Source organism: Prunus mume, linkage group LG3 (genome assembly GCF_029339155.1).
Source record: "Prunus mume cultivar Tortuosa linkage group LG3, ASM2933915v1, whole genome shotgun sequence".
In the NCBI taxonomy this organism is placed as follows: Eukaryota; Viridiplantae; Streptophyta; class Magnoliopsida; order Rosales; family Rosaceae; genus Prunus; species Prunus mume.
Window position 1 is genome coordinate 25,625,499 of NC_142700.1, and position 144,179 is coordinate 25,769,677.

General features: G+C 38.5%; 8 protein-coding genes, 1 non-coding gene and 5 pseudogenes across 23 annotated transcripts in view; 6 read left to right on the forward strand and 8 right to left on the reverse strand.

The window, feature by feature from the left end:
- Positions 1-16,567: 16,567 nt before the first annotated feature.
- On the forward strand, positions 16,568-17,476 carry LOC103327217 (cation/H(+) antiporter 15 pseudogene; annotated as a pseudogene).
- A 22,082-nt stretch (positions 17,477-39,558) lies between these two features.
- On the forward strand, positions 39,559-40,360 carry LOC148919237 (uncharacterized; annotated as a pseudogene).
- A 981-nt stretch (positions 40,361-41,341) lies between these two features.
- On the forward strand, positions 41,342-42,478 carry LOC148919238 (uncharacterized; annotated as a pseudogene). Its single transcript, XR_016125439.1, has 2 exons — positions 41,342-42,072; positions 42,226-42,478. The product of XR_016125439.1 is annotated as an uncharacterized LOC148919238 (transcript).
- Positions 42,479-45,771: 3,293 nt separating this feature from the next.
- LOC148919239 (uncharacterized) lies at positions 45,772-46,538 on the reverse strand. Its single transcript, XM_089048817.1, has 2 exons — positions 46,124-46,538; positions 45,772-45,839 (listed from the first exon to the last, which is right to left on the reverse strand). Exons 1-2 carry the CDS (start codon positions 46,536-46,538, stop codon positions 45,772-45,774), a joined length of 483 nt encoding a protein of 160 aa, XP_088904943.1.
- Positions 46,539-52,268: 5,730 nt separating this feature from the next.
- On the reverse strand, positions 52,269-56,717 carry LOC103327184 (uncharacterized). 6 transcript variants are annotated; one of them, XM_016792947.2, is made up of 6 exons: positions 56,058-56,717; positions 55,831-55,893; positions 55,658-55,745; positions 54,614-54,687; positions 53,168-53,240; positions 52,269-52,861 (listed from the first exon to the last, which is right to left on the reverse strand). In XM_016792947.2, exons 1-6 carry the CDS (start codon positions 56,222-56,224, stop codon positions 52,847-52,849), a joined length of 480 nt encoding a protein of 159 aa, XP_016648433.1. In that variant the 5' UTR covers positions 56,225-56,717; the 3' UTR covers positions 52,269-52,846. The 6 variants fall into 6 exon arrangements, 4 of the variants coding, with proteins under 4 accessions (XP_016648433.1, XP_088905095.1, XP_088905094.1 ...); XM_089048969.1 differs by having other exon boundaries at positions 52,269-52,914; XM_089048968.1 differs by having other exon boundaries at positions 52,269-52,917.
- Positions 56,718-56,868: 151 nt separating this feature from the next.
- On the reverse strand, positions 56,869-57,974 carry LOC103327183 (mitochondrial import inner membrane translocase subunit TIM17-2 pseudogene; annotated as a pseudogene). Its single transcript, XR_016125440.1, has one exon. The product of XR_016125440.1 is annotated as a mitochondrial import inner membrane translocase subunit TIM17-2 pseudogene (transcript).
- A 13,198-nt stretch (positions 57,975-71,172) lies between these two features.
- On the reverse strand, positions 71,173-71,245 carry TRNAK-CUU (transfer RNA lysine (anticodon CUU)). The gene has a single exon. It is a non-coding gene; the product is annotated as a tRNA-Lys (tRNA).
- A 359-nt stretch (positions 71,246-71,604) lies between these two features.
- LOC107880744 (pentatricopeptide repeat-containing protein At1g09220, mitochondrial pseudogene) lies at positions 71,605-79,137 on the reverse strand (annotated as a pseudogene). Its single transcript, XR_016125345.1, has 3 exons — positions 79,029-79,137; positions 72,395-74,729; positions 71,605-72,286 (listed from the first exon to the last, which is right to left on the reverse strand). The product of XR_016125345.1 is annotated as a pentatricopeptide repeat-containing protein At1g09220, mitochondrial pseudogene (transcript).
- A 4,300-nt stretch (positions 79,138-83,437) lies between these two features.
- LOC107880735 (uncharacterized) lies at positions 83,438-84,292 on the forward strand. The gene has a single exon (XM_016792835.2). The coding sequence runs from the start codon at positions 83,438-83,440 to the stop codon at positions 84,290-84,292; it is 855 nt and encodes a 284-aa protein (XP_016648321.2).
- Positions 84,293-84,824: 532 nt separating this feature from the next.
- LOC148919240 (uncharacterized) lies at positions 84,825-85,385 on the forward strand. The gene has a single exon (XM_089048818.1). The coding sequence runs from the start codon at positions 84,825-84,827 to the stop codon at positions 85,383-85,385; it is 561 nt and encodes a 186-aa protein (XP_088904944.1).
- A 7,575-nt stretch (positions 85,386-92,960) lies between these two features.
- Positions 92,961-96,402, reverse strand: LOC103327181 (proteasome subunit beta type-4-like). Its single transcript, XM_008229476.3, has 7 exons — positions 96,262-96,402; positions 95,768-95,832; positions 95,533-95,609; positions 95,192-95,321; positions 94,897-95,056; positions 94,559-94,744; positions 92,961-93,318 (listed from the first exon to the last, which is right to left on the reverse strand). The coding sequence occupies exons 2-7, from the start codon at positions 95,827-95,829 to the stop codon at positions 93,205-93,207; spliced, it is 729 nt and encodes a 242-aa protein (XP_008227698.1). The 5' UTR covers positions 95,830-95,832; positions 96,262-96,402; the 3' UTR covers positions 92,961-93,204.
- A 2,452-nt stretch (positions 96,403-98,854) lies between these two features.
- Positions 98,855-100,088, reverse strand: LOC148919241 (pentatricopeptide repeat-containing protein At2g27800, mitochondrial-like). The gene is given in 4 exon segments (XM_089048819.1): positions 98,855-99,030; positions 99,033-99,435; positions 99,438-99,909; positions 100,033-100,088. Coding segments are annotated over 4 exon segments (1,107 nt in total).
- A 29,153-nt stretch (positions 100,089-129,241) lies between these two features.
- LOC103327179 (protein HESO1-like) lies at positions 129,242-139,750 on the forward strand. Of its 5 annotated transcripts, XM_008229472.2 has the most exons (10): positions 129,242-129,515; positions 129,655-129,729; positions 129,917-130,105; positions 131,404-131,580; positions 133,280-133,464; positions 135,432-135,527; positions 137,556-137,601; positions 138,221-138,327; positions 138,474-138,569; positions 138,666-139,750. In XM_008229472.2, the coding sequence occupies exons 2-10, from the start codon at positions 129,711-129,713 to the stop codon at positions 139,071-139,073; spliced, it is 1,323 nt and encodes a 440-aa protein (XP_008227694.2). In that variant the 5' UTR covers positions 129,242-129,515; positions 129,655-129,710; the 3' UTR covers positions 139,074-139,750. The 5 variants fall into 5 exon arrangements, with proteins under 5 accessions (XP_008227694.2, XP_008227695.2, XP_008227696.2 ...); XM_008229473.2 differs by lacking the exon at positions 131,404-131,580 and having other exon boundaries at positions 129,243-129,515; XM_008229474.2 differs by lacking the exon at positions 129,917-130,105 and having other exon boundaries at positions 129,244-129,515.
- A 4,136-nt stretch (positions 139,751-143,886) lies between these two features.
- Positions 143,887-144,179, reverse strand: part of LOC103327178 (putative magnesium transporter NIPA6) — an 8,421-nt gene continuing 8,128 nt past the window's right edge. For all 3 annotated transcript variants that reach the window (XM_008229471.2, XM_089048870.1, XM_016793228.2), the window contains one exon: positions 143,887-144,179. This exon is cut by the window's right edge and continues 197 nt beyond it. The gene's annotated coding sequence lies outside the window, so the exon portion shown is untranslated.

Sequence of the window (144,179 nt, forward strand, 5' to 3'; positions counted from 1 at the left end):
ATGAGTTTGCACCTCGATTGGACCCTTGGTTTTCATTCCTGGCAAGATTTCCTTGACCGCTTGAGGTGTAGGTTCCGTCCTTGAATCGGCAAGTTTCTTCTGTATGTTCGTTTCGATTACAAAAATTGTAATGGAATTTTAATTGCTGCAATATGCAATTACGCGACCATTGCGATCACAATGATCACAATGTTTATTTATGGAGCTGTTTGGACTGCTTTTGGATAGCTGTAGCAATAGAAAAGTTCTCGGTTGTTCCCTATGTCATCTGTCGTTGTTTTTTCTCTTCAATGACGAGTCAATAAGCTTGACGGACTTTGGGCAATGGTGTTATCATGAGGATGTTGCTATGAACGCCACTGAATGTGTCATTGAGGCATATGTTTAGGTAGGGGTGGTGGCGGTTCGGTAACCGCGAATTTTTACTCAAACCGCAAACCGACCGACTATTTGCGGTTTGGTGATTTTTGAAACCGCAAACCGACCGCGTTTTGCGGTTTACCGCATTGCGGTAAACCGCAAAATGCGGTCGGTTACCGCGAATTAGCGGTTTAAAACCGCGAGTTCTCAAGCATTCACAAAAATATAAATTCACAACCTAAATAAATAAATACACAACCTCAATTTCTCAAACATATATAAATTCACAATCTCATCAACTTCTCAAGCATTCACAACCTAAGAAAATTAAAGTTACAATTCCAAGCATTCCAATTAAAGTTAAACTTCTCAAGCATTCCAATTCCAAATCCTTTAAAGTTATAAACCAAAAGGAAAATACAAAGCAAAATGAATTAAAGTTACAACAAAAAAGAAAAATTCAATTCAAAGTTAATTAAAGTTACAAACTAAAAGGAAAATGCAATGCACCAATGTTACAAACTCAAGTGTTGGTGGTGAGTGGATTTGAAGAACCCCGTTGTGTTGTTTGAGTACCAATGTTATTTACAAATAAAACAACATAGTGTAGTACATTTTATTATAAGAAGAAGCATAAATAACATTAGTATAAATAAACTAATTACTTACAAGTTGTCATATGTTCCATTTCCTTGTAAAATTCAACTTCATCATCCGTGTGGCTATACTTTGCGGTTTGCGGTAACCGCAAGTTTTGAAAATCAAATACAAGAACCGCAACCGCAAATGCGGTTCGGTTCTTAATACCGCAAATGCGGTTCGGTTTACGCGATTGCGGTTTCATTGCGGTAAATTGTCGGTTGGTTTTTACGGTTTTTCGGTTTTTCGGTTTAAAATGCCACCCCTATGTTTAGGCATATGTTTAATGTTATTTATTATTTTATTATGGAGTTGTATTTTTGTTTTTGTTTTTGGTTATATATTATGGAGTTGTATTATTATTCACTATTGAGTTTTAATATTGTTCATTATATGTGATACTAAGTTTTAACGAATTCTTTCTATGTGGTACTAAGTTACTCATATATTTTTTTTTGTTTTTTTTTTCCAAGCTCATATATCTTATCATATGTTATTGTAGTAAATTATTATAACTAAAAAATTATGGTGTGTTTAATTTTCTTTCACTAATTACTACATGTTTTCTAAAGGCATAGTGTGAAATTGGTACTTAGGTGACGAATGAATTACAAGAAAACACACAGAGCATGCCACAAAGTACCTGCAACCCTAGAAGATTACTAGTGACAACCTAAGCACTCAGAAGGACCTGTCAATCTAGGCATCCCCTGTGCTAACAACAACTATGGTGAAAGTGTGTGAAATCATCATTATCAAGTAAACGCCAAACAGCAGATAAAGATGACTAGTCAACCACCAAGAACACAAACCCATAAAAATTACAGATATGCAAAACAAAATTTGTTCACTCAGAAACCCACCATTGAGAAAAACTGAGAGTTATCAACCGACCAGGCACTCCACTAAGTAGAAAAAAGATTCTTACAAAGGAAACACAACCAAGCTCAAGAAACACCTAGATGTATTTAGGAATATGAGCTATACCTCCTTCGTGCAATCTTCTTCTCCAACTTAGCAAAACTTGAAGCTCAGTTCTTCATGGCAATGACAGCTCCTTCTCCAGCTCGTTCATCTCATGGCACTAGCTTGCAAGCTCCAACACAGACTGAAACCAAAATTTGGATTCAAAGGAGAATGACCAATTTCTTCAAGAAACCATGCTCTTGAAGAAATCAGTCTTGAATCTGACCTAGATATAAATGAGAGAATGATTTAAGTAGCTAGATGCAGATTCGTGTTTCAAATGAAGTTTTTCAAATAAGAAATCAATTGGAAAAACTCATAGATGAAATATTTGGTTCTCTCTTGAGGAAGAAGAAGAGAAAGATAGCAAAACCAATCTTTCCAAAACTTCCACCCAAAAGAGACGACTGCCCAAAGAGGAATTTCGTAGCCTTTGCAAACAGAAATTCCCTTAGGTTAGAATCACACCTAGCAGCAGAGAGAGAAAGGAGAATGGGACAAAGAAGTTGGTTATCCAGCTGGAAATCCAATCAAAGCATACGAGAAACAGATGACTAGTCATCATTTTATAAAAACAGTTTAATGCAATGATATGCAATGCACACCTTACCTTTGTCAAATTGCTTGAACCTCCATAGGATATAAGTTAGATAAGAACACCAAGAGAAGCTTTTCTTAATCTAAACTTGAGCTTGATAAATAACAATACAAATTCTATTACAAAGTTGTCAAGGGAAGCCAAAAGAAAAACTCAAAATGCATACATTAACAATCTCCCCCTTTTTGGTTTTCCTTGACAACACACTCTCTAAAAACACTCAACCCAAAACCAAACCTAAGGAGACGATGAAGTAAAGGTACCTACAAGAACAACCAATCTCCCAGGCACAAAAACAAGAATATTATATCACAGAATTTTTAAAACAATATGCAATGTGGGGTTGAGAGTGTTCTCCCCCTTGTTGATAAGGAAAGTGCAAAAAGGGTAGAGAGAGAGAGACAACATACAAGGGGATTAACCACAAAGAAGATAAGCAAATTTGAACAAAGTTAATAGCACATAACATCGATTGAGGACAAGGCAAATAACACTTGTTCAAAACAGCACAAAACAACTCCCCCTATCAAAATGCACAGACTACCCACAATGTGAATACAAAGATCTACACACAACCTGTCCAGAAATACTTCTCCTATCTAGGACATTGCCTATAATAACACTGTAGCTAAAAAACTAAAGAACCACTAGATTCAACAGAATCAACAGAAGATCGGAGTCCTCAGTGGCAAGAGTCGACTAAGTATCTACGTCAGCAGTAGTAGTAGGAGCAAGAGCAGCAGGAGTCGAAGAGGACGGAATGAGGCTCAAAAGATGCTGAATATGCTTCTCCTTGGCAGCAAGTTGAGATCTGAGAGAGGCATTTTCAGAGGAAGACGACACAGAGGTGAGAAAGGTTCTTGAAATCTTCTGGCTAAGGGCTGCAGAGGCCTTCCCATATGGAGCAATGGAAGGATGCCACTGATCAGAGTCATGAAATACCACCTCGTTTCTCTCATAGAGACGCTGGATCAGACAGGGGAAAACAAGAGTCCCCTTGTGTTTAGAACCATGACCTATGGTCTTGCCAAGAATTGCATGATAAAGGATATCCCCAAAGGGAATTTTATCATGATTCACCATTGAAATCATGAGTTGACAGGTAGCCAGAGTGGGATTTGAATTGTTTTCAGTGGGGAGAACATAATGACGGATAAAGTCCCACAAAAACTTGTAAAAAGGTGATAGATAAAACTTGATAGGAAGACCTTTAGAAGTCAAGGGCATAGATTGATTAGTATAGGCCATGGATTTAAAAAGATCAACAGAGTAATCAAAAGAAGCAAGAGCAAATTTCGCAGAATCAAAACCAGGGCACGACCTAAAACCTAAGACCCGATTGATAACAGATGGTCTCAGAGTAATAGGGACTGACCTAACAATAATCTGATAATTCGACCCCTTAGGATCAGCAGGAAAATTCGAGTAAAACCCTTTAATGACAGAAGCATTAAACATACCAGAGAGAGAGTTTAGAGAATGAAGGTGGTAGTGCTCCACAATCCGAGTTGCAGAATCCTGGGCTACTAAGGGGAGAGCATCAAATTGGTAAGTTCTCTCAGGCACAAACTTTTTGAGACAACATCATCAAAGAATGAGGCAACCTCATAAGACACAAATGGAGAGGAGTCTCCAACAGGAACAAAGGGAGAGGAGCGAGTCCTAGGAGCCCTAGGAATGGAAGGTATGAAATCCACTCAGTCACTGGATTTTGATTTGGAGCGGTGCTGGTAAGTGAGGAAAGATTCGGAAGACGACATAGCATGCAGCAGGAAGAAATTGGGAAGAGAAAACAGATGGAAGAAGATGCGATCAGACAAGAACAGAGTGAGAAAGGGATAAAAAGTTTTCTGGTGTCATATCTGAAAGGGACAAACTGAAAGGAAAAGAAGGAGGATGACAAAATAGAGGGAAAACAAACCTAAAAGGAAAAAACGCAAAGGACACGACCCAAAATAAAAAGAGCCGCTCAAAACAAAAAAGGAAAAAAAAAATAATCGCCAAAACGAAATGAAAAAGACATATCGGTCAGGAGAAAAAGCTGATGACTAGTCAACCACAAAGATGATGACTAGTCAACTAAGGATATAATAGAACAGGCAAAACCGGATGACTAGTCAACCACAAAGATGATGACTAGTCAACTAAAGCAATCTCAAGACGCGCAACAAATATAACACAACCAGATGACTAGTCAACCATAAGCATAGATGGCTAGTCAACTAAGGCAATAACATGATAGGCATCAAATTTGGTATCGACCCTGTGAAAGACAAGGTTTTGGTTTTTAAAAACACAAGCATGAACTAGCACATATAACAAGTGATCAAACATACATTAGCACAATAGCCTAGACCAAGTCTTCAAGCACATGAAGGAAAATTAATTAAAAGGAAAAAAGACAAAAGTAAAGAATAAAACCATATGCAGTGTACATGGACAATCAACTCTGAGAGATAGAAAAGAAGATGCAATTCATGCTCAGAGACAAGGCATATTTAGGAAAGAAGGAGGTTTAGAGCCAATGGACACAAGAGATGATATCTTATCTCTCTTGGAGAGACACGTATACAATGCATTCTTAAGACATGATCATAGTATGGGCTCACAACAAAAATATCATCACTCTCTATTAAGAAAATATTTGATGATTTATTTTGTGTTACTTGCACATCCCAGACATAAGTGCTTTGAATGGCCCAATTTTACGGCTTTTTGCTCTAGATGCTTCAATCATATCACCTTATACTTTCGTAGAGCCATGACTACATTGGTCACACTTCCCTATTTTTTTTTGGATTTTAAATAGATTGGCTAAGAGAGTGAGATAAGCTAAGAGACATTAACAAAGACAGTCCAAAATGAAGCAGAGATACTTGGCTCACCAAGAGGACAAGATAGCACGATTTAAGTCTCATCTAATAGCTCTTAAACAAGAAAAGGGATTATGCACAAGTCAGACAAAGCACAAAAGCATTCAACCTTCACACCATCAGAGATGAGAGATATGAACAGTGACATATCAATTTCAAAACACATATATATTTGGACTTGACTAGTCAACTACAAGCAAGATGACTAGTCAACTGTTTTGGAATGTGTTGAAGACAAGGAACAGACAAGCTAATCAATCAATTGAGCAAAGGCCAATGGACTTCCTAAGTGTGACTTGTTTATGAAAATCCAAGGCCTTGGTGAGTATATCTGCTAGCTGTTTTTAAGAGGGGACAAATTCCAAAGATAAAATTTTGTCTTCCACAAGATCTCTAATAAAGTGGTGCCTAATGTCTATATGCTTAGTCCTAGAGTGTTGAATAGGATTTTTTGAAATATCTATGGCACTCATGTTGTCACAATAGATTAGAAAGCATGATTGAGCAAGACCATAGTCTTCCAACATTTGTCTCATCCAAAGGAGTTGAGTGCAGCAATTTCCAGCTGCAACATACTCTGCTTCAGCAGTGGATAAGGAGACAGAGTTCTGTTTTTTGCTATGCCAAGCAAGAAGGTTGTTGCCCACATAGAAGATCCCCCCGGAAGTGCTTTTCCTATCATCACTACAACCTGCCCAATCGGCATCACTATACCCAACAAGATTGACACAAGTGTCATAGGTATACCACAACCCAAACTCAACAGTCTCACTCACATATTTTATGATTCTCTTAACAGCAAACAAGTGAGACTCTTTTGGGTCACTTTGAAACCTAGCACACACACCAACAGTATAAGAAATGTCTGGTCTACTAGCAGTCAAGTATAGGAGACTTCCTATCATGCTTCTATAGAGAGTTTGATCCACACTTTTGCCATGCAAGTCTCTACAATTTTAGCACTAGTGCTCATTGAAGTTCTTGCAGATTTTGCGCCCTCCAAACCAAATTTTTTCACAAGATTTTTTGCATATTTGGATTGAGATACAAAGATCCCATCATGGCTTTGTTTGATTTGAAGACCTAAGAAATAGTTAAGCTCACCTACTAGACTCATTTCAAATTCACTAGTCATGACATGAATAAATTCTTGAACATGCACGTCAGAGGTAGAACCAACCACAATATCATCAACATACACTTGAGCAATCAGGACATCCTTTTTGAATGTTTTTACAAACAAAGTTTTGTCAATTGACCCTCTAACATACCCATTTCCTAGAAGATGAGAGGATAACCTCTCACACTATGCTCTAGGAGCTTGTTTCAAACCATAGAGTGCCTTTTTTAACGGAAACACATTATTTGGATTATGTGGATCTTCAAAACCCTTTGGTTGCTCAACATAGACTTCTTCATTTAGGATACCATTCAAGAAGGCAGTTTTGACATCCATTTGATAAAGTTTGAATTTCAAGTGACAAGCAATGGCAAGAAGTAATCTAACTGATTCTAATCTTGCAACAGGGGCAAAAGTTTCATCAAAGTCAATGCCTTCCATTTGAGTGTATCCTTGAGCAACCAATCTAGCCTTGTTTCTTACCACATTACCTTGCTCATCAGTTTTATTTTTGAAAATCCACTTAGTGCCTATGACATTTGTGTTGATTGGTCTAGGAACAAGGTACCAAACATCATTTCTCACAAATTGGTTTAATTCTTCCTGCATTGCAAGAAATCATTCACCATGGTGCAAGGCTTCTTTCACATTTTTAGGCTCTTCCTTTGGGACATAACATACATGGCAAATTTCTTGAGCTAGTTGTTTCCTAGTTCTCACTACCTGATTAAGAGGGCCAATAATGACACTCTCAGTTTGAGTGAGAGGACTATGATCAGCATGAGAGCTGGCAGCCTGGACAGATGAAATGGAACCAGAAGTTGAAGGGGTTGACAGTCAACCGGTACAGAATTTCCAAAAGTTGACAGGTCAACCACAAGATCCAGACCTCGAGATTCTTGCTCAAAATGAGAAGGAAAAAGATCATCCTCATCTAATGCCATCTCCGTAGAGGCAGCAAAATCATCAATAGTGACATTTATGGATTCTATGATGGTTCTGAACCTATAGTTGTACACTCTATAGGCTCGGCTTAAGGTGGAATACTCTAGAAATATTCCCTTATCACACTTAGAATCAAACTTAGCAAGATGCTCCCTATCTCTCAGAATATAGCATGTGCTACCAAAGCCTCTAAAATATGACACATTAGGCTTCTTTCCTTTCCAAATCTCATAGGGAGTTTGTTTGGTACCAGACCTCACAAATACCCTATTTGAGATGTAACAAGCAGTATTTACAGCTTCAGCCCAAAAATGTTTAGCAAGATTTTTGCTATTTAGCATCACCCTTGCCATCTCAACAAGAACTTAATTCTTTCTCTCCACAACACCATTTTGTTGAGGTGTAATAGGTGCAGAGAACTCATGTTTAATTCCCATCTCTTCACAAAATTTCAGAAACTGAGAATTCTCAAACTCAGAGCCATGATCTGTTCTAATTCTAACAAGAGGCAGATGATTAGTCATCTTCTCTTTTTGTAAAAGATGGCAAACAGACTTAAACCTTTGAAAAGTTTCAGATTTCTCACGTAAGAATGAGACCCAAGTGAACCTAGAGAAATCATCAATCATGATAAGAATATATTTCTTTCCACCAAGGGACACGGTTTGGATAGGACCAACAAGGTCCATGTGAACAAGTTCTAGACTTACATTTGTTTGAATGTGTTTGACCTTTTTGTGTGACACTCTAACTTGTTTGCCCAATTGACATCCTTCACAAACATGTTGATTAGATTTGTCAAGCTTTGGTAGACCACTTACTAACTCTCTCTTGGACAATTTATGCAAGTCTCTAAAGTTCACATGTCTAAGTCTTTGATGCCACAAAACTCTTGTTTCATTCACAACCTTGTTGCAAACTATTTCTGTTGCATCATTGACACCATCAATGCAATAGCAATTGTCCCTAGACCTTGCCACACTCATAATCTCATTGCCACCTTTTCCAATGATTTTGCAGCCATGCTTGGAGAATCTAACTTCTACTATTCCATCATCACACAGCTGACTCACACTAATGAGATTGGAAGTGAGACCCTCAACAAATCTAACATTCTTAAGCTCGGGTAAACCAGGGATACAAACAGTACATTTTTCAACAACTTGAGACTTATGACCTCTACCAAATGTCACAGTGCCTCCATCAAAGGGGTTGAGAGATGAGAAGACATTCTTATCCCTAGACATATGTTTGGAATAGCCACTATCAAAGTACCAAGAGTTGGTGTTTGAAGCAGCAAAAGCATTTAGCACAACAAGAGATTTGGTATGACCTCTTGCAATCCAAGTAGACTTAGGCACAATGGGCGAACTCATTTTGAGGGAGACAAGTTTGGCAATCTTGGTTACTTCATTTAGCAAATGATCAACTTGATCTTGCAAAGATTTGGGATTAATTTTAGATTTTGAAGACAATTTTCTGGTCTTATCTTTGCTATACGTATGACAAACTGGTCGAATATGACCAGTCAACCCACACCTGTGACAAGTTGGAACAAACTTAGGTTTCTTGACTACCTACTGAACATCAGGAGGTATAGTGACTGGAGTTTCTGACTTGACAAACTTAGTGGTAAAGCTAGATGAACTAGAACCAAAGTGATTAAATCCAAGACCACCTTTGTCCCCATGAAGTTTTCCCATATTCAACATTTTGTCAATTTTTGAGGCACCAATGGTCACAGATATAATCTTACTTTTTGCTACATTCAATTCACTTAGGAGCTGTTTGTTTGAGTTCTGGAAACCAATGTTGCTGTCCTTGAGCACATTAACTTGATTCTCAAGATTACTCTTAATTGACACGAGAGCAACAATTTCTTTTTCTAGAGACTCAAATTTGTCACTCAACTCCTTTTTGGTTTCTTTTAAGATGAGAATTTCATGTTGAAGATCTTGGTTATTCACCTCAAGTTTGAGGCTCTCTTCTTTCAAAGACAAAGTCTCTTTGAACAAGCAATCATATTTTCTTCCTAATGAATCGTATGACAGGTCATCTGACTCAGAATTAGATTCATCAGACATGGGCTGCACAGAGGCAACAAAGGCAACTTGTTGGTCATCATCATCAGAGGAAGATGAAACCTCTTAAGACACTTCACTTTCACTCTCACTCCAGCTCACTTTCATAGCCTTGTCCTTTTCTTTGGAGTATTTTTTCTGATTGTTTGCACAGTCGGCAGCATAGTGCCCAATGCCTCCACATGTGAAGCACTTGACAAATTTTCTAAAATCTTTAGTGAAAGGTTTGACATCCTTGTTCCTTTCATTAGACCGATCAGTTGATGGTCTAAATTGTTTTTCACTACCAGAGCTGCCCTCTCTAGCAAACTTTCCCTTATCCTTAAGAATTCTCTTAAATTTTTTGACAAACAAGGCATCTCATCCTCAAAACCTGAGGATTTTTCACCACCTTTCAGAGAGGAAACATGCACTCCTTGAAGTGCAACATTTTTTGATTTTTTAATGTCATTTTCTTCCATATTCAACTCCATCTCATAGGTTTTAAATTTTCCTACAACCTTGCCAAGCATAATTTCATTTAAGTTTTGGACCTCCATGATTGCGGTTTTCTTTGTTCTAAACCTAGATGGTAGAACACAAAGAATTTTCTGAACAACAAGAAGCTCTTCAATAGGTTGACCAAGACTCATGGCTTCATTTGTGATCATCTCAACTCTCCCATAGAACTCAGAAATAGACTCAGTTTCAGACATCCTAAGTTCTTCAAATTGTGCAAGCATCATATGAAGTTTTAGGGTTCTAACTTGGTCATCCCCTTCATGAACCACCCTTGGTTTATCCCAAGCCTGTTTAGCATTAGAAATGTGTTGTATATGTGCAAACTGTGTGCTAGACAAGGCTGTAACTAAGGCATTTCTAGCCTTCTTGTTTGAATATGCAGCAAACACCTTAGCTTCAATCCATTCTAACCTAGGCTTGGGCACAACTTCACCCTCAACAGCCTTGACCGGAGCAACCCATTCTTTTGTGAGATACCCACTTGCATACTCATCAAGAGCATCAAGGGATATCTCAAATTTTTCTATCCATGCAGCGTAGTTATTGCTGTCAAAATAAGGAGGGGAGTTGCAAGATCCAGCAACTCGATCCCTTTCCATAGTGAGCACACCTAAACACCAAAACAAATCCTAGGATCTCTCTATTTATGTTAAGAGCTGAAGCCCTGATACCAATTGAAATTGGTACTTAGGTGACGAGCGGTAAATTTAACAACACAAACAAGACACAACAACACAACAATCTTCACACAATTTAGAGCTTGACCAAATACACATATGACTAGTCAACTGCTAGTCATGAACAACCACAATCAAGAGAACACACAGAGCATGCCACAAAGTACCTGCAACCCTAGAAGATTACTAGTGACAACCTAAGCACTCAAAAGGACTCGTCAATCTAGGCATCCCCTGTGTTAGCAACAACTATGGTGAAAGTGTGTGAAATCATCATTATCAAGTAAATACCAAACAACAGATAAAGATGACTAGTCAACCACCAAGAACACAAACCCAGAAAAATTACAGATATGCAAAACAAAATTTGTTCACCCAGAAACCCACCATTGGTACTGGGAGTCATCAACCGACCAGGCACTCCACTAAGTAGAAAAAGATTCTTACAAAGGAAACACAACCAAGCTCAAGAAACACCTAGATGTATTTAGGAATATGAGTTATACCTCCTTCGTGCAATCTTCTTCTCCAACTTAGCAAAACTTGAAGCTCAGTTCTTCATGGCAATGGCAGCTCCTTCTCCAGCTCGTTCATCCCATAGCACTAGCTTGCAAGCTCCAACACAGACTGAAACCAAAATTTGGATTCAAAGGAGAATGACCAATTTCTTCAAGAAACCATGCTCTTGAAGAAATCAGTCTTGAATCTAACCTAGATATAAATGAGAGAATGATTTAAGTAGCTAGATGCAGATTCGTGTTTCAAATGCAGTTTTTCAAATAAGAAATCAATTGGAAAAACTCATAGATGAAATATTTGATTCTCTCTTGAGGAAGAAGAAGAGAAAGATAGCAAAACCCATGCCATGCATTTTATTCCAATTTTTTGTCATAAAATAATAGACAATTGACTAAATAAATGAAACGACCTGATCCAATTCCCACTTTGGAATCCGGGTCGAAACCTGTTTAAAACTGACACTTGGTGACTATGGGTCAAAAATGACCAAATGACCAAAACGCTAACACAAACTCGGGGCCCTAACTCGTGGCTGCGCTGTAATCGAGGCTGCCTACGCACTTTACCGAGGATCAAGCCACACGTAGTTCTCTCCTCTGTTCTCGACAGAATCGGTTTGTTTATTTTGTAATGGTTTACTTATCCGTGGAACATACTCTACGGCTGACATTTCTGGAGTATCCGGGACTCCGTTTTACGATCCGTCAAATACTACACGATCCTGGAAATACCTAGATTAACATACTTGGAATTAACTATGATCCAATGGTTCAAACGGGTTGAACCCGGAAATCGCATACTAGGCGAGATCCGTTCGGAGTTCAAACGATATCCGAAATAAGTTCCGCGAAATCCTACGCGCTCGTGAGGACTAGGAGATCATTCTAGGACTGACTATGGTCCCCACCTTGTTGCCCACGCGCCGCCACACGCGCTTGCAGCTCGTGGTGCCTAAAGCGATAACGCTTCGCCGGAAAAACTCAACATCTCGGCTCAAGACTCCTATCCTAGGTAAAACCCTATTTGGAACCACTTTTGTTTTTGGACATACCCCAAAAAGTGGCCGGAAGTGGCTGAAACCGTGATCTCAAAACCGGCCGAACCCTAGGTTCGAAATTAACCCTTTCACGCTAGAAATTCCTCAAATCCTACTCAACCATCAGCTAGAGCATGAAAAAATAGCTAGAAATCCATACCTTACTCGACTGGTTTGGTGGCCGGAGGAGGGAGAACGGAAGCTCGAAAATTCTGCTAAAAATCGGCTTTTCTGGGCTAATTCCGCGGTTCTGTCGGTTTCGATGGTGGGGTTTGACCGAAAGGGAAGGGGAAGTCGCCGTCCGCTTGGGTCCGGTCCCATGGCCCGCCGTGGCTCTTGGAAGCCACCGCTGGAGGGAAAATCGGGTGGGGCTCGACAGAGAGAGAGAAGATGAAGGTTTTTAAAAAAATGACCTTCCAAATTACTATTTTGCCCTCCAACTTATTTTGACTGTATCTCCTTCAATACAACTCGGATTTGGGCCCACTACGTGTCTACGAATTCATCTCGCTGCGCTCTACGCAACGGTATAACTGAAATTCTCAAATTCCTTCTTGGTCAAAAAGTCAACCTTTGACCTAATAAAAATTCTAAGGGCATTTTAGTCTTTTCCTCCAATAAATTAATAATTAAATATTAATTTTAGGTTTGGGTTGTTACAATAAACATCCTCTAAAGTTACAATAAAAATTTCCAAATTTTTATAACAATTTCCGTGATTTTTATTCAATTTTTATCGATATCGATATTTCCTCGATATTTTCATCGATATTTCCATGTTTTTGGACCATCGATATTTCCGAAACTCTCGATATTCTCTCTCAATCTCAGTGCTTCTGCTTGCAGCTTGCTTTAGTAACTTAAAGACAAGAACAAGTGATCAGAACCCATTTCACTTCAGCACCAACTCATCCAATTTCACATCCCAAAGAAACCCAAATCAAGAGCGATTATTTAGAAGCAACATTAGTGGCAGACATGCCCATATATCTCGGGCCAAACCCAATTCCTCTTACTTGACGCTCTCGGCCAAGTGCTTTGACAAGAGCATAATTCTTAATAGAGTATTTATCAACAAATGTTGCATTCTCGTTTTATTCTTCTATATTTTTTTGAAATAAAATAGCCAAATATTGATATGTGAAGAAAAAGAAAGTAAATGCATGCAGTCTTAAATAAGACACCTAGAGATGTTGAATTTATAGAAAATAAATTCTATAATGATTCAAGGTTTGTACAAGGAAATGATCAAGCACCTTTGTCTTCTATGGATACTAGTTCTTCTCAAAGAGAGAAAAGAAAACAGCCTCAAACTGTTACTGAACCTAGAAAAATTCAAAGAATAAGAAAAAAAAAGACTCCAGATCCAGATTTTATTTCATCTTAATCTATTGTATTTTTAGTAGGAGACATAAATCAAGTTCTAAATAAGATACCCATTGTATTGAATATAGAAGATGATCCTAAAAGTCTAAGCGAAGCAATGGCTTCAAGAGATGCTACCTTCCGGAAAGAGGCAATAGATGATGAGATAGATTCATTAATGTCAAACCATATGGGTTTTAGTGGACTTGCCACAAGGGTCTAAAGCAATTGGTTGTAAGTGGGTATTTGGAAGGAAATACAACAAAGATGGGTCAATTCAAACCTTTAAAGCCAGGTTGTTTGCTAAAGGTTTTAAACAGAAAAAGGGAATAGATTACTTCGATACTTATTATGCACCAATAGCTCACATCCATTAAAGTATATTGTTTGCCCTGGAAGATATCATTTGTATGTACATGTGAAGATGGCCTTTTTTTTAATTTCTTATCATGGCAGATCTGCCACCCATCTTGGCTTGATTGTAAAACCTCAATACCCACAATCCCGACCAATATGAAATAAGAAGGTATTTCCCATTACTTTTTTGTCAACACATGCGAATTCCTGAGAGTTCAAAAACTCGAATACTGATGGTTTTCCAACAGAGTTTATCTGAATAGATAGATAATCAAACCTATGTTGTAAATTACATTATATAATGGCTATCCATGGCCAAAGACCTTCTCAGCTGAAAGAAAAGGAGAAACACATTAAAAAAAAAAGCTGAAAGAAAAGAGGATGGTGTTAAGAATTTTTTTTATTTTATATTTTATATTTTATATATAAGCTTTATAGATGTTAGAGTTTTTTTTAATTATAATTTGGTTTCTTTTGTGCTGTAAACGTTGGCGTAAATCACAAAATTCTTTTTCATTAAATCATGAACCAACACGTGTAGAGTTCGTTTGCAGAGGTGTGTATGTGGTGTAGAGATTGGTTGCATTGATGGGCTTATTTCCACCTAAAGTGGTGGGCTAGTAGTTGACTTACCCTAGTTTGGCTTGTAAAGCTAAGCCTATATGCGGAAAAACAGCACTGAACTGGAGCTAGCTGAGCCTACACTTAGTTCCGCCCTTGGGAACAACCAGAAGGGTTTGTTCTCCTTATAAATGAAAAGGAAGTTTGTAAATTGATCAAATCATTGTATGAGGAGCAATTTCTTGGGCTTCAAAGAAACAAACATGTATAGCACATTCAACATTAGGGTGGAATCTGAATTTATAGCATTGGCAGCGGCAGGTAAAGAAGCGGATGGCTTAGAAATATGTTACTAGAAATAAAGTTGTGGCCACAACTGATGTCATCCATTACTTTATACTGTGATAGCGAGGCTACTTTCTCTAGAGCTTATAGTAAAGGTAGTGTCCTTTGAGAAAGTGGCGTTGCACACTTTCAGATTAATTGGATGGATTCCTTCTGTACTCTATATATACCTATTGTTAACAGAGAAACATATCATAAACCAATCCAAAATAGTTTCGCATTCTCTCTTCACTTCTACAATCATATAATTTCCTTATAGTAATTTCTAAGGGAATTCTTCGAGCTTTTGCTATTTGCAGATTTCAGACTTTGTTGTATCTTGGAAGTGGTTTGCCAAGAACCCATTAGCAAACTCAGTTGAGAGGGGGACAAATAACACTTTAAGAAAACAATTCAAATTGTACCTCAAAGTTTTTCCATATTTCAGTTTTTACTCAACATCTAATTTGGTAAGTTTCACATCAAAGATTAGTTATAAGACAGATCATCAAATCTTGGTTCAGGGCACTCTGTTGGGACAAAAGATTAGTTATCGATCGACAGCTGCATGGAAGCCGTGAAAGTGGACCAAATTACAGCTTAATTAAGAAGAGTCTAATGCATGCATATATGGATGCCACCAAAAAATTTATTAAAAAAAGTCTAATAATGCGTGGATGCCAACCAAACTGAACGAACCACCAACAAATTAAGAAGAGGTTACAGCTAGTTTAGGCGCAACTAATTAACTAATTAATCCCTCAGTATCGAAACTTTGATTTCTATTCATTCCTCTTTAATTTGTGTTGTGTGATAACAATCACTTTTCTGTTCTAGTTTCATTGTCATAGTCTTTGTCTTTGTCTTTGATGAGAGTGGTGTTTCTAGCGATTTGGACGTCATCCAAGGCAAAGGAAAGACGTCCTGAGGTAGCTAGGGAGGGCTGACAGAAACCCAGAATTCCTATTATCTTATTTGTAAGTATAGTTTGTAGCTCAAGCAGGTAAGAGCAGTTACTTTTGCACTTGAGGTCTTTTGTTCGAATCCCTCAATTCTTTAATATCACTTTTATAAAAAGGAATTGTAAATACAAGTATCGTACGTAATGGATGATGCACTATGGGACAATGACGTGGTAGTAGAAGCAGACGTTACGAGGGTATGTTATAATAAAACGATAACACACGTGACTGGGATGTGGAAGGCTGAGAATGCCTTGCTTTCAAATCTTCCTCTCTTCTTCACCCAACTGGGTCTCATTATGTTTATATGCCACTTTCTCAAGCTTCTCCTTGCACCTTTGCACCAACCTCGCATCGTTGCTTACACTATTGTAAGTAATCTGTAATTCTATTCTGTATCTCTATGCTCTATGCTTTATTATCAAAATTCTATTGTGATGGAACGATAATTGAGAATCAATTTAATCAATAATCCAACTATACAGTCCAACCAACGTCACGTAAATATCACATCTATAGGCATAATATTGATATTTTTATGACAAGGACAAATAGTAATACATTGGCATATGCATGCATGCACATTGCAGGGTGGCATAATTTTGGGTCCATCTTTTATCCTGAAAACCCAGTTCTCTCGCAAATACCTATTTCCAGTCAATAGCATGTTGACCATAGAGACAATGGCCAACTTGGGGTTGATTTACTACATGTTCCTCCAGGGCTTAGAGGTCGATTTCAAGCCAATTTTGCAGGCCAGAAAAAAAGTTTGGAGCATTGCCACTGCTGGAATTCTAGTTCCCTTCCCTCTTGGCTATCTCCTCTACAAAACCCTAACACCCAACTCCCACCCACTAAAGGCTACTACTTATGGTCCTTTCTTCTGGGGCACCACCCTTGCCACCACCAACTTCTCCGAACTTGCCCAAGTACTTGCCGATGCCAAGCTCCTCCACAGCGACGTTGGCAGGACCGCCCTCTCCGTAAGCGTCATCAACGACCTTGTCTCTTGGGTTCTTCTTGTCATCACAGTGGCCATAGTCAGCGATGGCAAACTTTACACAGTGTTGTCCACCTTCACATTGATCATATTCTGTGTATACGGGCTTCGTCCGGTGCTGTCATGGATGGTTTGCAACACGAGCTTTTTCAACGAAAAGTACGACATGGACAACCAAATATGCTTCATCATGGCCGGGGTTCTGCTGTTTGGGTTCATTAGTGATGCGTTCGGGTCACATTCCATTCTTGGGGCCTTCATGTTGGGAGCCATTTTGCCCAAGGGAGAGCTCAAAACTGTAATCACCGAAAAGGTTGAGGACTTTGTGTCAAAAGTCTTGCTGCCCCTCTTCTTTTTGATTCTTGGGATGAGAACGCATGTCGATGTTGTCTTTCGCAGTGCAAGCCTTCTAATTGTCATGTCAATTGTTGCCCTGGCTTTCCTTGCTAAATTTATTGTGACTTCCGTCGCTGCCATCATCAACAAAATGCCGGTGAGGGACAGTTTGGCTTTCGGACTAGTCATGAACGCCAAAGGCCTGTTGGCTACAATAATCCTCAATTCTGGGAGGGACTTACATGTATGTATGTAATCCACACACACACACACAAAATTCCATGATTCATTAATCAAGTCCTTAATAATTAATTAGTATATAACATATGGCCAAATGCATGCCTTCTAGGCTTAGTATTGGGTTTAAGTAATACTATATTCAAGTTATGTAAGTTTACTACTGTATTTAGGAAAATCAAAATTAAAGGTTAAGTTATTAGTTTAATTTACTGGTAGTAATTAATGGCACTAGTCATTTTCCCTTTTAGAAATTTTGTTTCCAATATTTTTTTAATTTTCCTTATGGTAATAGGTCTCTTTGTTTATTAAGGTTATGTTTAATGCTATTTGTACTACATTTATTGGCCATTTTGCTGACCACTTCAATATGTGGAACCTATATGTATTAGAGAGGTGTTCAGTAATATGGTCAGTGAATGTACGTAGTACAATGATCATAGTAACTGGTCAGTAAATGTGGTACAATGGTATTACCAAGCGTCCCCCTAAACAAAGTACAAATAAATTACATCTAAGAAATATATATCCTAAAACTATGTGTTAAATTCTTGATTTTATATCGTTTTAATTGGCAAATATATATAAATGCAGGTTTTGGACCACAATACTTTTTCAGTAATGATTCTTGCAATTGTGATAATGACGGCAGCGGTTGGACCCATTTTGGCTTTGATTTACAAGTCGAATGGGCCATCTAAGCAGCACACACACAGAAGCATAAGAAGCATACAACCCAACTCAGAGTTTCGAATCCTTATTTGCATCCATTCAACAAGCAATGTTTCAAGCATCATCAATCTGTTGGAGACTTCCAATCCCACCAAACAATCCCCGATGTTCGTCTTTGCGGTCCATCTGGTGGAGCTCGGTGGCCATGCTTCGGCCATGCTCATAGTCCACGACACATGCAGCAATATTCGTAACACAACTGAAATTACAGCCAAAAATCAAAAGCACTCTTCGCCTTCTAACCAAATTGTTGCTGCCTTTGAAAAACTTGAGACCGAAAGCGAAGAAGGCAGCTTGTCAGTGGAGGCACTTAACTGTTGTGTCCTCTTACACCTCCATGCACGAGGACATTTGCAACCTTGCTGACGACAAGAGTGCAGACCTTATAATCATTCCTTTCCACAAGCAATCCACCATTGATGGGGGAATGGACAACGGAAACTCCTCTTTTAGAGGCGTTAACAAGAACCTTCTAGAGAACGCTTCTTGTTCGGTGGCCATCTTCGTGGATCGTGGGCTCACTGATCCATCTAACATTAAAAATGACGATGGCCATGGCTGCTGCCGCTGCGCCATGCTCTTCATTGGTGGGCCAGACGACCGTGAGGCATTGGCATATGCATGGAGGATGGCTAGCAATCCTAGCCCTAATCCTAATATCAGCTTAACTGTGGTTCGTTTCATCATCGGCAAAGATGCGTCAGTTGATTCAGATCTCCGTCCCGACAATCCTAATAATGATCATGATCATCATGAGGACGAAGACAAGAATATTTTAGAGGTGACAGAGGAAAACGAAAAGGAGAAACAGCTAGACGACCAATATATAGAGAGCTTCGTGTTCAATACTAGGAACCAACCCTCCATAAGATTAATTAACGAGGTGGTGAACAATGTGGAGGAAACTCTCAAATTGATAAGCGCCATGGGAAATGACTATGATCTTTATATCGTGGGAACAGTTTCTTCACCACTCACGTTTGGGCTATCGGAGTGGGGTGACTGCCCGGAGCTCGGACCCTTGGGAGATACATTGGCATCATCCAACATTGTGGCCAGGGCGTCGATTCTCATAGTGCATCAAGGTGGTGCTTTAGTGGATGAATTAGTTGATCAACAACTTAGCGAGTAGTCCCTTACATCTGAAAAATACTGCTACTCTATCTTGAGCCCTTTGTGAACCCTAAAGGTACTGATGCAGGGCCAAGCAAAAGACAGGTAAATTAGGGTCCACTATCTCCAAGTGCACTACCCTGAAAATCAGTGAACTAGGAACAAAACCAACAATCTCTCGAGAGAAAGGCACTTAACACAAAGAGAGATGAAACTCCTTTGAAATGGTTCAATTCTATATTCAAAAGTCTGATTACATATTCAGATAACAAACCTGTATATTGCCCCCAGCAATAAAGCCACGAAAATGTAGCTGAAAATGGCATTGAACCCACAATTATTAGAAATGATAAGATAAACCCTCTTATTATGACACCATTACAGACGTGCTTATTTACTTATGTTTATCCCATTGATCCATGAATGCCATAGCCTGCATATCTACATCAGGTAGCAGAACTGGTGGTCGAGATGTAGAACATGGTGATCATCTTTAAGTTTAGGGTATATGTACCCAACTATGAAAATTTATACAATGCTTCCAATTCCTTGTATTACCATCTGCTTCTTATTTTCTCGCAACAACAAGTATATCATTATTATTGTTTTCTCAAACATTGTCAAACTATAAAAGCTTGGTAAAATACATGTATATATATAAGCTTGGACCAGATTTATCAATCCAAGTAGCTAGCTCATTTTTTTTGTTTGGAGTTTCACAGTGGTGGTGGTGGCACTACTGGTATTTGATTTAATTGATGTTTTGACATTGCCTACATATAAATGAAACAAAATGTTGAAAGTCTTTTAATTTTCGTTTATTGTTGTTGCCATGGTTCTTAGTTCTGTTTTTTTCCCTCTTGTTTGTTACTATATGATTAGCTTTTTTTTATAAAAAAATTCCAAGCATTTTTCTCTATTCTTCGTACTTGAAGAACTCTGGAGCTACTGGATTTTGTGTTGCAATTTGATGAAAATACGTGCATCAAATCACTCTTATAAATTAATATGCAAAGATAAGAGAGAGAATGGAAATTTGGGAACAAGAACTAAGGTCTATTAGTTTCAATTGATTTTTGTAAATTCAAGTGGCTGTATAGAAAACAATGAAGACGTTAGAGCTAACAGAAAACAATGGATGATGGCCTTGTTTTCAAAGAGAAGATAGGAACCTCTGTAAGTAGTGTAGGAGAAATAAAATAAAACAAATGGACACTAATTTCTTAGAAGAATAGGCTCTTCATTATAATTCAGCAGACACAAAAATAACAATGATAAAAGACCTATTTAAAGACTTTTGGCTCTAAGATCCCACTAGATGTTTCACATGCTAGAAGACCAAGTTGGCCCCCCAAAGTTCTATTCTTCTTGCTGAAACTTGTGTGCAAGTTGTTTGACAAATTATATATAAAGGACATGTAGGAACTACTAAATCATGCAAGAATATGTGAACTACTTGCACCCTCTTGCATTTGATTAATTGGATCCTTCATTAATTTGATTGTGTTTCATGTAAAACTTAACTGATGTGACTGTCATGTCACTAAGGAAAATTAAACTTGCAAGATATACAAATTAGATAATCATGAATGTCCAACATATCATCACTTTCGGATGACATTTGAAACTACTGTCATTAGGTGGCTGATTAAAATAATATAATTATACTTAGCACCTTTAATTATATGTTGATTTACTTGGGTTAAATTAATATGTTGTTGCATAACATAAACAAGTAATCTACCACTATTTTTCTTGTTGTGTGTCCATGTTGAAGGGGAAAAACTAATCATTCTTTGTTCATCCTTTAAAAGATCAATTTATTAACAACTAGTAAACTATCATTTGAGATGCACTATGACAATTGCCATTTGGTTCTTCAACACATAATTATTGATGATAATCGAGTGAAGAAGGATAGTCTTCTAAATTATGTTTTTGGTGGAGTTGACGCAGAAAGAATCTATAAGAGCCAATTTTGGGTTAGGTAATGATAATGGTAACAATAATGGTACAAGAGGGAAGTTGACGCAGAAAGAAAGATATTTATGGTTGCAAATATCCTCGGTAACGATAATGGTACAAGAGGGGATTGACGTGGAAAGAAGGATATTTATGGTTGTAAATATCCTTGGTAACGATAATGGTACAAAAGGGGAGTTGGCACACTTTTATGACATTACTAATATATGTATATTCTATATACAAACAAAATACAACTAAGGTCCAATTCTTTTATGTATACACATACGTAAGAATAAATTATCTTTTATGTATGGAATTATGCTAGGTGTTTTTCCAAACCATGGATTAGTGTTCTCGGCCCAAAATTTTGGGTTAGGATCAGGCCTATCATACGTTTTTTTATTTTTTATTTTCGATAGGGACGGGCCTAATACACACCTTCCATCGAGAAGTCATATGAGTACTCTTTAACACATCAACTAAGGTATAATGGGAGATCTATTTCCTCATTCATGCCTTCATGAGACTTCAAGGTTTGCAAAACTGGGATGACGACTATAGATCTTAAGCGAGAAGGAATACTAACATCAAAACAACCATTAAAAAATCTAAGTATGTCACAGCTTTTGAATCCGTTTATGACCAACCAAATACTAAGCACGAAGATGGTTATCAAAATGATGTCGTGGGAGTGGTTACTTACTCAGAAAACAGTGTACATCGTATTCGTAAAACCTTAATCAAGAACAATCAAAATCCTTTGACATCCACATCGCAGTAATTATTTTGTAAATTTCTTAATATAAATATATTAGATAGAAAATATATTTAACATCCTTGTTTTTTTAGAGAAATTATGATATACAAGAAGAGCTTACTTCATTGTTCCCTAAACAACTCATACATTTAATGACCTAAACTTTACGTGTACTTTCTTGTTAACTTTTTCAAACTTAATTTTATGGGTCATTCTTGTGGGGCAAATAGGATTTTGTTTCCTTTGGTAAATAGGATTTCTTTTCATATTCTTCTTGGGAAGGTCATGCATCTATATAAATAGTACTTTGAGGGTGTGAAACAAAACCCTAAGAGTGAAAACTTTGAAGGTATGAAACAAAACCCTAAGAGTGAAAACGAAGAGCATGTAGAAAGAAATAAAGAACTATTGGAGGCATACCACCATTAAATGACTAGTTCAATAGTGATAATGTTGTGTGGAAGGGCAATTGTGTTGTGGATGAGTACTGCATAATCAATCAGTTAGTATCTTAACAATTTTACCTTCTGTTTTTCTTTTTCTATATAGTTCAAATATAGATATATAAGCACAAATATCATTAACATGTATTGTTTTTATTAGGGATATTATTAAGTTTACCGAATTTGAGTTGTATTATGACAAGTATCATTTGGATCTTTATCACATAATTATTGTTGATATTCGATCTGTAAGAGCCAATTCATATTTACAGTTGCAAATATCCTTGGTAGCGATAATGATACAAGAGGGGAGTTGGCACACTTCTATCACATCGCTAATACATGTATATTCTATATACAAACAAAATACAACTAAGGTCCAATTCTTTTATGTATACACATACGTAAGAACAAATTATCTTTCATGAGTGGAATTATGCTGAGTATTTTTTTTAAACCAGTTGGGATTAGTGTTCTAGGCCCGAAATTTTGGGTTATGGTCGGGCCTATCATACTTTTTTTTTTATTTTGTGTTATAGTCGGGCCTAATACACACCTTCCATCGAGAAGTCACATGAGTACTCTTTAACACATCAACTAAGGTATGATTGGAGATATTATTTCTCCATTCATGCCTTCATCAAAACAACCATTTAAAAATCCAAGTATATCATAGCTTTTGAGTCCGTTTGTGACCAAACAAATAGTATGCATGAAGATGGTTATCAAAATCTTGTCGTGGGAGTGCTTACTTACTCAGAAAACATTGTACATCGTATCTTTACAACCTTGACCAAGAACAATCAAAATCCTTTGGTATGCACATCACACTAATTACTTTGTAAATTTCTTAATACAAATATCTTAGATAGAAAGTATATTTAACATATTTGTTTTTTAAGAAAAAATATGAAGAAGAAGAAGAGCTAACTTCATTGTTCCCTAAACAACTAATAGATTTATATGGTTTCTTTGTTCATAAGAATATTAGCGTCCGGTCCTTCCTTATGATTAGGTAAGGTATCCCACCTAATGTTTTCTTCTTTCTTCTCTCTTTTTCCCTTCTAATTCTAACACATGAAATGTTTTTTGGTTACTCTCGAAGCCGAATCTTGATGATCATCAATCATTATCTATTTATAAATTAGGTATATATATGAAATACAAAAGAAAAAGTTCAATTGTTCAGGGTGTAGTACATATACACAACACGCACTACTACAAAAAATGAAATAGACGACGGTGACCGTCGTTGTGATGCTTTGAAAACCATCGTTAAATCGACCGCCATCTTTTGGAGTATTAAACTATGACGGCTTTTCAACGTCGTTGTTTATCCGTAAATACGACAGTTTTTAGTTAAACTGTCGTCGTTTTGAGGTAAAGACGACAGTTTTTTTGTTAAAAACCGTCGTTGTTTATAGATAAAAGTCGACGGTTTATTAAAAACTGTCGTTGTCTATCTTGAGCCCTTTGTGAACCCTAAATGTATTAATGCAGGGCCAAGCAAAACACATGTAAATTAGGGTCCACTATCTCCAAGTGCAAGGAGAGACATGAAAACCCTAGATTGCTATGTTTCTAGTACAACCTTGAAAATAAGAGAACTAGGAACAAAAGCAACAATCTCTCAAGAGAGAAAGGCACTTAACACAAAGAGAGATTAAACTCCTTTGAAATGGTTCAATTCTATATTCAAAAGTCTGATTACATGTTCATATTACAAAGCTGTATATTGCCCCTTGCAATAAAGCCATGAAAATGTAACTGAAAATGGCATTGAACCCATAATTATTAGAAATGATAAGATAAACCCTCTTATTATGACACCATTACAGACGTGCTTATTTACTTATGTTTATCCCATTGATCCATGAATGCCAAAGCCTGCATATCTACATCAGGTAGCAGAACTGGTGGTCGAGATGTAGAACATGGTGATCATCTTTAAGTTAAGGGTGTATGTACCCAACTATGAAAATTTATACAATGCTTCCAATTCCTGTATACTATCCGCTTCTTATTTTCTCGCAACAACAAGTATATCATTATTATTGTTTTCTCAAACATTGTCAAACTAGAAAAGCTTGGTAAAATACATGTATATATATAAGCTTGGACCAGATTTGTCAATCCAAGTAGCTAGCTCATTTTTTTTGTTTGGAGTTTCACGGTGGTGGTGGTGGCACTACTGGTATTTGATTTAATTGATGTTTTGACATTGCCTACATATAAATGAAACGAAATGTTGAAAGTCTTTTAATTTTCCTTTATTGTGGTTGTCATGGTTCTTAGTTCTTTTTTCCCCTCTTATTTGTTACTATCTGATGAGCTCTTTTCCAAAAAAAAATTCCTGAGTATTTTTCTCTGTTCTTTGTACTCGAAGAACACTAGAGCTACTGGATTTTCTGTTGCAATTTGATGACAATACTAGCATCAAATCACTCGTATAAATTAATATGCAAAGATAAGAGAGAGAATTGAAATTTGGGAACAAGAACTAAGAGGTCTACTAGTTTCAATTGATTTTTGTAAATTCAAGTGGTTTTACAGAAAATAATGGAGACTTTAGAGCTAACAGAAAACAATGGATGATGACCTTGTTTTCAAAGAGAAGATAGGAACCTCTGTAAGTAGTGTAGGAGGAAGAGAATTAAAATAAAACAAATGGACACTAGTTTCTTAGAAAAATATGTTCTTTCATTATAATTCAGCATACACAAAAATAACAATGATAAAAGACCTATTTAAAGACTTCTCTTGTCATAACCGATTAACCCACTCTCATATCTTAGACTCTTCATCAACCCACTAATTCATGAAGCTGACAGTTTATTCAATTCATTAATACATGAACTTATTAAATTAGAGAATAAGAAAAGACTCAACATAATAGCATATTGAAACTTCTTGAATGCAACATATTTGGTTTAATTTCTCCAACAATGCCTCCCATAAACCAAACTTGCATCAAATTCCCAATCTTGAAACATCTCTTTTGTAAATCTGTCCACCAAGAGGTTTTGTAAACACATCAGCCATTTGTTCATCTGTAGTCATGCAATACTTCACATGAATAACACCTTCATTAACAAGCTCTCCCTCAGAAAATGACAACGAATAAGAATGTGTTTTGTTCGCCCATGTAAAACTGGATCTTTTGAAACTGAAATTGCTGAATTATTGTCACAAAACAAACTTGTGGGACTTTTTTACTCTTAAGACTTTCCAAAATTCCTCGTAACCACAGAATCTGACATCTTGCCTAAGAAGCAGCAATGTATTATGCTTCTATTGTAGAGAGAGCCACAATAGGTTGCTTCTTATAACTCCAAGAAAAAACACCACTTCTAAGATTAAAAACGTAACCGGAAGTGCTTTTGCAATCATCAACACTTCCTGCCAAGTCACTATCAGTATAACCAACAAGATTGATAGGAATATTTTCTTCATAAAAAATACCATAATCAACAGCCCCTTTGACATATCTCAAAATTCTCTTTGCAGCCTCCCAATGATTGGAATATGACTTTTCCATAAATCTGCTCACCAAACTTACTGAAAAAATGATGTCTGGCCTTGTGGCAGCCATATACATTAGACTTCCAACCAAACTTCGAAACATTGTAGAGTTCACAAGTTTTCCTTCACCATCTTTGCTCAATTTTAAGCCTGTAACACATGGAATTGAGACTGAATTTGCATTCTCCAGCCAAAACTTCTTCAAAACTTCCTTCGCATAACTCTCTTGCGAAATGAAAATTCTTTTTTCGGAGTAGTGAACTTCTATACCAAGAAAATGATGCATTTCTCCTAAATCTGTCATCTCATATTCTTTCATCATGGAGAGCTTGAACTCATTCAACATATTAAGATTATTTCAGGTAAAAATCAGATCATCAATGTAAAGACTTACAATCATGAAACTTGTTGTGAATTGTTTTTAATATAGAGAGTATGCTCATATAGAGAGGCCAAGTTGGTACTAGGCAAACCGTAAGGCCAAGGCTTTGCCTCTGTAATTGTATTATTATTATTATTATTATAGGGACCATAATTAAGTTTGCACTGATACTCAATCATTAGATCATTCTGCAAAGGGTTAATCGTTTTATTAGTCTCTTAATTTATATTTGATTTGCATTGAGTCCCTCAATTTCCAAAAGGGTTCCCGTAGTCCTTTAACTTTAGTTTCGTTAGGACAAATGGTCCTGTCGTCAAATTTGTTAACTCTTTTGTTAAATGCAGGGGCAAAATGGTATTTTTGTATCAAAATTGATTAAAATATGAATTAAAATTTTTAAAATTTTTAAAAATTAAAATTAAACTCTCTCTCTCCTCCTCTATCCTGATTTCTGCTCCCCCCCAAACTTTATTTTTTTTGTTTGTTGGTTTTTTATTTAATTTGATTTTATTGTTATTTTAAAGATATGATTTTTGTATTCTTTTTTTTTGTTTTAATATAAAAATACCATTTTGCCCCTACATTTCATAGAAGAAGTTAACAAAATTGACGGCATGACCATTTGTCCAAATGAAACTAAAGTCAAAGGTCCACGGGAATCATTTTGAAAACTGAGGTACTCAAATGCAAATCGGGTCAAAGTTCAGGGACTAATAAAATGATTAAACCTTCTGCAAACACAAGTAAATTCATTTTCACATGGACACACAGGAATTGGCAATTTTGTTTTGTTGCTGACACGTGAGCCCTAATCACATACTTCGTTTACCCTTGTTAAGCTTCCTAACATCAATCCTAAACCCTAGCTCCACCCACTGACATATCTTACTCAAAACCACCCAACTAGCTCTATGGTTACCTGCTTTGTCAATTTGTCCATGGTGAAGTGTATATCAAGCACTTTTGTCCAAACCTTTTGTCAAAGCAAACTGAGCCAATTTTTGGTCAAATAGTTTATTGTTCTCCACTATGAAAATCTCAGTCTCTATCAATAATATATTAAATTACTAACTGCAATAAAATATATAAGAAGTTGGGGTAGGGTGGTCAGGAACATGTAACAATGGTTGTGCAATCTGAAGTCTAAAGTTTGTTTTATATATATACATAGGAACTTCAGAGCATCCATAAAGAAAGATGCATGACTTTGCACACCCTTTAATAATTGACGGGTGTTTAATAGGTTATGTAAGTGAACAGTTGCTGTTATGCTTCTATGGGTAAATTGACAAAGCAACACCAATATCACACAAAAGAAGAAATGATCAATTAACCAGCCATAGTGATGTGTTTGCAAATGCTGTTAGGAGGGAATTATATGTGGTTCTGAATGCAGCTGGAATATAGATTAATATAGAATCATTTAAATCAACATGTGATTAACACTTAATCATTCAATCACTTTGGCATATTTGGCATCCAAGTAAAGTGTCCTAAAGAGTATCAAATGAAATGACTTAGACAAGAGAGAAAGGAGAAAGAAAAAAGAAAAAAGATGATATTTTGAAATCCAATCAATAACTTATGTTTTGGAAGTATTATTAACCTGGAGCCCTCAAAAGAGAAATTATAAAGGCTCCCACTATCTATTCTTGTCTCCATGAAGAGGCAATTGGGGGGACAGACACCTTTGTCTTGTCAAATATATATATATATATTTATATATATATATATATAAATTTAATCAATTTCCTGTGTTGGTTATTTGTTTTCAACTTCATTTTGATTTTGCTAAAACTTTTGGCTCGAAGATCCCACTAGATGTTTCATGTGCTAGAAGACCAAGCTAGCCCCCTAAAATATCTATTCTTCTTGCTGAAACTTGTGTGCAAGTTGTTTGACAAATTATATATAACGAACATATAGGAACTACTAAATCATGCAAGAATATGTGAACTACTTGCACCCTCTTGCATTTGATTAATTGGATCCTTAATTAATTTGATTGTGTTTCATGTAAAACTTAACTGATGTGACTGTTATGTCACTAAGAAAAATTACACTTGCAGGATATATAAATTAGATAACCATGAATGTCCAACATATCATCACTTTCGAATGACAATTGAAACTACTGTCATTAGGTGGTTGATTAAAATTATCTAATTATAATTAGCACCTTTAATTATATGTTGATTTACTTGATATGTTGTTACATAACAGAAACAAGTAATCTACCATTATTTTTCTTGTTGTGTGTCCATGTTGAAGGGGAAAAACTAATCATTCTTTGTTCATCCTTTAAAAGATCAATTTATTAACAACTAGTAAACTAATCATTTGAGATGCACTTTGACAAGTCCATTTGGTTCTTCAACACATAATTATTGTCGATAATCGAGTGAAGAAGGATAGTCTTCTAAATTATATTTTTGGTGGAGTTGACGCAGAAAAAAATTGTAATACCCAATTTTGAGTTAGGTAATGATAATGGTACAAGAGGGAAGTTGACACGGAAAGAAAGATATTTATGGTTGCAAATATCCTTGGTAATGATAATGGTACAAGAGGGGATTGACGTGGAAAGAATGATATTTATGGTTGTACATATCCTTGGTAACGATAATGGTACAAAATGGGAGTTGGCACACTTTTATAACATCACTAATATATGTATATTCTATATACAAACAAAATACAACTAAGATCCAATTCTTTTATATATACACATACGGAAGAATAAATTATCTTTTATGTATGGAATTATGCTAGGTGTTTTTCCAAATCATGGATTAGTGTTCTTGGCCCAAAATTTTGGGTTAGGATCGGGCGTATCGTACTTTTTTTTTTTTTTTTTGGGTAGGGACAGGCCTAATACACACCTTCCATTGAGAAGTCACATGAGTACTCTTTAACACATCAACTAAGGCATAATGGGAGATACTATTTCCTCATTCATGCCTTCATGAACTTCAAGATTTGCAAAACTAGGATGACGATTATAGATCTTAAGCGAGAAGGAATACTAACATCAAAACAACCATTCAAAAATCTAAGTATGTCATAGCTTTTGAGTCCTTTTATGACCAAACAAATACTAAGCATGAAGATGGTTATCAAAATGATGTCGTGGGAGTGGTTACTTACTCAGAAACCATTGTACATCGTATTCATAAAACATTAACCAAGAACAATCAAAATCCTTTGGTATCCACATCGCAGTAATTATTTTGTAAATTTCTTAATATAAATATATTAAATAGAAAGTATATTTAATATCCTTTTTTTTTATAGAAAAATTATGAAATACAAGAAGAGCTTACTTCATTGTTCCTTAAACAACTCATAGATTTAATGACCTAAACTTTACATGTACTTTGTTGTTAACTTTCTCAAACATAATTTTATGGGTCATTCTCATGAGGCAAATAGGATTTTGTTTCCTTTGGTAAATAGGATTTCCTTTCCTATTCTTCTTGGGAAGGTCATGCAGCTATATAAATAGTACTTTAAGGGTGTGAAACAATACCCTAAGAGTGAAAAAGAAGAGCCTATAGAAAGAAATAAAGAACTATTGGAGGGATGCCACCATTAAATGACTTGTTCAATAGTGATAATATTGTGTGGAAGGGCAATTGTGTTGTGGATGAGTACTGCATAATCATTCGGTTAGTATCTTAACAATTTTACCTTTTGCTTTTCTTTTTCTATATAGTTCAAATATAGATATATAAGCCTAAACATCATTAACATGTATTGTTTTTATTAGGGATATTATTAAGTTTACCGAATTTGAGATGTATTATTATGACAAACGCCATTTGGATCTTTAATACATAATTATCTTTGATAATCAATTGCATAAGGATAGTCTTCTAAATTATGTTTTTACTGGAGTTGACGCGGAAATAAGCTATAAGAGCCAATTCATATTTGCGGTTGCAAATATCCTTGGTGACGATAATGATACAAGAGGGGAGTCGGCACACTTTTATCACATCGCTAATACATGTATATTCTATATACAAAAAAAATACAATTAAGGTCCAATTCTTTTATGTATACACATATGTAAGAACAAATTATCTATCGTGAGTGGAATTATGCTAAGTATTTTTTTAAATCAGGGATTAGTGTTCTTGGCCCGAAATTTTGGGTTATGGTCGGGCCTATCGTACTTTTTTTAAATTTTGTATTAGAGTCGGGCCTAATACACACCTTCCATCGAGAAGTCACATGAGTACTCTTTAACACATCAACTAAGGTATGATTGGATATACTTTTTCTCCATTCATGCCTTCATAAGACTTCAAGGTTTGCAAAACTGGGATGACGACTATAGATCTTACACACTAACATCAAAACAACCATTTAAAAATCTAAGTACATCATAGCTTTTGAGTCCGTTAATGACCAAACAAATAGTATGCATGAAGATGGTTATCAAAATCATGTCGTGGGAGTGCTTACTTACTCAGAAAACATTCTACATCGTTTCTTTACAACCTTGACCAAGAACAATCAAATCCTTTGGTATGCACACACTAATTACTTTGTAAATTTCTTAATACAAATATATTAGATAGAAAGTATATTTAATTATATTTGTTTTTAAGAAAAAATATGAGGAAGAATAAGAGCTAACTTCATTGTTCCCTGAACAACGCATAGATTTATATGGTTTCTTTGTTCATAAAAAGATTAGTGTCCAATCCTTCCTTATGATTAGGTAAGGTATCCCACCTAATGTTTTCTTTTTTCTTCTCTCTTTTTCCCCTCTAATTCTAACACATCAAATGTTTTTTGGTTAGTCTCGAAGCAGAATCTTGATGATCATCAACCGTTATCTATCTATAAATTCGGTATATATATGAAATACAAAAAGAAAAAAGTTCAATTGTTAAGGGTGCAGTACGTATACACAACACGATCACACTTTTGGTCCGTCTAGTCCCATATTTGGCTTGACACGACTTGAAAAATAAAAAAAGCCCAATAGGCCCGGCCCTAACCCAAAATTTAGGGTATGTAACCTAATCTATGGTTTGGAAAAACACGTAGTATAATTCCACACATGAAAAATAATTTATTTTTGTGTATGTGCATATAGAACATAAAAGAATTGGACTTTAATTGTATTTTGTTTGTATATAGAATATAATGCCCTCAACTTTACATGTACTTTGTTGTTAACTTTTCCAAACTTAATTTTGTGGGCAATTCTTCTGAGGCAAATAGGATTGTGTATGCCACCATTAACTGACTTATTAAATAGTGATAATGTTATGCGAAAGGGAAATTGTGTTGTGGATAAGTACCGCATAATCATTCGATTAGTATCTTAAAAACTTTACCTTATGTTTTTCTTTTTCCTTATAGTTCAAAGATATATATATATATATATATTTTCTAAACATCATTTTACCTTATGTTAGGTCTAGTCTGAAGGGTGGACCCGAGTCGAGTCCTTTGAAACCTCAGTTTGGCCCCAAAATAAAAAAGCTAGTAAAGTTTGGCCCAAACCTAAAAATTTTGGTTAGGCACATACCACCCTTTTTTTTTCATTTAATATGCCTTTTTCTTTCACATTTTCATTTAACTATCATGGATAATTATCGAAGAATTATTCGGTAAGTATCTTAAAATCTTGCATATTTTTCCTTATAGTTCAAATATATATAGGGTTAGTAATAAGGGAAGTTGAAAATTCTCATCTATTGTCCTTAGGTGCATGTAGGATGATTAAAATAATCTAAGTATGCTTAGCACCTTTGGTTATATGTTGATTACTTGGGTTTTGTTTTCACTCTTAAGTTTTGTATCAAACCCTCGAAGTTTTTACTCTTAGGTTTTGTTTCACACACTAAAAGTTAGGCCTATCGGGCCTTTTAAAAAAAAATTGGGTTAGGGTCGGGCCTAATACACGATCACCCTTTAATCAATAAATTACATGAGTACTCAATCTTCCATCAATAAATCCCATCAGTATTCATTGTTCCATCGAGAAGTCAAAGGCACCGCCAGTAGTCCACTCCAAACCCTAAGACTAAGAGTTCAATATCCTAATAGTGAGAAAATAAAGAACGAAGGGATATGCAGCATCCAAATATAGAATGAATGGATATATGCAGCCATTAACTAAGTATTTACAAAGTCATCGCCAAGTGTGGAATGACAATTCTATCGTGGATAATTATCGAAGTATCATTCAGTAAGTATATCTTAAAATTTTGCCTTTTTTTCCCCTTCTAGTTCAAATATATATTAGGTTAATATAAGGGAAGTTGAAAATTCTCATCTACCGTCCTTAGTTGCATGTAGGTTGATTAAAATAATCTAAGTGTGCTTAGTACCTTTGGTTATATGTTCATCTACTTTGGTTTTGTATTCACTCTTAGGTTTTGTTTCAAACCCTCAAAGTTTTCACTCTTAGGTTTTGTTTCACACCCTTAAAGTTAGGGTCGGGCCTATCGGGCCTTTTAAAAAAAAAAAAAAAATTGGTTTGGGTCGGGCCTAATACACAATCATCCTTTCATCAACAAATCATATGAGTACTTGACCTTCCATCAACAAATACTATCATTATTCATTATTCCATCAAGAAGTCAAATTTGTATTCAACCTTTGATTGACAAATCCCATCAATGCACATCATTCCATCGAGAAGTCACATAAGTATTCTTTAACATATCCATTAAGGTATAATAGGAGATACTCTTTTCCCCTTCATGCCTTCATGTGACTTCAAGGATTGCAAAACTTGAATGACTACTATAAATATTTCGTGAGAAGGAATACTAACATCAAAACAACCATTAAAAAACCCAAGTATGCTATAGCTTTTGAGTCCGTTTATGACCAAACAGGTATTAAGCATGAAGATGGTTATCAAAATAATGTCATGGGAGTGCATACTTACTCAGAAAACATTGTACATCATATCCGTAAAATCTTGACCGAGAACAACCAAAATCCTTTGGTACGCACATCACACTAATTACTTTGTAAATTTCTTAATACAAATACATTAGATAGAAAGTATATGTAACATATTTAGTTTGTTAAGAAAAAACATGAAGTAGAAGAAGAGCTTACTTCATAGTTCCTGGAACAACTCATAGATTTATGTGGTTTCTTTGTTCACAAGAAGATTAGCTTTGGTCCTTCCTTATGATTAGTTAAGGTATCCCACATAATGCTTTCTTTTTTCATTTCTCTTTTTCCCTTCTAATTTTAACTCATCAAATTTTTTTTTAGTTAGTGTCGAAGCAGAATCTTGATGATCATCAATTGTTATCTATCTATAGAAGAAAAAAATATTCAATTGTTAAGTGTGCGGTACATATACACACCACGATCACCCTTTTGGCCAGGCTAGGTCCATATTTAGCTTGACCTAGCCTAAAAAAAAGACTCAATAGGCCCAGCTTAACCCAAAATTTCGAGCCAAGAACCCTAATCCCTGGTTTGAAAAAACATCTAGCATAATTCTAAGCATGAAAAATAGTTTGTTCTTACATATGTGGGTACATAAAAAATTGGACCTTAGTCGTATTTTGTTTGCATATAGAATAGAATGCCCTAAACTTTACATGTATTTTGTTGTTAACTTTCTCAAACTTATTTTTTTGGGCCTTTAGCCATTACTGCATTATTCTTCTTGGGAAAGTCATTTATCTATATAAATAGTACTTTGGGAGTTTGAAACTAAACTTAAGAGTGAAAACTTTGAGGGCGTGAGACAAAACCCTAAGAGTGAAAATTTTGAGGATATGAAACAAAACTCTAAGAGTATGCCTGATATAACATGCCTTCTACCTTGACTCAATATCTCAAAGACAATAATGATATTATTTCTTAACAAAGAACCATAATACAATTTCTCAACTAACTCCTCAATACAGACTCTCTCAATTAATTTAGAGTTAACCTAACCAACTCTCAACTAACCATAGCCTAACTGATGGTTAACAACTAACCATAGTGCCAACTCAGATAGAGATTCCTATCAATGTCTGTAAAATGGGGCGGGCCAGGGTAATCCTATCTAAAATAGACTAAGCCCAGGTCCTACCCAAGGGCCAAAAAGTACATGTCATATACCTTTAAATATATATATATATATTTATTTATTTATTTATTTTTGGGTTAATATGGAAGCATAATCTTAATGATGATCATCAACAACATATGGTTGTAGATTAACGCGGGCCAGCAACATAAAGAAGTATTTGATGCTTAGGTAGCTTGGAGACACAAATGTGAATGAATCCTTTTGAAACCTAAGGGGCACATGTTTCTCTTTATTCTTTTTTCATATTGATTTCTTGGAGTGGTGAGTGTTGTTATTTAGACCTCGTTTGGTTCATGGAAAATGAGACTTGGGGATGGGAAATCAATTCTTTTCCCATATTTGGTAAGTCAAGGCATAGGAAATCATTGCCTGGCCCATAGGAAAGTAGGAGGGAAAGTGAAGTCATCCTCCCAACTTGGGTTTTGTTTTCCCTTCTCATGGGAAAGTTTGGGAAAATGAGCCAATAATAAATAAACAATTTTCATGACCATTTTGTCCTCATTAACAATTTAGAATTACAATATATCATTAAATGCATTTTTTTATTTTATTTATTTAAATGTTTCTTCACATTTTAGTTATAGTTTTTATTAAATTCTATAATTAAGGTGTGAATCACGTCTTAACCCAAGGTTACGTAAATCTGTGGGTTGGGGCGTGACACGAGAGTCCCAAAACATGGAAATTTTAATAGAAATATCTATATGAGTAAAAATTGAATAAAAATAATGAAAATAGTTTAAAAATATGAACTTTTTGAATGAAACTTCGAGACATGTTTATTTAATCAATTATCTACTAGTTTAACAAAAAAAATTTATAAAACCACACAATGAGCTTGTCCGATTGAGATTACATATAATGTCCGCTGACAAACTTTGTTACTTGTAGAATTTGCTAACTAATTGTTGGTTTTTGATACAGACACCCAATTTCATTTATAATTAATTTTGGTTTAGTTTTTTTTTTTTTTTAATGGATGAACAAGAGAAACTTTGAAATTTTTGTGAGAAAATAATAAGACATTAAGTATTTAAATATAAACAAAATAAGGCTTTTTAGGACCAATGCTCCCTCAACTTAGATTTGCATTTTCATCCTTCAATTCACAAAATGATTGTGAAAATTATGAGAAAATATGGAATGAGATATATATATATATATATATGTATATAAGTGAAGGCCATTGAGTTGACCAAATCAACATGTGAAGGCCAAGTTGGCCTTCAGAAAACTTTAACTAAGCAAACCGTAAGGCCATCTTATATATATACATATATATATATATATGTATATATACAGTCATCTTCTATTGAGGGACACACTTTAGGGTACTCTACGAATTTATTTTCAACGATCCAAACTATCTATTTTTTAAGTCTATATTCATAGATCATCCTTGCAAAAAATTAGACAAATCGGAAACCGTTTCAACATCCAATTGTGTCCTACAAAATCAATGAACACGATGCTTCAAGAAAGTACTAAAATTTCAAGAACTCAATTGAGTGGTCAAATGATATCAGATTCAAGTGATTTTTTGTAGAGATAATACTTGAATGAGTATCTACAAAATAGACGGTTTGGATTAGTGAAATACAATTCGGAGTGGGCCCTACAAAGGGTGTCCCTCAAATAAGCTTATTTGAGGGATCCCTCAATTGAAACTCTCTGTGTATATATATATATATATATATGTGTGTGTGTGTGTGTATTAAAAGTTTGTTTTGTGCAAGTGTTTTAACACTTGATATATATAAGCTAAATAGTGAGCAAACTTCAGCCATAAAATCACGCCAGCACACCCAATATTCTTTTGCAACTTGAAGACCCAACCAGCCATCCTCACAACAGCAAACCTAGCCACACCTCCATCTCGAAAACTAGCAAAGTCTGCTTGCCTGACCAGCTCTCACACACCTTCAGCCAAAATCACATCCTAGCCACCTTGACCTTTGCAAAAAGGCATCCAGGTAGTGAGACCATTCTGGTTTTTTCTTGTCTTGGCCTTTTAGAATTGGGTTCCGCCTATACTTGGAGTTGGGTTCCACCTTGACCTCAGATTGGATTTTAGACCACACCCAAACACTACCCAATTGTTTTTTTGCTATGATTGTTTGATTTTCAAATTTGTTCGCTAACAATTAGATCGATGGAAGCCATGTTTTCCCCATATCTACCACATATTTTGCATTTGTTTCAAGGCTAGATGAGGTCAGTTTGACAGCGCTTCTTTAGGTAGTGGTAGTGTTCATTTAGACTTACGAGTTGTTTTAGGCCATCTACAACCCAAATGAGGCTAAACCTAAATTTCACCCTTTCAAAATACAATTCTTCATGTATTGCTCGGACTCAAACAGTTTTTTCCTCCAACTCTGAAGACGCAAAATGTGAGTCCAAAATTTTGTTAAATTGTTTAAGAATGATTAGCCTCTAATTTTATTTTTTTTGTCGTTAATTTTTCTTGACATTATTTTTTTTTTCCAACATTCGTGATTTAATTTTCTATATATTTTAACCTTAAAAAATCTAAATTCTAAAACGTAATATACTTCTTGTGTATTTAAATTAATAATAATATTTTTACCGTTGAATAATTGAAATTTGAACCGTTGGATCTAGTTAGATTAAATCCCAGCCATTAAATTAATATAGGCATTTGTAACAATTAAAAAAACAAAATAGCATGTCAAATTAATATAGGCGTTGGATCTAGTTATATTAAATCCCAGGCATTAGTTTAATATAAGCATTGAAAGGTGATATCACATGAACGTGGGTTCCACCATCACATCAGCTGGAATGATGTCTGTGCATGGGGCTTGTGAGCTCCACCAATTTTTGATCCAGGCAATAGACAAGGCGAAATAAGGCGTGGGTATTTGACCAGACTGCTTTTTTAGCCCGGTCGTGTACATGGTTGGAGAAGCTTTTCAGGCTAAAAACCCAAATTTTGGGTTTGGCCTTATAATTTTTGTTATTTTGGGTTGTGGGCCTGCTTGAAATAATGTTTAATTTTGATGATGTGGGCTATGTAGTTGTTTATTCGATTTTTGTTCAATTTAATTTTGTTAGTCTTTCGGAGTATGACGATTTAAATATGATGTTGATGTTTAAACTGTATTAGTGAAGTTTATCTAATGAAATTATGCTTTGATGAAAAGTAAAATAAATAAATAAAAGCTAATTATATTTTTTAATACAAGGGGTAATCTAAGGGAGAGAGTTTCTAGTATATGTGTTAGCGAGATCCTAGCTTAATTAGGATATTTATTTTCTAGTTTATTAGGATTATATTTCTTTCATTTTTGTTCAGATATTGTGTAATTAGGTTTTTATCTTGTTTTCTAGTTTGATCCTATTAGGGTTACATCCTTGTACTATAAATACATTCTTTTGGAGAATGAAATATAACCTAAAAAATATTGGGAGCTTTAGTTTTAAAGCATAATATAGTTTACTAATTTAGTAGAAAGAAATACAATTTAGTCTAATTAGCAAAAGGCAAAAAACCAAAATGTAACAAAAATACCATTACAAAATATGAAAATTACAACATATGCCATTTTCAGTATTCAGTTTTAAACCAAAACTGAAAAACGACATCAAACCAAAACTGAACCAAAACGACATCAACCGAAACCAAAATTGAATCACAACCCATTCGCTGACGTTTCAACTTCACCTCCAGAAACCTCTTCAACTTCACCTTCAGAAACCTCCAGACCACCAATGATCATCGAAGACCACCAACCCATTCGTATGCGACCATCATCGAAGACCACCAACGATCGGTTTATTCTTCATTCTCTCTTTCAAATAGCCCAACCTATTCCCCAAAATCAAACGGCGATTTAGCGACGAGCGACGAAGCGACGACCAACAACGACGACAATTGAAGGGTTTAGCACTCTCTTAGGGAAAAAATCGTAAGAAAATGACCCCTAACACAAATTTGCCTTCTATTTTAGGGTTCTGAAATTTTACTTACTGTTCATTCTTCATTCTTCATTCTGCAATGTAGTTTAGGTTTTGGGTTTAGTTTTGGTTTGAAAACCTCTAAAAACCGAAAAATCACAAAAGAAAGAAAAAGAGCATCAAAACTGTTTTCTGCAGATCGAAGAAAACAAAACTGCATTGTAGTTTCTGCTAAATTATTTATACTTCTTTCCATTTCATGTCATGTTGTTCTGTAGTTTCTGTTATGTTTTGTAGTTCTTGTTTTGGCTATGCTGATATTTCAATTTTATGTCAAGTTGATGCATATTTTCTGGTATATTCTGTTTTTTGCATTTTAGTGAAAGACAAATCAGACAGTGTTGAACTACAAACCGCATTGCGTTTCTGTGCTTCTTGAATGTTGCTCATTTCACGCCATGTTGTTATGTAGTTTCTGTTATGTTTTGTAGTTCTTGTTTTGGCTATGCTAATCTTTCAATTTCATGTCAAGTTGATGCATATTTTCTGGTATATTCTGTTTTTTGCATTTTAGTGAAAGACAAATCAGACAGTGAACTACAAACCGCATTGCGCTTTAGGCTTCTTGAATGTTGCTCATTTCACGCCATGTTGTTCTGTAGTTTCTGTTATGTTTTGTAGTTCTTGTTTTGGCTATGCTGATCTTTCAATTTCATGTCAAGTTGATGCATATTTTCTGGTATATTCTGTTTTTTGCATTTTAGTGAAAGACAGATCAGCATTGATGAACCACAAACTGCATTGCGTTTCTGTGCTTCTTGAATGTTGCTCATTTCACGCCATGTTGTTCTGTAGTTTCTGTTATGTTTTGTAGTTCTTGTTTTGACTATGCTGATCTTTCAATTTCATGTCAAGTTGATGCATATTTTCCGTAAATTCGCTTTTTGCATTGTATGAACTACAAACCGCATTGCGCTTCTGTGCTTCTTGAATGTTGCTCATTTCACGCCATGTTGTTCTGTAGTTTCTGTTATGTTTTGTAGTTCTTGTTTTGACTATGTTGATCTTTCAATTTCATGTCAAGTTGATGTATATTTTCTGTTATATTCTGTTTTTTGCATTGCAGTGAAAGACAAACTGCATTGCAGTGAACCACAAACTGCATTGCAGTTTCTGTTTGCTTGTAGTTTATCTCTACTTGTCCTAATAGTATTTTCATCCCTTCTTGTTGCAGATCACAAATGGCACAAGAAATGTCACCACAAAAGGAGGAAGCTCAAAACCAACCAAAGCGAAGATTCAAAATGATGGCTCAAAAGAGTAAACCAAAGCCAAAGCCAAAGCCAAACTATGATCGGAAAGCAAAGCACCCAGACTATGTCCAATTTCGGTGCAATGTCAACGCTTTCAACAGATCATTACGGACGTAAAAGATAAGCTCAACGAAAGGCAGAAGAAGCTTCTCAAAAAAACCCCATTCTGGAACTTGATTGAGCTGTTTTACAACCAGAGAATTGACATGAATAACATGAATAAGTCAGACCTTGACTTAGTACAGCTGCTCAAGAAATTTGATCCGGATACAAAGTCCTTCAAATTTGGCACCGAAGCATTCAAGATCACAGGCAATGCAGTGACTCAGATTCTAGGACTGCCAAATGAAGGAAAATCTGTCAAACTTGTCAATGATAGGTACACTTCTACCTTCAGAATAAGGCACTTTGGAGAAAAGGGAAAACCATCAAAAAATCAGGTAGAAGCAGAATTACTAAAGACAATTTCCTTGGCAAACCAACCGAAGAAAGAAAAGGCCAAGGCAGAGCAAAAGAAGAAAACGAACAAAGGAAAAGAAAAGAAAGAAGCTGAAGAAGAAGAAGAAGAAGTTGACTACGACAAGGAGGTGGTCAGCCTAGTATTGATTCACCTCTGCATGACATTCCTTTTTGCCAACGCTTCATCTACTTTGCATTGGAAAGTATTTGAGCACTGTGTGAATCTAGACACACTTTCAAGCTATTCTTGGGCAAGAGCTGTTTCAGCCTACATGAATGAATCCTTGGTCGCAAAAGCAAAAGCAAAAGCAAAGAAGGGAGGAGAAGGCTCTATAGGAGCTGTTTCGGGTTGCATTATCCTAATATTGGTAAGTAAACAGTGGCTTATGCAATGCATTTTGAGTTTTAGGCAATGCAGTTTCCCTTTAGTGCAATGCAGTTTCTGTTTTATCCTAAGCAGTTTCCAACCTAATTTATGATATATCTTGTTTTTGAACTGTGCAGTTTCTACTGTGTGAGAGGACAAACATAATACAACCAATCCTGGGCAAGGAGAAAGAAACTCCTGCCATTCTTAAATGGAGTCTTGTGGAACTCCACACAAGATTCAACCAAATAAAGGACTTGAATGACATCGAGGTATGCAATTTATCGCATGTTCTACTTCAATGTATCTTGAATGTGAATCCATGCTAAATCATTCTCATTGTACAGGGTATTTTCAAAACTCCTAAAAAGCGAAAAACTACTGTGGAAGAGGAAGACATCATGATGTGGTAATTAAAATCAGATACAAAGTGCATTGCAGTTTGTGTTTTCTACATTACAGTTTGTATTTTATCCAATGCAGTTTTTGAATCATTCAATCTCATTGTACAGGGTATTTTGAAAGCATATAAAAAGAGAAAAACTACTAGAGAAGAGGGAGACCCTCTTGACAAGGTATAAGAATCTCTAAACAGAGAATTATGCATTGTGGTTTCCATTTCCTCCAATGCAGTGCAGTTTCTAATTAGTTTCCGTTCAATATGCAGAAAAAAGAAAAAGAAGATGAAGGACAACAAAGAGAAGCATAGGAAGCAGAAGACCAAGGAAAACCTGATAATGCTGATCAAACTCCAGAATTAAAAGAGGATGGAAAGAAGAAAATGTTTGAGATTGAAGTGAAATGAACCTCTTGCAATTCAAGACCTCTTGGTGAAGTCCATGACAGACCAAATCAACTATCGCCAACGTCAAGATCCTAGCTTCAGCCCAGAAAGATTACAACTGTGGAAGGATGAAATAAATGAAGACAGTGAGAAGAAAATGAAGGAATTGTGGGATATATTTATCCAAGGAGAAAAGAGATCAAAGGAGCTGGAATCGAAGTTGGCAACATACGTAGAGAAATTAGATAATGAAGAATATGTGATCGCCACCATGACAAAGTGGAATCTATCGCTCAGCTTCAGGAAATTCAAAATCTAAAAAGGAGGATTGCAGAATTGGAAGGCAAGGAAACTCGTATTGACATGGAGAAGATTGCCAAGAAAAAGGAGATTGAAGAAAAGTACAAGGTAGAAATTCAAAGCTTGTTGTCAGACCCAACAGTCTTTGAAATGGAGATGGATCTGCCTACAACACAACCAACACAACCAGTTGAAGAGCAAGAAGAAGAAGAAGAAGAGAAAGAAGAAGACAAGAAAGAAGAAGAGAAGCAACAAGAAGAGAAAGAAGAAGAGAAGCAGCAAGATGCTCCAACACCTGATGTTCCTTCAAGAGTACTAAGGCTGAAGAATAGAGAAAGAAAGAGGCTTCAAGCATCTTGCTATGTGTACGAAAAAAATAAGAAACCAAAAAAGAAGGCAAAAAAGGATGATGAAGAACTACCACAATTCAAGCTTATCTCTTCCGAGGAGCAATCAACACAAGAGGATCCTCAAAATCAGAAGGTGGTATGCAATTACTGCAGTAAGCTGCTTTTTTCTGTCATTGCAGAAAATAGAAACTGCAATGCAGTGTGTTATCTGCTTTACAGAAACGGAAACTGCATTGCAGTTTATGTTTTATCAAATGGAGTTTCTAATTAGTTTCCTTTCAATCTGCAGTTAACACAAGAGGCATCTCAGCCCGATGCCACAAATCCAATTCCTGATCCCCCAAAAGGAACGAGCCTTCATGATTCAATACTTGTAGGTATGCAAGAATCAAATGATGAAGATGAAGGACAAAAAAAGCCAACAAAGAAAAAACTAGGATGGGGTCAAAAGAGGGTTTGGCAGAAAATTCCAAAGGAGGACAGGGACAGAATTCAAGAATACTACTTAAGTACTTAACCTAGGTAATATCTCTATTCCAAAAGAACAACTCTTTCATCTTTTAATTATAATAAACTAAAACTAATCTTGTGAATTTCATGTATTCGAATCCGCAGTGATAACTTTTGGGCAGGACTCGATAATGAGAAAGTGACAAACCATGATATCAAAGATATTGTATGGGACCTGGAACTGTCACAAAACGTAAGTATAAAATACTAATTATATAACACACACTGCATCGCATTTTTTATTTGTGCTACCTATATTACCCGTTAATAATTCCATTTTTCTCCAATCAATGTGAAACAGGTTATTGAGGCCTATATCCAAATTGAGGAGGAGAAAATATGGCCCATGCAGACAGATAGTCCACAGTACATGGCTACATGGACTTGGGTAAGAATTATTTTGAAAATTCAAAGTTGTTTAAACAGACACGGCACTGCAGTTTTAAAAATATATACTAACAAATTGCCATTCAATGATAGCAGGCTTACATGCAAACCTTTCTAGAACCAAATTGGCATAGGGCCCTGTATGAACACTTACTTGAAAAACTCGGGAAATGCAATGTTCTCTTCTTCTCGATCATTTCAAGTTCTGAGTTCCACTTTACACTTCTCACATTTCACAAAATTGAACGAAAGTGTAGACGCTATAATCCACTTAGATCGTTGGGATCTAGAAAAGAAGAAAAGTGTATTGACATTGCTCAAAAATTTGTAAGTGGAATGAAACTGTCTTAATTTCTCAAAGACAAACACAAACAGAAACGCAATGCACTTCAGATTATAATGCATCGCTTAATTTCGCATCAAAACTATAATATGCAATGCACTCGATTACCATTTCTTTTTCTCTTTTTTTCTTCTTCTTTAAACAGGTTAATATTGTGGAAGGGTGGCTAGAATATATCAGACCACAAGCACAAGAGTTCTTAGAAACTAAAAAATACCAAAACTTGTGAAGCAAAAAGAAGGGCCCCCTACACCTGCACAGGTTGATTTGTCCCCAAATGAAGAACTCACTCTAAATTGGATTCTGCAAAATCCATATCAGTTTCCATTTGAGGATGACACAGAATGTGCTCAACAAAATTCATCTTCGTAAGAATTGTGTCTACTCAACCATTCATTACAATTTGAAATCATTCAAAACCAAAAGCTAATCTCGTATTCATTTGCAGGTTGGATTATGCATGTTCGTCATGTTCTACATGGATAAAATAGCACAAGGACAGCCCATTCCAAAAAGTGTGGACAAGAATTTCATGAATGAATATCGAGCACAATATGTCACAAAACTCCTACACCACAAACACTGTGTAATTAATCGTCTCTAGTGATTTGCCTTTCGTTAACTCAAGACAATATGTATCTTAATTCTTGTGGATGTTTGTAAATATTTCTAGTTATGGTATATGAGAACATATTTCCTATACATATAAACTGTAATATAATCTTGGAACAGGATGCAACAAAACGAAAGGGAAACAACAAACTGCACTGAATTTTCTGGTCAAATATCGCAACAAATTAAAACTGCAGTGCAGTTTATATAAATAAATAAATAATCTGCTCAAAAAATGTGAAAAGAACCCAAGAGCCAAAGCCATAATCAAAGTACTTTGTTCAAAACACATTTAAGTAGGTCAGCAGTTGTAACATTCCAATATACTTGCAAAAATTATTCTGAAATTGAATTATTGAACAAGAAATCTGCAGCTTTAGTCTCGAACAAGAAACTGCTACTGCAGTTTCTGGTCAAAATCTGCACTGCTGCTCAAAAGGTAAAGGCATAATCAAAGTACTAAAACTAATATCAAATCACACTTAAGTAGGTCAGCAATTGTAACATTCCAATATACTTGCAAAAATTATTCTGAAATTGAATTATCGAACAAGAAACTGCTACATAGCTGTCAAAATCTGCACTGCTGCTCAAAAGGTAAAGGCATAATCAAAGTACTAAAACTAATATCAAAACACATTTAACTCCATGAGTAGTTATAACATTCCCATAGACTAGCAAAAAGTATTCTGAAATTGAATTATGGGACAAGTTCTGTTCAAAATCTGCAACAAATAAACAGAAGCAGCAGTTTCTGCAACAAAATCTGCTCAAATCTGAAAACAAGCATTCAATGGCAGTCAAAAACGAATATCCACTCATGAAACAATTGTATAATTTTCATTAACTTCAAAAAAGAATCATAATATCCAATTAGAAGCTGTGTAGCCAATTAAAAGCAACTAAAACTGCAATGCAGGTTTTGCAAAAAGTGCAATGCAGAAACTGACTATACATTCACTAAACCATATCTAACGTAAGCAATCGTCAACTGAGAAGGAATGTTCATATCACAGCCTTGCAAGTCTTCCTATTATGCCCAGTAACACTACACCGACTGCATTTCAATGGCCTTTTAAATTCACCAAAAGCTTTGATCCTCTTTGTTGGTGGTCTTCCGGCTGGCCTCTTTGTAATTGGCGGAAGCACAACTCCAGCTGCAAAACTGTTGCTGCCCAAGCCTTTCCCAATATCCGAATAGGAAAAATAGGACTCTCATAGGCTTTTCGAAAGAAGTCAGTCCTATAGTAACACTCCACGTAATCATAAATTGAATCTTTCTTTGCTAGAATTGCAGCTACCGCATGCATGCAAGGAAACCGTCAATTTGCCAAAGACGGCAAGAACAAGTCCTTTGCTCAAGATCAACCATCACAGAATAATCAGCAAATACTTCAAAAACAGTGAAACTAGAACGACGAACTACCCAAGTCCTACCGGCCTCCGCATTTTCCCACAGTCTAGTTTCCATCTCCGGACACAAAATTGTTGTCCACTTCTCCGCTTCAATTCGTCGCTTGAGAATTCAATACCATCAATTTCGTCCAATCCCTTCTATCAAAGGTAGCACCGGCAAATCTCAAACACACCAACCCAATTATTAAATGACTCCGCTAAACTATTTGCCATCTCCCCACCGCATTCCTTTGAAATATGCGTTCACATAGTGATCTCTAGACAAATCAGATATAAATGTCTTTACTTTCGAACTCCCAACAATCACCAACTCCTCCATTGCTACCGTAAACTCTTCCTCTGTAACAGCATATGCGCACCTACTAAATAAATTGATAACACGGTCTTGGAGCAATTTCCCATAACCTGACTTCGGGTACTTCGATATCAAATTCTGTTTGAGGTGATAGTAACAGTAAGAATGAGGCCATCCAGGAAACACAAACCCCATTGCATTTAACAAACCTTGATTGCAATCCGAGAAAAGGTCACCACTCTCCCCATCGGTAGCAAAATAGAAGCCAAATGTTAAAGAAACCAAGTCCAATTCTCCTCCGTCTCAGAATCAACAACTCCAAAAGCTAGAGGATAAAACCCTGCAAAACAAAACCAAAAGCACAAGTATAAGCAAAAAAGGGAAATTGCAGTGCAGTTTTTGAAAACAAATCTGCTCAAATTTGAAAGGAAACCAAAAGGCAAATCCATGATCCAAGTACTAAAACTAAGTTTAAAACACATTTAAGTTCATGAGCAGTTGCAACATTCCCACAGACATACAAAAATTACTAAGAAAATCGAATTATGAAACAAGAAACTGCAATGCAGTTTCTGCTAAAAAATTGCAACAAATGGAATCTGCAATACATTACAGTAACCATACCTTGATTTCCATTCTTTCCGGAAGCACAGAGAAGCTGCCCCTTGTACTTGCTCTTCAAAAACGTAGCATCAACGAACAACAAGGGTATGCAATATTGAAATTCAGCAATGCAACCGCCAAACGACACAAAAAACCGTCTAAAGCGATTAATTCCAGCTTCACATTCAAGAGTGCAGAGAGAACCAGGGTTAGTTTCCTTTACGGCGTCCGCATACCACACTAACTCGTTGAAGGACTTCGACTCATCACCGTGAACGTTCAATTTAGCTAACTCTTTGCCAAACCATGCATGGTAGTATGAAATGTCTATACCATAATAATCTTTGAACTCGTGTATAATCTCAACTAGCTTCAGCTCTGGTTTTGCACGAATTCTGTCCACAATGAGGGAGGACACCACACGAGACTTCATCATCTTACTCTTTGATTCCCGTATCCAACCCACACATGTATGCACATTATTTAATGTCCGAATTACAAAACAGCCAGTAGCTTCACAACGAGAAGCATAAACACGCCAGCTACAACCCTCCAATTTCTTATTCGAACAAATAGCAACCACCCGCTTCTTGTCATTGCCGGCATATAAAAAATTAAATCCTACTTCAAGAGCGTACTTGCACAATTTCAAACGGAACTCCTCTGCACCACCGTCAAACTTCTGCCCTACATGATGTATGTACGTCTCCCACTCATTCGACAACAAAGGCTTAGCACTTGCTCTCTTCGACCTGCCCAAAAATTCATTTCTGTCTTCGATAGTACTAGAACACGACGACTCGCCCTTTTCACATGCTATCAACTCCTTATTTACACAAAAATCACCACTATATTCACTGCTCCCGCATAAATCCTTCACTAAAATATCAACACTCTTCTCATTTGATAAAAACAAAAATGTCCTCATCATGTCCAAATCGCTATCCGTTTCTAGAAAACAACTCGGATAACTGGGCAGCGAATACCGTAACGTAAAACAACCCAACTGCAAACCCTTAAACCTTAGACACAAAGTCTTCAAAATATCAACCATGGATGACTCTGATGAAACTGAAAACATAATGGTTTCCGACTTATATGTGCACTTGGCAATGACACACACCTCCATTAGCCTTGAAAATGCAAACAAAACAACAAACAAAAACAGAAAACAATTTAAATCAGTAAATAATGTACATAGCAGTTGTAAAATTCCAATAGACTTCCAAATATTAGTCTGAAATCGAATTATGAAACAAGAAACTGCAATGCAGTTTCTACCAAAACTACAACAAACAGATGTAGTTTATGACAGAAAATCAAAACAATTCGAATAGAAACCAAAAGGAAACCACGATAAAAGTACTAAAACTAAATTCCATAAACATACAAGTCGATATAAACGAAAACAGGTTCTAAAGTACTCATACCTCAAAACTTAGGACTGCCAAAAATCTCCACAACCAAACAGCAGCTTAAAATCAAATCTGATCACGAAACGAAGAATATAGGGTTTAGCATTGAACGCCACAAGATCGCGCCGCAAAATCGAGCCACAAAACTGAGCTCGAAATACCCGAACTAAGGAGAACATAAATCACCTAAAATCGATAATATTCAAGATGCAAATCGAACGAAAACGTAGCAGGTAAAAAGAAGACAGAAAAACGAAGAAAATAAAAGCAAAACCTACAGAAAATTGAGCTCCAATGGGAGAACCCAACTCTGAAACGAAGAAGAAAAAGAACGAAAAGAAAAGAAACTCAAGCGCGCGTTAAACGCTGAGAGGCAAAAGCGTCATTTAATTTGTAGGTTTACAGATGGGCCAGCTTTTAAGATAAAAGGGTAGAATTGTCTTTTCATTTGTTATTTTTAAGCTGGCCCAACGAATCTGGGCCAGCCTTTGGCCTAATCTAAAATAGCTATTTTTTATTAAGTATTAAAACCCAAACTAAAATACCTAATATCTCACTTACTAATTAGTAAACTTAATTATGTCTAATACCTAATTTCTACCCATATTGTTTGACTTGGCATCAGAGCCAACTTTTCTGGTGACCTGTGTGTTGTGCCCACCCGTGTTCTATCCCTATATTTTTTTTTTCTCTACCTGTGACGTGTGTGCCCTCTTGGATTTGTGTGTCGTGCCGTGTGTTCGTGCATCTACTATGTTCGTGCCATTCCTATCTTCGCATCCGCTGATTTGTGCCTTTGTTGTGTTCCGCTGTACTCTTCGTGTGTTCGTGCTCTGCGTCGCGCATCCGCCGATTTGTGCCTCTCGCTGTGTTCCGCTGTGATACTCTACCTTGATCTGTTGAATTTCTGCTGCAATTATGGGTGATAACTCCATTGTTGCTGCTGCCTCTACAAATTTGTGTGTTTCTGATTATATTCCAGGTACTGGTTCCAATACTTGGATAATTGACACTGGTGCTAAATTTTTTGATGAGTTGTCTAGTAACACCCGTGAGTCGTGACCCATACATAACTAGTGTTAATGGCTTACCCTCTCCAATTACTGATGAGGGCACAATCTCTCTCACTCCTACTTTGTTCTTGTCTCATGCATTACTAGTTCCCAATATCCATTGTAACTTGTTATCTGTTGGTCGATTACTTGATACACTTAATACTTCCACTACTTTCTATCCTACGCATTGCTCTTTTCAGGATCTCAAGACTCACAAGACGGGCATGGTAAACGGATAAGGGGGTTATATTATTTGACATTGCCTTCTGCACTAGTTCGTGATCGTGTCGTTAATACTGTTCAAAGTTGCAGTGTCAAAGACGAACAACAAATTTGGTTATGGCATCGTCTCTTGGGACACCCTTCATTTGGCTACCTTAAGCATCTGTTTCCATCTTTATTCTGCTCTTGTGATGAGTTCAGTTTTAAGTGTGAGACATGTATTTTGGCCAAGAGTCATCGCACTGTGTTTCCTTTGAGTGATAAAGCTGCAAAGCCTTTTGATTTAGTGCATTCTGATGTGTGGGGTCCAGCTCGCGTTACTTCGAACGAACGGATTTCATTAGTTCGTCACATTTATTGATGATTGTACCAGACTCACTTGGGTTTTCTTGCTAAAAATAAACATGATGTTGCTTCCATCCTTCCAAAGTTCTGTACTATGGTGTCTACTCAGTTTCATGCTCGGGTCAAAGTATTCCGAACTGATAACGGAGGCGAATATGTGAATAACACTTCGGCATTTTTCTTTCATGCTCAAGGTATTATTCACCAAACGACAACCTCATTTACTTCTCAGCAGAATGGTGTGTTTGAACGTAAGAATTGTCAGTTACTTGAAGTTACCCGCTCCCTTATATTAGATATGTCTGTTCCTCATCATCTTTGGGGGCATACTGTTTTATCTACTGCATATTTGATTAATCGTACTCCTAGTCGAGCTCTTGATTTCAAGACTCCACATGATGTGTTTAGTGACCATGTTTCCCCTGTCTCAATCTCCAAGTTGCCTCTCATCAACGGAGTAAACTTGATCATTGTGCTCTGCGATGTGTCTTTATTGGTTACTCGTCTACTCAGAAAGGTTATAAGTGCTATCATCCACTCACCCAGAAGGTGCATGTTACTTTGGACGTGACTTTTCATGAAGAAGTGTCCTATGGTGTCTCTCCCTCCTCTCCAATTCAGAGGGAGAAGGGGAGTGAATTGGAGAGTCTTGGATTGAAAAATGATGTATTTGAAGATATTGCTCTCGGGAAGGAAAATACATGTTGCACTGAAACAAGTGACCTGTCACCCATATCTGAAGATGAAACTTGTGGTCCTGTGAAGTAACGACTGATCACCTTTGGAACTCGATTAGTCGCCCATATTTGGAGATGATGCAGTGCCTCTGGTGTCAAAACAATTGGTCACATCAAGCAGGAGACCAATCGCTCAGATCTGAAAATAATGATGTGATTCTTGTGTGGATGAGTTCGATGCACACCTCCTCGCCGCCAAAGGTTCCCCAATCTACTCGTGATAGTGAATCAAGTAAGGTAATTTCTAATGATATATCTGTGTCAACTTATCAGTTACCCCCACGAACCACTCGTGGGAAACCTAAAATACAATATTTTCCTGATATACATGCCAAGCCTAAATATCTCATTAGCCATTTTGTGTCAACTCATTGTTTGTCTAAGTCATATGCATCATATTTGTGTCAATTATCTACTATATGTGTGCCAACTAAGCTGCAAGATGTTTTATTTAACCCAAAATAGATGGATGCCATAAATGTTGAAATGGATGTCTTGAACAAAAATAAAACTTGGGATTTAGTTCCTTTGCCACGAGGGAAGAAAGCTATTGGATACAGATGAGTGTTTACTTTGAAGCATAAAGCTGATTGTTCCATTGACCGTTACAAGTCTAGATTGGTAGCAAAGAGTTATACTCAAACCTATGGAGTGGATTATTTGGAAACCTTTGCTCCAGTGGCAAAGCTTAATACAGTGTGTGTACTATTGTCCCTGGCTCTAACCGTGACTGGCCCTTATTACAATTCGATGTCAAAAATGCATTTCTACATGGTGACCTCAAGAAGGAGATTTACATGGATCTCCCTCCTGGTATTCCTGTAACTCTAAGGAGGGTGTTGTGTGTAAGTTGCGGAAGTCTTTATATGGATTGAAGCAGTCTCCAAGAGCATGATTTGGGAGATTTGCAGCATCTATGAAGAAATTTGGGTATGTGCAGAGTAACTCAGACCATACTTTGTTTCTAAAGCGTCATAAAGGCAAATTGACAGCTTTAATTATTTATGTTGATGATATGATTGTGACTGGAGATGATCAGGCAGAAATGCAAAATCTTCAGAAGTATCTAGCTTCCGAGTTTGAGATGAAGTCATTGGGTGATTTGAAGTACTTTCTTGGGATTGAAGTTACTAGATCTAAACATGGTATCTTCCTTTCTTAAAGAAAATACATTCTGGATTTACTTGCAAAGACTGGAATGTTAGATTGTAAACCAATTGATACCCCTAGTGAATAGAATCATAAGTTGGGGTTGTATCCTGATTAAGTCCCTACAGATAAAGAGCGTTATCAACGACTTGTTGGGAAATTGATTTATTTATCTCATACACGTCCTGATATTGCATATGCAGTGAGTGTAGTGAGTCAGTTTATGCATTCTCCGAGTGAAGATCATATGGGTGTTGTGATGCGCATCTTGAAGTATCTGGAAGTAACTCCTAGAAAGGGGTTAATGTTTTGCAAGTATAGTCATACAGATGTGGAAGGGTATACGGATACTGATTGGGCTGGTTCAATTACTTATAGACATTTTACGTCTGGGTATTTTACATTTGTTGGTGAAAATCTTGTTACTTGGAGGAGTAAAAAGCAAAAAGTGGTGTCTAGGTCTAGTGCCGAGGCCGAGTACCATGGCATGGCTCAAGGTGTGTGCGAGTTACGATGGTTGAGAAGATTGTTGAGCGATCTTGGGTTTGGACTCCAGAAACCCATGGATTTGTATTGTGATAATAAAGCTACAATTGCAATTGCACATAACCCTGTGCAACATAATCGTATAAAGCACGTGGAGGTTGATCGACATTTTGTTAAAGAGAAGTTAGATGCTGAAATTATTTCTTTTCCGTTTATATCATCCGAGTATCAACTGACAGATGTTCTTACGAAAAGCTCGTGTCTATTACGATCTTTCTAAACTCGCTTGACAAGTTGGGCATGCGTAACATCTTTGCTCCAACTTGAGGGGGGGTGCTAGCGAGATCCTAACTTAATTAGGATATTTATTTTCTAGTTTATTAGGATTATATTTCTTTCCTTTTTGTACAGATATTGTGTAATTGAGTTTTTATCTTGTTTTCTAGTTTGACCCTACTAGGGTTACATCCTTGTACTATAAATACCTTCTTTTGAAGAATGAAATATAACCTGAAAAATATTCTACTCATATTGTTTGACTATATGAACCCGCAAGCCTAACCTCCTTTTTCACAAGGCCATTACTCTCGCAATCTCAAGCATATATAGCATTTTGAATGGCTTAGATTCCGAGGCTTTTCCTATAGCAATGGCCTCACCACACTCTTTTTCCATTTTTTTTTCCCTCTTTTGGGGTATTAATGGGTTGCCTATGTGGGAGTTGAACAAGAGTGAAAAAGGAAAAAAGACAATAATGTTGGGGGAAGCAAAGGGGACAAAAACAATTATTTGAAGTTGTTTAAAATGTCCACTACCGTGTACCTTTACACCTAGTACATGTGATAAAGAAACAACTCCTCACCGCCTCTCTTTCTCGAATACAAGATTGTGTCTTTTTGGTTTTAACAACGATATGCATCATTCTTATTGGAGCTGTATTTAGCAAACTCACAAATTCATGACTACTTTAAAATACATGCCAATTCAAGCATTTTGCAGGACAAAGACTATCAGACATACAACCTCAGTGTGCTTAAACAGCCTGCATCATCTTTTGTGGTATTCAAGAAAACACTTGTTAGTAACTGGCGAGCAGATGACATGAGCACGCTTAAGTTATCTACTGTAACCTAAGTCTCTGTCTGGCACTATGTACTTCACTATCAGACAGATCATTCACTTCTTCCACAATTTTCTTATTTTGTTGTACAAGACTCTGCAAGCTCAAGCATACACCATTCCACGAAACTCAGGTTCATCTTCAAGGGCACTGCACAAGGCTTGCTCTAGATCGTTGAAACTTTCAGCAGTATCGGAAGCGTAGTTGCAAAATGATTAGACCAGATATCCCTAATCAAAGCAATGCAACAGAAACAGGGCTCCCCTCATCAAAATTATTCTCGCTGCTGCAAGTTATACAGTATGAGGAATTTATAGCTTTTCTTTTCTTTTCTTATTTTAGCATTGGATGGCCAGAAAACCCAAAAAATAATAAATTACTGAAATCCAGAATGTAAAAGATGGTCACAGTCAACAAACCAGTACACAGTCACAATTGTCAAACAACGATAGCCTTGGTGCAAATATAGAGATCCATAAGATAACGACAAGTAACACTACTCTTCATATCTTAAAACTGAATGATATGAAAAAGACCTGTTTCCTCAAAGAGAAATCTTCACTGCCAAGCTCCTGAGCGCACCCCTCATGAAACAAGAAGCATATACCCCTGCATGTGATAACAGGTATTACATCTCTTAAATGAAATGGAGAGTGCATGGCAAGGGAAAAACAATTTGGTTAAAAATGACATGAAAACGGTCAAATACAGCAAAAGCAATACATAAACCTAAACCGTCCATAAATTCAGTTAAAACTACTTAAAGTGATTCTTCATACAAGTGATTATTGGCCTATCCATAATCACTCCAAACGAGCCTTTATTAAAGTATCGTCAAATCTTATATTGCCTAGTAGCTCACTTTGCCCCTTGATCAAGGTTTAGCATTACAGAATGGTATGTTTCAACCCAGATATTACCACACGTCTTTTAAAAAGAAATCTCTCTCTCTCTCTCTCTCTCTCTCTCTCTCTCTCCCCCCAAAGGGAGACTGCAAACCGGGTGCATCACTTTCACCATGCACCCAGCAGTATATATTGGATGGTATTTATGCTCGGCCTGTCCAATCGAGTCAACTTCAAAATCATGAAAATTCCAAAGGCACAATTCCACCATGTTAACATCATTCACCCATTTTGAAAATGAGTTTTTATTTAGTTTTTGCGTAACAGTAATACCAAAGGAATCAAAAGTTTATATGAATAAATCAATGATTATAGTCTGTGCAAACGGCCAATTAATGAAGGCAGTATGTTCACTTCCTTGAACCTGGCCAGGTTCAATTCCCCTTCCCTTGTCAAATTAAATATGATTGGCATATGTGCACACTATTTACACAATAAGGGAAGGGATATAATAAAAACTTTACAACTGGAGGTCTGAAATTCTAGAGACAAGATCAAGTGGCAAAAAGTTCAATTATCACAAACCCTAAGTTCCACAGATTTCTTTAGCTTCATAATGCGGCTGTTTTTCTTTGACTCTGCAACGGTGACACTTATCATGGCAACAAAGAGGAACCTCTGGATGGGGGTAAACAGCTCCCAAGCCACGGCTTGCTCGGGGTTCAAGCCACCTTTCATGGCTCGAGCCGAGCTGGCCTCGTCGGCATTGACGAGCTGACCATCGAGGGAGACCTGTGCTGGCTCGTCGGAATACAATGTCCTTGGATATTTTTTTGAACTTATTTGTAGTTAGATTATGGATCACTTAGAATTCATTCTGCATACACTCCATTTGTTCACTGGGTACAACACACATTGACTTGCACCACACTTCCCCGCTTCCCTCTTTCCCAAATCATATGGTTATTAAGGTATATAATGCATTTGAGAAAGTGCGAACCAAGATGGAAAAGAGATGCATTACAAGAACTCATGCTTAAGTGTCAAACTTAATATAGCCTCCATTTACTCTCCTCCAGACCAAACCGGTTATGAAGTTAGTTAAAAAACAACTCAATCAGCTGGAAAAACACTTACATCATCCTCAAAGTTCTAGTAATAGCTTTCAAAGCCTGCAAGTAGTTCCCAGGACATTTCTTCAGACCTTGCACCTATACGAGAACAAGGAACAAAAAATTCATGATTGGTTACAAACCACAAGAAGAAGTAATCCAAAACGGGAAATATCATAATTCATAAAAGTTCCCAGATGCATGAGAAAATGACAGAAAAGACTGCATCAATTCAGCAAAGACAGGGAAAGGATTACTCACAATAACAAATAAAGGATTTAAATATATAGAACTTAATCTTTCAAGATAGTTTAGAGAAGCATTAGCAAGACCCTACAAAGAAGAAGTTATCCAAGAGTAATCATAGTTGCAGACTTACTATAACTCTTTCAGCAACCAAATGTCGGGGTAACTGCCTCAGGGTCCCTTCAATATCATTAGTTTATTCTTTTGCCACAGTAATCGGATTTTTTTGGTAATAAAAGAGTAAGTTCCACAAAATAAATACTAATGCTGCACTACATCAGCATGCAATAAACTACTTTATTTAGAAGTAATCAAGTACATAAAGAAAAGAAAAAGTATCCTCACAAGTCACAACACATGAAAACATTAAAAGTATATCCTCTTCTCTTGGATCAAGAATCACGCTCAGAGTAGATTTCCACTCTTCTCTGAGTACTACAGCTCCAAGGAGGTAAGTTGGCAGAGAACCAGTTGCCAACCGCTGAAATCAGAATGCAGTTCGATAAACCATCAAGCAAACTTTAATCCATCGCATATTCGAAAAACTTTAATCCATCGCATATTCAAAAAACCATCTTTTTTTTCAAAAGAAATCTTCTGGGTAAAAAAAGACCAGCTAGTCTTTTGCAACAGAACTGTCGTCTTTTAATAGCTTTGTAGTATCATTGCAATTGTAAGAACAAGAAACCTCTTATTGCAAAAAAAAGGAACAAGATAAACAATGTCAATAACATCTAGCCTTTTAAGTACACGATTATGCAAATAAATAGTATAAGAAACAACACAAATAATCAGGGGGGGTGTGGGGAGAGAGAGAGAGTACTTGTAAACCAAAGTAGTTAATAAATCCTTGCTTTCCGAAGGCAATTGCAGATGTTTTAATCGTATCTTCAGAATCTGCAACAACTCCTCTGAGAAGATATGTGGATGCATAAAATGAGCCAAATGAGATGTATTTTGCAAGAACATACAAATGGATAGAGGGAACATGCTTACCTCAATGTTACAGTAAATTGATTTCCCAGGAGTTGGCCAAGGACAAGTCCTTCCCTCACATAGCTGGAGAAAGGCAACTATTACATGAACATGCATTACAAACCAAATGGATGGGAATATAGGTAACCCAAAATTCTTGAGCCTTATCAGACATCACCTACTTTGATACCAATCAACCTATCATTAAGAGCAGTTAATTTTCTTGCAAACTGCTTAAAAACAGTTACCTGTGAACACAACAAGAACCAATGGAGCACCACCCTGCAACAGAAGTACTAGTTTTAACAAATTCATTAAATATTTTAGCAACCATTTTGCTGGAGCTAGAATAACTGATATTCAGAGGATTGGTACTAGAAATCTGTATTTCAACAAAATTCGACCTACGGAACATGGGTCAAACCCCTGCTCCACACACTGATTTGAAAACAATTAAAATATGAGCTTCTATACCTTGGTTCAAAGATATGTAGTGTTAAACAGCTTTATCAGAAGTCTAGCATATGAATGCCAACAAAAATAAACTCAAGCAAATGTTTCTTCTAGATAAGCAAATACAATGTTTAGAGGCATAAGCAGCAAAGTTAGTGAGTATCAGTTTCCCATTGAGGTGAGGGGCATAAAAGGCAGAATCAATATGGCACACACATCATGTACCAGGCATCAGGCATCATGTATGGATTATGATACTTGGAAATTAAGTGGACCAAGGAAAAGTAAATATTATCTGGTTAGTTCATTAAAGGAAGGGGCTTTCTGTGACGATAAGCTAGACAAGGTTTTCTTCTCTGCCTAGACGATCACTCGAATCTCCATGAGCATAACACAAACACAACTATGCTATTCACAATATGTACTCTACTTAAATTTGGATGCTATTCACATATCTACTCCATGTAAAGTTTACAGCCTCAACATTGGCAACTTCTCAAAATCCTTACACCTGGTTCCAAAAATCAAGATAAACATGATAAAAGGGTTCAATGGCCATATAACAAGGATCAAGCACAGAACTTAATGGAAGATTGAACTAAACCCTAAACCCAAAACTTAATCCGCAATTCATAAAACAATTCCCAAAATAACATACAATCAATTTCAAAAGCATTATAATACAGCTACAACTTCTTGGTTATTTAAGAAAAGCATATATTGAAAGAGCACAACATTAATATATAGGTGCAATGCAAATTTTAGCAGTAAAAACCTAAACTTTCCGAAATCCCTCAGTTCAATACCAACCCCCTTCCTAAATACAATCTAATTAGCCTCTTCTAATCAAAATCCTTCCTTGATCCTCACCAAATCTATCAATCAATCACTTGTACTCGAAGCTGGGCATGGGCGGGGCATCGAAGCTCTCCAAAATCTTTGTCTCGCTTCCGCTACTCTTAGCCTCAGGCTCCTTACTCTTCCCGAACCACCCTCCAAGCCACCCTCCTGAACTAGCCTCAGCCCCGCTGCTGCTAACCGACGTTGCCGGCTCCGAGCCCGGCTGACCCGGAGCACGGCCCACAGGAGGAAGCCCAGGCAAACCGCCCACGCTCGCCGGCTCTTCAATCACAATAGGCATCTGCTGCTGCTGGCTCATGAACTTATTAAGCATGATCCCAGCTCCTTCGATCAGAGCCAGGAGGACCCCACCGAAGGCAGCCGATCGAGCCGAGGCGCCGAGGCCCTGTCGCATCTGGAGGAAGCCACCGGTGGCGGCCCCGGCGATGATAGAGTTCCAGGGGTCCTCCTTCTGGCGGACATAGACCATCGTGCAGTCGAAGGCGGAGAAGAGGCCACCCCAGACGGCGAAGCTACCGCCGACTCGCGGCGCGTTCATGCGCACGGCTTGCGAGCCGCCGATGAGCCGAGTGCCGGAGGGGGAGTTGTAGACGCCCTTGAGGAAGTGGAAGGCGGAGCCGCCGACAGCCCCCATGCCGAAGGCGCCGCCGATGTCGTCGAGAATGCGGTCGGGGCACGGTTCTCGAGAGGTTTCTGGAGTTCCCATGGTTTGTGTGATGGGCGAGAGGGTTTTTCGCTTCTTTGAGGTTTGCTTGAAGAGTCGAGAGAGAGATCGAATTAAGAGGAGGACTTTCTTTGTGTTTGCTTCTTCTGGTTCTTCTGGGTTTTAGTTTGTGTGGTGTTTTAGTTCGGGTCGGGTTTTTTTGTTGCGGGTGCATTAATATTGAAGAAAAAAAAGTCCTAGTATGGCAATTGTCGATTTTGGCTTGCAAATCACGTAGTCAGTTGACTCATGAAAGTGCAATTAGGAATTTAGGCTTGGAAATGCTTGTGGCAATTAGGGATTCAATGGTTATCAATTCAACATAATTATATTATTATTTTTTCACTTTTATTCTCCCTGAATATTATCCCCAAAGTAGTAAAATAAATTATCGTAACTATTCAAAAGTATATTTATGTTTGGTATCATATCATGTTATATACAAATTGAGTAATAAAAAAGTGAAAGATCAATTATAGAGAAACAAGTGGCGCAAGTGTTACATTTGTATTTTTTGGGTTTCATTCTTTTGTTGTACTAATGCCTCATTGCCCTTTTTTTTTTCCTCCTATGATGTGTCTCTGGGAACCAGCTAGACTTGCTCCACTTGAAGTAGTACTATTTTATGTTGAAAGAACTCTATGTGATCCAGATCCCATTCATTTCAATGCCTTCTGCAAAATGCTTCCATAGGTAAAGCGATTGTTTTGTTTCCTACTATTCTATCATGAGGAAAATATGCAGGATTTATCTGGTCATAATTTGACCTTTTTCTTGGGTTTAATGATGGACTACAATGTGTTCAATTAGAAATCATGAGTTCATTTGGTGTTTTTAGCTGAGATTGTGGTGATTTTCATTTATTTTCTTCCTGTGGATTTTCAGTTATTACAAGATGTTAACAATGTACAAGAGAGTTAAGAAGAGGCTGTGAGTATACAGAGATTCTTTGCAGGCTAGACAAGATTGAAAATAGTTTTTTTTCTTTTTCCTGTTTTCTTTCGAAACTTTTTGTTCACTTATTCTCCCTGAATATTATGTTCAAAGTATTTAAATTTTCGTCCGAAATGTTTTATTTGTGTTTCTTGATTTGAATGAAAGTTTGGTATTTCATCCTTTTTTTGGGTTTCTTTCATTTCATACTGTCTTCGCATTTTCCTTTTCATAGTGAACTCTTTTATCACGATTCATGCATATATCAAAACCAACAAAGCTGTGGTGATTGAATTATAATTTCCATGTATGACACATTTTGAATACCAATTCATGTCCTAAAGACCAAAAAAAAAAAAAAAAATTCTATTCAATGGAATATTTGTTCTAAAATTTGTTTTACCCTGTACTTTTTGCTCTTCCAATTACTGTTTTTTTTTAACTTAATGATCTATTTATCACTGGCATGTAAGTAACGTAGTAGCATATTTAAATTCTTCTTAAGAAGTGTTTTGAATCAAGCGCTTGGTTCTATTTTTCAAGAAGACGTCTATCTTGGTAAACTAAATTGAGTTTGAGTTTATGGGGTTAAATATGTTGCCATATTTTTTGTTGCACTGTTTGTTTTCTTATTCTTATATGCAAGGATGATTTCTTTTCTTTTCTTTTCAGTTTCAAAAAGAGTTACAGTACTTTTCTCTTGCTTAAATTTTGTGAACCCATATTAAGAAATGTGGTTACGCATTATGTAGCCTTTTTCTTGGGTTTAACGGAGTACAATGTGTTCATTTGGTGTTTTTAGCTGTGATTGTGATGATTTTCATTTTGTGGATATTCAGTTTTCGCAAGATGTTAATAGTGTACGAGAGGGTCAAGAGGAGGGTGTGAGATCTTCAGTGACTTCCTTAGGGATATATTTCTATTAGATTGTATCAAACTTGATACATCACTTTCGATCAAAAATTTTCTACTATTAGAAAAATTAAAGCAAAAGCACAACGAAAGGGATTCTGGTAAAATATAAATGCTTTTGTTTTACAACTCTTTTTTTTTTTTTTCCTTCTTTTGTTTGATAATTCCAATGAAATGCGACTGAGAAGCTTTATTACACAAAAGTTCTTTGAAGACCTCTTGCTTCTGCTTCCCTGCTTACTTTTGCTATCACCCCATTGTGTATGAAGCATGAGATGGCATTGAATTTGTAGCATGCTCAACAAACGGCTATTTGTCTAATTAGTTTCTGATCTTCCCAAATATTCTGAATCCACTTTTACTAATATGGTTATATAGTTTAGCATATGCATGGAGGAAGATTAGGCTTTCAACACGCATTAGGTATTAAGCTTTTTTTTTATCTCTAGAATAAACCCATTCACCCATACTGAAGCTTTGGGGTTTTATTTTTGTTTTTCTCATTTTTAAGCAAAGGAAGTTTTTAGTTCAACATGCTTTCGTTATGCACTTCAGGAATACCAGTTGCATCAAAATTTGAGATATTATTCTTCATATTGGTATGGTATTTGTTTAGTACAATTTGCCATTGGGACTTGATTATGCACTTCCTCATCACAAACATGAATTGCTATATCCAACTTTTTTGTTATGTTGCTTATTATAGTTTGAGTCTTTTGGTTTGATTTTGCAATGAATATTTAGTAATTGGTCAAGCTTCTTCCAAATTTGTTATCAATTTATTGCATACACTGAGGTTATAGTTTTGTGCATTAGATATGGGACATTTGGTAACGTTTTTAAGGCCTCATTTTCATTTTATGTTTTTTATTTTCTACTAAAACCGAGTTCTGTATGTCGTTTTCATTTTCACTAAAATTCATTTTCTGAAAACAAATTCAAACTCATGTATAAAAACTGAAAACATCAAACTTTCATTTTCATTTTCTACCCAGTGTATAAGGACCCGACCCAAATTTCACTTTGGAATCTAAGTCGAACCCTGTACGTATTCGACACCTGGCAGATGCCTATCACACTTGACCAAATTGCCCTTCTAACTAAAATTTTAAAAAATTCCTTAGGGTTTGACTTCTGCCAAAAATTCGGCAGAGCCTCCCCTGTAAATTGCCCGTTCCCAAACTTTTTCACCTGTACAACAAGCAATTTAAATATCAAGAACCATTCAGCATGCACAATAACAGATTTCATGCAACCAAACCTCAAATCTTTATGGCCTCAGGCCTCTTTAAATCAAATAAATCGTTCTGCCAACTGAAATTGATCCCAACTTTTGGAACAACATGAATATGTTAACATATTTCAAAATAACTTAACTGAATAGCTTTTCAATTACTTGGTCTCGCGGCTGCACCTAGTAACTCTAGGTTGCCTACGTATCCTTAATAAGGGATCAAGCCACATGTTGTTCTTTCCCTTTGTTTTATTGACAAGTTATGTATTCAACTTTTATATTTACCACATGTTTTGCAAAATCAAATAGGAAAATAAATTAAAAAGGAAAAGAAAATAATGAGAGGAGAATAACTTTTAAATTGGAAAAGAAAACACAAGGAGAACAAAAACGGGTATATAAAATCAAGTAATGACATGGTAAAATTAAACTTCACTTGAGAAAATAATCGTGAATTATACAAAATCCTTAAAACTTAGAAAACCCTCAATCCTTGTCTCTTAAGTAGGAAAACATATATTAAAACCTTCACTCATAAATACCAAGATAAAATCCTCAATTTTTAGTTTAAAACATCTCAAAACTTAAATACTCTCCACCTAGGCGTACCCCCATTCGTGATCTGTCAATTCCACCAAATTTTCGTCAATTCCAGTAATGTACCGTCAATTCCATGAATTTCTATTTATTTTCCACATTATACCATCAATTCCTTGTGTCTCATAATGTGACACTTCGAGCCACTTTTTGGGGTTTTCGGCTCTCCATTCATTGTTCTGATCATGTAGGTACAGGTCTTGACCGACGGTTTAGAGATTTTCTAATCGCCGGAATCGCTTTAGACACCCACGCGCTGCTGGCGAGTGTGGCGGTGCTTAGGCACTATTCGGGTGTCCCTTTTGGTTCTAAAATAATCTTATGTCATCCCGAGCACGACGGTATGCTTGGATTTCAATTTGGTTACCGTTTGACTGTCGATCGGATATCGCATATTAGGTGTTATCTTGGTTCGATATATTCGGACCGTTGGATCGACTTCATTTTCTGATATGTTGATCTAGGCACCTCTAGGATCGTGCAGGAATTTGCGGATCGAGAATCGGAGTCCCGAATACTCCGATTCAATACTGTGATAGCGAGCAATCCTACCGTTTGATTCGGACTAAACTTGCAGGGCATGTTTAGTAAATTGTGTCGAACCTATAGGAACTCTCGGATTATTAATCGGAGGTCATGGATCCCACGGGGAATCGGAATGACCAATATGAGAATTTAATCGCTTATTTAACCACGAGTCTTTTCAAACCATTCCACTTGTCAGAAATGTTGAAAATGGGCCTAGGAACCTTCTTAAGTTACGTACACACACTTTTGAGGCGGGGGTTAAGGTTTTGATTTAATATTTGTGGTTGAGATATTTTGTTAATTAAATATTTTAATTACTTAAATAGATGCTCGGGCTTCTTTGAACCTGCAGGAAGGACCCTTGAAGGGTCAGGCTAGCTCAGACGCTCCGTGAGTAGACATTTGTTTTCTAAATAGTTTTAAGAAATTCTTGAACTATGGTTATTAATTGTTTTTCTTATGGAATTAATAACTCATGATTTCCAGTTTTCTAAATAATATTTTATGCATATTCAAATTTAGTTTGAGAATGATTCTGAAGGATTTTTCATGATTGAGTTGAGTTAAGGAATTATGTATGGCTTTTGCTTTCCAAGTATAAAGTTTGAGTTCAAATACTTTTATAAAATTTTGTTTATGTTTAAATGTGAATGGCTTGGAAAGTAGAAAAGAAAATGGCAATAGGATTTAAGGATTGAATGAGAAATAGTTTTATAATTTTTCCAGAAAGGCTTATGTTTTAAACCACCATAGGTATCCAAAATGTTACCTTCGGATATAATGATGTCTACATACATCCTAGTTGCCTTCGGTTGAGTCAGCGTGCGTTTCACAGTTGCCCCACGAGTCTTAGGGATATCCGGACCGTGAAGAGTGAGGAATGCGGCTCAGGTTGATCAAGTGTCCCCTGAGTCTTGCGAGGAATGCGGCTCGGGTTGACTTTGTGTTACCGGAGCCTGTGAGGATGTGTTGCATTATGTGACACAAGGAATTGACGGTATAATGTGGGAATTAAATAGAAAATCATGGAATTAACAGATTTATTATGGGTGCACCTAGGTGGAAAAGAATTATCACTTTTCAATGCTTTCAACTGATTTTGATGATTTGATTGAATGCATGACTGGTTGTATGAATATAGATATGCATACTTGATTTTTGTATGAATATAGAACATGGATATAATTGAATTTCTAAATGTTTTAACAGTGGGGTTAGTATGCTAATATGATATTTTTCAAAAAATTCTTTTGTCCACTAACATTTCAATGTTTTGCGCCCCCAGGCAGTAGTCGTGTACCAAAGCACCACCACAGGGCAATCAGCACCCACCACTCATCCTTATTCCACTATGTAGCATATTCTCATGTATCCGTACTACCTTTGTAAATTAAATTAATTAGCATGCTTTGAAATTGCCCTAGGATTTTATGTAAGGTCTGAGGCCACAAAATTGGATGTTGGATTGCATGAATTCTAATATTGTGCATGCTAAATGGTTGTTGATATTTGAATTGCATGTTGTACGGGTGAAAAAGTTTGGGAAACGAGCAATTTATAGGGGGGACTTAGGTGGGCAATTTGGTCAAGTGTCCCGGCACTGCTAGGTATTGGACACGCATAAGGTTCGAGTAGATTCTGAAGTGGAATTTGGGTCAATCCTGTCAAAAAGAGCATGAGGAATTTAAATATGTTAATTTAGGATGGCCTCAAAAATGTAATCAATGTAAGAAAATAGTGGTAGAAAAATATTACACTAAGACAATAGTTTATTGTAAACCTTGTTACAATAGTAATAGACCAATGGAAATAAATACAGTTGAAATAATAGATAACAATAATCAAAAGAATAATCGCCCTAGCATAGAGAAACAAAAGACTTGTTTATTAATAACAAGTAATTATGAGTTAGAATTGTCAAAATAAAATAAAATTCAAACAACAACTATGATAGATACAGGTAGCACAAAAAATGTAGTTCTATAACAATTTAGGCAAAAATTAGCTAGACCAATATGAATAATACAGTTTGATACAAGACCTGTATATTTAACACATTGTATTAATAATATGCCAATTAGGATAGAAAGACAACAGTTTAATTTACCCTTAACCTTTATATCATCACTAGGATCATATCCTTTATCTTAGGATTAAATTTCTTAAAAAGTTTACAAAGAGGATTTTTATATACACCTCTAGATATTACATTTTTTAAGAAAGGAATAACCACAACTAATCAAAGTAATATATTAGAGTCTTACAACAGTATTAACATAGAAGAACAAAATTTTAAATACTATAATATGGAAGAATTAGAATAAATAAATGAACAAAAGATAGATGAACAAAATAAATTAGAATATGATGATATAATATTTGACCATGAGCATCCAATTGTAGGAGAAATAGAGTCTTTGAAGATTATGCAAATAGATAGACCAAAGACCTTAGAAGAATTGTTACAATTAGCTGAACAAACTAGAATTATAGGAGAAGATTCTCAATTACATTGGAATAAGAATAAGATATTAGCAAAATTAGACATTATTAATCTAGACTTAACAATTAAAACAGTAGATATGCCCTGTAACTTGTTAGACAAGCAAGAATTTGAACAATAAATAAAAGAATTTTTAAACTTAAAAGTAATTAGACATTTAAAAAACTAGGCATAGATCAGTAGCCTTTGTATTTAGAAAACACTCAGAACTTAAAAGAGGTAAAGCTAGAATAGTGTATAATTATAGGAGATTAAATGATAATACTGATGAAGATAGTTATAAATTACCAAATAAAAATAAACTTATGAATAAAATTCAAGAAAGTAAATATTTTAGTAAATTTTATTGTAAATCAGGATTTTGGAAAATTAGATTAGCAGAAGAATCAATTCAATGGACAATATTCACCTGTTCAGACGGACATTTTAAACGGCTTGTGATGCCATTTGAATTAAAGAATGCACCATTGATCTTTCAAAGAAAGATGGATCAAATTTTTAAGAAGTATGATAATTTTTGTAGTGTATATGTAGATGATATAATTTTTCATAGTAAAAATAAAAATGAACATAGAAAACACTTAGAAATTATTTTGAAAGAATTTATTGATAATGGTATAGTCATAAGTAGGAAAAAAGTAGAGCTTGAAAAACAAGGCATAGAATTTTTAGGTATGTATATTAAGTCGGGAACTATACAATTACAAGAACACATAGCTAAAAAAAAAAGTGTTAAAATTTCTAGATAAATTAGAAGAAAAAAAAAACAATTACAAGCATTTTTAGGATTATTAATTTATGCTAGAAGTTTTATTCTTGATTTAGGAAGAAAAATTGCAGCATTGCATAGTAAAACAAGTCAAAAATATTTTAATAGTGAAGATATTAAATTAGTTCAAAATATCAAAGAAGATATACCTCAACTTAAACCTTTAGCATTACCATTAGATAATAATTACAAAATAGTTGAGACAGACGCATCATCAATAGGATGGGTAGGAATTTTATATTAGAAGAAACATAAAGAATAACCAAAATCTAAAGAAATTTGTTGTAGATATGCATCAGGTAAATTTAGTGATATACAGGCTAACTTCCAACCACTGACTTAGATATTTCAGGAGTCATTAACTCCCTTAAAGCATTTTCACTGTTTTTACATAATGATATATTTTCTATTAGAACATATTGTCAGAATAATAAAATTACTACTAATAAACAAGTAGCCCGAAGATGGGTATTCTATCTGTCTTGTGAATTTCCTGCTAAAGATGGAAGATCCTCTGGTAGAAAGAAACAAGGGTAGGAGCCTTAATCTAATGGAATTCCAATACAAGTATTCTATCTGTCTTGTGAATTTTGGAATATTAGAACCTTGAGAAGATGGTCCTTTGCAGTGACAAAACAACAACTCTTGTAGGAAAAACATTGACCTGTTCAAGAAAAAAAAGGCTAATAGCCAACTTACTTGATGTGATGCAAAAAACTAGAGAGAAAGGTTTTTAACAGAAGATAAGGCAAATATAAGGATATATGGTAAATTTCTGGGGTGTATATATAGTGTACTGCCTTTTTACCCAAGGAAAAGATAAAAACCTTTTCCTAAGGTACATCCCCCTCAAGTTGGTGCTTCCTATTTTCAGCACCCAGCTAAAGCCTTTTGAAGTTTCGTCAAGCTGCTGGAAGTGGCTTTTGTTTAGGTGCTAAAGAAGAAAAAGGGAAAGATGGTAGAGGCTTTTCCTAAGTGTTGCAGATCTTTATATTTTTTTTCTAAGGAATTGGACCACCTTCTTTCTCTCCATGGCTTGCCCATGTGCTCGGGCCCAAGAGATGGGCTTGAGTTTTGGATGCTCCTAAGTAGCCAAAAACTTCCATCCCTTGAATTCTCAATAGGCTTTGTGAAGACTCGTGTCCATCCATACCACAACCTTCTCAGCAAGCTCCAGGTTTCTTGTTTTTACGTGGCTTGGGCCCACGTAAACTCGTAGCATGGCTTGGAGTTAGGATGGCGGTTTTTGGCTTGGCGTTGTGTGTTTATTTGACATATTCATGCTTGAATTCTTATTGTGCTATAATTGGCTATGACCGAACTAAATTGCACCTAACAAGTTGATGCGCATGGGCTTATAGGGTTAGCACAATTTACGAGTTTGCTTTGACACTTATGCATGGCGGGTTTGCCTGTTTGCTTGGCATGGCATGTGGCCCGCAACTCGTATGGGTGCATCCGACAACCTTTCACATACCCCAGTCAGGCTTTTCTCTTGGCAAAACATCATGTTGGGCTAGGATTAAGCTTGGGCCTAGCCTTGGATTTTTTGGGCCTCAACACCTTACATGGAGTCGAGACACTAGGACCTACATTTTAAAATCCAATTCACGTTAAATAAAAATAATACAAAAATTAAAAATAAAAACATGAAGGCTTTGAATTTCATTTTGGGTCGGGTTTTACCGTTGTTCGGGTTTCGAAATTATGGGCTTTGGGCTTCAAGTTTTTTTGGTTTCACGTAAACCTGTGTGATTGGGGCTTACTGTTTCTTTTTTTTTTCTTTTTTTTTTGGTTTTGTAATTTTATTTTATTTTTGTATTTTGTGATTTTTATTTGCTTTAATACCTTCATTTGTTATTATGACATTGCTTGTGTCTAAATTTTAAACATTGAGGACAATGTTCATTTCTAAGTTTGGGGGTATTGGAATTTAGCAAGTAACACATATTTGATGAGATTGTGATAAATGTTTGCATGACTTAAATGAAAATTGGATTTTCTTAAAAAAAAATTAATAAATTAAAAAAATTCTGCATTGTTCTAGCATGATATGTTTGAAACCTTCTGTACACTTGCCATTTGTTTCATATTTTCCCAATTAAAGGATTTGCATGATCCAAAGAACTGTATCAATCATAATTAGACTTATATTACCATATAAAGTAAGCTTTTAAGCCTTGTACTTCAATTCATGAGTGTTATACACGTACTCTTATTTTCTTGTCATTTAAGTTGTTGTTTGATCTCATTATTCATTGATTTGGTTGAACACTTAAAAGTCATTCATTCTTTTGCAATTTGATTTCATGACATTTAAGAAATGATATTAAGGCCCTTTTTGGATCGTTTGTGCCTTTCAAGCTAATCTTATGCATGCTTAAGCATGATTTTCCATTGTTAACCATTTTGAGCCTACATGTAAACCTTTTCTTTCATTTAACCAATTATATTTTCTCACCTTAGCCTGAAAAACAAGTATTTACCTTTCTAAGGAACTCTTGAGCTTTAATTGGGATGTGTTTTTCATACTAAGTTTGGGAAGGGGTGTTTCATTTTAGGGAAAAAAAAAAATTATACAATTGGTGAAAGGAAAGAGAAAAGTTGTGATAAAGTGGTGGTTGAATGAAATTTAGTTTTTGGGTTTCTTTATTGGCCTCAAAATAAATTGATGTTTGTTCAATTAAAAGAATGGAGGTATAAGGAGTTTTGATCATGTAAAATATATATATATATTTCTCATTGTGATGATTCGAAGTCTTTAGAAACAATTGTTTTATGCTTTTATATTTTGAGTTCCTTGGACTTTGTATTATCCATACCTTTCATTTCTTACTCACCTTACACCCTTGGCCCCATTACAACCTATACATGTTAAAGATGCGATTTGGAATAAAAATGAAGGCTTAATAAGTCAATATATACTCCATATAAAAATCTCATAAAATCAGGTTTTCTTATTTGATATGTAAGGAATAAAAGCCGCAAAAAATTATCTTTAGAAAACGATTATTTTGAAAAAGCATTTTCATACTTAGCCAAAATTTTGATAAAACAGTTTTGCATGTATGATATGAATGCATGAAGGAATCTAAGGTCAATATAAGTAAAGAGCCTTAAATGTTCAATTCTCAAAGAGTTTTACAAGAATAACCTAATTGTTCCGTATTGAAGAAATATCTGCTTGAGTATCGACTTCTTGCTTCAATGTTCCCAAAGTCTTCCGGTGTGTACAGTATTTTTTGATCCATTTGAGAAGACCTGCTCCTTACAACTTATCACACTTGAAATACATTAGATAAAAGCCAAACATCCAGCACCTGCTCTATTTCAAATATCCTTCCAGTACATGCCAATGCCAAACATCCAAGCATACAAGCCAAAATCAAGTGTACACGCCAATGCCAAGCATCCAAGCATACAAGCCAAAATCAAGCATACACGCCAATGCCAAGCATCAAGCCAAAATCAAGCATACATGTCAATGCTAAGCATCAAGCCAAATACCAATAATACATGCCAATACCAAACATACACGTCAAAACCAAGCGTGCAAGTCAATACAACTCTTGCAAATCACAACAATGCAAAATCAATCCTCTCTAGTCACTCAAGCAAATAAGTCATGCAAGCTAAGTTATTTTGAGCTAATCCACCAAGCATTTTCTTCTCTGTCATGCCACAAAATAGGCCAACTCTTGGTAACTCTAGTAAGTGACCTCCAAAATTATAGTGTCTAGGAAAGTTCTTCAAGGCAACACCCTCGGTGTTTAAGAAGGATTGAGTTTTAAGTGGGACCATTGCAACCCCTCCAACTTTCCCGCAAAAGACCTGGCTGTAATTTTAGAGACTCTTAATTGGTCATCCTTGAGTTTCTCCTAAACCTATGCCATGCCACTGCAATTTATTTCGGGCTGGAAATTTATTATTCGGACAATTTCAATAAACATTCATGGCCCCAATAATCAAGGGGGCTAATGTTGAGGCCCAAAAAATCCACGGTTGGGCCCGAATAAATTTCAGGCCCAGTACGACACATAACTTGGGAAGAAACCCAATTTGGGTACCCAAGAGTTCATCATATACGCTTGCACACGTGCCACGCCAAACAAATAAGCAACACGCCACGCCACAAGCTTAAGTGGGCCCAAGCCACGTGAATGCCCGGGGCTTGCTTGAGTTGGTTGTGGTATGAATGGTAATGAATTGTCATGAGGCCCATTGATGGGCCGAGAAATGGAAGTCTCGGGTTCCTTGGGAACCCCGGAACTCAAGACCATTTCTTAGTCCCAAATATGTGGGTGAGCATAAAGAGAGAAATAAACTCATTACTTCAACCAAAATAGCCCATTAACTCAACCAAAATAGCCCAACTCTTGATAAGGTTAGCCCATTTACTTGGTAAATCAACTTGTTGTCTTAGAAGGCCCGTACAATTACAATAAGAACCCGCAAAGCCCCAGCACTTGGCTGAAGAACAAAAGCCATGAAGGGAAGTCTGGAGGTCCACTACGCAGAGCTGTTGGGAGGTTCCAGCACATGGGGGAGGGGGAATAAGTTTCAAGCAAAAAAATCCAAAGGACCAAGGGATATTGGCGCGCAAACTGCTATGAGGGGAATCACCCTTTGAACCAGCATGCAAACCCATTTCTTTCCCTCATCAGACTTGGCCATGGAAGAAAGAAGGAAAGAAAGGAAGGAGATGGTTGGGAATAAAAGTTCTCCACTGAGTCAGTTGCGGGAAGAGCATTGAACTCCCAAAAATCTCTGATTTTGTGAGATTGGGCAGAGAAGATCTTGCCAGAATAAGATAAGTCAAAAGAATGGAGGAGAAAGGAAGGAAAAAGCTTGGCCAAATTGGATAGAAACCATTAGGGTTTCTTGGAAAATGATAGCTTCCAGCGGCTATAAAAGAGGCATATTCTACCCAACCAGGAAAAAACCTACATCTAGAGAGCAAGCTTCATCTCTCATCTCTGAAACTCTGCAATTTTGTGTCATATTCCTCCATCTTCTCCCATTTTCTCTTATGGCAAGCCATTCCAGAGTCTAACATAGCTTTTGTCAGGTTACTGGAAAATTACCCAAAACACCCAATACTTCACCACTAGCCACAACTACAACCAGAGAGCAAGCTTCCTCTCTTACTTCCAAAACCCAGCAATTTCGTGCTCCATTCATCTTCCTCCTCCTTAATTTCCCCTCTTGGCAGGTTGTTCTAACACTTGACAGAGCCTCTGTCAAGCTAAAAAACACCTATTGCCCTCATCTCTCTCCCCCTCTCTCTCCTCAACGAATCCTCTTAGAATCCCTCCCCCCATGCATTAAAAACTCTGTTTCTCATAGGAATCTCAATCATTTCTCTCTCTCATGCTAAACTCATGAAAACTCAGCCCTCATGTCACAAGCTTCTCATGCCAAGCCAAGAATTTATTTGTAAGCTGTTGTTATTTTTGTTGGTGAAGGTAACTAAGGTGCTTCCTAAGGCTTCACTATCCTTTCGAAGTATTCTTGGGGCTTGATCTTTGAACTTAGACACATGGGATAATTTCCTCCATATGCTCTTTACGACAACCTAGCCCATTTACAGCTACCGGAAGAAAAAGCCCCTACAAGGGGGATTATGTTGAATTGTTTGGATTCGTATGAGGGGTGAGATTGACATTGGAAAAATGTGATGAATTGCAACACTTTATAAAGTTTAGTTTAGGTGGTTAAAAATAAAAATTAAAAGTTTATATGGTAATAGCTCACATGCCTTTATGTAAATTTCTCTTTTTTTAAAAAAAAAAATTTAGTGCTGTGAAAAGCTTTTGAAGATTGAAGATGAAGTTTGAATACCAAAAGATTAATTAAAGGGGAAACACTAGCGCCCACCGTGGGGCTCGAACCCACGACCACAAGGTTAAGAGCCTTGCGCTCTACCAACTGAGCTAGACGGGCAACTTGTTAGATTGTGGACACTTATGGTTATTAGAAGGCTATTGGCATATGGCAGAAGGAAAATATTTTATAATATGAAAAAAAAGAAGAAAAATGGCTAAATGATTCAGTCGTTAGCCTGAAATTTGAAATGGAAGAAATAATAGGATAGTGCAGCAATTTGATCTTGTTTCTGAGAACAGACATTGGAATTATCCTGGAAAAGGAGCTAATAGATTTTATGCCTGTCCTATGATAATGGTTTCACAGTGAAATGCGAACATTTGACGTCTTCTTCTTACATATGTGGATTCTAGCTAATGTCATATAGTTTAATTGCTCGCGTGGATTATTAACAACTCAGTTTTATGAGAAGAAAATGAAGAAATGGAACTGTTAATGACTGGTTGGATCAAATTATTCCAAAACGTTTCTCCCAAATTATCCCATCCAAGTCAATCTGAAGGAGGCAGAATAATCCAACATCCTCATATCTGGAAGAAAATATCCTAACCCAAGGATAGAGGGATTTTTGCTCGAAGGAGCTCCAGCGGAGGATCAGGATCCACCACCTGCAGCATCCACTTTGAATGCTCCAGGAAATCACAGAACAAATACAAGAGCAAGTGAGAATCAGTTGGCAGCTCAACAGTCCACTTGCGCTTTTTATCATATACTTCTCCACTTCCAAGATATTCATAATTCTTCAAACAGGGTCCTTCAGCAAGCTCTGTGAAACTCCACTGGAAGAAACCGAGTTTAGATCAGTTACCATAACCTAAGTGATCTCATTAATAGACTGGTAGTTAATTCAGGTTATTCAATCTTTCTTAAATAGTCAAATCCTAATTTCACAAAATCCCATTATTCATAACCCTAAGACTACATCAGATGCCCGCATAAGGTGATATACATAGTGAAAAATCACGAAACCAACTCTCCCTTCATCAATGAATGAAGCCTCTGGAGTTCAGTGATGGCATCCACACACTCCTGCATAAGAGGGACAAATGGATTCTGCTGTTACAGGGGTTTGTTGCAGATTTGCTTGAGGCAGCTTGGCTGCATATGATGAGAAGCATCACATTAAAACATCAGCAAATGCTTTTTGCTAAAACAATTCAAGAAGAGTTTTAAATGAAATATGTTCATAAGTGAAGAGCAACTTACAGGCTGAAGCATCAATAGCCTGGATGAGAGTAGCTCGTAATTGATGCATAAGTCCATCTTCATCAAGTGTTGATGTTGGCTGCCATTCCTTTGTCCTATAATTGAAGACACTGTAGCAGTTCTTGTAGTTGGTAAATCACTTCCAATTGTTATTTTCATCCCAAGCTTGGCAGGTGCTTGGATTACCAATAAATTTAAGATTTCTATACTGATTTAGTATTGATGGAATGCACTATATACAGAAACATGCCCCACTACTATTCATCATCGGATTTTTTGTTCTGCAGTTGAAACATAACACTCTTTTACCAACCGTAGCTCCTGTTAAACATAAGAAGACAAAGAAGATGACTTAGGAGGTGGAAGTGGTGAAGACAAACCTGAATATGACTGTGATGTAGAACAGCCCATAGGTTTAGAGTAAACACTGGAGCAATAGAGCAGGGAAGAAATAAGGGATCGAAGAGACGAAAAGGGAAGGAATCAGAGAGTTTAAAGTAAGGAAATTTATCATTAATCAAGTCTGCCTTAAAAGATTACAAACAACTCTATTTATAAAGGCAAAACCCTTTTTAGTCCAGCAAAAAGAAAAGTAAACTTTAAGAAATAGGAAAGCAAATTAACTAATAAGAGATCCTTTAACAAGAAGGAATCTTTAAGAATTAGGAAAACAAATTAACTAATAAGAGATCCTTTACCAAGAAGGAATCTTTAAGAATTAGGAAAACTAAAAATAGGAAAACTAATCCAAGTAGTATTAGGAAAACTAATAATATGCATTCTGCATCAGACTGGTTTCAATCTTGTTAAGTAGGGGAATAAACAAAACCGAAGAAAACGATTGTCTGAGGCTGTCACAGCACTTCTCATCTTGATGATAAATTCCCAAACGCTCAAATGCATTAGTAACTTGTTTTTTCAGATATTGGCCTTGTTTTCTCATACTTGAGATTATCTAGCAATCACCAGCAACATTCATAATCTCTCTCAACCATAGTTGCCCATCTTCAGCACCAGTTAGACCAAACTATGCCCTGGAAGTTTGAAGGCATTCCTCTCATCCAGCAAGCTTCTCATTCTCTCGACATCACTGCACCTTCCACCCCAGCAAAGATGTTGGACATAAGCACGTAGTCCCCTCCATATCCTCTCTCCATCTCCAGTATCTTCTTTGTCACCCTCTCACCCATTTCCACATTACCTTGAAAGCTACAAGCACCCAACAGGGTCCTCCAGATCACAACATTAACGATATTGGAAGGAATCTCCAAAGCCATATTTTCTGCTTCTTCTAATCTCCCTGCCCTCCCTAGCATATCTATTAAGCACCCATAGTGCTTGATATCTAGTGCAATTTCATACTCGTCGACCATCTTCCCAAAGAAGTTCAGCCCCTCATCAATTAATCCTCTCCATGACTACAAGCATCGAAAATACCCAAGAGCGTCACTCGATTTGGTCTGAGACCAACTTGCTCCATACTACTAAAATACTCGACAGCTTCTTTCCCCATCCCACGCTTTTCAAACCCAGAGATTATAGATGTCCATGACACCAAATTCTTCCTCTCAACAGATATCTCCTCATATAATCTCAATGCACTCTCTATGCAGCCACATTTTGCATAAGAATCCAAAAGGGAATTGGTGACACATATGTCAGATGCATTAAATCCTCTCTTCTCACCGTAAGCATGAAGTGATTGGCAAATCTTAAGAGCCCTAAGAACCGAAACAGCTGGAAATACGGCCAGAAGTGTAACCTCAGTAGACTCAATAATAACAGTAGAGAGAGCGAGCCAATTTAAGCTCACCCCATTTGGCCAAACCAGTTATCACGACATTCCAAGTGACAGAATTCCAATCGGGCATTTCGTAGAACACGTGGAGTGCAAGGAGCAAAGAGCCACAAGCAACGTACATATTAAGCAAGGCAGTTTGAACATAGACATGGAAATGGAAACCGAGTTTGTGAGCGAAGGCATGGATTTGGTTACCTGGGTTGTTGGATTTTAAGGTAATGGAGGCGTGGAGAAGAAAGGAGTAGTTGGAGGAGTGGTAGGAAAGGGAAAAATGTTGGAGGTGTTTGTAGAAAGTGAAAGCTTCACGAGGGAAGGGGCCAAAGGAATAGCAACGAAGCAAAGTGTTGAAGAGGAGAAGATGGGCAGTTGAAATGGAGTGATGGAGGAGAAAGTCAGAGGTGAGAATGTGAGAGTGGATTTGTTGGATGGCTGAGCGACTAGTTGGGTTTTTTAGCAAGATAGAGGCCAAGTGCCCTGGTTGCTTGATCTGGGTTGGTGTTGAAGACAATGAAGAAGGTGAAGAAAAACAAAGGACTTGAGCTCAAATTCAGCCTCACCATCAGGCACAACCCATGATTCAGAAGGATGGGTTCTGTTCAGATAGAATGCGAACTAGGCAGGAAAGCCCATAGGTTTTGGTGATGTCAACTAATTTCTATTGGCGGAAATAAAATTAAAAATAAAAAAAACTAATTTCTGACCCACGAGTTTAGCTTGCAACCTCCTCTTAGGTCCGTTTAGGTCATTGGAAAGTACGAGGGAAAGTGAAGCCCTTCTCCTCCTTTGAATTTTGTTTTCTTTCTCGTAAGAAAGTTTGGAAAAATGAAACATCGATACACATTTTTCATGACCCCATTAACAATTTATAATTACAATATAGCATTAAATGCATTTGTGTTTTATTTGATTTTATATGTGTATAATTGAAAAATTAAACAAACTTTTTTTATATTTCTATACAAACCGAACATGTTAAAGGAAATAAAGTGATATTTCTTGATTACTTTCCCAGGATTACCAAATATAGGAAATGAATCTTTATTTCTCATCTCTTAGAAAATGACATAGGAAGTGATTTTTCCTCAAATCCGTTCCATGAACCAAAACGGAGTCTTAAGGGCCTCACTTCATTTGCGGAATGAATCTTGGTCCCTGGTGGATGAGAATGAAAGACTCCTATTTTGGAAATGCTAAAATGATTTTTTTGTGTGTGTGTGTGGAAAATTAGCGATATATTACATTTATAGATCAGGCACAGAGGCCTTTAGCCAAAAAGGCCAGTACATAAATTAAAATTTCTTCTCCTTTGATTATCTCTTATATTCAAAATTTCTTCCTTTTTCGACTAGTACTCTTATTAGCTTTGTCAGCTTCTTTCTCAAAAACTTCCAAAGCGGATGTATACAAATTTGTGAATCAAATTGAAGCCTAGCTGGTTGTATTGGTTTAAACTGGAATTAGATTCAAAGGGGTTTCAGTTTGTACTAATTTCTTGATTTCCAAACATAAATACGAGGGATACGAGTACAAAGAAATAGCAACGATCTCATTTCTCGTATGAAAGTTTATAATAATTCTATTTCATAATTTCATTATTCTTAATTTAGTGATATTTTTCTTATCAACGTTGAAAGGATTTTCAGATTTAAAATCTGTCTCATTGATAAAGAATTATACATATTAGGAGTAGCAGCATGATCATGATAGATACAGCCAGGTGTAGTGTAGATATACATTGATAACTATGTATATGTTTTGTGTGTACAAATTATAGTAGTGGAGTAGCTGACCCAGACTTTTTTCTATATGGGGGCATAAAAAACAATTTCATAGCTGACTCCTACAAAGTCTAGGTTTTCAGAGTAATACGATATATACATATATATATAGGGGGCGGATCCATGACACCATATTTTTTACACAAGTTTTGACACAATTTTTGGGTCATTAGATTACTCCACTTTTAATGGTTGAGATTAAACATGACATGGAAAAATAATATTTTTCTCGTTAATTAATATTTATACATTGGGATTAAAATTCTAATATCTTATTAATTAAGAATTCATTCTCTCTCTTCTCATTAATTATCTTTAATTAATTAATTCTCTCTCTTTCTTCTACAGAGAATTGACACCTCTCTCTCTCTCTCTCTCTCTCTCTCTCTCCAAACCAGCTTCCTCCCAAATTTCTTCCTTTCACTTTTTTTTATAATGTCTAAGAGGTGGAAGAACTGACTGTCATTTTCCTCCCAAATTTCTTCCATTCATCTCTCTCTTTCTTCACTTTAGTCACTCCATCATCATCATCCACACACTCCTGCATTCCTATTTTTCTCTTCAATCAGTAATCCTTCATAACCCACTCTTGGTATTGATCTCTCAGTTTTAATTTTAGTGAGGTATAATTATTGGAGAAATCTGGAAAATTTGTAAATGGTGGAGTTGAGAAATATTGGGTTGGCTTCGGTTTTGTGGGGGAACAATATACTTTTGGGGAATCTCTTCCTCTTTTTTTCTTCAAATTTTATTATCTCTTGGGCAGTTTTGGAAAATTTGGAAAGGTGAAGCTGAGAGAGAGCTTGGGTCCTGTCAGAGAACAGTGAAGGTGCGGTTTTGGGGAGAAAAATCGCACCATGTATTGATTTCTTCTCCAGATCTAAGGAATCTCTCATGTCATTCCATTATCATAAAGTATTATCATTTTTCACCTTTTCAGTTAAATATATTAAGCAAAAGAAAAAAAAGAAATCAATATATGATATGTGGGTGTTAAAGAAGTGACTGAAGAGGAAGTGATGAAACACCATAAATAAAAGAAGAACAAACTGTTTTTTTTTTTCGGGGCTGCAAGAGGAATGGGGGAGAGAGAGAGAGGAGGAAGAACATGGGTGAAAATACTTTGTAAAATTTTAAATTGAAAAGCAAATTGATTGTGTGGGCTGGTTGATTAAAGAGAAAAAGAGGAGTAAATGCAGGGCGTGTGGGTGATGACGATGGTGGAGGAGTCATTGAAGATAGAGAGGGATGCGAAAGATTGGAGAAAATGGGTTCAGAACATTTTTTTAATATTTAAAATTGGAAGTAAAATTAGTTTCCAATAAAAAAGGGAGGAGAGAGAATTTTATTTTATGAGAGAGAATAAAATTAATGATTGTTTATTTAAAACATTAAAACTATTTGCCATGTTAGATTTAATCTCAACCATTAAAAGTAGAGTAATCTAATGAAAAATTAGTCAAAACCAAAAATAATCCGCCCCCATATATATATATATATATATTATAACACATAATCTATTTCAATAAAATTTTAATATATGATTTTGGGCCAAAATCTAAGACTTTATATATTGGACCATATGTTTATTAAGTCTTGGGCCTTGATATTTTCAATATAGAAGAGGTTTTAGGCTAAAACCTTGAAGGCTTTACTTATTTAGGGTGCTGAGTGGGGATTTTGCATGCAAAATATTAGCCAAGTATCTAATTTTTATTGGCAAAGTGTTTGGCTAGATGGGTGAAGAAACACCTAAGTGTGGATAGTTGCCCATAGTAGGCATGTATTGGGTCCGCCAGTTCTGCCGTACATATTTTTGTGGCCAACCAGTAAGGGAGGCTAGCACCAGAAGAATGGCCAAAGAGTGGTCACGGATGCTGTATTATTTATTGCATGTATAACGAGATATTTAAACCTGAGAGGTCCAAAGCTTCTCATGGGTCTGCATCATCATAAATGAAACAAGTTGATGAGTGATCTGCAATGAAAAGTCAGAAACAACAAAAAAGGCCAATAGCAGCTACAACATTCTACAAGTTCACAAAGTAAAATGACTTGTTGTAGTACAAGAGATTTTTTAAGCTCGACCAACATTGTTGGTTAACTCCATAACAAAGTAAGTTTTTTGGGTCTAATGATTGCCTAATTCGATTCCGAACTTTGATTATTAAAATTTAAGATCTTCAAGCTCGTTCGTTCTGGCTTCGTTATTGATTTGCAAAATGAGGTGTAGTTGGGTTTACCTCTTCGCATGAAGCTTCATGAGGAAAGGTGTTATATTTACCTTTAATTTCAATAATTGAGTTCGAATGTTTAGAAAAGTCCTCAAAAAACTGTACTCCTCTTTTTTGGGTCAAACCCTTAACATTATCCCTAGCCCTTCTCTCTCTATTTTGGGTGTGGTGGGGCTTGTTGGCGTGAGTCAACGTTCCTATTAGGAATAGAATTTATATTTTATTGTAATTATATAATTTGAGTAGAATTAAGAGATTTTGTACATATTTCCTATTTGTAACCACTCTGTATGTAGTATATATATTCCTCCTTAAGAGAAGAATGAACATATCAGTTTAAACCCTAATTATTTTGAGTTGGTATTAGAGCGGGTTCCGATCAGTCTCTACAACATCAAAACCCTAATCCTAAAAATACATATTTCCGCTGCACCTATCCTATACACCTAAGCATGTGCCGTCTTATATCTCTTACTGTCGTCATCGCCACCTAATATTTTGCTGCCGTCGCCATCTATCACCATGTCAAATGTCACTAAATCTTCTTCTTCTACTCCTATTGTGACGGTTCATACCGAATCATCTACCAACCTACTTATGTGATTCAAATTGAATGGATCCAACTATGAGATATGGACTTTGATGATCGAACTCCAAGCTACTACACAAGGCAAATTGGGTTACCTAACTAGCGACACTGATGCCCCTGATTCCAAAGACCCGAAATTTGGGAAGTGGAAAATTGTTGATGTTGTTGTGAAAAGATGGATGTTGCGAACTATGAAACCCAATTTGTTGAATATGTTTCATACTCTACCTACTGCTAAGGAAATTTGGAATGTTGTTAATCAGATGTTTTATGATGGCTCTGACATATCCTAGCTCTATGAACTGTGGTGCCAGGCTACCCGTCTCAAGCAAGAGGGTCATCCTGGCTCTACCTATGTTGCCAAACTTAAGCAATCTGGCTTGAATTGGACAAGAGACGTCATTTTTAGATGAAATGTACTGATGATATGAAGACTTTTTAGGATGATGTTATGGCAGATCGTGTGTATGATTTTTTGGCTGGCCTTGACGATACTTATGACAAGGTCCACAGTGATATTCTACGGAGTGATAAAGTTCCAAGTATCGAAAATGTGTTTTTTATGGTTCGTCGAGAGGCTCAACGCCAGATTACTATGTTTGGAGCCGACACCAAGATTGGGGAACTTATTGTTATGTTTGCTTCCAAAAACACTGATTTGGTTTCTCGGCATACAGTGGTCCGCTTTTCACGCTTCATTCTTGTCGCTGACTTCTCTGAGAAAAGACAAACTGAAGTGTGATCACTATGGTGAAAAGAGACATACTATCAACACCTGCTAGGTATTGCATTGGGTACTAGATTGGGAGAAGAAGATGAGGCGTTTAAAAAAGGAACAATTGGACAGCAAAGCTCATGTGGCTGTTGCCTCCACTTCTGTGGTGACATCACCACTGGGCACATCCACCTTAATGCTACTCCTCCTCCGACTTTGACTGCAGTCTCAAGCACTCCAACACCTCCACCTCGAGGTAACTTTGGCAAGGCTTTCCATGCCCATGATACCCGAGATACAGGTTGGATTATTGATTCAGGATCTACTGACCATATGACGTATAATTTTGCTTTATTCTCTAATACTCTTCCGCCTCATCGTGATCATGTTTTGATTGCTAATAATGCTGCTGCTCCTGTCACGGGGGGCTGGTTCTATACTCTTGACACCTGCTTTACCATTGGACAAAGTGTTACTGGTTCCATCTTTGTCTAGTAATTTATTATCTGTACCGCAAGTTACTGAGCAATTGATGTATCCGTCTTTTGTCTTACTACAGGATATCCAAACTCGGGAGATCTCAGCATCGCCTAATTTGGTTGGTACATTGCCAATTTGGTCATGCCTCCTTTGGATATTTACGACATTTGTTCCCTGCATTATTTAGTGGTGTCAACGAGTTTGCTTTCCAATGTTAGACTTGTATTTTAGCTAAAAGTCATCGGGTATCCTAGCCTTCAAGTTGTAATAAACAGATTATGCCATTTGATTTAGTTCATTCTGATGTCTAGGGACTTTCCCCGGTTTCTACAGCCTTGGGAGTTCCTTGGTTTGTGTTATTTGTGGATGATTGCACTCTTATGATGTGGTTATATGGGATGAAAAATAAGTTGTCGAAAATTTTCAACGTTTCTATCAGATGATTCAGACTCAATTTATGCTCCCTATTAAGGTTTTTCGATATGATAATGGTGGAGAATTTGTTAATTTGGCGTTATCCCATTTTTTTTTTCATACTAAGGGTGTACTTCATGAGACTACTTGCCCTCAAACATCACAACAGAATGGGGTTGCTGAACGTAAAAATGGGTATATCCTTGCTGTGCCCGTGCTCTGCTTGTGCGTTAGTTCCAAAGCGATTCTCGGATGGATGCTTTACCTATGCGCTTTATCTTTTGAATCGTCCTACCTTCACGAGTTTTGGATTTCCACACTCCTATGCAGTGCATCTGACCCGTCATATCTCTGCCTCCTCTATGTTGACTCTGTCTCCAAAGGTGTTTGGTTGTGTTGTCTATGTTCACCTCCATCAGAATCAGAGGAGTAAGTTAGACCTATGTGCTCTCCACTGTGTCTTTCTGGGTTTCTCTCCTCATCAGGAAGGTTATCGATGCTATCATCCTGCCACCCGAGGTCTATATGTCTCTATGGATGTTACCTTTATTGAGGATGAAATGTTCTTCTCTAATACACCCGCGCATGTCCTTCAAGGGGAGACTAGTAGTGAAGGACATAACTTGCTAGATTTACAGTGGGAGTAGTATTGGATAGTTTGATACAAAAGGAAGAGCCGACCGAACCTGCTGAACCTACTACGCCGGTCGAACTTGCTACACAAGGTGAACCAGCTACACTAGCTGAACCTGCTATTTTAACTAATGTCACTACATCACTCGAACCGATTGCCCCCTACGAAGTTTCTCTAATAGTACCCAATTAAGCTCCCCTGGATATTCCTGAGGTAAGTGCTTCTATTCATACTTATGATAATTCTTATGTTTTACTACCTAGACAGAACCGTGGGGTTCCACCTAATCGCTACTCACGACAAGGCAAAGCGAGATATGCTATTGCCCATTATGTGTCTGATCACAGATTATCTCCTAAGTGCAAAGCGTTTATGACCAGAATGGATAGTATTAAAATTCCAACTCGTGTTGAGGAGGCATTTAATGATCCAAAGTTGGCTAAAACCATGAATATTGAAATGGAGGCGTTGCAGAAAAATAATACATGAGACATTGTTGATCTACCTGATAAGTCCATATTTTGCATATATTTTATGCCTCATTCGCTTATTTATTTATTGATTTTCTTGGATTAAATTGTTGGGTTTAATGTATTTTGTGAGAATTGTGTAGTTGGTCCCTAATTAGAAGAATTGGACGAAAAGTTGTCAAATTGGACTCAAAAACCATTAAGATGTACGACAAGGATTAATTGGAGACAAAGAACATGTTTCTTAGAAGGCAATCAACCGGCCAAAGCTTAAAGGAGGAAGTTTGGTCAAATCCTTGTGGAATTTGGAGAAGCAATCAAATAGATTTTGGGAAAGATTTTGGGAAACCTATTTTTGGTAGTATTTGATTGTAACTAGGTTAAGGATTTGTGTATTATAAATAGCATAGGGCTGGCCTCATAGAGGGGATCCATACTTTTCACTACCCGAAAATACCCAATTCTTGCAAAGAGAAGTCCTGCTGCCGCCGGCCAACTTGGAGCTTTTTGGGAGTTTTCGAGTTCATCTTCATGTCTACCATCAACCACTCTGTGATTCTCAATAAGTTTATCATGTTCTAATTTCCTTTTTGCTAGGGCTATGATGTAGCCTAGCCATGAATACCTTATTTATGTGTTTATGTTAATTTGATATTATTTTCCATGTTAAGTATCTTTTACCATTCTTAATGCTTTGAGTGCTTGATCACCACTTAATTGATTTGATGCTTTAGTTGACGATAGGAATATCCAACTTAGGAATTTGATTCTGGTAATTGGTACCACAGGTTACTTGAGTGAACTGGAAGGTTAATCAAGGCTTGTGTGGTTTCCATAAATTTCCATAGAACTTAATAGGTTTCTACTTCTTAGTTTTTCATCTAGGCATCGAGTATAGACAGGCATGTAGGAATACTTTTGGTATAGACAGGCATGTCATATTGAATAATTAAGGAAAATTTACCATTAATATGGATAATAATTAGGATTAACTAGTTACATGAATAGGGTAGAATTGACTATGGTGAAATCGGAACTCTAGTGCTCATACCATCAGTGTTTGCCGAATTTTCTTATTGTTTATGTTAGTTCATTCTGATTAATCAAAACCTCACCATTCGAACATCCAGATAAAGTTTAGGATTAATCATAATCAGTACTCAGTTAATTAGTCTTAGTCTCTGCGGAACGATACTCACTTACCACTACACTATTTTGCTACGATTTTGTGTCCTGCAATTTCGTTATCAATTTTGGCACCGTCGACGGGGGCTAAACTGATTTTAATTGATATTGATATATTTTGGTCCGAATTTTACTTTGGAAAATTTTTATTATTTTTATTTTTTTAATTGTATTTTTTATTTTTTTTTCCTACAGGTACTTGCTTAGTTAGTGCATGAGTTTTGGAAGACGTTCGCAGACATCTAAACTTATACCTTTAGACCCTGAAATCGAGTGGACGTTTCACAAGCGCAATCGAGTTCACCAAGCAAGACCCCAGCAAAATCCAATAGAACCAACCACCATGGCTGAAGCGGAAAGGCAAGTTAGAGAGTTTGGCACTCCCACCGTCGGATCAACGAGCATTCGCCACCCCACAATCGATGCCAACAATTTTGAAATTAAGCCAGCGATCCTAAGCATGATCCAACGCAATTCCATCTTTTGTGGCCTTTCTCACGAGGACCCCAACACCCATATTTCAAATTTTTTGGAGATATGCGATACATTCAAGATTAATGGAGCTTCTAGCGATGCCATTCGCCTTAGACTTTTTCCATTCTCACTGAATTAGAAAGCAAAATTGTGGTTGACTTCTCAACCACCCAATTTGATCACTACATGGGATGATTTAGCTAAATTTTTTTTGATTTTTGGCTAAATTCTTTCCTCCAGCTAAGACAGCAGGGCTCCGCAACGAAATCATGACATTCACACAATTCGACAAGGAACAGATGTATGAAGCTTGGGAGAGATACATGGAGTTGCTTCGTAAATGCCCATACCATGAGTTACCAAAGTGGATGCAAGTCCAAACATTCTACAATGGGCTGAACACTACAAGCAAAACTCTCATTAATGCCGCAGCTGGAGGAGCCTTGATGGCCAAAACGCAGGATGAAGCATACGAATTGCTTGAGACCATGGCATCCAACAGCTATCAATGGCCTAGTGAACGTGCAATGCCTAAGAAAGCCGGAGTTCATGACATCGATGCAATAACTGCATTAACTGCACAAATTTCTACTCTCTCTAAACAACTTGGTTCATTAAATGTCAATGCGATTCAAACCCCTAATGTTATTTGTGAATTTTGTGCAGGAAATCACTCTAGTGCTGATTGCAACAATGGGAATCCATTCTCTGCACTCAAACAAGTAAATCAAGTTGGAGATTTCAATCGTCAAAGGAATAATCCATATTCCAACACCTACAACCCGGGATGGAAAAATGACCCGAATTTCTCTTGGAGTAATAACCAAAATGCACAAAAACCACCTCTTGGATTTCCACCTCAAGAGAAAAAGGTTGGGTTAGAGGACGTACTAACTCAACTTGCTGGAAATACGAGTACTCTCTCAAATGACACCAATCAATTTATGAGCAAGACCGAGACCACGTTACAAAATCAAGCAGCCTCTATAAGAAATTTGGAAGTTCAAATGGGACAGTTAGCTCAAGTTTTGATGGGGAGAGAGTCGGGTACATTGCCCAGCCAAACGGAAATAAACCCAAAGAATTTGGAGCAAGCTAAGGCCATTACATTGCGGAATGGATGACCAATCAAGACAGTCGTTGATTTGGAACAAGAGCACGCTAGAGAGCTTCCTTCCATAAGCAAGGAATAGTTGAAGAAAGTTCCAGCAGCTGCCAAACAAGATGGTTCAACTGGACAACTGAGAGCCAATTCCTATGTCCATGAAATTCCATTCCCTCAACGTTTAAAGAGCAAGAAAGTTGAAGAACAATTTGAGAAATTTCTGCAAATTCTTAAGAAATTGGAGATCAATATTCCTTTCATTGATGCGCTAGAACATATGCCCACATATGCAAAGTTCATGAAAGATATCATAACTTCAATGAAGAAATTGGGGAACAACCTCACAGTAAAGCTGTCCAAGAGATGTAGCGCCATCTTGCAAGGCCAAAAACTGCCAGAGAAAAAGAAAGATCCAGGGAGTTTCGATATACCTTGCACAATTGGTTCTATTTATTTTGATAAAGCGTTGTGTGATTTAGGTTCTAGCATTAATTTAATGCCCTTATCTATGGTTGGGGGAGGAAATTAAATCTACTTTTGTTTCTTTGCAGATGGCGGATAGATCAATTACACTACCCAAAGCCATGATTGAAGATGTGATTGTTAAGGTTGATACCCTTGTCTTTCCTGCAAATTTTCTTGTCATAGATATGGAAACCAATGGCGATACACCAATCATCTTGGGCCGGCCATTCTTACTCACTGGGAGGACCTTAATTGACGTTGAACAAGGTCTTGTGGTTTTAAGGGTAGCAGACAAGAGTGTAGCGATCAATGTGTATAAAGCGTTGCTGTATCCAGAAAGTGAAGAAACATGCATACTGATGGACACATTGGAAAGAGAAATATCCTCACACTTTGAAATAGAAAATCCATGTGATCCATTAAAGGCTTGTTTAGTCCACCACAATAACAAGGAGACGGAAAATCAGGAAATTATTGAGATGGCACAATACTTGGATGCATCAAAGCCAAAAATTAAAGATAAGTGGCCAGAATTCGAACCACTTGGTGACTCACCCCCTAAGCTACAACCAAGCACCATTGCCGCCCCCTCCTTGGTCTTAAAGCCTCTTGCATCACATCTAAGGTATGCTTTCTTGGGTGAATAGTACTCTTCTTGTAATTATTGCTGCTAATTTGAACACTGCAGAGGAAGAGAAGTTGTTAAAAATTTGCAATAGCACAAAGCTGCCATAGGATGGACAATTGCAGATATCAAGGGAATTAGCCCTTCCAAGTGCATGCACCGCATTTTATTGGAGGACAATTTCAGACCTTCCATAGAGCATCAACGCCGACTCAATCCAAACATGACGGACGTTGTCCAAGCTGAGGTACTTAAATTACTAGATGCATGTATTATTTATCCTATATCTGATAGTAGTTGGGTGAGCCCTGTGCAGGTTGTGCCAAAAAAAGAAGGGATAATTGTTGTCAAAAATGAAAACAATGAGATGGTGCTGACCCGCACTACAACTAGATGGAGAGTTTGCTTTGACTACAGAAAATTAAATTTAGCAACCCGTAAAGATCACTTCTCGCTTCCATTCATAGATCAAATGTTGGAGAGATTAGCTGGGCATTCGCACTATTGCTTTTTGGACGGGTATTCTGGGTATAATCAAATACCAATTGCTCTTGAAGATCAAGAGAAGACCACATTCACATGCCCATTTGGCACCTTTTCGTACCGACGTATGCCTTTTGGCCTATGCAATGCACCAACCACTTTCCAACGATGTATAATGAGCATTTTTTCCGACATGGTGGAACGTTTCATTGATGTATTCATGGACGACTTCTCTGTCTTTGGCTCTTCCTTTGATTCATGTCTACATAACTTGGCCTTAGTTTTGCAAAGATGTGAAGAAACCAATTTAGTTTTAAATTGGGAAAAATGCCATTTTATGGTACAAGAGGGAATTGTTTTGGGACATCAAATTTCAGCAAGAGGTATAGAAGTTGACAAAGCGAAAATTGACACCATTGCTAAGTTGCCGCCGCCCACCATGGTCAAGGGCATTCGAAGTTTCTTGGGTCATGCCGGATTTTACCGTCGATTTATTCAAGATTTTTCCAAAATTACAAAGCCCCTTTGTAATTTATTACTCAAGGATGCCGAATTTATTTTCACTTCGAAGTGTTTGGAGGCTTTTAGTACTTTGAGGAGAAGCTTACCTCAGCACCCATCATAGTTGCACCAGATTGGGAATTGCCATTTGAAATTATGTGTGATGCTAGTGACTATGTGGTTGGAGCAGTTTTGGGTCAAAGAAAAAATAAACTACTCCACGTAATTTCTTATGCCAGTCGAACATTGAATGATACCCAGTTAAACTACTCCACCACAGAAAAAGAATTGCTTGTCGTAGTGTTTGCATTGGATAAATTCCGCTCTTATTTGATTGGGTCTAAAGTGATTGTTTATTCCGATCATGCTGCTCTGAAATATTTGCTCTATAAGAAAGAGGCCAAACCTAGATTGATCCATTGGATACTCTTATTACAAGAATTTGATCTTGAAATTCGTGACAAGAAAGGAACAGAAAACGTCCGAGAGGAAGAAGGAACTATTGCCGCTATCCCCATTCTAGAAACATTCCCCGATGAACAACTTCTCACCATCCAAACCGTTGATGCTCCATGGTATGCTGATTTTGTGAATTATTTGGCCAGCAACATTGTTCCTTATGATTCTTCCCCTCCTCAGAAAAAGAAATTTCTTTCCATGGTGAAACATTATTATTGGGATGACCCCTACTTGTGGAAACATTGTTCGGATCAAGTCATTCGAAGATGTGTACCTGAGACCGAGATGGACATTATTTTGCGGCATTGTCACACACTTGCATGTGGAGAGCACTTCGGAGGCACCAAAACTGAAGTAAAAGTTCTCCAATCGGGTTTCTTTTGGCCTACTTTATTCAAGGATGCCCATACCTTCGTATCCTCATGCTATCGTTGCCAACGTACAGGTAATATTTCTAGTCGAAATCAAATGCCATTACATAATATTCTTGAAGTCGAATTATTTGATGTTTGGGGCATAGATTTTATGGGACCTTTTCCAGCATCTATGACGAATAAATATATCTTGGTTGCGGTAGATTATGTGTCCAAATGGGTGGTGGTACACACTTTGCAACAGACAATTCAATGCCCTTTTGGCCAAATATGGTATTACAGATAAGGTCTCTACACCTTATCATCCGCAAACAAGTGGGTAAGTCCAAATTTCCAATAGAGAGTTAAAAAAGATCTTGGAGAAGACCGTTGGAACTTCACAAAAAGATTGGTCCTTAAAGTTAGATGATGCACTTTGGGTGTATTGTACAACATTTAAAACTCCTATTGGAATGTCACCATATCGTCTAGTTTTTGGAAAAGCATGTCACTTACCAGTGGAGTTAGAGCATAAAGCCTATTGGGCAATCAAGACCTTGAATTTTGACATGGATGCTAGTGCGCAAGGAGTTTCACGCTGGTTAAAAAGTCCTCCTCTTCAATTCTTGTCTCAAGCTCTATCCCGACAAGCTTTGCTCCCGATGGTCCAGTCCATTTACAGTTGTTCAAGTTTTTCCTTATGGTGCCGTTGAGATTCATAATGAGGCCACAACTACTATGTTCAAAGTCAATGGTCAACGCTTGAAGCCGTACTTGGAAGCCGACCCCATTCCACCCGCACTTCAAATCCCTTTCCGAGACACCGAGTAATCGCCATCAATTAGTCGGGCCGATGACTATAAACCAAGCGCTTGTTGGGAAGCAACCCAAGTAGGTACCTTCGTTCCTTTTTTATATATTTAATTTGTTTTTTTTCTCTTTATTTTCCATCCTTCTATGCCTTCACTAATTGTTACACGCATTCACTTTAAACATTGAGGACAATGCTTAGTTTCGGTTTGGGGGTGTGGAGTTTTGTTGTTTTTGTTTGAGTTTTGAGTCATAAAGAAAAAAAAAGATTTTGTGTAGAAAGGATTTTGTGTTTCAAAGAACATTTCTCGATTTTTTTTAGCCCCATAATGATTGCAAACATGTTGCAGATGTGTTACAGATGTTGTTTTGGTCATTAGATGACTTTAAAACCCATAAAATAGCAAAGGAAACGAAGCCTGTAGGATGCAGATGGGTGTTTACAGTTAAATATAATGCAGATGGTACTGTGGAGAGGTACAAGGCAAGATTAGTAGCTAAAGGGTTCACTCAGACATATGGAGTTGATTATCATGATACTTTTGCATCTATGGCTAAGATGAATATTGTCAGAGTTTTGTTGTCCTTAGCAGTGAAATTGGATTAGACCCTAAGACAATTTGATGTAAAAATGCATTCTTACATTGTGAACTAGAAGAAGAAGTGTACATGAGTCTTCCACCAGGGTATAGGGTTACCGGTGAAACGGGGAACGTGTGCAAATTCAAAAGGCGTTGTATGGGTTAAAGTAGTCTCCTTGGCATGGTTTGACAGATTTACTACAGCTATGAAGAAGTTTGGTTACCAACAAGCCAATACTGATCATACTCTATTCATTAAGCATAGGGCTGGTAAGGTGACTTTGTTGATTATTTATGTTGATAATATGATTGTGACTGGTAATGATAATGTAGAAATTAAGGAACTACAGAAGCTTTTAGCATCTGAATTTGAGATGAAAGATTTGGGCAATCTGAAATATTTTCTAGGAGTGGAAGTCACTCGATCTAAACATGGCTTATTTCTTTCACAAAGGAAGTATGTCATGGACCTACTAGTAGATACTGGAATGCTTGACTGTAAACCAGCTCATACACCTATTGTTGAGAATCATAAACTTGGGGTGTTTGTGGATCATGTCCCAGCTAACAAAGAAAGATACCAAAGGTTGGTTGGGAGATTGATTTATTTATTGTTGACATGCCCTGATATTGTCTATGTTGTAAGCGTTGCTAGCCAATTTATGCATTCACCTAGTGAGGATCATATGGCTTTTGTGATGTATATTTTGAGTTACTTAAAATCTGCTCCTGGGAGAGGTTTATTATTTAAGAAAAAGGGTCACTTGGATTTAGAAGGTTACACTAACGCATATTATGTAGGGAATATTACAGATAGACGTTCTACATCAGGTTACTTCACCTTTGTTGGGGGTAACCTAGTTACGTGGCATAGCAAGAAGCAAAACGTTGTGTCTCGGTTCTCTGTAGAGTCTGAGTACAGAGGGATTGCCCAAGGGGTTTATGAAATACTGTGGTTGAGGTGGTTACTTGCTGAAATTGGTTTTAGACCGAATGCTGCTACAAAGCTCCATTGTGGTAACAATCCGGTGCAACATGATCGAACTAAGCATGTAGAAGTTGATCGGCATTTCATTAAGGAGAAGTTGGAGCATAAGTCAATTTCTATACCTTTTGTGCCTTCTTCAGAGCAGCTTGCAGATATGTTGACTCATGCCGTGTCAAAGCGCCGATTTGAAGACTCACTTGACAAGTTGGGCATTACCGATATCTATGCACCAACTTGAGGGGGAGTGTTGGCGTGAGTCAACGTTCCTATTAGGAATAGAATTTATATTTTATTGTAATTATCTAATTTGAGTAGAATTAGGAGATTTTGTACATATTTCCTATTTGTAACTACTCCGTATGTAGTATATATATTCTTCCTTGAGAGAATAATGAACATATCAGTTTAAACCCTAATTATTTTGAGTTGGTATTAGAGCGGATTCCGATCCGTCTCTACAACATCAAAACCCTAATCCTAAAAATACCTATTTCCGCTGCCCTTCCTGTTAGTGGAGGGAACCATACACAATCGGTAGCAAAGTCACCCTTTTACCTAAAATGAAGTGCCAATGGGTTCCACCACAGTGGTGGTGGGTTATCTTTCCTCTCCAATATAACCCAAAAAAAGTATATAACAATATGGATGGATCCTGAGTAGGATTCAATGAACGAATGAGACCTGCATATGCCATTCACTGAATAAAGGGCACCCTTGAAGAGTGAGTACATGAGAGGCTGATACATGATTGTGCCCTCTTCCTTAAACCATTGAACTGGATTCTACATAATGTGACCACTCAATAGTGCAACTCAATGCTCGTAGCCGCCTATTTTTAAGGTGGCTTCTTAAGGTTTTTCTTGTGAAACATTAGCCAAATCGATAATACAACATGTATTAAAAGGAAACCATTTTATTGGTAATCAACTGACTAAACAAGTGACACTACTTAAATGAATAGGAATTTGGTGAGCCTGATGCTTCCAACTACATAACTGTTGATGCCTTGTAAATTTTTATCAGTCCACTTGATGTCCAGCTTCGTGAAGTGATTGAGAGAGAATTTTTAACTCCATGCATCAATTGCTGCTTTAGCTGCTTTTTGTGTTTGTGGTTCAAGTTGCTCTGTCTTTAAGCTGTATGATTTGACTATAAATTGGGGGGGCCAGCATTTGCTGCCTCGGATAATGATGCATTTTAGAGTTTTGCCGAGCTCACAAGATACCCAGACAATAGCTAGCATAGGTCTCCCATTAGCTCCTGTCTTATATGGTACGGCTGACGTTCCACAAATGACCTCATAATTAAATGGAATTTTATTTTCTTATAATTATTAGTACCATGAAAATATATGTAACATGTAAATTTTGTCTACTGGTTTATTGGGGCTGATATATGCTTGTGGCTGTATATGGCTGGAGACAGTCTGGATAAGTACACAGAGAATATTCAAAGCCATGATGGGTTACTACAAAATACCTCTTTCGTAGAGCAATTCTTTCGTAGAGCAAAACCAATCATAAATGGAAGGAGAGTAAAGCATTGAGAGGTTCGCTACGCAGGAGAGATGGCACCGTCGTTGGTCATGACCCTGTTGGGGGGGCTGGGATGCCGGTGTCATCTCTTCTGCATAGGAAACCTTGCATATGCACGAAAACCACTACTGTGGCAAGCAATGGCAACCAGAAGTTTTAGTTTTGATGAAAATGGGGTTCAACTTTGTTTGTCTTAGACAAATACTAGGAGCACCAGCAAACTTTGTACACTTCATAAGAGTATTTATTTTCATTTTGTTCTCATCCTTACAGTTCGCTGTTTACTCTCTGTTTTGCAGGTGCAAAATGCCTGCATTTTCAGCTCATGTATGTTTCTGGTGCAAGTTCTCTCGGTTTCTGCTGTGCCAAGCTTAAACTTTCATGGCATGATATTTTCCCCCAAGAAAAGTATAAGAACACTTCCAAGCTTACGGCATCTAAACAACTAGCTGCATAAAACTTGGTTACCAATGTTTCTTTTTTATTTATTTGTTTTTTTTTTTTTTTTTTTTATGACATGGGGAAAAAAACCCCAAACAGAACCTACACAACAGGAACTAAACAGAGTCTAGAGACCCCAATCCTATCATTAACCAAAGCAGCTTCAGCCCAAAGAGGCACCGAGTCAAACCAACACACGCCTAAGTCCAAATTATAGCTACCATTAGCAAGACAATCAGCCAAGCAGTTCTGCTCCCGATGGACATGCTGAAGATCACAATCACTGAGCAAATTCATAAAATCCCAGCAACTAGCTAACAGACCAGCAAGGGGATGACCTCCAATGGTATCAGGATTCTTCATGAGATGCACAACAAGAGCTGAATCCATTTCAATCACAAGATTAGAGATACCTCGACCTCCAATGGTAAGCATTGTTTTGAAGAAAAATTTATTTGTTTGTTTTTGGTTTCCATAACAATAAAGAATGTGTGCCATATCATATAAAATATTCCTTGATAGTTGATAATTCATCTAAATTATTGTAAACATTACATGTACTCTCTTGGAAATGAAGTGTTTCTACCTGAAATTCATTTTGGTTGTTAATTTGTTGGTCTAAGATTCAACTGAGTCTGGAATACCAGAAAGCTAGATCCAGGTAATGTTTTGTTTTTGCTTCTATGTATGCTTAGCCAAGATTCATCCATATTTAACACGTAAATCGGTTATAATACCCTAAAGTAAAACTTCTGTCGCCCACTTCATTATAGCACATAGATTGGTCATATCACGTGGCAGTGTTCCATTACACTATAAACTTTCAATGTATGTTCAATCGACACACTGTTCTATCAGTAAACATTATCCATCAAAATGATACTGTTTGCGTTGAGATGTTGAAGCAATAATCTATTCTTGTCAAACGCTAATTTTCTTCGACAATAACCGAGGACGTGAACAATTTTGGTCAAGTGTTTCAAGCTTACGACAGTTTGCCTTCCATCTGGAGAGCATAAACATAATCGTCTCATCACAAGAATTTAGATCATACATTTCACATCTGACGGCTCCAAAAATATTTTATAATCTAAAGAAACTTTCCAATCGTCAAACTTAGACTGATTAAAACCATCCCCTCCTAAACTTAAAAACACACTCCTACCACAAGAAGCACTGTGGAGCTTCAATAACCGTGTAGAACAAACAATAAATCATTTCTCCTTGCTTAACAACAATCCATGATATCCTCCTATTGCCCCCAGTATCCCAAAAATTCTAGAAAAAGACCACTATTTTTTATGAAAACAAAGAAAATCAGATGCCAGATAGAATTCCTATTCCTGTTATTGCTAATCAAACAATTTATTGATATATAAATATATATGTATGTACGTATGTATCCTGCAACCGATTATATGAAATTCAGACCACATACTGGCCAAATGATTCAAAGGAAAATAGAAATTGCTTTAAGTGTCACTACAATAAGTTCATACTTGTTGGATGCTGCAACACCAAATTTAAGAAAACGATGGGTAATATAGCTAAAATGTTTCTCAAAGCCAACCAGCTATATTCGAGTCAACACTGTTACAAATTCATGGTTCCAATAACTGTAGAAACACATTAAAGTTCAACTTAGCTCCTAGTTGGCTGTTTCATGTTCAGAACCCATGCCTGTATTCAACTACCATGATCCTTCAGCACCCAATGTTGGATTTTCAAAAGCAGAGAAACCCCAGAAAGTCTTCAAAGAGTAGGGCTGAGAGATGGTTACACCTTCTTCAGTGATTTTGGAAATCTGCAATTTCAAAGTTTAAAGTGTGTCATCTGACAAAGAAGTGCCAATCCACGTTCAAGCAAAACAATACACTCCACCCTTACAATGCACAAAATTATCAAGATCCTTAAACACTGATTGTTGGATTTTCCTTTTTGGCCTTGCAACTACTATGCCAATTCCAAACTATTAGTTTCACTTTAAAAATAAAAATAAAATAAAATATATATATATATATATATATATATATCTCATTGCAGTTATCTGATGTGTGCAAATATGCAATATCACTTTACTAACAGAACTTTCTAGAAATAAGTGTTTTCACTTTACTAGCAAAGGAGGCAAAACAGAGGAAATTGTTTCACACCAAACTAAATCCACAAACATATGCCACAAACCTTCAGCACCTCTTCAGAGACGAAGGTGGTGTTTAAAATCATGTGATGTTCAAAACCACACAATATCTAGCATTAAGCACATCCAAAGATCAATAACAACTTCCCTCTTAAATGACCCATCATCACCTAAACCCTAAATCCTTCCTTTTATAAGTATGACAAATAGAAACAATAAGTAAATTCTACCAAGCAACTCATTCTACAATGTGATTTCTGATTTGCATAAAATATATACAGAACAGATGTTAGAAAACTTGTTGGGTAGAAATAGGAAAATATTCCGACAGAAAATTGAAATCAAAACCATGTAACCACGTTCATCAGCATAATACTTTTCCTTTCCTTTCCTCTGTCTCCACTTTAAACACTTTCCGGAGCTAAAGCCCAATTAATAGTCCAGTAAATAACTAGCACTTCACCAGTGAAAGGGGATTACAACACTTATTAGGCACATGAGAGTTTCTTAAATGACAAACTAGTAAGATCAAGAGTGACAAAAGTTTAGTGAAAACCTATTTGAGAGAGAGAGAGAGAGAGAGAGAGAGAGAGAGAGAGAATTTACAAAAATAGAAAAACAAAACACTTCAAATATATTAAAAAAGGTTTACCAGGTTTCATATTTAAAAAGGTTTATAAATGTTGAAGCCAATTAAAGATAACAGATAGGTGAATTATATGGCAGGTCAAAAAAAAAGAAAAAGAAAAAAAAGATAGATAGATAGATGAGAAGGCCCTCAATGATTGCTAGTCATATCATCGTTTCTTAAAAGCCTTAATATTAAGGAATTGATAGCTTATAGCACTGTTATTATTATAGGACGACAAAAGATAGAGTAAATAACATTAATTAATTACTATACCTGAAGCTTGTTGACAGCAGACCGATCACGATAGAGGAGGACACGCATGCATTTCTCCAGTAGCTTTACACCCTCTTCAAAAGTCAAGTTCTCATGCCATTCATCACGAAGAATAGGCCGTGCAAGGTGATTTCCAAATCCTGTAGCTACATGATTATCCTCAAAATTTACACCTATCATGCTAACCTGGATAGGGATAAAAGAAAATGACAAGTAACTAAGTCAGCACATTCAGAAACTTTATTCTTGAATAAATAAATAAATAAATAAATAATCAGCTTTCCTAATTGCACACAGCATGCTACAACGCATTAAGGGAAGGATTATATGAGGCCTACCATACCAAGGTACTTCTGTCCTTTTTTCACTCCACCAAGGACAAGAGAGTTCCACAGTGGATTGAACTTGTTACGCCTATTGTACATCACCCGGGTCAAATAGTTGTGGACCTCTTTAGGTCCCAAAGAGTTGCCATCATCCCACATGTTGTCATATAGGCTACAACCATAAAACAAAAAATGAATAGTCTTTTGAGCTCAAGTTGCAAATAATACCAAGAAGCATAGCAAAAATCACAACGAAAGCATTAGGGAAGGTATCTTCAACATAAATTTTCTTCAAAACAATGCTTACATGAGCTCATCAAGATAACGTAATAGCTCTTGAAAGTCACTTATTTCTCCACTTGCACCAAGAAGAGAATGCTTTCCAATAGGCTTCATTCGTTCCACACTCTTGTATCGCAGGGTAGACCCATAAGAACCTATTAGTAAATGTATCATTTCATATTGTTACAAAACTAAACAGAAACATGAAAAGGAACATACATGGGTGTCTAAATTTTGCAACATATACAGTACTGAAACTCCAAAAGAAGAGATTATGAGCATTGTTCATAAAACGATGGACTTTAACCTTTCTGTCAAAAAATAATTAAAAATTGAAACACAATCTAAATTGGATTGGCAGCTAACCTCCCATATCAGCAGCCATCAAAATTCCATCTTTGTATTTCAGAGCCACCACAGATGTACCAGTTACATATGGGTACCTTCAAAAAATATTTTTTTTTATTTAAAAAAATTAAAGGATTGGAATGTCATATACAAAGCAAAATCCCCAAAACCATAAGGTCTACCCATACCAAAAATACGCATCATACATTTAACATTAAAAATGAGAAAAACAAGAAGTGTGAGAATAGAATACAGGGTTCTCTGAGAGGCTTCAGGGTTGCACAGTAGGCCGGGTTTGGCTTGGTTCGACTCCATTAACTGCTCAAAAAATCACAAATTCAAAATCAAAGTAACAATTATGGAAAGCAACACCTATTAATTTTGCTTCAAGGGATCGAGTCAGATAGAACTGATAAAATCCACAAACTAGATAATGAAGCCTAACAATACACAAACATTTGAAAAGAAACACCATAAACAAAATGTCAAGAAGCACCAATCAGATCAGATCTTCCTGTAGCACATACAAGATTGTATTCGACCAGCAAACAATAATACTCATCAACAGAACAACTAAAACCCACATGCAATTTCTACAAGAAAACCAGATCTAAAACCCATCTTTGAACAAAACCCAGTTCATCAATTAACTTAAATCAAACAAATAACAAAAGCAAACTTTAAAGCCACAAACATTCAAACGGGGACAAAGGCTTAAAGCAATGACAGGAGGATAGAGATACGAACCTAAAGAAATTCAAAGTGAAGAAAATATGGGGGGGTCTCTCGCCGACGACCTGAGTCTGAAGAGTGAGATGGAGGGGAGGATAACGAGAAAGAGAGGCTTGGGGGAGTAATCGCCGGTCCTTAGACATAGTGTCGCCTTGCACAAGCATTCTTTTTCCGTTGAATGACCATCCTATCCTTTCATTAATTTTATTAATTTATTAATTAATTTATTTTTGTTTTTAATTGTGAGGGTAAAGAAGATCATGAAGAAGAGAATACTGCTGATGAATTGTTAAATAAAATATTTAATAGCCATTCAATTTTCAAATTTTATGTTGGGATTACTTGTGCCACATTCAATTAAGATTTTAAAAGAGTTTAAAAGTTTGGATGTATTCAATTCAAATTTTTAAAAAGTCTGTAAAAATTTGGGGTATTCAATTCAAATTTCAATTGACATTAAAAAAATATATCGAAATCTAGGTGTTTTCAATTATGACTTTTTAAAAGTCAAATAAAATTTAGGTGTATTCAAAAAGCAATTTATTTTGAAGGAATTAATGAGGTGCCCGATTTCGTTAGAAATTAAAATGGTAAGTATAAATACAAAAGGCCGCGACAAATCTTATGTCAACTCTGTATACTTTTAGCGTGCTCTACGCTTTCCAACTTGAACGTGTGTGCTTGTGAAGTGCTAATAAAAAATCTCTCCTCTTTTTCTACGCTTTCACATATGTATGATCTTTCTTCGTGTGTTTGTATAGTTGTTGTTGTTGTTGTCCCGCAAGCCTAGATTGTGGACGCTAGAGTCCGCGAAGTTTAATGATATGCTTTGATCAATTTTCTTTCTTTCTCTTTTCGGGATTATATGGAGTGACTTGTTTAAGAAGAATATTTCTCAAGGACCCAAGATGGAAATGCCAAGGAGATGGCTTTACTTTCCATTTGACTTTGTGCTATTTTTATTTGGCTATCCGAAAATCTAACTTGGCAAGATAAATTTTTTACAAGATCAAACCACATCAATTCCTAGTTGATTTTTCGATACGGTATTCCAAGTAACTTGTTCATGAGATAAAGCATGAGAAGGATTTTTCGCCATGTAGTTTTAACTGCTTTATCTCTTCTTCTTTTTTTCTTTTTTCTTTTTCAAAAAAATCCTTCTCATGTTTGTAGGGAAAGTCACTCAAAACAATAGGTAAACATGTGGAGACTCCACAAGACAATGTCCAACAAATTAGTATAAAAACTCGAAAACAAGTAGTGCCTCCCTCATTACTAAACCCTCCCTTTCCTTTTCCATTGGTTGTAGAGCTCTTGGTGAAGGCAAAGTGCAGAGTGTCCGTAAAACAAATTTGGACATTAATAGGGGCAGGGGAGAAGAAAGCCTATGCAGTGCAGTACTAAGTTACTCCATGATTAAGGTACTTCACAGAGAAATGAAAAATAGAACGGTGTCTGGTGAAACAACTTGCTGTGACCTATGAGATCATGCTTGGTGAATATTGTGGATAGCTGCATTGATGTTTTTAGAATAAAATTCCATTATCTTCATCCAGGTCTCAAAGTCTCCGATTTCCTACGACACAACAAAAGAGTCAAACTACAACCACATCCCACTCTTGTAAACATCAGAATCAAAACAACACATACAAGCATATTTTAGAAAGTTATGTACAAGCTGGATTCTGTTGGGACTCTAGTCCACATTTCTCAAAAGCTAATTATTCTTTTTAATTTTTTAAAGTTAAACAAACCTTAATGCCAGTGTTCATAGAACGAGTGAGTGAGAGTCACCGATCAGTCTGTTTGATGAAGGAGGAAATGGTGGCAGTCAATGCCCGTATTTCAAGCTCAATTCGTTTCTCGTTTATAAACAGCTCTTTCACCCCACCGTTGACTGCTTCCCACCAGAAGCTCTGCCACACACACTGCCTTTTTAGTGGCTTCATTCTGTGCCTTCTCTGCCACAATCACTTGCATTACTCTTAATTAATTAGTAACTAATTCATTACAAAAGTTAAGAATTTTTTCAACATAAAGAAAAAAAACCCAAGATCAAATGTTGGGGGGACTAACCAGTGAGTTTGTGGATTCTGAGGGAGGCATGGTGGTGCTCTTGGACCAATTGAAGTAAAGAATCTTCCAGATCACTTGGATTTATCCTGGACGAGGAGGAGGATGCCACGAGAGGACGTGCCAAGAAGAGATGCCGGTGATACATACTTGGCAGCAAGCTCTCGTAGAGTGGTGTGCTGATTTCTTAACAGCACTGTTTGAGGTGAGCTAAAATGTTATTATTGCCTAAACTGATTTTCAACCAAATGGCAACATTTTTCGTGATCGTCAAACTTTATGTAGTGATGCAATGGCTTGACTTCAACAGTAAAAGAAGAGCAACTTATAGCCAAATAGGCTACAAGTGACTGATATGACAAGTATATAAAAGAATTCAAATGTATACTATTGCCTCTTCATATCCAATTTACCATATCCACTTATCAACAACCTATTCAGAAAATTTTGCATACACCAGCTGCCAACCACATATAGGCTCTAATTTAGGCACTATCCCACACTAACAATACCGGCAGATTTATGGAAGATAACATCAAAGTAATTGGAAGATGTGCTCACAGACGATCAATGACACTACCTGAATTGAGAGTAGGCACAGATATAGAAGCTTCCTGTAAGTATGCCCATTCAGAAGGTCTTTCTCTAGGAACTCCTTCAACAACCTCATTGCCTCTCCAACCCTTCCTTGTCTGCAGATTTCATCAAGCCTGTCCTATAAGGAATGAATTCAGCTGATCTTTGCTTCTCAATCATCTCCCACAAATACTTCGCTGCCTCCTCAACCTCTCCATTAAGAGCCAAAGCGTTCACAAGCGAGTTGTATGATGTACTACTTGGGATAAACCCTTTACTCTTCATTTCATTGCACAGCTGCTTAGCATTGTTTGTTTGGCCTTGGGAACATAAACCATGGATGAGATAATCATACGAAAATGAGTTGGGCAAGCAATTATAGACCACACCCATCTGATGGAATATTCTGAGTGCATCATTGACATGAAGGGAAAGTACATACCCCTTAATCACATAATTCAAAGAGTAAATATCAGGTTCAATCCCATCATCCACCATTTGCCTAAACAGGCACCTAATGGCCTCCATATATACATGTGATTTATGTAAGTATTAGATCCCCTACTCAAAAAGGCCGTAAAAAGAATGTTATACGTCCTAATTGAAGGCCTACAATTCAAGTTTCTGCTATTCTGCAAGTGTTCCAATATATTGACAGCTCTAGTCAACTTCCGAGCTTCCGTGAAAAAATAGATAATGGAATTGTAAAGTGCCTCAGAACCGATGTAGGAAATAGCAAGCACTTGATTGACAACATCATCCATTTCTTCATACATTTTAGCTACCCCAAGTTTCTTTACTGTAATGTGATAAGTAGAAACATCACGTTTGAACCATGGCTGTTGCGATGCCCAATTGAACAACTCTAAACACACAATAGGATCGTCTTGCTGAGTTATAACATTGCAAAGTTCTTCAGGTGTAAATCTAGGCAACAACTGGGATATGGCCCTTTGAAATTGGACTTCATCAAGAGTTGATTTACTGGATTTGACTCTCTTACTTTCTCTCCTTCTAAAAGATCACGATGAGGGCTTGGTTGAGTAAAAGTAATACAACAAAAACAGCTCGTATATACCAAGAAATCCATTTGAAGCAATTTTGGGAACTGGGTCAATTTGGGTTTGAGTCAAATACTGTATAGGCCTCAAAGTGCTATTAATTGGATTCAAACTATATGAAAGAACAGCCATCCTTTGCGGGTTAGACAAGTATTGATGAAACAAATCTTCATAATAGAGCCTACTGAAGTTTCTGTTCATGTGACTATTTCTAAAGCCATATCTACAAACAGAAATCATTTTCCTGAATGTATACTAAAAGATGGGAAGAAGCAGTTTTGTACTGCTGAACTTGTTAATTTGGTTGGGCCTCCAAATCCATTATGGACTTTCACCAAGAAAACTGAAATCACAACAACCAAATTATCAAAGCTCAATCAGACAATTAGTTTTTGTTGACGCAGAAAAATGGTTCGGCACTTTCCCGCGTAACTTAGTGATGTTGGGCATTCGGCATGCTCTGGGCCTTGGTAGGGTGTGCGATCTGCAAGATAACAAACGCTGTAAGACCTAGGCATCGTGTAGTATCCGCCAAGGCTGTCCGATGCTTAAGTAAGTACAAATTAAGTAAAGTGGACTACGATCAATAGGCGTGATGCCGTAAGTTTTGATTACCTCCATTTTGGGAAGTTGTCTTCTTTTATAGACCTTGAGAAGTGTGCATTTTGTTTAGAATTTCGATGTGAGACTGTGGACACCAATTATGGGATTGTCACGTGTCTCAGAGGAGGAGGTTGCCCTAATCATGGGATCGGTAGGATGGGTGCCGAGGCGTGCCGGCTACTATAGCTCCAATTTTGTCGACTGCTCGATTCTCATTAGCTGTTCGCTTTGGTATAAACAGAGTCCCCTGCAAGTTCTCTTGCGAGAGTTCTGAAAAGGGACTTGAAATTATCTTCGGCAGTGAAATGATATCCTACCGCTCAAGAATCCTACCGAGGAGTGGCTCAATATTGGGCCTTCCGCCTCGCTTTGAATCGTGTCGACGCTAAAGCCGTAAGTCGCCTGGCGAAGAGGATGGGACCGGGCGCTCGCTCAAGGCCTCAGATGCCGCCAGTCGCCGATAGATCAACGACGCGCGGAGCATGCACTCATTAGGTGCGTGTATTAATGCACCGCTTGGTTTTTCGAGGCATACCGCTATAACTTGCCCTATAAATAGGGTGACTCGAGAGGAATTCACTTTGCACTTGTGAGAGAAGCGAGAGCTCTGTTGAGACACTCCGACGCTAGCAAACGGCACAAAGCGATTTCCTACAAGGCGAACGAAAGGCACTCGAAGCAATTTCGACAAGGTGATCGCAATTAGTAGCGATTTTTGACGAGACGTTCGGCATCTCAGTGAGCGATACTTCCTTTGCAGTTCAAGTTAAGGTACCGTTCAACACCATCATTTTACTCTCTTATTCAATCATTGGTTTGTCACACGTCCTTCCTTGGCATGAACTAGACTGACCATAAGGTTCCGTTCGATAGTCTAGTTGCCATAGGTCGTGATGTAGAGGTCGATAGGCTAGTATTCGGCATAGCCCTTAGTTTCCTTTTTCTGTTTTTGTAGATGTTTGATAGCGAGTCACTTTTCGAGAGTGAGCCCAATACGTTCGATGGGGAGTCATTGGACAGTCTTTTCGACTCGGATAATGAGGTTGTAGGCCCCGATGCCGAGGACGGAGAAGATACCGATGTTGAGATACTCGGTGAAGACCCCAGCTCCGTTCCTACGCACGACATCAGGAAGGGGCTGATGACCAAGCAACTTGTGCCATTGGTCTGGTCTATTGGCGATCGGCCACGTCGCCAGCATAGTCCAAAGATAGGAGTCAAGCGCTGGCCGTCAGAGACTCCACTTCTGGTCGTGGAGAGACAGCTACCGAACCATCTTCATCCGAGGGTGTCTGTAGTCTTTCCAAACAACCCTAGGGTGCCGATAAGAGTTCGAATGAGCACTGCTCAGCCAGAGATTATCTAGAGCCCAACAAGATTACCAAATGGGAGATCGCGAAATATCGGCTGAATACTTTATCCCCGATACAAGAAAGATGATGATCCCGACGGCCACCGAATCCTCAATAGGCCGAAGGATGGAGAAGTCGCTTCTTCATGCACGATTGCAGGCGCGCGCAGCGCCAGGTACCGCTGCTCAGAGGATCCTCGCCTAGATTGGCTAGGCCTCGCCAATACAACCCCAATCTGGGTGGCCCTGATGGGGGTGGTGACGGTGTTCAGATGGCCGTGAGGAGCGCTGCACGTAACAGCTTTCATTTGTACAGCCATGAAGTCGGTTCGCCACCACGCCGGCTAGGTTCAGCTAATCGCCAAAGGCTTCCCGAACACGCCATTTTTCAAGGGCCGCATCGACCTCTCAAAAGACGTGGAGGAATCACTGGTGCTTTTCCGGCGATTGGGAATCGCCATCGCGATAGCCCGCCTGCTTCATATTCCCACCGCTTTCCAAATAGCCGTGAGGCCAACGATCGCTCGCAGGTCTGTAGTTGTATATATCTTTGAGAAATCTAACCCCATTTCTTTCCTTGTGTAGGCAAGTGAAGCAATGAGTCCTACGCAACGGAGATTCGCAGATCGATGTGGTGAGGTCAAGGTTCCTATCGAGAGAGGTGTACCTTCCTCTTCACCGCTAACCGATCGAGACCACCTTGTCAACCCCGCCGAGAGTAAGTGTACTCCGTTTAATTTATGGTAATTTACAACCTCGACGGCTTACCGATCATCTTTTCGTGCAAAGTGACGGACACCAGTAAAGCCGCCGAGGCCAATAAGATGAACGAGCCGCCCAAGAGGCAACTCATGATGGGTCTTCAAGGAAAGAAGAAGAATCAGTCGCAAAGGTACTAATGCCTTCGCCAGAGGGATCCCGAGGACCAAACCTTCGCCACCATCTCCGCAACTCGGCCACGTTCGGCGCCTAATGGGCGGCAATCGCCGTTTTACTTCTGAAGAGGGGCCACTACCGAGGCCCTCCTCCAAGGCCGAGAAGTGTCCAAAACTATGGACTTGATGCCAGCCCGCTCTCTGCGTGGCGGCAAACGAGCCTCCGCCATCCTGCCGCCAAGATGAAGACGCCTGCCGATCCCGCCACCTTGGCTTGTTTGTCAAGACGGTTCAATTTAGAACCACATGATCCCTGCTCACAAATGGAACTGCCTCGAGATTGAGTGAGCCGCCAAAAAGGCTCCTTCGGAGGAAGGGCGGCTTCCGATTACAAGCATCGTGACGTTTTTCCATTCTCTATTATTGTTACCGCTTGCCTTCTCGACTTGTCTTGACATTTTTCTTCATTTTTCATGCTTCGATGGACATGTGGCTTTATGCGTGAAGCGGCCATTACGCCGCCAAAAGGCCAAGAAGACTCCACGAAGATGGTCAGGCAAAGTTGCCGAGGCCGGCAAGGCTCTTCGTGCTCACACTCACCTTCCAAGATCTACAGCCGCGAACGGCAGTCAAAGCCTACGGGCCAAATTTGCTAAGATGATGGTGGCTTTAGAGGGTGCGCAGCGCCTAGAGAGGTCGAGGAGGCAAAGGAGGCGTGTAGGTGGCCCCGAGGAGTCGTGAGCGAGCCAAAGTTTCGAGATTCAGCCGCCGCTCGTGAGGCTCGAGGGTATCATTTGTCGACTGCAGTTCTCTATCCCGTTGATAAAGAAGTGGTCGAGATGGCGACCTTCAGACGCCAAACAGATAATCCAGGCGAAGTTGAATCTCAATTTTATTGCCGATCCTCCCCGCCTGCAAGCGCATCAAGACATGATCGAGGAGTACGAGGGGAGGACGCTCCAGATGAGGTCCTTGTCACCGAGGGCTCGCCCGCCAAGCTCCTGCCGATGCCGATGCTAATGCCGATGCCTAATCCCTTTTATGTTGTATATTTTCTGTATCTGCCATAAGGCAGTTATTTTGAACACCTTGATGCCGAGGGCATCTTTTATTTTAATTTTAATTTCAACTTCTTCAACTATTTGTCAAGTGCCTTCACTATCTATAGCTGTTTGGAATTTATTAACAACTTTGTTCTTCCATTGTTGTCGAGGGCTAACAAGGAATTTTTAGCTATTTGTTCCAAGTGAGCCTAAGATCGGTAACAAACTAGGACTTAATCACTTGGTAAAGGAATCAGAACTAATCCTTCACTGCCGAAGGCTAGTAAAAGACTGAACTCAAGACATCTTTAATTACCGAAAGCAAATGTAGGATTAATTGTCGAAGGCTAGTAAAATAACAAACTTTTGGTGAACCTTAATCGGTAAGACATAATCGTTTTTAGATGCCGAAGGCTAAATAAAAGCTTATTAGCCGAACGCTAGTAAAAGACAAATCCCTAAGTTAACTTCCGATCGGTAATCGGCTTAGAGATTAGTGACTCGAATAACAGACTTAAAGTGGTGCATTACCGATGGTATCCACCGTATCTTTTAATCAAAGAAAAGTAAACAATCACACTGAAGGTTGTGAGTAAAAATAAGCCGAAGGCTTTTCATTAACTGCTTGGTGCCGAAGGCAAGATTATAGTTTTATTGACTTATATTTTCATCATGTCGGAAGGATAGGTGACTTCATTTAAAATAGTATTTCAAATGGTCTACATTCCAAGGATGACCGAGGGTCTTGCCGTTGGAGTCTCTGAGCCGATAGGTTCCCGATCGAAGGATGCCCGATGATCTCGTAAGGTCCTTCCAAGGAAGGTTCGAGGGTTCCTTCCGTAGGGTTCTTAGTTGCCAGAGAAACTTTTCGCATGACCCAATCACCCGATTCGGAAAGAGCGGGATCGACCCTTGAGTCGTAATACCGAGAGACGCTGCTTGTGTATGATTCATTCTGAAGGTTGGCTTGGCGCTCGGTGCTCTTCGATCAAGTCGAGGCTTAATGCAAGTGTCTCCTTATTTGCTTTGGCATAGGTTTTCATTCGGTAAGAGGACTCGTCGATCTCTACGTGGACCTTGCTCGATCCGGCGAGAGAGAAGAGGGTTTCCTCGATTGCTTTATTCGTAAGATGTCCGAATGGTCCCATAATGCTTCGGAAGCTTCCGCCAAGCTCCTTTGGCTTTGTCAATGCCGCGTTCAGAGCTTCTGATGATCTTGTTTATTGCCTCGACTTGATCGCTTCGACCGGGATGGTGCCGTGAAGCAAAGAAACGAGTTGATCTTGAGGCGAGTGCGAATCGCCTAAAGACTTCAATCAAGCGCTCGTCGTTATCGCGATTATTGCATGGGGATGCCAATCAGAGCAAATGTTCGCCCGATGAAGTCCTCCATCCTTGTTTCCGTAGCGGTTGCTAGGGCCTCGGCCTCTACCCACTTGGTGAAATAATCCACGCAGCGACTCGACATACTTGACTGACCTTTGCCCTGCGGCATTGGACCTATCAAGTCTAGTCCCCATTGTACGAAAGGCCACGGGCTCACGATTGGTGTTAAGGGTTCGGCAGGATGTGAGGCACGTTGCGAACCGCGACATTTGTTGCATTTCTTCACTAGGGCGCTTAGCATCTTAATGCATGGTCGGCCAAGAATATCCTTGCCGGAAAACCTTGTGTGCCAGTGATCGGAACCGTGGTCACCATATACGCCACCATGTATCTCCCAAAGGACGTAGTCCCCCTGCTCTGTGGTGAGGCATTTCAGATACGGCGTGGTGTAGCCTCATTTATACAGGACATCGTTGATGAGTATGTATCTTGCCGATCAATAGCGTAGCTTGCGTGTGGACTTGTCTTGGGGAAAGGTACCGTTAGTTAGTGCGTGTAGATTGGGGACATCCACGTGCTCTCGTACTGCATGGTACATACTTGATGGTTATCGTGCTTGGCCAAGACAAGATTTCTACTGGCATCTTCCTCCCGATTTTATCGTTTATTGCCGAGGCTAATCGAGCTAGCGCATCGGTATGGCTGTTTTCCATCCTGGGTATCTCTTTGAACTGCATACGCCTGGAATTTTTGAAGGAGTTGGTGGGCGCTGCGATAGGTAGGTGACATGGAGGCATCCTTTCGCTGCGAAGTCTGCCATTATTTGATTCACTATTAGTTGGGAGTCACTTGTGAATCTTGATTTGTTTTGCGCTCATGCTCTTGGCTAGCCAAGGCGGCCGAGAGCCTCATACTCGCCTCGTGATGGAGGTTACGGGTTGAATCGGAGGGCATACTCGGCCTTGGCTCTGCAGGTAGTCAACACACCAACCCCACAACCTTGTTGGTTTGCGAGCCATCGACATGCAGAATCCACACAGGGGCGGAAGGATCGGCGCGGCATTCGGCCTTTACGGTTCCACGGCGGCGTTTGGCTAGTTCCGATAGTGCCGAAGGTGTGAGCTCGGAAATGAAGTCGGCGACACCTGACCCTTCTCGGTATGCCTCTGGCTTGAATCAGATGTCAAATTCTCGAGCTCAATTGCCCATTTGATCAATCGACCGGATGTTTCGGCTTTTGTAGCACCCGCCGAAGCGGTTGATTGGTCAAAACCATGATCTCGTGCGCTTGGAAGTATGGGAGGATCCTTCGCCGAGGCAGCGAAGGTAGTGCTAGTTTGCTCAGGGATACAAAGCTTTGCGCTCTGCGCAGTGCTTCTTTGGCATAGAATATCGGTAGCTCGCCTTCTCGCTTCGATCAACACGAGTTGGCGGTGCTTGATACCGAAAGGTAGAGAGAGAACTTCTTGGGAAGTGGTTTTGACAATTGCGGTGCTTTGTTCATGTAGTTCTTTAGGTCTTGAAATGCCTTATTGCATTCGGCGATCCATACAATATGTTGTTTGCCCTTTCAAGGCTCTAAAGAACGGTACACATTTATCGGTAGCCTTGGAAATGACCTGCGTGTCAAGGCGGCGACACATCGATAAGGCTTTGAAGGTCCCATTTTTTGGCCTTTCCATGTCGATTATGGCCTTGATCTTCTCGGGATTTGCTTTGATCCCTCTCTAACTGATCATAAAGCGAAACTTGCGAAGACATATCGAAGCGCGCCGTTTATTCTCATTCGATAGTCCTTGATATACCGAACATAAGGGTCAAGTTCTCTAGATGCCCCTTGCCGTTTGGCTCTTCACGACTTATATCGTCGATATACACCTTCATAGTGCTGCCGATGTGTTCGCGAAAATTCCAGTTGGCTTGACCGCTTTGGTATATTGCCCGCTTTTTCAAGCCAAGCGACATGGCGTTGTATGATATAGCTCCCTATTCGTGATGAATGCCGTATGTTTGCTATCGGTAGGGTGCATGAAAATCGGTTGTATCACGAATAAGCGTCCATAAGCTGGTGCGGCTCGTGATCGGCGATTCGCGTCAACAATTTAGCCGTAGATCTCGGGCAATGGGAAGCTATCTTTCTGGACGAGTCTTGTTCAAGTCGGTATAGTCTGACACATTCGTCATCCACCTTTGGTCTTAGAACCGGAATGGCCGAGTTTGCAAGCGAGATAGAGTCACGTAGCTTCCTGATAAAGCCGATGGCTTTAAACATCAACCGATATGCATGGCACGTTAAATGCCGTTCGACATCATGCGACGGCACTACATCGACAAGTTTATAGGCGGAGAGATCTTGAGTTTGTGGCTGATGACCTGCAGGGATATGCGGCATATCATCATAAGAACAAGCGAAAACCTCGGCATGGTGTCGCAGAAAAGTAAGCGGCTGTCCAGGATGTGGGGTTGATTGTAGTGCTTGATCTTTATACCGGTCCGAGGATGTTCTTCGTTCGGCCTCTGTTTCCGATTCTTGGTAAGTTGCGCTACCGATGTTGGGATTTCCTCTCAGGAGTCGTCTATCCGCTACCATTGATAGCCCTGCGCCGTTCATAGCTTCCGCCGGAGGTTTGCAAGCTACGATTTTGAGAGCGATCGCATATACGTCTGCGGTGAGTTGATCTCCTCGGATAACACCAGATGCCGTTGCAGGGTTGGGAACTTCATCGGCAACATGTGGGGGCGAGTGAGCTTTGATCTGAGTGGTATCATTCATCCGATGATGAAGTTGTATGTCGTTAGGCGATCCACAATGAGGCTGGTCATATATCATTGTTTTTACGAAGGGCGCGCGGCGATAAACAGCTGACGCTCTGCCGATAGGTGGACTAGATCCCGGATAAGCTCGGCAATGGCGTTATTTGCCGATTAACGGCTATCTGCTATTCCCATTCCATTGGCGTCGGCCAAGATTATGTTTACAGGCTTCTATTGTCGATCGGCACCAGTCCTGCGCCGTGGTCGTGATTCGGCCGAATGATCATCCGGTCATCGTGAGGTAAATGATCCCTTCTTCCTCCCTTAAAGCGTGATAGGCTCCCACCCCACCTTCGGTACCTTGTGGTCTGGTTTGACCTCTATGCGAAGACTTGAGGTAGTGGCGGCATACCGTAATGTTTCAGCGTCGATTTGATGATCACCGCAAAGTGGGACCTCCTCTAATGTCTTGATCATGTTGATCTGTCGATTCGCATTGAGGTGGCTTTCTTGTAGTCTAGCAATGTATTAGTCGGCTTTCCTTCCCGAATCGAGCGTTCTTGATCTTTCTTAGACCTCACAGTCTTGATGTTGGCATTTATTATCTTTATTGGTAGCGGAAATTTACATATATCCATTGTCTGCCGATTGGGCTTTTCGATGATTTGGCAGGTATTATCTCGTGCTCATTCATCAAGAGCCTCGTAAGTTGTATTCAGCGGTGAAGACTTGGCGCGATCGTGATTGGTAAAGCGCCGGTGGTCATTCGACCTTATTTTCCTCGTCCTTTCTTAGAGCCACCACAGCCGATTATCGCGGTCATCCTTCCGCTTACTTTGCGAGGTTCATCGATTCTCGTAGGGCACGACGATCTTTGCCGAGATAACATTCAAAGTGGCTCCTGCCAAGCAGGCCGGACTTTGAGTTGAAATAATCTGCCTTAGTGAATTGCTTGCTTCATCAATTCATCATATGTGCTCCGATTGCTCACATGTACAAGGTACAAAAGTAAGAGGTGAAGGCCAATCTTGCAGAAGCTCAAATGAGGCTGCCTATCCGTTTTCGGACACCTCAGTATTCATGGCTGAGCGCGTTGCGTACTCCCATAGGGTTCGTCCTCCCTTTGCCAAATCTTGTATAGATCATCGTAGTCTGAGCAGTCTATCTGGATCATAAAGTGATTAGAAATCTGCTAGTTCGTCAAAGAAATCTACCGTTCCGAGCTCGGGCGATAGAACCAATTCAATGCGACTTGAGAGGAGGATGAGGCAATACATTGCCCCTCATCATGAGACCCTTGCATCCGGCGGCGGGTGGAAGAGTGGAGGTGCATCAAGAGGTCTTCTACCCGGTGTAGAATGGTATGCATGGCCGTATATCCCTATCTGCCGTAGAGTGCTTTATGCGTTCGGTGAGCGACCCGGCGGAAGCTTGCCCGGTCTAGTTCTTGGGAGCAAGTCCTCTTCTTCCATCTTACGGATCCTCCGGAAGAGTAGGCGGATAAGCGGGATCCTTGCTCGAAATCCCTTCGGAGCCGTAGCTCCCAGAAGATCTCTGCGGACTTGAAGGTCTTGTCTCGAAAAATCGCGTGGAAGTTGCCAAATGGTAGGTTGATTTCGTGGCATTGGAAGGACATACTCGTCGTCGGTTCTACTTGGCCCAACTGAACCTTCGAATAAGCGATTTGTTTCCCAATACCTTCATCAAGTGAGTCTATGGCGAGCATTGACCTGATCGGAGATCTACGCCTTTCGGCTTCCTGTCTCTTGATCCGATGGCGTGGTCGATGTAGACCTTCTTTGGTATGCGGCTGGTCACTGGGTGCGAACTACTAAATTTGCCAAGTGAGGCATGGCCTTTGCCCTTTTGCCTTTCTTACGCCGGCCAGAGTCTGCGGACTACAGGAAGATTTAGTGGTTTGGATATTCTGCGTATCTTTGATGGAAGCGATTCTTTGAGTTTAAATCCACTAGGCGAAAGGAGGTTGTTATGCTCTTGTAACTTTGCCATATCCTTAGAAGAAGTGATTTAGAAGCGAAGCTTCGGCATCGACCATAGTTTGAATGCGGTGGATTGAAGGAGTGTGCATGGGAGTGCTGGGCTTGCTCCACTTTACCTGAGCAACAGCCCATCTTAGATAAGAATGTTGATACTGAAGTGGTCCCCATGTATTCTGGAGAAATATGGGTCGATTTTCTATCGTTTCCCACAAGTAGCGCCAAACTGTTGACGCAAAAAAATAGTTCGGCACTTTCCCACGTAACTTAGTGATGTTGGGCCTTCGGCATGCTCTGGGCCTCGGTAGGGCGTGCAATCTGCAAGATAACAAATGCTTGGTAAGACCTAGGGCACCGGTGTGGTACTGGCCGAAGGCTCTCCGATGCTTAAGTAAGTACGGATTAAGTAAAGTTGAACTACGGATCAATAGGTAGTATGCCGTAAGTTCTAATTACCTCCATTTTGGGATAGTTGTCCTCTTTTATAGACCTTGGGAGGTGTGCATTTTGTTTAGAATTTTGATGTGAGACTGTGGACACCAATTGTGGGACTGCCATGTGTCCCAGAGGAGGAGGTTGCCCTAATCATGGGATCGGTAGGATGGGTGCCGAAGCGAGGTGCCGAAGGCTACCATAGCTCCAATTTTATCGACGTGTCTGATTCTCATTGGTTGTTCGTTTTGGTATAAACAGTTTTATTAGAATTATTATACACAACAAAATGAATACTTTCTCGGATCATCAAACCATGGCCGTTTCATCAGCAGATAGATAAATACAATGCATAGACAGAAGCACAACCATAAATAAATGAATAAGTAAACAACAAAAACATGCAGTTGCTGCTGCAATGATCTTCCAAATCAAAGATGAAACTAAAATTTCATAGGGATTTCCAAAAGGCAACACCTATTCCTGTTGGTTCAAGAGAGCGAGTCATATGAAACTAATCCAATTAAGACCAGAAAACGAAGCATGAAAATAGAAGCACCTACATTTTGAAACGATGAAGAAACATAAATTAAATTCAAAGCAACGAAAAGAGCTCCATTCCTCGCCCAGCTACTCCAATTCTTCTTGACCACTTTCATCCACGATAGGTGAATACAAATTTTCTTACTAATAGTAATACTTGCGAGCTGTTTCTCAAAATATAAATTAACATAATTACTTATTGTTTTAATTACTTAATATAATTTAGTTCTTTTCTATTTAATCCATTTCAATTCCCATTCAAATTATTGTTGTTGAATTCCACCTGCCTAAATGCAACTTTCCATCCAAAGAGTCCAAGAAAAGGAGGATGACCCTTGCCTTGAAATTAGTAATCTGTGTTGATGCTCTTTTTAGGAGCTCAACTTAGAGAGAAGTGGATAGTCTTCAGCAAGGGAAAAAGTGAGGACCTTGACAAGGAAGAACACATAAGACAAAGTAGGAGAGCGGTTGTTAAGCTTGGACAGGTGTGGTGATGGCGAAGAGCTCTCCTATCTTAAGTCAGCTATGAGTGATAAAATTGGCAGAGTAACAAGTAAAAGTGAGAGAGAAGTTACCTTTTTACTTTGATCTGTTCCTATTTATAGGGAGGTGAAAGTAGGATGTTTGCACAAAGTTTCGATGTGGACTTTCTGCAAGTCGCATTGAAGTAGTGGTGACATGTGTCTTGGGATTAGGTTGGCGTTAGAAGCTTGAGCGGTTGGGAGCTTGGGTGTCTAGCACCTTGGAAGAGTTTCTTTCTTGGTAGGGGAAGGCGTGTACGCCTTGGTACTAGTCGCTTTGAGGCTGAATATGCTCGGTTGATTATGGTATAAACAATAGTCCCCCAAATTCGCGGTCGAGAAGTAATGTCTGGGTTGGCAACTTGTTAGATTTTTGTGTAATCGTGACCGAGCATTCCAGAAGTTCGTCAACACTTGGAAGGTATGACAAAAGGCTGTGTAAGCCTCTAGACTTGTTGGTAGGTGGGTACACAGGCGTTGACAAGGAAGGTTGAGGACTGGGCCCTTGAAATTGGTTTTCTAATGTTTGGGAAGGAAGTGTGATTCTTCTTCTAGGTCTTTGGTAGGCTATTTTGCCCTCGTGTTTTTTTTTTGGTGCAAAAACCTTTGGTGAGCTGAATTTTGCATGTGAGCCCCTCATGAAATCGGCATGACCCTTGCCGTTTGGGAAGGGGTTGAGAACCATGGGTTTGGGTTTGGGATTTACTTTCGGCAAAGCGGCTCTGGTTTCTAAGCCTTGGCAGGTGCTAGGTCTTCAAAATGAGCTCGCTTATCTTGGGCCTTCGACAAGTTTCAAAAAGTAGAGGGATAAGGGCTAGGGTTATGGAAAGTGAAAGGGATAAATTCCACCTTATGAACCTTTCCGTTCGGCAAGGGTGTGACTTGGTGAAGATTTGGAGGCATCTTGCGATCGGGTGGTTTGGGTCGACAAGAGTGGAGATCGTGGCGCAACTTGGAGTCGTCGTGTCCCAAGCCCGACAAGGTTAGTTTTGAAAAAGGCGGGGCTTGCTCGAGAATTTGGGGGAGCTAGGAAGATAGAGCTGCATCTGTAGGTTGGCCTCGTTAATCCTTCGGCGAGGCATGGAGATGCTGGTGCTGGGCCTTCGATAAGATAGGATTGAGGGATTTTCTCAAGTATACCTTTTCATTGCGGCAACATAGTCCCTGCCTAGGCAAAAGTCAGCCATTAGGGGGCTTCTTGGAGCTGAGCTTGCTTCGGCATAGAGGGCTTTAGTTGGGCCTTTCCGTGTCGAGAGTAGTGAGGTTGCTGGGGCTTGGGCGTGAACAATTGACTTCGGAAGAGGCTATGAAGCTGGGCTCTTGGATTTTGGTAAGACTTTTGTGAGTCCCCCCTATTGTTTCTCCACGGTGCCTGCCGTTCGGCAAGGCTTTTTTGATTCCTTTCTCGTTTTTTTTTTAATTTGAAATTTGAGTTTCAAATTATTTGCAGAATACAAGGATTTTGGGAGAGGAAGGTGAAGGGTGCTAGGGTTTTCTCGTGAACCGAGGCGTTGGTACCCTCGAGGCTTTATAAATAGGAACGTGGGGTGATGAAGGCATCACACTTCAATCTTTGAGAAAAATTTCAAGAAAGCGAGAAGGAGAAAAGGAGATTTCCGGCAAGATTTTGGTGGTGGTGCTTGTGGCCAAGGTGATTTCTGGCATCTCATTCAGGGGTGGTGCAAACAAGGTTAGACCTCATCTCCCTTGAACTTTTGAATTGAAATGTCCTTTTTTGCATGAACATGTTGAAGACTAGGATGAATACCTTCAATATGAGTATGAAGCTGATGAACACCTTGAATATTGATATGAACATGTTGAATGTATGCTTGTAGATCAAAGAGCATGTAGGTGTGCCATCCTTTTTGTGTTCTCGTGTTTTCGATCCTTCTTGCATGTGCATTAGTTCCTTTTCCTTGTTTCTGCATATTGTAGATGTCTGAAAATTCTGATAGAGTAAGTCATGACCCCCTACCTTTGGTGGGGAAGATACTGAGAGTGAAGAGCCCAGCCAATATGTTTGTTTTGAAAATGAGAGTTCCCAGACAGAGGGTGTGGTAGAAGGTATGATAGAAAGTATGATGGTAGTGCCTGAGGGTGAGAGAGGTGAGCCATTAGTAGATTCGGAAGGTGAGTATAGAGAGATGTAGAGGAATTACAGAGTGTTAAAGGATGTGGCTGATCGGGTTCTGGCCTTGCCTCATACACTGAGATGGGCTCAAGCAATTAAGCATCACCTTGAGTCTGTGGAGTATAGCCGTGGCCCGGCTTCGACGGAGGGTGGATATATGGGTTGGTGTCCCTTACGGAGGTGAAGCTAGTATAGCTTGAGAGAGTTTAGTGTTCCTCATTCGGTGGGCAGGGTTACCCGTTCTGCTGATGTGGTTAGATATCCTCCAGAGGAATGCGTGTTGATATTTACCGATATGTACGGCATGGTTTGGACTCGTTTCATCCTTGAGTACAGATAATGTTGGCCAAGCTGGGATATGTGCCGAGGCAATATAATCCCAACTTTTGGATTCTTCTGCATGAGGTTTACATTGCTTGGTGGTTGGCTGGGTTGGAGGAGCCAACCTTTGAGCAATTCATGTACTTGTACTCGATTTCAAAGCAACATGGAAGCTTTGGCTGGGTACAAGCCAATTTTCGAAAGGCAAATGAGAGGGGTTACTTTATTGGTCACAAGCCTTCTACTCAAAAGTCTTGGAAAAACAGGTAGTGCCTGGCTTATGGTGATTAGGAGTGTCCGAGGGAAGACCGTCTCCAAACACCTTCCTACCCACTTCCAGTCTATAGGTCCTTGGCCCCATCCTTTAAGACTGATTATTGTTTTGTAGTGTTTTTTTTACTTGCTTTGACTCTTGGTTCTCCACTTTTGCTTATACAAGTGTTAGTGGCTGAGTAGTGTCTAACCTTTGGTGCAAGTTCGGTGAAGTGGGGACCGATCTCCAATGAGCAAAAAGACGAGGTTGAGAGGGTGAGGTCATTGCTGTAGAGACCGATCGTGATTACAGAAACCTAGTCACCCAGAAGAATTTGTTTGAGTCCAGCCTTTTACAAGGAAGTAAGTACTTGGGTCACCTTTGTTGTTTGTCTTTTGATTCCCTTTTGTAGTTGTGACTAACTTAGTTTTTTATGTGTAGTGGCAGGTATTATAAAGGGAAGCACGAAGGTGGCTACGTATTTGGATGATACCGAGATCTGAGGCGACTTAGGAGTCTCGGGCGAAGAAGGTGAAGGGGTGCGGGTGGCGTGGTAAGTGTCCTAGAGATGGCGATGAATGGTGGTTGCGATGTGCTAGGAAAGAAGAGAACGGAGGAAGCTCACTAGAGTGTGATGGGAACAGGGCCGAGGCTTCCTCCCTTTAGCTGCAGGCATCGCCGAAGCTCCCCTTCGATATGGAGGATGTTTATGCTAAGGGATGAAGAAGGTGGACTTCTCCATGTGCGTTGGCGAAGAAGTAGGTGAACCTTGCCACGCATCGGCAGGAGATTCCTTGGTGAGCGTCTTCCTAGAAGGCTTGAAGAGTGACCCCAATGTTCCGGCGAGGACACCGCCTCTTAGTATCTGGTGGGCGAAGGCGTTCCTTACCCATGCCTATATAGTTGTCTTGCTTTTGAATTTGTTCTTATCATTCTAGTTTACTCACGGTGATGATGCTTTGTGTTCTGCCTTTGGTGAGATGTATGTCAACATGGCCAAAGCGATAAGGAAATTCAGAGATTAAAGAGCACAATGAGATGGCCAGGACAAGATAGCGGGCGCAAGAAGAACGCATGCTATTGCAAAAAGCTGGCGAGGTGAAGGTGAAGCGGTCGAGGGCCAAGGAGATATCGCTTGCGTGGCCGGGCGAAGTGGAAGCGAAGAAGGCCGAAGAGATAGTTCTTTGCTGAGCCGCGACTAAGTTGTTTCGAGTTGAGCTGCGGAGTTACATCATGGATCGGATGAGGATGCACAGCTGCGTTGGGAGGAGAGGCTGGCGAGGTTCAATCCTTCAATTGATATTAACTTTGATACAAGTGATGAGCCTCCTTCACCTAGTCCTACTACCAAAGCTACTCGAGCGAGCGAGCTACCACGGATGCCCCTTCAACCGAGGCCTGAAGACGTTGCCTTCTTGATGTATTCTAGTTATTTTGTTGGAACACTTGGTGTTTATTTTTGCTTTGTATAAACATTTTGCCACTTGATATGATATTTAGACTTCTTGTCATTTGATATCAGTTATGCTAGCAAAATGATAATCATATGATTGATAGGAAGTAGCCAGGGTCAAGCATTTCATTAGATAACTGCCGAAAGGCAAAGATATAAGAGATGGGTGAGACAAGACTCAAGACCAAAGTCTAAGAAAACATAATGTCCTAAGGTCTAGGTGCGTTTACTTATAGTAGTACTTGAGGTGATTAGCGTTCCAAGGATGAGGGAAAGTCTTATCCTTGGGATCACGAAGCTGATAAGTGCTAGGGCAGCAAACTTTGGTAATCTCATAAGGACCTTCCTATGTAGGGCCCAAGGTATCTTCAGTAGGGTTCTTAATGGCCAAGGAAACCTTGCGCATGACCCAGTCCCCAATCTTGAAAGCATGGGGTTTGACTAGGGAGTCATAGTACTTGGCGATGCGCTGTTTGTATGTGACGTTACGCATGTTGGATTGGTCACAAAGCTCGTTAATGAAGTCGAGGTTCAGGGCTAATTGCTCGTCATTGGCTTTGGCATCATAAGTGGAGCTTCGGTATGTGGGCCGGCCGATCTCCACTAGTGTCACGGCTTTGGTACCAAAGGAAAGAGAAAGCAGTGTTTCTCTGTTGAGGTATGAAAGGCAGTGCGGTAGGACCAATGAACCTCTAGGAGTAGCTCTAGCCAGCAACCCTTGGCTTTGGCAAGCTTGGTCTTCAGAGTCTTCTTGATGATCTTGTTCACAGTTTCAACCTGACCATTGGAGTGAGGATGGGCTAGGGAGGCAAAGCAAAGATGTATCTTAAGGTTGGAACAAAATTGCTTGAACTTGGCATTGTCAAATTGTCGGCCGTTGTCAGTGACGATGGTGTTGTGGATGCTTTGAAGTGACATACGATACTCTGCGGATGAATGTTTCGATGTGAGCTCACGTGATGGTGGCTAAGCTTGGCTTCATCCACTTGGTGAAGTAGTCCATGACAACGACATACTTGACTGGCCCTTGCCTTGGCATAGGTCTAATGAGGTCAAGTCCCCATTGGACGAATGGCCAAGGACTGACCATGGTTGTCAATGGTTCAGCTGGAAGTTGTGAAATGTTGGCAAACCACCGGCAATTATTGCATTTTTGGGTGAAGGCCTGGGCATCGATATGAAGTGAGGGCCATAAGTATCCTTAGCAAATGGCCTTATGTGCTAGTGAGCAAGCGCCCGAGTGATTGCCGCAGATGCCCTCATGAATCTCCCGAAGGACATAATAACCTTCCTCTGGAGTCAGACACCAAGGGTAAGGGAGGCTAAAGCCGCGCTTGTATATAGCGTCATTGATGATCAAGTCTCAAGTGGAGCGATAAGCGAACACGCCATGCCTCGTGAAATCAGCAGGTAGTGTCGATTTTGCAAGAATTGAATGATGGGGTCCATCCATGTAGGGCTGTGATCAATAGTACATATGATTGGTGCTTGTGTGCTGGGTTGCTCCAGGAACTCCATGTGGATGTTGTGACTGATGCCTTACTCTATGGCGGAGGCTAACCTAGCCAGAGCATCAGCATGGTTGTTCTAAGAACGTGGCACCTGGTTTATGAGATAAGCATCGAAAGTTGTAAGTAGGTGGTGGTATGTTGGAGTTAGGCTGTCATAGAGATATCCTTGGCATTGAAGTACAGATTGACTTGATGAACAACGGGCTAGGAGGCCCTGAATATCTGGATTTTCTTACCACCCATCTCTTTGGCTAGGTGAAGGCCGGCTAAGAGTGCTTCATACTCAGCGACATTGTTGGAGGCGTGGAATTAGATAAGGACGAGGTCGACCCCACATCCCTGGGCATTGGAGGAGCCATCTACATATGTAACGACCCGGTCCTAAATAAATTGGTAAATATTAATTTATTCGGATAAAGGACCATTTTGCCCCTAGAATATTTTATTAGGATTAAAGTTGACTTTTTGACCAGGAAGGAATTTGGGAATTTCAACTATACCATTGCGTAAAGCACGGCGAGATGACTCTGTAAACACGTAGTGGGCCCAAATCGAAGTTGTAACGAAAAAGATATGATCAAAATACCCTCAGTGGCAAAATCATAAATATTAAGAAAAGGGTTTGATAAAAATCTGTTTCTCTCTCTCTCTCTCTCTCTCTCTCTCCGTGCCCAATCTCTCTCCTCTCTTGCGCGGCAGATTCTCTCATTCGGCCATCAAAGTTGACGGTCTGGTACCAAAATGACCGGGTCACTATCCTCTTCCAACCCCAACCCTTACGTGGCCTCGGTCCACCACCGCTGCCGCTAGAAAAGCCGTGTGAAAATGCAGTTTTCACTCAATCTTCGCAGACTTCGTTCTCCGTCATCTGGCCGCCATTTTTGGCAATCCAGATATGGAAATTGATATATTCCTCTAGCTCTAGCTGATGGTTGGATAGGATTTCATTAATTTTGAGCCTATGTAGCTTGATTTTCAAATTGGATTACGGCCGGTTTTGGGATCGCTATTCCGGCCACTTTTGTTTGGTTTTTGGGGTAGGTCCGAGAACAAAAGTGGTTCCAAATAGGGTGTTATACCTAGAGTAGGAGTCTTGATAAGTGATTTTGAGATTTTATGGCAAAGAGTAATCGCTTTGGGCACCCAAGTGCTGCCAGCGTGTGTGGCAGCTCGTGAAACGCTGTAGAAAAAGGGCTTTTCATCCCGACATAATCTCCTGGTCCTCACGAGTGCATAGTTGTGCTCGGATGTCAATTCGGATATCATTTGATTGTCAATCGGGTATCGCATATTGTGCGTTATCCAGGTTCGATAGGTTTGAACCGTTGGATAGTCTTGAAATTATAATATGTTAATCTAGACATTCTTAGGATCGTGTAGAATTCAACGGATCGTAAAACGGAGTCCCGGATACTCCAAAAATACCAACTCTAGGGCTAGGTTTACAGTAACCGTTCGATCCGGACCAAACTTATAGGACGTCTATCCTAAACCTTGTAGAACCTATAGGAACCGTCGGATCGGAATTTGGAGGTCGTGGGCCCCGAGGTCCCATTTGACCAAGGTTGGGTAGTTTGACCCTTGGTTGACCGTGAGACTCCCAAGGCAGTTTCACCTTTCTATGGGGATTTAAATGACCTTATTGACGAGTCTTGATCGTTAGTTGAGTTATGTTGATTATGTGGGACTATGATATTAGTTTATTGTTTTAAATTGGGGAAAATCGGAAATAAATATTATTATTTATTGTTGAAAATTATATATGCTTGTTAGGTCCCACGTGGCGTAGGATTTTTCAGCGTGTGGACAGACCCCATACGTGGCGTTGGATTTTCCGGTGTATGGGGAGATTGTGATATGATTGTTAGGTCAACGTGGCGTAGGATTTTCCGGCAGTGTTAACAGACCCCATACGTGGCGTTAGATTTTCCGGCGTATGGGGAAATTATGTGATATGATTGCTAGGTCCCATGTGGCGTAGGATTTTCTAGCATGTGGACAGACCCGATACATGGCGTTGGATTTTCCGGCGTATGGGGAGATTGTGATATGCTTGTTAGGTCACACATAGCATAGGATTTTCCGGCATGTTGACAGACCTCACACGTGGCGTTGGATTTTCCGGCATATGGGGAGATTATGTGATTATTAGGGAGATGAATTAAGGGTTGTTATATTATATTGGGAAAGAAAATGTTTGAAAAGGATTGTGTTTGATAAGTTGTGATTTAAAGAAAAGGGAAAGGGATAAATTATAGAATATGTTGTTTTGTATTACTGTTATTGATTGTATGTTATTGGAACCGGGATTTCTATTGAAAGAACTATGTGTGGCTTGATCCCTTAGTAATGGTACGCAGGCAGTCTAGGGTAGTGCCTAGGTGCAGCCGCGTGCTAAACTTTACTCATGTTATTTTATTGAGATTAGTTCGGACCTTGTCGTTGGTTTGGAAATTTGGGTGAAAATGAGATGCAGTTATGTTAGAAGGTTAAAACTTCGTATGTTGGATATTTGGGAAGTTAGATGATGGAAATTGCATTTGGCATTCATAAGGGTGTTTGAGTTTATATTTGCCTTATTTAAGGTACTATTTGGCTTAAGGACCTTGTTGGTAGTTTGGTTACGGATTATTTGTGTTTTATGCGGGTTGAAATTATCTTGTTGTGAAGTGCATGAAATTATCTTGTGCATGCTGCCGATTTGTGATATTAGATGTGTTTTATGCGGGTTGAAATTTTTGGGAAATGTTCAATTTACAGGGGAGACTTTGTTGAAATTTCAGTAGAAAGTCTCGTGCCTTTATTCATTTTTTGGCAAAAGGGGATATAGTTTCAGAGTGGGCCCGACATCGGGTGATGTCGGGAATTCCACAGATTCGCCTCTGTTCGATGAATTCAGGCGGGTCTTGTCACATATAAGGTCTACATGGCATGGGTCAGGTCGAGGGTGCCGTTGCTAGCGACGTGAACCTGCTCGAGGGAAGATTCGGTTCGGTTATGATCTGGGAACGATCGAAGCTTGGGGTTATGTGAATTCCGAGGTGAAGTTAGCAACAGCCTGGCCCTTTGTAGCCGGGTGGGGTTTGTAGTGGATATCAAATTCACCTACCTCAATAGCCCACTTAACCAACCTTTCAGAAGTCTCTAGCTTTTGCAATACCTACCTTAGTGGTTGGTTGGTTAGGACATGGATGGTGTGAGCGTGGAAGTATGGTCTAAAGCGTCTTGCTGACACTACTAGAGCAAAGGCCAGCTTCTCGATGTCTGGGTATTGAACCTCGACATCTTGCAATCCCTTGCTAACATATGCACCGAATGTTTAGCATCTTCGTGGGGGCGGATGAGCATTGAGCTAACTGCGGTAGCCGAGATGGAGAGGTACATCGTGAGGATGTCCTCAGGCTTAAGAGTTGACAATAAAGGGGCCCGGCTCATATACTCCTTGAGTTCGTTAAAGGCCTTGTCACATTCTGCAATCTAGGTGATGTTTCGCTTGTTGCCCTTAAGTGCCTTGAAGAAGGGGCACATCGATCAATAGCCTTGGAGATAAACCTGGTTAGGGCTACGACGCGTCCAGAAGGCTCTGGATGTCCTTGACCGTCTTGGATATCTTCATGTCTAAAATGGCCTGAATCTTTTCTGGTTTAGCTTCAATACCTACCGCTGATCATGAAGCCAAGGAATTTCCCCAAAGCTACGCCGAAGGCATACTTCGTGGGGTTGAGCTTTATTTCATAATGCTTCAGGATGGTGAACATGGCAGATAGGTTGGAGATGTGCTGGTCAGTAGTGCAACTTTTGACTAGCATATCATCGACATAAACCTCCATGATGTTACCAAACAGTGGGGCAAAGATGTTGTTCATAGATGCTAATAAGTAGCCCCGACGTTCTTGAGGCCGAAAGGCATAACCTTGTAATAGTAGAGGCCACGGTCGATGATAAAGGATGTATGGGCTTGGTCATCAGGGTGCATGAAGATCTGGTTGTACCTAGAGTAAGCATCCATGAAGCTAACTAGGGCGTGGCCAGTTGTGGCATCAACAAGCTGGTCAATTCGTGATAAAGAGAAGCTATCTTTTGGACAAGCCCGATTGAGGTTGGTATAGTCTACACACATACGCCAGCCTTTCTTTGGTTTACATACCATCACCACATTGGCTAGCCATGTGGGATAGTCCACATCTTTGATGAATTCGATGTTGCTCAACTTATCCACCTCAGCCTTCATGGCCTCGTACTTCTCTAGGTCATAAGCACGATGCTTCGCTGACAGATTTGATGGCGGGGTTAATGCTTAGCCAATGGGATATAATGTCTGATGATATGCCAGTCATGTCATTGTAAGACCAGGTGAAGACCTCAGAGTTGAGGCGGAGGAAGGCGACGAGGTCGAGCGAAGCTTTTGTGAGAGGGAGGTGCTGATTTGGGATGTCGCCATGGAGAGTAACTAGCTTAAGGTCTTCCACAGGCTCCGACCCTCGGGTGATGATTCCTCTATGGGGTCTTCAGTCGCTGCCACTCGAGGAGGGTGGAGCCTTGGTTACTGCTAAGGCCTCACCCCTATGTTGGTGATTGGTGGATTTCACTGCGGAAGCATAGCAGCTTCTAGCGCCAAGTTGGTCGCCGCATACCGTGCCTGTACCATGGGGCGTAGGGAACTTCAGCAGCAGCATATGTGTAGAGATGAAGACCTTCATTTGGGCCAAAGTAGGGCGCCCAAGGATGACGTTGTAGGCTGTGGGGCAATCAACAATGAGGAAGGGAGTGGTGACCGTCGCCCGCTAGGGTGCTGAACCAATAGAGATAGGGAGATGGACGCTTCCAATGGGCTGGACAACATCACCAGAGAAGCTCACAAGGGGTATGATACTTCGGTCGAGCAAATGAGTAGAGACCTAGAGCTCGTTGAAAGCATCAGCAAACATTACACTGACCGAGTTGCCAGTGTCCACCAAGATACGCCTAACGTCAAAGTTAGAAATGTCTGCTCGGATAATGAGTGGGTCATTATGGGGAAGAATAACACCACGCTCCTCCTCCTCGTAAAAGGTAATGGGGCTTAGCCTAATTTGTGCATCTCCGGCAAAGGTCCCTACTCGGTCTTTGAAGACCGTACGCATAGGTGGAGTGGACATAATGTTTGATGGAGTTGTTAGAGGTTCCGGCCAGCGTGAGACCACCACTAATGGTGGAGATCATGTTGATCTGCCTCTGGTGAGGGTTAGGTGGGGGTGGGAGGTTATGCACATATTTATCTAGCTTCCCCTCACGAATAAGCCCTTCAATGATGTTGCGCAAGGCAACACAAGATTCGATGTCGTGGTCGTTGAACTGATGGAAATGACATAAGACACTTGTGTTTGGCATAGGCTTGTTAAACGGTCTCTTAGGGGGAGGCTTGGGTATCATGGGTGCCTCATGCACTAGGACATTCTCATAGGTAGTGTTGAGGGTGGTGAAGACCACGAATCTAGGCTTGTGTGTGAAGGGAAATGGGGCACGATCATTTGTCCTGGGAGTATTGCTTTCGCTAGGCTGGTGGTGGTTGCCATGTTTGTCACGCTTGCTACTACTGAAGGTATGCTGGTAGTTATCCTTCCTTTTTGAGTGCGGGGTACCTTGGTTATCTGGGCGGGAATAGAACGCTGAGGTAAGGTGGGGTAGGTGCAGGTGGAGGATCACCAAGGTGCTGCGCGAGGTGGTCGGGCCACGCTTGGAGTGGAAATATTCGGCCTTGGCATGAACGGCTACCTACTTCATTAGCTCCGCATATGTGTTCCAAGGGTTGCCGTGAACTGTGCACCGGAAGTTGGACTCGTAGAGGCCACTTTTGAAAGCACCAAGGCAAAGCGATCGTCTCTCGGGCAACAAGAGTACTCGTGGCTCAAGCGGGCTGCATACTCTGAAGTGGTTTATCCTCACCGCCGAAGCTTGTACAAGTCATCCAGAGTATGATAATCAGTCTGGATCATGAAGTGGTCCAGAAGGTATGCTTCAGACTATCAAATGAGTTGATGGTACGAGAGTTCAGCATGTAGAACCTATTCAGGGAGGCGCCGCTGAGGGTGGAAGGGAAGAGGAGGCACATGCCTTCATCACTAAGGCCATTGCATCTGAGTGCAGACTGGAAGGAGTGGATTGGATATGGGTGAGAGAATCTTCCGTGCCAGTGTAGAAGGCAACATGGAGTGGCTTAATGTCCTTCTCCTGGTGGTAATTGAGGATACATTCGGTAAAGTCGTGGCTTCGCCTAGAGGGGTTGGTGGTGTGTTGATGCTCATTCTCCGGCGCTGGACCTTCTTAAAGAGAAGCCTCATGGGCGAAGTCGGCATGAGGGAGGGTCTCAGTGTGAAGGCCTGGGGTGTGGATGAGCAGGGTGGGAAGGTTCCCACTCTTGAACGCCTCGGTGTGATACGATTCCGTCTGATGGTAATGTTCCCGATGGCTATCCGAGTCCCCTGCACCTTCTCCAAGAGGTAGGTGAGATGGCTTCGTGGGGGCCTGTGTGCCACCCTTTGGTCCTTGAGATTAACAGGAATAGGGATAGGGTCTGTCTGATGGTCCAAGAGACGGTCCTACAATCTCTATAGATCTTGACAGGTTCATAGGGCTGGTCCTTCGGTGGGGAGATGTGGAGGAGTAGCGACTTGGTCATCTCCGGATGAAGGGGCTTTACCTTGCCGAGCCTAGATCGGACTGGGGCACTATGGCGGGAGTGCACAGCTGGTTTGGTTGGGTATGCTCAGATCCTGGTAAAGTCATGTTGGGAGCCCTGGGCCTGAGTCCTCTCCCAATTACGCTTGAGAGTGTGGTAGTCATGCTCCACTCGATGTTTTTGGCATGGAGGTGTTCGTATTTCTCAAACATCTTGGCAACGCTGGAGCGGAGGAGCTCTACCATTGCCTGGAGGTTGGCATCTATTGAAGGTTTCCTTCAGGAGGTACTTCCTGGGTATGGTGTTGAGTATCATGGCTATTCTCAGTCGGCATAGCAGAGTGTGGGGTGAAGAAGAGGCAATGAGGCCTAATGGGAGAAGGAGCCAACTGGGCTGATAGAGAAAAATGGGATTCAGAAGTCGATTCCAACAAACGGCGCCAAACTGTTGATGCTCTTTTTGGGAGGTTAACTTAAAGAGAAGTGGATAGTCTTTAGCAGGGGAGAAGGTGAGGACCTTCAGTAAGGGAAGAGCCTGTAGAAGACAAAGTAGGAGAAGCAGTCATTAAGCTTCGGATACCGGTGTGGTGCCGCTGAGGACTCTCCGATGCTTAAGTCAATTATGGGTGATAAAATTGGCAGAATAACAGTAAAAGTGAGAGAGAAGTTACCCGTTTTAATTGGGTACTGTTCCCTATTTATAGGGAGGTGAAAGTGGGAGGTTTGCACAAAGTTTTGATGTGGGACTTTGTGCAAGTCGCCGTGGTGGTGACATGTGTCTTGGAGATTAGGTTCAGTAGTTGGGAGCTTCGGCAATGGGAACTTCAGCAGGTGTCCGGCACCTTGGAAGAGTATCTTCCTTCGACAGGGGAGAAGGCGTGTCTACCTTGGTACTAGTCACTTTGAGGCTGGATATGCTCGGTTGATTATGATGTAAACAATCTGTATAGTCCCTGCCCTTGAGTTAATCATCCTGGTCGTCTTTCCTATATCTACGTCCATTAAGGAAGAAGCTAAGAAAAGAGCGCCCCAAGCAATTTTGAGAAAATTTTGTAAGTGCCATATACCAACAACATCCCAATATTTCTGATAAAAAAGAGCTAGTAAACCATCCATACCAGGGGATTTCATTGGAAACATTTGGAACAAAGCTCTCTTAATCTTGACCCGCGTAAAAGGCAAACACAACCAACCATGACATCTAGTATTCCGTTGACATTCTGGGCACCATGTGAAGAGAAAAGATGTTGAAAATAGTTACAAAAAACTGAGCCCATTGCATTTTTAGAAGAAACCCAAACATTGTTTGAATCAAACACTCCTTTTAAAAAATTCTTGCACCCCCTGAGTTTCGCATGAGCATGGGAAAAGTTGGTATTCTTGTCATCAAATTTTAACCACGCTACGAGACCGTTGCCGCCACAAAGTTTCCTCTCGCTCTAGCAAAATATCCAGCTCATTAGTCAACCGACGCTGATATTGGTGGCATGTGGGGTCAATTCACGACTCAGTATAGCGTTTAACTTATCTTGCACACCTCGAATTTGCCTGGGAAAAAGTCCAACCTTTTTCATGTTCCAAGATAGCAGAGAATTCTAACATGACATAATCTTGTCAACCACTGTGCCACCCTCACCTCCCCAAGCCTGGGTTATTGTTTCCTGACAACCTTCAATAGTAATCCACATCTCTTCAAACATAAAATGATGATGTCTCTTTCCTGTATTACTCACTCCGAAGATAAGTAAAATAGGTAAATGGTCAGACACAAAGGAATTAATATGATGAGTACGCATATCTAGAAAGGCCAACAACATCTCATCATTAGCCACCACCCTATCTAACCGGAGCTTTACATTCCCTTCACATTGTCATCTATTTGTCCATGTAAACTTGTACCCCGTATAATTGATCACCATTAAGCCATAATCATCAAGAGCCTCGCCAAACTCACGCATCTATGACATAGGTCTAAACCTTCTTCCCCAATATTTGCTTGCCCCGAGGATCTTATTAAAATCTCCACCAATTACCCACGATCCACTACCATTTCCACCCAACCTGCGCAATAACTCCCAAGAATGCTTTCGAATATTCATTTCCTGTAAACCTGAATCCTATTTGCTCCACCCATTTAATGAAGACATCAATATGACCTTTTGAGTAGGACCGAAGGGAAATAGTAACCTCATCCTACCAAAGTGTTGCCAAACCTCCAGACATTCCAACACGATCCACACTAGAACACCCTTTCATTCCTAACTATCTTTGTACTACCTCTATTTGATGCGTCGTTTTCTTAGTCTCCATTAGAAAAATAACGCGGGGTTGTTTAGCTCTAAGGAAGAACTTTAGAGCGCGGAATGTATGTGGATTGCCCTAACCACACACATTCCAACAAAGGATCGTCATTTCTCATGATGGGCCCATTCCTTGGGACCCACGCAGATTTGCCAGCCATACCAGCTATTGTAGCGTCCACAATAGAATTACCTCATTGCCCCCACATCGTTCATTTTTGAACAACCTCCAGGACGTACCCCCTCTCATCTTAAACCTTTTTTTTTTTCCAGATGAAGAAGAACCTTCGTGACAACTAGGGGGAAAGGAGTTCACATTGTGCGTAGTATCGGTACATTCATCTGGCATGTTATCCGGCACCACCTCTTTAGTCTGGGCCCCTAGAATCTCCTTCCCTTGGCCCAATCCCAAACTTATCGTCATAAGAACATCACAAAGCACATCACTAACACCAAATTCTCCATAATGAGGTACTTCCCTAACATAATCGGATGCCAACCTTCTCTTCTTGGAGAGGGACGCCTCAGAGACTCTGTGCAGGGTATCATCTGAACCTAATGAGATATCCTTCTGAGAAGAGAAGGCCACGTGGTGCGAATGAACAGTCTCTACAGGTGAAACATGACTCCCTGAAGCCACCTCTTAACTATGCAACTCCTCACACAGACCCAAGCTTCTTCCTGTCAAACTATTTCGAACTCAAATACGAAAGACATCCTTTATCAACGTCTTCCACCTCCAATATTGCTCTTTTTCAATAACCCCTGAATTTTTGAATTCACACCCAGACCCAATGTAATCCAACCTACCACAAAATAAACATAAAAAATGAATTCTTTCATATTCTACTTCATAAGGTTTGGCAAGTTCATCCGGTACAAGTCTCAAAGTAACACAATGTTTTAAAGGTTCCGTCACCTTTAAACCCACTCGGATACGCAGGAAACTCCCCAAACAGTCACCATTAAGTCCCTTATCTATAATAGCAAAGGTCCCCAGAAAATTCCCAAGTTTTTCTCCCATTGCTGGAGTAAGGAAAATAGGTGGGATACCCCTAACCCAGAAATTTTTCAAGTCCAACAGAAAAGTATGGGGATCAACGCTACCATTAGTTGCCAACAATAAAAGTGTTATCAAAAGTCCATGGTGATCCCCTCATCACCCTTTTATGATCGAGATCACTCTTGAAAGAAAATAGAAGACGTTTAGAATCCTCCAAGGTAATAGAATAGAAGTCATCTGGTGTATGCCAAATACGCTTCAGCGTGCCCACCAAGGAATCCTTGTGATAGTCTTTAGTTGTCAGCAACCACCCCACCAAGAGAAAGCGAGTTGCTTTTAGGCCATCGAGATCATCAAGAACAACAACTTCGACAACCACCGCATCTGAAATCACAAGAGATCTGGTAAGCCCCTGTGTAATCCCATTGATGGGATCCATTAGCTTCAAAAAAGCAGCCCACAACCAAGACTTTAAGAAGAAACTGAAATCTAGGCGACCAAACCAAACCCTGAGACGAAAACTCAAACCCCGTTAACCAAAACACAACCAACACCGCCACTTAACGATGGGAAACCCAATAGATGATGAGAAACCCAACTCCAGCACATCACTCAGATGATGAGAAACCCCAGCAGCCAAACTAGCACCAACTCCACACGGAAGGTTGCGACAACAGACCAAAACCTTATTTCTTAAATGCTAGATGTATCTAAACTATGGTTTGTCCTGTTGGATTTTTGAACTTAATTATGTCATAATAGTTATTGCCTTCAATCAAAATTTTCCATTTATCTACACTAACACCTGCCATTTTCCAAATTTGTACCAACAGAGTTAAAACCCTTGCAGAGGACAAGAAGGAACAGAAGCCACCTCTACAACATAGCCAGCAAGAGAAAGATCCCCTTCCAACAGGCATCAAGGCAAAAAACACCTCCTTCCACCCCATAGTAGCATATATATAAAGACCTGTCCAAACTCTTTTGAATAATGAGCAGCTCAAAACTGCTAATATTTTGATATTTTGATTGCCGTTTGGTTTATTAAAATATGGTCAATATTTTAACATGACAAGTAGCATATAAAACATGTTATTAGTCTATTTTGTTGTGAAAAATAATAGTTTTCCTCTTTTCGTAATGCCAAATACAAAACATTTATTTTATAAATAACATATAAACAAATTGGAAAGCTTTGAAGGTATAATGAAATTGAAGAAAACAAAATAATAGGTAAGTAAAAGGAAAGTAAATAATAAGTAAGAAAGTGAGTTTGGTACGGTGAAGCACGTTAAAGACGTTGTCCTAAAGCCTTTGTAGCCTCCATACGTGCAGGTACTAACAGTCTATAAGACTCCAAGATACGACTCCTTGTACACAAACTCAAGATCCGCTATGAGCACGTTCATAGACGGATATAGGTATCCAAGTCATATAACCATTGCCCAAAATAATAATAATATAAAGTAGAGAATATATGTAAAAGTAGAAAAAGAGAGAATCAGAATGTGGTATGTGATATTCTGATAGTGTATTGTGTGTGTTTTTCAAATGTGAAAGAGGAGTGACCTTTTATAGGCATCCAAAAACATGTAAACTTCACCAACCAAAAAATTAAAGCATTCACCAACCAGAAATAAAACCTGAATATTAAATATTTATAACCCCCATAATAAATAAAATAAAACATCTAAAATAATTAAATAAAAAGATTAAATTTTTAAAACCTTTTAAAATTCCAACATATTTTTTGTAACTTAAGCTTGCTAAACAAATCATGATGCCACCATTTAGATCTCCATGTTTATATAAATAATACCATTTTCTCTATATATTTTCACGACTTTGTACACATTTCACACTGTTTTAAAACCTGGAGAATCGTGCGAGTGCCATTGCTAGTTATGTTCTATAACATAACACTCTCGTTCTTTAATTTAACCATTGTCATGAACTCAAATATGTGAAATCATGATTTTAGATCTTTATAATCGAAGATAATGTCATAAAGAGTTTGTAGCAATTTTCGATATATTTTTCTGATTTTTAATTTTTTTTAAATGAAGTTTTTAAGATTTAGGGAGCTTGCAATTGCATATTAACATTACAGATTGGGCCCGATGCGGAAACTAATTGGTAGTGTTAAAATGCAATTGATTTTAAGAAACAAATTTGGTGTCCACACGTGGCCTAACAGAAAGAAATGTAGAGGGTTAGCAAGCAAGGAGCAGACGGAAAAGCAAAAAACAAAAATCCCCAAAACCAAAAGCAGTGGAGAGTTGATAAAAATCCGCTTCTTCGCTGTTGACGCTGGCTGGCCCTGGACTGGAGCCGTAAACACTAACCAATATCAAGCGGAGGACTCTCTCTCTCTCTCTCTCTCTCTCTCTCTCTCTGCCTCTCTGCGTACTCAAAAGAGGCATGAATGAACAACAACCATCTACAAGCTTTTCAGTTCTGAGTTGAACAATTCCAAATCAAGGTTTTTATCCATTTCTTGTTCCTCAGTAATTGCACAACCCTTTTTTTTTTTTGGGTTTTTCCGTACAATTACATTTACACATGCAGTATTCATAATCTTTTAACTTTTCTTATTTATGTTTGATTTTGGGCTTTGGCAGAGTTGAATTAGATCGATAATCAACTAGTCGTTTACTGCAGAAGGAAGTCAGGAACCATGGGATTAAGCCAAACAGGTGAGTGCAGTATTTAACTTTTTCAAGGGACGCAGAGTTCTATGAAAATGCACATTTTGTTTCTCTATTCTATAGGATAGTTGGTGAATCCTTGTAACTCGAGCTTCTTTGCTTCATTTAGAAGATTATTATCATTATTTTGTGTGGGAATTAGTGACTCATTCAAGTACTTTGAATTTGATTCCAGAGCTGCTAAATGAAGCAAAGAAGCTCGAGTTACAAGGATTAAAAAAATACCCCATTACCCCTGTATTTATATCTAAGCTTGATACACTACTTAATGATGCGTATGCCATTCGCCGTCCAAAGCCGATTGATTATCATAATCGAAGAGATTTGATTCGTATTTTGAATGCAATCACAAAAGAATTATACGGTAAATTTTCTTTCTTATCTTTGTTCATGCCACTCTCTTCCCACAAGCTTAAGTTCATTATAGTTATTATTTTTCAATTGTTCAAGTCCCTGGATTGGCCTTCTTCTTGTACTTTTCCCTTTTTGTTGTGACCCTAATGCAAATTCGTTGGGATAGATACATTTTCGTCTTAAACTTTGTGGTACTTATTTACTCTATACCATTTTGTTGGACTGCCACATTAGGATTGAATGGCTGGACAATCCAAAATATCTACACTTTGGTGCCAGATACCTATATATTCATCGACGATAGGCATGCTGATTCTGCAATACCCCAGATTGTTGCACGTTGTCTTTTGTATAGTATATGTAGACTCTGGAAGTGGGTTTGAAATATCATGCTTGATTGCCACCACTTGCTTGCTTTAGTGGCAGCTTATCAAAAGTTTTTGTGACACAACTTGCTTTAGCAATTGACATACAACTTGGCTGCCGTTTCATGCTGAATTTGTCAGATTTGAGGGGCTTAAGTGGAAACTTGAAGCATTTATTTCCATGCTCTAAGTTGCCCAGCTTGTCACCTATTATCTCCATATGTCAATTCCAGACACTAAGTTTTCCCCTCATAAAGTGTTGCACTGAAATTGTCCCAACACCAATATAATTTTAGGCTGACAAATCTTAATTGAAAGGTTAGACAATAGGAGCACATTCTTATTATATATAAAATTCAGCAAGCATAGAAATTATTACATGGTTACTGTTCTTTTTATTTTATTTTATAAGAGACAGGAATGTATAAAAGAAAGAAAAAGAGAGTACAAACAGGATGGGAGAGATAAAGACAAAACCGAATATCAAGAACAGCAAAGAAAAAACAACAAAACCCCAGACCTGATCAAGACTATCAACCCAAGGGGCCATCCTTACAATAATGAGGTATGGAAGGCCAAAGTGAAGGAAAACATCCGATTTTATCCCAAATGAAGTCATGTCCTCTTCTCTCCCATAGTTTATTCCATTTGTTTCCCACCACAGCACCTAAAAAGAGGTCAAGGTAGTGCAATTCCACAATAGATTGGAATTAAAAAGCACTCTTACTATTCTTCTTGAGCTGTTTAGTCTCACTGAATAAATTTCCACTCTAATATCCCGATTTATGCTCCATTAAACATGTCAGCCTGCGTTTGTTATTTCTGTTAAGGGACTTTCTAACTTTTTCTTGGTCCATGTCGTATTCCATCTCAGTTTTATTCTTAATTGTACTCCCTTTCGTGTACCATTGGTTATTCAGCACTATTTACCTTTTTCTTTCAGGAAATTCTGGCAATTCTCCTGTTGTGGAGGGATTTGGCTCTTTTGTAATGGATATGTTCAGTATTGGAAGTGACCTAGACCTATCTGTTAATTTCGGTAACATTGTAGGCACTTTTCCTCGAGATATGAAGATCAAAACCCTACGGAAGTTTGCAAAAAAGTTTTACTCTCTTCAAAGTAATTTTTGAACGTTTAAAATTTTCTACTACTTTCTGTCTCATGATTAGACACCTTGAATGTAGAATCACATAAAGTTGTAGTTCTTACACTTTTGCTTTTGGTGCTGTTTCCACTCGAACTACACTTCAGTATTCTTGAATCAACACACACACACGCACACAGACACAGAGTTTTACCTGAGTCTGCTCCTACTTATTTTCTTTGTGAGTGAGGCCATGCCAATGGGTGTGTAAGATCTCTTTCTAATTGTTATTAGAACACTGATAGAATGAGTGTTTTAACATTAGCCAAATTGGACATGGTTTAGCCATTGATTATCATCATTACCATTTCAATGGTATGGTAAACACCATGTTCACCTTTTTTAGTTGATCATAATTAGCTCGTCAAACGAATTCCAATTTGGCAATTAAATTTTTTTTTTTTTTTTTTCAAAGGAGATCCATATATGAGAAACTCAATTAGGAATTGTCTGAATCTTCCACCCTGCAATTTTTTAGGTGCCCCTTCAAGTATCATCCTAGAAAAAAGATCAGCCAACCTGAAAATTGTTTGGCCATTTTGATGTAGGACACGGGTTAATTGTAGATTTAGGTAGTTTAGAGGAAGCGAAAACAATGGAAAACAGAAAATAGAACAAATAAAGATATGTCTGGAATCACTCCAGGGTTTTGGCTTCACACCAAGGAGTCTCCAATCTCTGGAAAATAAACTTTTCTCAATATCTCAATAACTCAGCTTTCATCATGAATTACATAGAAGGGGTATTTGTAATAATTTTACCCTAGAGTGAGAAGGCAAATTAAACATATTCTAGGAAAGAAATCCTAATCCAAATAAAACAGGAAACTTGGAAATCTGGAAAAACTAGAAATCCTAATGAAATCTGGAAGACTTAGAGAACCTAGAAAACTAACAAATAAATTAGGAAACTAATTAATAATTTCCTCTTCCATCTCTTTCGTTTGTAAATAACAGGCTTGACGAAGATGTCCTCATCACATTTGATTGCCATTATGATAATTTCAATGTTTATTGGAACACTCTACTCGCGTATACATTTGATCACAGCCAAGTAACTTAATGGTTTCCAATTGGTTAGTTTTGGCAGAGATGTTGCTTCGACCAAAAACGATGATGAGACCACATTGCAGGGTGTGCCTGCATGTGGCCCTCAATTTAAGTCCTTAACTTAGGTTTTCACTAGCTTTCCTCCTTGTATCACACAACAGACACCCTATTGCATGTATGTGTTTATACTCCATGAGTCATTTTATTTGTGGTGGTGTGATATATCCTATAAGAATTTGCAAATGCATTTTATGTTTGAATTACTATAAGTTTGATGTTTTGCAATATCAACAATTGGAAATGATTTCTAAAGCTAAATTGATTAGTAGATAAACGCCTTTAGTAAATTGCATATGTCTATATGATTGTTGATAGTGTTGTAAACGTAATGTTTCTAACTGTTCAAGAGTTATTACATATCTTAGTATTTTTCTTTTCCTCTTGAGATGGTATTTGAGATGTTTCTGTTTGTATAAATATTTGGCTGACAGCTACAGTTATATGGACCTTAGGGTAAACACGTTTTGTAATATCAGAAGTGTAAGTGACTTTTGAGTTTTGATGTCTTAAGTACGCTAATTATCACATTCTATTCCCGTGTCAATTATGTATTTTTATGCTGTAGGGGAAGGGCATGTCATTGGTGTGCAAGCAATTATGACTGCTAGGGTGCCAATTATCAAATTTATTGATTGTGGAACTGGGATCGAATGTGATTTATCAGTTGAGAACAGGGATGGCATTCAAAAATCCAAGATCCTCCACATAATTTCTGGAATTGATGAAAGGTTTCAGAAACTGAGCTTTCTGGTAATTGAAAATATAAGTACATATCTGATGCCTTGTTAGAAAAGGAGCACATTTCCCTTACTATTAACCTTGCCAAACTAACAACATTTGCGTTTATTTTATTTTATTTATATTTTGCATCTAATATAAACTGACCCAACTTTTCTTTTCTCCTTGAAATTCAATTTTACCCTCCCACTAAAATTTTAAATTAGAAACTTCAAATTTAAAAAAGAAAAAAAAAAGGGAAAAACCAACCTCAAATCTGGCACCCCTTCTCCCCTTCCCTTCAACTGCCGGCCTCCTCCGCCTACTCTCTTATCTTATCTTCTCCTATCTCTCTCTCTGACCAGTGCCTCTATGGTGGCCAGGGATCTGGAGGTCAACCTAGAGGCAGGTGAGAAAGAGGGAAAGAGAGAGAGTGGTGGTGTTGGGGAGTCCACAGTGAACTGGGGAGGTGCCCCCGGGGAGTTTGGGTTTTTGTTTTTCTTTCTTATTTTTTTAAAGTGGAATTTTGTTTTTCTTTCTTATTTTGTAATCGTATTGGGAGGCTAGAAATTGGATATCGAGGTGTAAGAAGAAGTCCCTGGGCCAATTTTTATTTTTGCTGGGTTATCACCTCTTTCTTGAACTTCTATTAAGGTTTTTGTTTGGGTGTATTTTGCTGCTTTAATAACATTCTCACATTTGTGGCATGACAGTTTTGATGATATTTCCCATTTGAATTGCACTATATATATATTAGGTTGAGGCTAATGTGATTTCACAATTGGACGAGGATAATCTTGCTCTAGAAAGACCTTGAGTTTTCGAGGGAATAAAAGATTATTGTGATATCTGAAAAATGTTATTAAGTATGAAATTCTGAATGCTCATAGGTTTAAACTTCACTAAAAATATCTGGGAATGCACAGCCCAAGAAATTGCTTGAATGTGCTTTAGTGAATGTCAAGTCCAAATACTTAAAACTCTGGAAAAGAAACAAAACCCCCTTTTCCTTGACAGGAAATAGGCTTCTTCTGTCTAAAAGCTCTTCGTATCCCACCTGAACCTACCGTACCCTAGCCCTGGTTCAAATCTATTTCTTCATGCAATTGCCATAGCTTAGGTTGGGGCTCTTCACGCTTCTTTCCTAGTGTTGTTATGTCTTCCCATCAAAATAATTCAAAGATATGCTGACAAAACACATCAGGGTGGGCAGGGTTTCACCCTAAACAAGTAAACTAACTTTATCTAACTGAGTTATTTGTCGTGTGATATCTAAAGAGTTATCGCCTTATTAGCCAAAACCCCCAAATAATCAAATAAGTATCCAAGAATATTAACTTCATGGCCAAACACACGCCATTCAAACATTTAATATGACCTAGATTCCTAGCCTCAGCTATCAGAATAGCAGTGGACGAAAAATTGTTAAGTGCAAGGACAATGAAATCAAATTTGATTGTTGTGAAAATCTCACATTAAAATTTTAAAGCCTTGCAGAGCAATATGTAAAATCTTGAGCCTCTCCACCCATTACAATTGGATTTGAGTTGGACGATCTAATCTTAACAACGAGCAATGCTCTCAACCTCAAATTTGCACAAAGTACGCGCTTGCCTCATCTTTGAAATCTTGTATGTCTTGAAAATGTGTCAGCTTCCTTCTAACATATAATCATTAAAATAAAAAAAAACTCTATACAAGTGAAAATCCCAAAACAATGAATTGATATGAAAGTCCTCTATCATTCAAGTTGTGGCAAAGATTATATCCTTGAGAAAAATTATTTGAAAAATCATAAAGGTTCTTGCAATAATTTGTAGTGGGCTTCATGTTGATGAGGGATAGTCTTATCATCTTATTTATTTCTTTATTTTATTTATTTTTCACTGTTTTGAGGTGAAAGGAACTCTAGTAATCTTATTATTTTGTCCAGGTTATTAATAATATTTAGCATCTTATGGGCATGAAACATACCATAACATCTTTTTCTCCCTTTTCAGATGAAAGCCTGGGCAAAAGCACATAATATAAATAGTCCCAAAGATCGAACTCTGAGTTCTTTAAGCATAATACAATTGGTTGCTTTTCATCTGCAGGTAAACCCACTTGCCCATATTTCTATGGTAACATGCTCTGTAGTGGTTATTATCAATTGCTTGTGCTGGGGCTTTCACTGTTGAAAGGTTTTATATGTTGACTGGTTATCAAAGACAGAATAATATTGAAAACAAAGGGCCTGAAGTAGTTTTGGAATAAGGTATGAGAGAAAAGGGGTTTGCTCCTGTTTTGGGATTCTCTTGTGGACTGGCTGTTGACAAGATACATCCACTGAATAAAATACTAAATAATTCTTTTTTCTTGCACCATATACTTGTGTGGGACATACTGGTTAGGGTTGCAGAATATGTCCAAAGTGAGCTTTCAGGTTTAATAAACATAAAGGGGCATAATGGTGTGGAGTGGTGGATCTCAGGGTGTACGGCCCTAGTAGGCCACTGGAGAGGGGTAATTTGAGGAAAGAGCTTACTGATCTTTATGGGCTTTGTAGTCAAAGGTGGTGGATGAGGGGAGATTTTAATGTAACAAGATTTGTCTCAAAATATGAAAATGAGGGAAGAGTGATGGAGTACGAAGGATTTTAGTAAGTTTATATAAGAAACTATTTTGTGTGATCCGAATTTGGATAACGCTGCATTTATGTGGGAAGAGTTACTCCTTTAAAATCCCCAAAAATGTTGATACAAGGGCAGCACTCGAAAACCGCTCGTCTTATTAACTACATTATAGGCTTCCAATCCAAACCCTCCAAACTCAGCCTTAAACCATTTTCTTTTGAATAATATTTTTGAAAAGACAATTAGTTTTTCCTCAATCCTTCTATCATCCTCTATTATGGTCCCATCACCCAATCCCAATCTCTCTATCATGTTTCTCTTCTTCCTCCCATTTGCCAACTTGTGAAACGTCCTTGTATTTCCATCTTCCTCTTTTCCCCACTCCAGTTTTGCCGTTTGCCTCCACACGATCTTTTCCATATTAAATCCCTCATCATGATCTCTTCCTTGATCTCGCTCTCTCACTCTGGCCTTCCTCTGACAATCTCCCTCCATTCAATCCAACAAATCTTATTCTTTTATTCTGCCCTCCACTTTCCTGTTCTCTTTTTTGTATCTCCAAAAACTTCCAAATTCCATGCCTTGATTATTTCTCTTAGAAAATTCAATTTGCTCAGAAGTTTGTATGTTGTAACCTCCCCAATCTTGTGTCTACTCACCCTCCGCCATTCCTTGAAGCATTGTCTAGAAATATGATGTTCCTCACTTTCATTTCCTCCTAAGGTGTGGATGTTAGTTTGGATTATTGTTCATGGAAAGGTTAATATGTGTGATACCCTTGAGTGGAGAAGACTTGTTTTTCTTTCCCTAAATGGTGTGTGATTTGCAAAGGAGGGGTTGAGAGTTTGAATCATATGTCCTTGCATTGTCCAATGGCATTAGCTCTTTGGCTAAGGCTGTTTTGGGAGAAAGCTGTGTGGGGTCCTTCTAGGTGAACATGTGGCGTTGTTGCATGAGAAGCACAATTTGGAGGGTGGAAAAGAGGCCTGGCGGTAGGGAGGTGTGTAATGTTGGCTCTCTTTTGGGTAATTTGAATGGAGAGAAACAAAAGGAATTTGTGAGGGTTTGAGGGGTGACGAGCTGGACCACTTGTTGCTGAGAGTTTGCTTTTGGGAATCATTATGGGCTTAAGTTTCTTCAGAGGTTGGGGTAGTCCTTTTTTAAAAAGTATTGTCTGATTGGAATGGTGCTGTTCTTTAGCTTTATTGTATTGTCATATTGGATGTTCACTATTTATTGTTGTATGTGGTAGTGTTAATAGCATAAGCTGGTTTTTAGATTTTTAGTCTCACTATATATCTTGTCCACCATATTGTAATTGTTTTTCCATTTAATGAAATTTCATTTCCTGTCAAAATAAATTCTTTCACTGTCCTACGTCTCACCCTTTTTCTTGGCACTTTTTATCGTATTCAGTATCTAGGGATTCCTTTCTGAAGGGATGATTCATATAATGTCCATGTATATATCATTTCTAGTTAATGTTTATTTTCTTTAAACTTCCTGCAGACTCGAGATCCGCCAATAATACCTCCATTTTGTACTTTGTTCGAAGGTGATAACTCTGAGGAGCCTCTGTAAAAGCTAGATAATGATAGAACTTGGTAATCAAGTGATTTGGTCCAAATCTTAGACTGATATTTTTTCAAAGAAAGATATTTTACCTTCCACTACAAGAATTTATATGATCTCGTTTGACATAATCTTTCCGTAATCTATGATAACAAAGAGCTGGAATTTTTCTAAAAATCAATTGGGTTTTGCCTACTAATTCATTGCTAAGTAGCTTGTAGTAGTCACAACCTCCTTTATTTGGCTGACAAAGTTGGCTGTAAACTCTAAATGACACAGTGATGTGGCAACAAGGATTTGTAGATGTACAATAATTGTTGGCCCACATATTAACAATTTGAGGTTTTGGGAATAATGGAAAGGTAAATATGATGAAGCCAACAACAGTTGTCAAATGAATTCAACACATATCCAAAGGATTCATTAGTAAGTTGATCATGTTTTTATTGTTTTTCAAGACCAGAACATAAAGTAGTTCTTCCCCATTTGCTTGTTTCGACATTCAGTTTTAGTATTGCCTTTCTGGTTTCGAAGTTGTTAATTAGAAACAGTGGTAGGTATCACTTCATTTTTTACAGTTTAGTTGCCTCGGCATGTTACAGATGGAACCGATCCTGTAATTGTGGTGAAGAGAGTGAAGAATTATTTGGAGTTTGGAAAAGGCAATAAAGAATCCCTGGCAGATCTTTTCATTACCCTGTTAGTCAAGGTAACTGCACTTCAAGTTGAAATTTAGAAAAATGATGGATATTTTAAAGTGACAATTTGATTGTCAAAGGGAAGATACGATGATCATACAATTAAGCTGATTTGTTCTCTGAACTGAAGTTTATGTTATTGCTTGCTGCTCTGCAGGTGGCCTCGGTTGAAAATCTTTGGCAGAAAGGTCTATGTGCAAGCCTGTATCAAGGATCTTGGACATCAAAATTATGGGATACTCAATATATAAGTGTAATTTCATGACTCATGCCCCTTGAACCCAAATCTAAATCTAGGTTATGTTGTTGCGCATTGTGTTGAATGTGTATTAACTACATCTTCCAACAGGTTGAGGATTTCACAGATCCATCTCAAAATGTTGCAAGGGCAGTAGGAAGAGAACAATTTAAAGAGATTTATGGATGTATTCATTCTTCTCTTTGTCACCTTTTATCCTTTTCTGATGGCCATATTCAGGGACACCAGTTAGTTGATCTTTTGTTTGGGTCGGATTCAGTATCTATTGTTCCGAGGCAAATTGATACCAAAAGTAACGATGAAAGTAAAGCTAATCTTGCTGTTCCCCTCAACGGTCACCAGACCAAGAGGATGCGGGTAAGTAAACAATTGAAAGAAAAACAGCAAGGGGAAGGTTGGAGAGGAGGACAGCAAACTCAAGGTTGGGAACAGCACGGAAACTGGAAGAAGGGAAAGGAAGAGAACATGCCAATGGCTGGGTTGGAAGAGCACAACTAGTTGGTTTGGGAGGAAATGGTGAAGTAATAGGGAATTGAAATGCTCCTCTAGTTTCGGGTCAAATTCCCATGTTTGCTCCCATGGTTGCTCCCATGGGCAGCACGATAGTTGACGCCTTGAGCAATGTAATTGCTCAACATACTCCACTAGTTTCTTATCAAACTGCCATGGTTCCTTCAAGTTCAGGTAATAATAATGTTCTTTATGGCTCAGCTGACCTCGCTGCCATTCCAACCGAAAATACGATTGGTTGCAGTTGCGAAAGTTCTGTCACATATCTCCCACTCCCACCATCTGCTTTTGTTTCCCAACAAATTTTCCTAGGTTCTGATGGATTGCAGAGAGGATAGATTCAATATGTTTTAATGCCTCATACTGGACCACCTATGCGCAACATGCTCAAAGTTGCAAATCGGTGACGGGGAATAGGGTTTAGCTGTTCATGTCCTCAGAACCAATTAAGGCATATATGGTATGTCAAATTGGACTCTACTGTTTTAATCAGATTATACTGTATCATATGGAATTGTACTAGTATTGTTTTGTGTACAATTGTATCATTTGGTGTTGTATCATATTTCTTATTAGAAGCTCGAATGAGTTGTACCATGTGTTTAGTGCAGGACTGGATTGTACTATTTTAATAAATGAAATTTTACGTATTTGTATTTTCTAAATATACATCTATTTTTTCTGTAGTATGTTTATTCAGATGAAAATTATTACCAAATAAAAATAATAGAAATTATAAATTATGCAACCATCCCATCAAAGGTGTTACAAAACATAATTCGGATTCATATTTTTATACAACTGAGTTCATTTCTGCTCACCCACCAGTCACTCCAAACCACCAAAATGACTTTTAAAAAGAAAAAAATTAAAAAAAGTATAACAAAATAATAACATCATAGTCAGATGTATAATCAAGAAACCTAACCCTTTTACCCAAAAAAAAAAAAAAAGTCAAGAAACCTAACCCAATTCAACATAGTTTCTAAGACACCAGCGTTTTTAAATGTCTTGTTTTTCTTCTAATTGTGGTCTTATGGCAAGGTGTATTGAACTTGTGGCTCTACAGAATCTGACATAATTAATGCAACCTGCTTTTACTTGAGAGACTTAGAATTCTCATTCTCATCGTTATAAATAAAAAATTAAAAAAGACTTCTCATCATACTGGATGATCTTTGCTACTCTACGCATGAAAAGTTATTATTTCAATTACACATTTTGCTTTGCACATTATAAAGTTTTGGTTTGAGATTAATAATAATATTTTTAATCTTATATCTGCACCGAATAAAGATGTATTTTGGGGACCCACTCATTTCTTTAGAGGTTAACCATTCACTTTAAGTTATAACTTGTATATTGGGGCTTAGTATGTATCATGTATATATATGGGAGAATTTTTTATTTTTTAGTTATAGGATTGTTCATACCACATGATAGTAGACTTGTCCGAATTTGATGCGCAATGGATATGGATTGATAGGTTCAATTCGATAATTCGATTATAAATGAATACGGATTTGGATTGAGGTATATCCGATCCGAATTAAATCCGTTTACAATTCTACATAATAGTAGTGCTGAGTGACAAAACAATCTAGTTATAAAAGAAAGGCATGTGCTTAAAAGAAATAATAATTAGTCATTAATATGAATATATGTTATCTTTTAACTCAATTAGTATGCCACTCAATACTGTCACGTGACATGAACAACCCCACGTAAGTTTTTCTCTGCACATGCACATAGAGAGGAGGGAGTGGAGTAAGAAAATCATTACTACATAATATGTTTACATTACATAAATTTGGTAACTGCTATTGCATGGGTTGTACAACTAAGTCATGCTGGGTTTGTTAAATATGTTAAGTTGGTTGGTGGTGACAAAGGGAAGGGAAGGGTATCTATATGGTTTTTTTTAGGGGGGAGGTGATTTTGGGGAGGTGTGTTTTGTGCTCGGAAAGACTACTTTGGGTTCAAATTTCTCTCTATATATTAACTCCGTTCTGAATCTAAATATTATGGGCATAAAATAGAGATGACTAATCCATAAAACGCTATGAATTCATGATCTTTGGATGAGAATTGTGTTGAGGCCCAAAAAAGTCAATGGTTGAGCCCAAATAAGTTTTCGGTCCAATATGATATTGTATCAAGAAAAGTCACATATCGGAGTACACGAAGACTCGTCATATACAAGTCATAGTCCACGTGTCATGCTAAATAAATAATTTGCCATGCCAAGGACTGAAATAATATTATAAAATACAATCTCATGCTAAACTAAGCACCGGTCCCTCTTCAAGGACAATAAAATTGAAGCATGCCAAACGACATGTCACACAAAGTAAGGAATTATTATTCCGCACCCAATCACGCCACAAGCTTAAGTGGGTCCCAAGCCACTCAAATACCCGGGACTTGCTTGAGTGGGTTGTGGTATGAATGGTAATAAGTTGTCATGAGGCCCATTGATGGGCCAAGAAATGGAAGTTCCGGGTTGCTTGTGAGCCTCGGAACTCACGCCCATTTCTTAGGCCCAAACATATGGGTGAGCACAAAAGAGAAAATGTCCCAACCAAAATAGTCCATTACCTTAGTCAAAATAGCTCATTAGCTTAACCAAAATTAGCCCAACACCTCAACAAAATGGGCCAAAACTTGGTGAAGTTGGCCCGTTTATTTGATAAGCCAACCCATTGTTCTAGAAGGCCCATATAAATAAAATAAATATCTGCAAAACCATCAGCAGCTGGATAAAAAACAAAGCCACGGGTGAAGATTGAAAGGCCATGTGTGCAGAGCCACTGGGAGGCTCCAACACGTGGGAAGGAACAAGTTTCAAGCAAGAAACCTAGCGAACCATGGGATGTTGGCGCACAAAGTGGGAATCATCCTTCGAACCAACATGTATACCCATTTCTTTCCTTTATCAGATCTGACCATGAAAGAGGGGAGAAAAGAGAGGAAGGGGGATGTCTAAAAATAGGAATTCTTCACTAAGGCAGGGACCTTGAGCCCCCAAAATCCCTGATTTTGTGTAAAGGAGCAGAGTAGATTTTACCAAAATAGGATGATTGAAGGGATAAGGGGAGAAAGGAAGAGAAAGACTTAACAAAATGAGATAGAAGCCATTACGGTTTCTTGGAAAAAGAATGGCTTCCAGCTGCTATAAAGAGGGCCTCTTCTACCCAACAAAAATCATCCACAACTAAAGAGCAAGCTTCCTCTCTTACTTACAAAACCCAGCAATTTCGTGCAATATTCACAATTCTCCCCATTTTCCCTCTTCTGGCAGATTGCTCTAACATTTGACAGAGTCACTGTCAAGCTACTGGAAGAAATACTCAAGCTACCCTTTCCTTTCTCTCCCTTCCCTCTTAGCCAAATCCTATTGCAAACCTTTCCTCTCTTACCTGGACACCATTTCTTTCTCCCAAGAACACATAGTTTTCTCTTTAGTGCTAAACTCATGGTAACTTTGCTCCCATGCCACAAGCCTCTCATGCCAAGCTAAAATTTTACCTGTAAGCACTAAGAAATTATCTGTAAGCAATCATTATTTTTGTCGGTGAAGATAACCAAGGTGTTTCCTAAGGCCCTACTGTCCTTTCAAAGCATCCTTGGAGCTTGATTTCTGAACTCAGACTCAGGGGGTAATTTCACCTGTTTCTCTTTTTAGCAGCCCAAGCCCATTCGTCAGGCTGCTGGAATAAAAAGACCCCTACAAATTGAAATCGGTGTGTAAAACTCCATAAAACACTATGAATTCATGATCTTTGGATGAGAATTGAAATCAGTGAGTAGAAACTCTCTCTCTCTCTCTCTCCCCCTCCAATACCAATGTTTGTAGAGAAATTCTTTATCCAATACCAATAGAGGGATGGGCAGGCACACTCCCTTAACCAACTGGCCTAACTTACATTTGCCCAAACAATACTTAACCAAATGAATTTTATGTTAACCTTATCAAGCTCTTCACACATATAGCCTTAGCACAAGGAAGCTTAGCAGTAAGCATATATAATGTAATAAAGGAAAGGATGAAGTGACAGATTGGATTAAAGGTAAGCCTTTCTGCTCAGAAGCCTCACTAAAAAGAATAAAATCATCTGTAAAGACCAAATGGGAGAAGATAAGAGGTCTGAGTCTTCTGAGCAGAAATCATTGTTGTTAAAGGAGTCTTATGAACATCTGTAAAGAATAAAATCATTGTTACGTAGCACCTATGACAGCTTTCCACTCCACTAACACTCTAGCAGTAGCAATGTCACCTTGCCTAACACTTTGAGGCTGAAAACCATCAGTAACCTCCCCTTTCGCAATGATTTTACGAGCAACATTCTTCACACAACGCGTTTGCCCAATGAAAGATCATTCTATTCTGTCATAGGCCTTGGACAGATCAATTTTCCCAGCAACATATCCAGTTTTGCATTTGAAATCTGTGAAAACACTTCTTGAGCAATAAAAATGTTGTGAAATATTTGTCTTACCGGGCACAAAACTAACCTGGTTAATGCTAACCTACTTGCACATCAGAGGTCTGAGTCTTCCCACAATGATTTTAGAAATAACCTTACTGATTGGTCTCAAGTGAAGAACTCAACCCCCTTCATCCACCTTTGACTATGCCAGTACCCTGTTAAGAACTCCACAATATTGCTAAACTTGTATGCATCTGAATAGCAAGATTAGTAAGGTCAAAGATGTTACAAATTTTCGAATCCGCTTTTGCTTTCCTCCTGTTAAGGGTGAAAGATCATTTAAAAAGAACATCTAGTTGCTGCCTCAACTATAAATGCTAAGCAAATCGATTGAATTAAATTATATAAACCAATTAAATCAAATTACAAAGCTATAAGCCGGATATGGATCATCCAAAGATGGATCCTTGTCTATAAAAATGAAAAATGAAGAACTCACTCCCTAAAACTATTGCTATTTGACAATTGCGCAATACATCACTCAAAATTTGAATAGTAAGCTGAAAAAATCTCAGCAGAATGGCATTGTTTGATTTTTGCATTCATGAGCAATTTCACTGTCCGAAGCATCTCTCTTGTTTTCAAGCTGGAAAAATGTGATGAA

What these genes read in the sequence shown, in the direction of transcription:
- LOC103327181 (XM_008229476.3), bottom strand. Translation starts at nt 95,829, where the DNA reads ATGGAGTCGAACCAAGCCAAACCCGGCCTACTGTGCAACCCTGAAGCC. An exon ending in GAAGCCTCTCAGAGAACCCT is followed by an intron (nt 95,610 to 95,767) that starts GTATTCTATTCT and finishes TATTTTTTGAAG; the next exon opens with GTACCCATATGTAACTGGTA. An exon ending in GATGGCTGCTGATATGGGAG is followed by an intron (nt 95,322 to 95,532) that starts GTTAGCTGCCAA and finishes ATTTACTAATAG; the next exon opens with GTTCTTATGGGTCTACCCTG.
- LOC103327179 (XM_008229472.2), top strand. An exon ending in AATCACAAAAGAATTATACG is followed by an intron (nt 130,106 to 131,403) that starts GTAAATTTTCTT and finishes TTTTTCTTTCAG; the next exon opens with GAAATTCTGGCAATTCTCCT. An exon ending in TGGTTGCTTTTCATCTGCAG is followed by an intron (nt 135,528 to 137,555) that starts GTAAACCCACTT and finishes AACTTCCTGCAG; the next exon opens with ACTCGAGATCCGCCAATAAT.
- LOC148919240 (XM_089048818.1), top strand. Translation starts at nt 84,825, where the DNA reads ATGGCGGATAGATCAATTACACTACCCAAAGCCATGATTGAAGATGTG.
- LOC107880735 (XM_016792835.2), top strand. Translation starts at nt 83,438, where the DNA reads ATGACATTCACACAATTCGACAAGGAACAGATGTATGAAGCTTGGGAG.
- LOC103327184 (XM_089048967.1), bottom strand. Translation starts at nt 56,224, where the DNA reads ATGTTCCGTAGGTCGAATTTTGTTGAAATACAGATTTCTAGTACCAAT. An exon ending in GGTTCTTGTTGTGTTCACAG is followed by an intron (nt 55,894 to 56,057) that starts GTAACTGTTTTT and finishes GCCTTTCTCCAG; the next exon opens with CTATGTGAGGGAAGGACTTG. An exon ending in TTAACTACTTTGGTTTACAA is followed by an intron (nt 54,688 to 55,657) that starts GTACTCTCTCTC and finishes GTTCTCGTATAG; the next exon opens with GTGCAAGGTCTGAAGAAATG.
- LOC148919239 (XM_089048817.1), bottom strand. Translation starts at nt 46,538, where the DNA reads ATGATGAAGTCTCGTGTGGTGTCCTCCCTCATTGTGGACAGAATTCGT. An exon ending in CGGAAAGAATGGAAATCAAG is followed by an intron (nt 45,840 to 46,123) that starts GTATGGTTACTG and finishes TTTGTTTTGCAG; the next exon opens with GGTTTTATCCTCTAGCTTTT.